The following is a 144,179-nucleotide window of genomic DNA, read 5'->3' on the forward strand; positions in this document are numbered from 1 at the left end:
TTTTCACCTATTGCAGGTATTAGCAGGGCTCCTGGGACAGAGCCAATCAACTCTGCAGCAGCAACAGATGCATCTCAAACCTGTGTTGGAAGACTAGTGGTCACACTTGGATCCTGCAGTGAACCACACAGCTGCTGCTGTACACTCAGGTGCCCCTTCAGAGCTCAGACCCCGTAGGCTGGTGTCTCCATTGTCTCTGGGAGTTATGCCCCTCTGCCTCTGGGACTTATCTTATTCCCTGCCACTATCTCTCGTGTCCCACGCAGCTTGAATCGTGGCCCCTTGCTTGTCTGAGGAACTTGTGGGTCTAAATGTCTCATTCTATTAAAACTTATATATATTTTTTTTTACCGCTGTAGATATATCACTTTTTTGCCATTAGTGTCATTAATTTTAAAATACCGGAACGCCTAAAAAAATTGTATGCATGTTTGCCCCTCTGACCAAACCAAACACATTCCATAGGCAAACTGTGGTAAATACATATAATTGTAGGATTGCTTTGGGATATAAAAGTATATATTTGCTGCACTGTTCCATTACTCCCATAGGTGACTGAGTACAGTCTCTGTAGATCACTGTGCTGTACTGTCCCCAGGCTGTAAGACGCCAGTGATGTTACATGCCTCACCTGAACGTATAAATGAGGAGATGTACGAGGCATAACCACTGGAAGCCTCTAACAGAACTCATCTATTTCAGTTGCCAAACAGCTATCTTCTTTCCTGGAAGAGATGTTATCTGTGGTAACAGCGACTTTCATTCTGTCTTGGTGGGATGGCAAAACTAAGGCAGAGCCTGACGGCTGCATTCCAAGATGGAGTATGTTTTGAGCAATGGAAGCAACAGGTGAGACAGCGTCTATGGTAACTTGCACACATGATACAACTTCGCTTAGAGGACCTAATTCGGCATTCTGAGAATTCGCAAATTGAGCGATCATCGAATGAATGTGCATGCATACCGTATGCATTGCGCAGTTGTGAGGGAAAATAGCAACAGAAAATGCGCATGGATCGTAAACACAATGTGGCCGGATCTTGACTGACAGGAATCAGCGTTTCGGGCTGGTAACCTGCTGTTTTCTGGGTGTGCAGGCCGCCCAAGCGTTTCACGGGAGGGTCTGTAATGTCAGCGCCGGAATCGTTAATCTTGTTTAAGTAACTGCAGCCTCAGAGCTACTCACATTTACCATACCCTCCAACATGACCCATTCCATTCGGTACACAATGCTCTGTTCCTGGACGTCCCTGGTAATGTATGATTGCCATCACCTGTGTTGAAACACCCTTCTCTTCAATTACCTAGTTCCACACAGGTGCTGGCAATCATACATTACCAGGGACGTCCAGGAACAGAGCATTGTTTACCGAATGGAATGTATCATGTTGGAGGGTATGATTTACAAAGATGGCAAAAACTGTTTCGGGATTTGCGTATGGATCTGCAAGTGGATAGTGATATTCGATAGTCTCACAATTCATTAGCAGATTTGCATGGGGTGTTTTCTTATTCTGGGCCAGATGTATTAAGCTTCAAAAAGTGATAAAATGGAGACTTATAAACAACTAGCCAATCAGCTCCTAAACTGTCATGTTACACGCCAGTTTTGAGAAATGACAATTAAGAGCCGATTGGCTGGTTTTTTATCACTCTCCAATGTATCACTTTTTGAAGCTTGATACATCTGGCTCAGAGTCTGTCTGGGCAGAGGCTATCTATTTGCAGTCATCTAGAACTTCTCAAATTAGCGATCCATTCTGATTTAGGACCAGAGCCACATAACAGAACCATACAAAGAAGGGCAGAAGTCACTGTGTAAAAGCGTAGACTAGAGACTGATGTTCTGTGAGTTGATCACATGCCACTGTCACTGGTTTGTTCTTATATAGAGCAGGGATGCCTACCTGACCCTCTCCTTCAGGGAGAAAATGCTCTGTACCTGGACTTCCCTGGTAATGTATGATTGCCATTACCTGTGGGGAAACACCTTTCTTATCAATTACATAGCTCCCCACAGGTGGTGGCAATCATACATTACCAGGGAAGTCCAGGAACAGAGCATTTTCTCCCTGAAGGAGAGGGTCAGGTAGGCAACCCTGATATAGAGACAGAAGATTGTAGCGATTGTAGATTACAGAACACATTTATTGGCGAGCTGCTCAATCAGATTGTGATGTCAATCAGGTGCTAAAAGGAAGGGGTAATTCTGGTTAGGAAAAACATTTTGTATCCCAATTGCACACTGAGGGGCAGATTTATTAAGCTTAGTGAAGTGATAAACTGTCTGGTTTTTATCACCGGCCAATCAGCTCTTACCTGTCATTTTTCAAACCAAGCATGTAGCTTACCAGGATATACTTTATTTAGGAAGGACAGAATGGGAGGAATCGGAGGAGGGGTTGCAATATACGTAAAAAAAAGCATAAAGACTACCTTAATACAAAGTATTGAAGTAAAAACTGAGGCCCTTTGGGTGACCATAGAAACAGGGGAGAAGGCGATTCTTCGTATAGGGGTGATCTACAGACCGCCAGGTCAGGAAGAGGAACTAGACAAGAGCCTATTGCTGGACATCAATAAAATGTCATTAAAAGGAGAGGTGATAATCATGTGAGACTTTAATCTACCTCATGTAAACTGGGAGCTGCCTGTTGCAAGTTCCACCAGACGTAGGGACATTCTGAATTCCTTGCAAGGAGCATCCCTCCAGCAATTGGTGAGGGAGCCCACTCGCAAGGACGCAATATTAGACTTAATACTTACAAATGGTGACAGAATATCTGATGTAAATGTGGGTGAAAACCTGTGATCCAGTGACCATCAAGTAGTATGGTTCAAAATAAAGACTCATCGTACACAAAAACAAAGGTGTTTGATTTTAGAAAGGCTGATTTTGTAGAGATGGGAAACTCTGTAAGGGATTCGGTACTTGTGTAGTTTCACGGCGCCAGCATGGCGTCGTGCGTCTGAGTCCCCTTGCGGGGCTCGCTTCGCTCGCCCCGCTCGCCCACGCTGCAGGCTCGGTGGCTCGCTACGCTCACCACGCTATCTAAAATCAACTCCATGCCAACATGGATAGTGGGGTTATGAACTATCCATATTGGCATGGAGTTAAGTTAGTTTATTTTAGATAGTTTGCCGAGCTTAGAAACCGGAAGTAGCACGGCGCCATGCTGGCGCCATGAAACTACACAAGGACCAGGGATTCTTTGGCAGAGTGGAGGAACTTGGAAGGAGTGCAGGAGAAGTGGGTAAAATAAAAAAGAGCAATACTGAAAGCAACAGAACATAGTTCATTCTTTCTGACAAATTCCTTCTTAGATGGACAAAACCATGTGCACTGCAGGGGGGCAGATGTAAAATGTGCAGAGATAATTAGATTTGGGTGAGTTAGATTATTTCTGTGCAGGGTAAATACTGGCTGCTTTATTTTTACACTGCAATATAGATCTCACTTTGAAGTAAAACCCCACCCAAACCTAATTCTCTCTGCACAAGTAACATCTGCCCCACCTAGAGTGCACATGCATTTGTCAATCTAAGAAGGATTTTGTCAGAAAGAGTGAACTAGAATACGGCCCTTTGTGTCAAAAGAGTTAGGAAAAACACAAGGAAAAGGAAGCCATTGTGGTTTGCTGAAAGATGTAGCAAGTATTGTGAAAGCAAAAAAGTTGGCCTTTAAGAAATTTAAGCAGACGCAGAATAATGAGGATAAAGAGGTGTATCTTGTTAGACAGAAGGAGGCTAAGAAGGTAATCAGATGTGCAAAAGCACAGGCTGAAGAGAAAATGGCCCAGTCAGTGGGTAAAGGGGGGAAAACTTTTTTAGGTATATAACTTAAATGAAAGGAGAAAAACAAAAAGTGGAATAATAAGACTAAAGACAGAGGGCCTTATTCTAGTTCACTCTTTCTGACAAAATCCTTCTTAGATGGACAAAACCATGTGCACTGCAGGTGGGGCAGATGTAAAATGTGCAGAGAGAATTAGATTTGGGTGAGTTATTTTGTTTCTGTGCAGGGTAAATACTGGCTGCTTTATATTTACACTGCAATATAGATCTCACTTTGAAGTAAAACCCCACCCAAATCTAATTCGTTCTGCACAAGTAACATCTGCCCCACCTGCAGTGCACATGGTTTTGTCCATCTAAGAAGGATTTTGTCAGAAAGAGTGAACTAGAATAAGGCCCAGAGAGTGGAAGTCTTCTTGAGGGGGACAATGTAATAGCAGAACATATTAATATTTATTTCTGCTCAGTATTCACTGCTTAAAGAGAGGGGAAGGGATCACAGTTAAGTTGAAAGTATAGCCAGAAAACTGAGGGAGAAACAAGTACATTTACAGAGGAGAAAGTCCTCACAGAACTCTCAAAACTGAAAGTGTATAAATCAATGTGGCCAGGTGAGATACATCCAAGGATACTAAAAGAGCTTAAAGGGGAGCTGGTAAATCCAATAACAGAATTATTCAACCAGTCACAAGCTACTGGAGTAATTCCAGAGGACTGGAAAACAGTGAATGTAGTCCCACTGCACAAAAGTGGAAGCAAGGAAGAGGTAAGCACCTATCGACCAGTGAGCCTTACATCAGTAGTAGGGAAATTGATGGAAAAACTCTTAAAACAAAGAGTTGTAGAATATCTCAAAACCAGCAATTTACAGGATCCGAAACAGCATGGGTTTACTGGGGGAAGATCATGTCAAACAAATCTTATTGACTTTTTTGACTGGGTGACTAAAGTAATAGATCAAGTTGGGGCTGTAGAAGTAGCTTATCTTAACTTTACTAAGGCTTTTGACAATGTCCCACATCTCAGACTGTTAAATAAACTTGTAAGCTTGGGATTGGATTTTAAAATATTCAGATTCAGATTCAGATTCATTTATTGTCATTGCCCCATGACAGGACAACAAAATTCAGTTTTAACATCCAAACCGTAATCCAGTCAACATTACGTACAATTACACAAACTACAATACATTACACAATACAATACATACTAATATAATACATAAAAGAAGGTATATTCTGCCTAAAAACTATTAATAACACTAGCCAGTATTCAATGCTAAAACAGCTGAGGGATAGAAACTATTCCTCAATCTGCTAGTCCTATTTCTAAGACATCTAAAACGCTTGCCCGATGGCAACAATGTAAATAGGCCATGTGCTGGGTGCGTCGGATCCCTTACAATGTTGTTCGCACGGCGCAAACATCGCTTCCGCTGAATGACTTCCAATGATGGTAATGTAGTCCCCACAATCCATTCGGACATTCTAACCACCCGCTGCAGCTTCTTACGCTCCTGCATTGTACAATTACCATACCAAGCTGTAACACAGTTGGTAATGATACTTTCTATCGCACAGCCAATAGTTTGAATGGATAAGAGCGTGGCTGAAGGACAGAAAACAGAGAGTTGTAGTAAATGGAGTACAGTCAAAGGAGGGAAGGGTTACAAGTGGGGTACCCCAGGGATCTGTACTTGGACCAGTGCTTTTTAATATCTTTATTGGTGATATTGCAAATGGAATTGAGGGTAAAATGTGCCTTTTTGCAGATGACACAAAGGTATGCAACAGGGTAGACACACCAGGAGGGGCAAAGCAAAGGATTGATGATCTAGGTAGATTAGACGAATGGTCAAGAGCATGGCAACTACAGTTTAATGCCAAAAAAATGCAAAATCATGCACTTGGGTCTCAAAAATACCAAGACTAAATATAGTATAAATGGTATTATAATGGAAACTACTGAGGAAGAGAGAGATCTAGGTGTCACTATTTCAGGGGACTTAAAGGCAGGTAGGAAATGTAACAAAGCAATGAAGAAGGCAAGTCAGATGCTTGGTTGCATAGGGAGAGGTATCAGCAGTAGAAAGAAAGAAGTAATAATGTAATTTGTACGACCTCATCTAGAGTACTGTGTTCAGTTCTGGAGGTCATATCTCCAGAAGGATATGAATACATTAGAGACTCTACAAAGAAGGGCAAATAAAATGGTGCATGGCCTACATCACAAAAGGTACCAGGAAAGACTAAAATATCTTAATATGTATACTTTGGAACAGAGAAGGGGAAGGAGGGACATGATAGAAACTTTCAAATATATCAAGGGCTTTAACAAGGTACAGGTGGGAGACATTCTTCACAGGAAGAGGAGCAGCAGAACAAGAGGACATGCACTAAAACTAGAGGGAGGAAGATTCAGGGAAATTTGAGGAAGAATTACTTCACAGAAAGAGTAGTAGATAAGTGGAATAGCCTCCCATCAGAGGTGGTAGAGGCAAATACAGTAGTACAATTTAAACATGCTTGGGATAGGCATATTGATATCCTTACAAAAAATTAAGGATCAAATATGGTTTGAGGTAACATGTTTAAAAAAGGGGCAGACTAGATGGGCCAAGTGGTTCTTATCTGCCGTCAAATTCTATGTTTCTATTTTGTGTCTGTGCAGGGTAAATACTGGCTGCATTATTTTTACACCTCAATGTAGATTTCAGTTTCAGCACACCCCACCAAAATTTAACTCTCTCTGCACAGGTCACATCTGCTCCACCTGCAGTGCACATGGTTTTGGCCATTTTCCCAAAAAAAGTGTGCAATTGGGATACAAAATATTTTTTTTTACTATACTGTAGATTGTAAGCTTGCACCAGGGCCCTCCAACCTCTATGTCTGTCTATTTTACCCAGTTTGTTCTTTTAGTGTTGTCATCAGTTATAAGAAACTGTAAATAAAAAATAAATAAATATATTGTGAATTTCTATTCTGTATAACTAGTCACATACACTGAGGAGTGTAATTATAGAACTGAGCTCCGAATTCTGTCTAAATTCTGTCTAAAATTCTCTTAAACACTGTCAACCACTAGATGTGATAATATAATCGTTCTGTACCTCACAAATACAAGTGTATCTTCAGTGACAGAGAGACAGAAATAGAATTATTTAAAATAAATATATATATATATATATATATATATATATATATATACATATATATATATAATAACTTTCTGGTGTGCGGCACTCGGAAATGAAATAATGAAAGCAGGGTCTCAGCAACGTTTCAGTTTAATTAAAAACTGTTTTCAAGCCAACATGTGAACAGAGAAGTGACTTACCTAAATACCATAGCTTGCCACCTTACCCGACGAAGGAGCCCACCTCTGCAGCGTTGCTTTCATTATTTCACAACACGCTCCAGAGGTGGGCTCCTTCGTCGGGTAAGGTGGCAAGCTATGGTATTTAGGTAAGTCACTTCTCTGTTCACATGTTGGCTTGAAAACAGTTTTTAATTAAACTGAAACGTTGCTGAGACCCTGCTTTCATTATTTCATTTCCGAGTGCCGCACACCAGAAAGTTATTGTATTGTTTTGCAAGTGAAGGCACCGGGACCCGTCACAAAGGGATTTTTATGGTTATTGGGAGTGCCGGACCCTGGATTGTTTATATATATATATATATATATATAGACTGTTTGGTAGAAAAAACGTCACTCCAGGCTCTTGATGCAAATAAAAGACTTTATGCGTCTGTGTGCCTACGGCGTTTCGAGCCTTATGGCTCGTCTTCAGGACATTAACAGTATGTTAATACTGTTAATGTCCTGAAGACGAGCCATAAGGCTCGAAACGCCGTAGGCACACAGACGCATAAAGTCTTTTATTTGCATCAAGAGCCTGGAGTGACGTTTTTTCTACCAAACAGTCTGCATGTACCAGAGTCTGACTCTGGAGTAACGGGCACCCAGGCCAAGCATTCAAAGTTAGCTGAGAGGAGGCTTTCAGTGCCGGACCCCTGCACAGTATATATATATATATATATATATACACAAACACTCACATACAGGGCCATCTCTAATTCCATTGCTCCATATATCTCTAACCTCATCTACATTCATACACCCTCCCGCCCTCTACGGTAGGCTGACGACTGTCGTCTCTCCTCCACCCTGATCACTTCTTCCCATGGTAGAGTACAGGACTTTGCCCGTGCTGCACCCCTTCAGTGGAATGCACTCCCTCGCTCCATTAGACTCTCCCCGACCTTGCAAAGCTTCAAACGGGCACTGAACACACCTATTCATCAAAGCGCACCCTTCCACTGCATAAACTAGCTGGTTCTCCAAACCCCTTGCCTGTTTACATCCTGCTATCTAGCCACCACCCACTTGCTTGCACCTCTTGTAATCTGTCTGTCTCCCCTTCCTACTAGATTGTAAGCTCCTCCGAGCAGGGCCCTCTTCCCTCCTGTTGTCAAAGCCCACTTCTCTTCACATTTCACTCACAGCTCTCCTATACTCAAACACTCAGTGACCATCTTCATCTGCATACCCATCTCCATCATTGGCCTCAAGCCTCTAGTTGTATGTTGATTGAGTCCTTACTACTTATATTTAAGCTGTAATGTGTGTTGAACTGTGGCGCTCTTTATTTGTACTCTACTTTTGTTATTTATTCAATGGTATGCCAAGTTTTGTCTCCCTGTATTGTTCCTTTGTACGGCGCTGCAAAACACTTGTGGCGCCTTATAAATAAAATTATAATAATAATAATAATATACAGTGGTCGAAGTGGAAATTTTGAAGTGGGGGTATGGAAAAGGTAATAAATTGTTTAGTGTGTGTCGAAGGTGCGCACGAGTCAGACAAGGGGCGTGACCACGTAAAATGGGGCGTGGTCACACAAAGCTAGAGGTGTGGCTTCATCACAATAGGGTGTTGCCATGAATTCCACATACCATAATACCCGATGCACATGATGCCACACTCTGTAATGCCCATTACACATGATGGCACACACCATAATGCCCATTACATATGATGCAACACACCGTTATGCCCATTACTCATTATACTACACAACGAAATGCTCACTACACATGACGCAACATACCGTAATGCCCATTACATATTATACCACACACTGTAGTGCCCATTAAACATGACACAACACACCGTAATTCCCATTACACATTATACCACACAACAGAATGCCCATTACATATGATGCAACACACTGTAATACCATTTACTCATGATGCTACACACCTTAATGCCCATTATACATTATGGCACACACCGTGATGCCCATGACATAATATGCCACGTAAGTGCCACTTACCCGCATGCTCATTGCTAGGAGTTTATTTCACAATGCCAGAGACTTCATGCTTGATGTCAGGGGTTTCATGCCCGATGCTAAGAGGGTTCCATTCTTGTTACCACGGGGATTACATGCTAGTTGCCAACAGGGTTTCATGCTTGTTACTATGCGGTATTACATGCGCTTTGCCAAGGGGGTTTATTCTCACGGTGACAGGTGCCACAATGGAAGCGCCATGGCCGCCTGTCCACCCGGCAGACTGTAGCTGCTGGCACCCGGCTATAGGGATAGATGGGGAGATGACTGGCTAGCCCAGGGTGCATAATATGCCTTGAGTAGCGTGGCTGGGATCTCCTGATGATTTTTTTTCTCCCCTCCCTGCAGCAGAGATGGAGGAGATTCCGCAGCCATTCACTGCAGCACACAGGAGACTGGCACCCGGCGACAGGGAAAGGTGGGGAGATGACAGGCTGGGCCAGGGTTCAGGGTGCATTGTGCCCCCTACTGTCATTTATTTATTTAAGCTCCGTCGCGGCCGCCCACCCACCCACCGAGAGAATGGCAGAGAGGTGACAGCCAGCAGAGAGCGGCGAACTGTCTGTGCTGCCCAGCTGTCTTCTGAGAAGAGAGTGCCCGGCAGTCTTCAGAGAGGATTGCGGCTATTTGAAATCTAATGCAGGAAAAATGTCAGCCAATCAGTGGTCTTGCAACCCAGCGCAAGATTTTAAGTGTGGAGGAGGGGTCAGTAGCACCTGGGTAGGCCAGTGAGTATTAGATTCAGATTCAGATTCGTTTATTGTCATTGCCCCATGACAGGACACATTTTCATTAACAGCCCTGGGGGGGTTACCAATGCAAACCATCACCAGCAACTCCTGTGCACTACAAGGTCTTGGGCTCCACCAGGGTCCCCAGTTGGGGCAGGCCTCTTATTCCTGGCACCCAACCCCAAGGTGCGCACTACAGGTCCCAGAAATGCTTGACACCCCCACACAAGGGAGCTAACAGGTCATCACACAGGGTGATGTGACTCACCCCGGGGATGTCAGGTTCAGGTTAGGCATCAGGCAGACCCACAGCGCAGGCGCACCACTGCTCCCAGCAGAGCCAGGCCTCCACGTGGACGCGGCGCCGGGTTGCCTCTGGAGGTTAGGAGAGGTCCCCCGGGTGGGACAGAGCCTCCACTCGGCAGGGTAGGGGGGTGTCTCTGGACTGAAGATCACCGGACCGAAGGCCTCCGGCGGCACGGAGATAGGTGGCGGCAGAGCGCTGATAACTTTAGGCCCCAGCTTGAGGATGGGCCTAGGCCACAGTCCGTGGAAGCCATTAGAACGGCTTCCTGACTCTGCGGGCGCAGACAGCAGGATCCAGGGGACAGCTGGGGAGTCCCAGGAGTAGTAAGTCCCACTGTGGGGGTGCAGGATGGGCTCCCAGAGGACAAAAGCCATGGGGAAACCATGCGGCCATCCAAGATGGCTGCTAGGCCATGCCCCCATGAGATTTTAAATAGCCGCAACTCACTGAAGACTGCTGGGCAGCAGTGGAAGTTCGCCGCTCTCTGTCGGCTGTCACCTGGCTGTCACCTCTCTGCACAATGCACCCTGACCCACGGCCCAGCCTGTCATCTCCCCACCTTTCCCTATCGCCGGTGACAGAAGCTACACAGTGTCCTGTGTGCTGCATTGAATGGGAGGAGAGAAAAAAAAGTTCAGCGCTCGAAGCGCCAGTACAGTATGTCATACCATTGTATACCGACCCACTTAGAGCACTGTATATATATATATATATATATATATATATATATATATAGAGTCCAGGCAATTCGCACACTATAGTGAAGCAGCGTGGGAGTGCGAGGGCCACATAATAATAAGTTAGAGAAAAGAGGAAGCCAGCACATCCATTCCAAAAGGAAAAAATATTTTTATGTGAAGTAAAGTGCAAAAAAACGGGAACACATCTTGGCGGGTCTGGGTCAATACAAAGATACAGTCCAGTTTACATTGTTACCGCAATCCAACAGGATAACATGATGGTCCACTTTCAAGCCACTGATGCCCAGGGCATCAGTGGCTTGAAAGTGGACCATCATGTTATCCTGTTGGATTGCGGTAACAATGTAAACTGGACTGTATCTTTGTATTGACCCAGACCCGCCATGATGTGTTCCCGTTTTTTTGCACTTTACTTCATATAAAAATATTTTTTCCTTTTGGAATGGATGTGCTGGCTTCCTCTTTTCTCTCTCTATATATATATATATATATATATATATATATATATATATATAGCATAGAAGGTAGGCGGCACTCCGGCGACTTGAAATAATTTCAGACAGAGACCTGTTACTGTAATCAACGTTTCGAGAAGTTTATTCTCTTCATCAGGAGAATAAACTTCTCGAAACGTTGATTACAGTAACAGGTCTCTGTCTGAAATTATTCCAAGTCGCCGGAGTGCCGCCTACCTTCTATGCTACATTGTGGGATCCCCAGGGATTGCCAGAGGAAGGCACCCAGTGCCAGTACCAGGAGCTGAGCTGAGGACTGCCGGCCTAACACTGTTTATATTGATTCATAGGTTAGGTTTTTTTTCCATCATGACATTACACCAGCTCCCTCATCCGGAATTTTATCGGCCAAATTGCATTAATTGCACTATGAATTGTTGCTGCATCCACCGTACTGGCTCCCTGCGACTTGTTTCAGTTCCCTAACTTGAAAACGTGGCTCATGGGAAAAAAATCAGCTCAACGAGGATGTCATGGTCGAGACAGAAGCCTACATGAGTTTGACAAATCATATTTTTTACAGGGTTTAAAGAAATGGCAGGGACGTTGGGAAAAGTATTGCCGTTAAAGGAGATTATGTTGAAAAAGAAATAAAAAATGTTAAAAATTTTGGGAAAAATGTTCATTTTCATTCTTAACACAGGTACTTATTATCATTAGATCCACTCTTGTATATATTGTTTGTTACAGCTTGTATTGTAATATGAAAAAACAGCAAAATGATTCTGTACTGGGTGTAAGCTTTTTTATAGATTTGTGGATATAACTTGGATTCTTAGGGTAAAGGGCCTAATTCAGAATGTAGCGCTAATCTAAGAAGTTGCAGGGGACTGCTAGCATTAAGCCGCAGTCAAGACAGAGGGCCAGATGTATCAAGCTTCAAAAAGAGATAAAATGGTGAGTGATAAACCACCAGCCAATCAGCACCTAACTGTCACACTGCAGGCTGGGTTTGAAAAATTATGGTTAGGGGCTGATTGCCTGGTTGTTTATCACTTTTCCACTTTATTGCTTTTTAAAGCTTGATACATCTGACCCATAAAAAGAAAACGCCCCATGCAAATTTGCAAATTAATTGCATATGGATCGCTAATCGCTATCCACCCACAGACCCATACTGAATTCCCTGAACATCTAAATGTCTTTGATCTTTGCTATATAGTACGTCTGAGGCTGTGACTAATCGGGTCAGCACTGACGTCGGAGACCCACACTTTAAATGCCTGGGCACGGCTGCATTTTTTTCAAACACACACAGAAAACGGCAGGCTTCAGCCTCCCAAATTCCAGATTCCTGTCAATCAAACTGTGACTATTCCAATCAAACTGTGACTACATAGCAATCAGGAATTGTATTGCTAATTGCAGCCACGCATGCACAATGTGGCCGATGCGCACGCACAGTCATTCCACAATTGCCCGAAATGTGAAATAGGTGATGTTGCCCATAGCAACAAATCAGATTATGTCCCTCTTTTCTCTATTGCATCCTAGAAAATGATAGACATAATCTGACCTCTTTTCATTTTAAGAATCTTTAGTAAATGTATCTCTTAGGTTACAGTGCACACGACACATTGACAGTGGTTATTTCAAATCTTGTATCTTCTTTGTCCGATAAATTATTATAATTACTTATAATTACTTATTATTAGATATATACACTATAATCATAGTTGCCTACCCTACTGTATTCTGCAGGAGACTCCCTGAAATAACAGCAATCTCCCTCTCTCCCTCATTAGTCTAGCAATCTCCCTCATTTCACTTAGCCCACATTACACTGTTACATTTTTGTGATAAAAAAGGAGAAAAAAAAGGAATGAGAGATAGATACATTTACATTACAGTATAGGGTACTTATATGTTAGTTGGGCGCCCACTAAGCTATTTGCTTAGTTTTACGCTTAGGGCTCGGTGTCTCGCTGTGCTCGCCACACTACATATATTCAACTCCATGCCGACATGGATAGTGGGGGTATGAGCGTACTTACTATAGTGGGTGCCCAACTAACATATAAGTACCCAGTATAGTAGCTCTTACTAACTGCTTTGGGATCATCTTCATTTGGATCTCAGTCATTTTAAAAAGATTCCTTTCAGATGTAGGAGTACACAGCCACACTTCTAGGTGTCACGTTCACAATCTCTTTTCACAATCTCTCCATATATGGACCTAGACACACCCTTTCGGTGGAGCATGACATGCCCCCTCAATGGGGCGCTGTGCAAAATTCTACTACCAACTATAATCTCCCTGAAACTAGTTTTCAAAAGTAGGCAAGTATGACTATAATACACTATTATACAGTATTTATATACTGTATTTCCAGAATTCTACTTTTAAGAACCAACATAGCAATTTAGTGCGTACTAGAAAGGAACATCATCTACTAAAGTCAATTTAGTAAAACCACTGCTTTTTTTGTGCTTTATTAAGCCCTGGACGGGTGAAGCATGGGGGGGACCCCTTTATTGAGGGGGTCCCCACACCCCCAGGTAGCCCGTCCAAGGCTGAGCAGCCACGGTGAGCATGATAATGCCAGGGGACCTTATGTAAAAAGTGTCCACTGGCTGTGGCATGACACCGCAGGCTGTTGGAGCCCGGTGCTGGTTCCAAAATATGGGGGACTCCCAGTTTTTTTGTCCCCCGTATATTTGGAACCAGGTCTGGCTCAATGAGCCCGGGGCTGGTAATGCTCAGGAGGGGGGACCCCACGCTCTTTTTCATATTTTGTTTACAAAAACTGCACATTACCATGTCTCCAATATTACACGTCTCCAAATTTGCACATTTTAATGACTAAAAATCGCACCATATCGCATTTTTTTCCTGCGAATATCTTATTAAATAGTTGAATTCTTCCAAAAAGATACGATTTTGAAAAATGCGATAAGGCGTAATTTTGGAACCTTACTAAAAATCGCTATTAAATCTTGCCCATATATTCAACTCAGCATCACGTCTACTGAGTGCAGACTTTCAGTATCATAGAGGCTGTGAGGAGGTCTTTTGTGGGGGAATCTTTATGAAATCACCTTGTAACAATAATCTTACTTTTATGGGCGTATGTGCATCAAGGTATTGAGATTTAGATTTACTTTATTGTCATCGCCCATGCACAAGTACAGGGCAACAAAATGTAGTTTTGCTTCCAATCAAATCACATCATTTGACAATATAGTGTTATTATTCAAGAAAAGTATAATAAAAAAAGTTGAAATTAGCAAAATGCCGACTTCAACATCAAGACAGCTCTAGGAAAATAAAACTATTCCTCATTCTACTAGTTTTAGTCCTGAGACATCTAAAGCCTCTTCCTGAAGACAACATCAACATTCCGGATGGAGAATGCTGCACGTGTCTTTCTGAAGTTGCATTCGGAAGTGTCTCTAGTGTTGATTGTTAACTTTTGGGCAGGACCAAGTCTACAATTTAAAATTTACATCCGTTCTAGACTTTCTCTTTTAATGAGATTTAACTGCAAGCTAATTTCTTTCTTATTACCGTACATCCTTGTTTGTAGAAAACATTTATCGTTTTTCAGTTTAACAATTTCACCTTATTAATTTTTCTCCACAGGTTAAAGTTGAGTGAATGGCGACTAACGACACTTATTTTAATGATTTTATCCTATTAGGATTTTCTGAAGGACACAGTATACTTTCATTGTCAATAGCAATCATATACACAATGATTATTACTGGGAATCTCACCGTATTTAGCATTATTCGGGTTAACCGCCATCTTCAGACACCAATGTACTTTTTCCTGAGTTGCCTATCCCTACTAGATGTGTGCTATGCTACAGTCACTCTGCCGGCTATGCTGGTCAATGCTATAACGGGCAACAGGAAGATTTCCTTCAGCAGGTGTTTTGCACAATTCTATTTCTTTGTGTCTTTTGGAGGAGCAGAATGTCTTCTCCTAGCTGCCATGGCCTATGACCGATACGTGGCGATATGTAAACCACTGCATTATATGATCATTATGAATAAGATGTTCTGCTGGTATTTTGTAGCAGGATGCTGGATCTGTGGATTCTTGAATTCGGTGTTCCACACATTGATGACCATCAAACTGACCTTCTGTGGAGATCGTCAGATCCACCATTTCTTCTGTGATGTTCTCCCCATGCTAGAAGCAGCTTGTAGTGATATAGACAGCAGCCAGGTGGTGCTACATATTGTCACTGTTTTTCTAGGGGTGACACCTTTTTTAGTTGTGATAAATTCATACATACATATCATCTCCGCTATACTGAAGATCCGCTCTTCTGCAGGGAGACAGAAAGTCTTCTCCACGTGTTCCTCCCACCTCATTGTTGTGAGTCTGTTTTATATGACATCTATGTTGAACTACAATGGGCCTATTTCTAGAGATTCCTTTCTCATTGTCCAAGTGTCATCTATTTTATATAGTGTTCTGCCTCCATTGTTTAATCCAGCTATTTACTGCTTGAGAAATGAAGAGGTCAAGAGAGCATTGAAAAAAGTACTTAAGTTAGAAATACACCCTGTTATTGTGATGGCTGATTAGGTTATGATGGATGTATAGTACTTGGGTAAAATTACTACTGACGTAAGACAAAAAGATCCCCCATCCCCATTACTTATAGCACCCACATATGCTTTTAGGGAGTCCTTATTTTTCATGTGTGTGGCCAATTTGAACATGCGTTAGGCAACCATGCCTGGGATGATATGGGGATCATCACCAAAATACATTTCAAAACAATGTAACTTGACTAGACCTTAGCTTTGTTTCTACCACTCCAATATTTTTGAGCACTTCTAGGATTGCAGAATACTTAGAGACAACTAGAATAGGAAATTTGGGGCTAATAAAAGCCTTCACCATCACACGAATGCTGGCGAATGCTCTCTTCCTATGTCACCATTCATGCTCACATACTATGGGGGGAATTTACTAAAGGAAATTTGTAAAAAATAGGTGTATTTGTATCTAGAAATACACTTATTTTTGACATTTACAATCCCGAAAATACTGCAATTCGTATCCGTATTGATAGCACATCAATACAACTACGAATTGCCATATTTTCGGGATAGTAAATGTATAAAAATAAGTGTATTTCTAGATACAAATACACCTATTTTTTACAAATTTCCTTTAGTAAATTCCCCCCTATATGTTTAATATAGCAGAATTTGTGATTTTCTGGTCATTTGTCAGAGAATATGAATGATAACTCACAAAATTTGGTACTTGTTTCCTATCAGGGCGCCCAGGTTTTCTTCGCACGGCACCGTAATGAAATCGGATCGCATCGGAATCGGTACTCGATGATGTACGATGGCATACGATGCTATCCGATCCGATCCGATTTCATTTTAAATCGAATCGCATCGTATGACGATGCTATCCGATCCGATCCGATTTCATTTTAAATCGATTCGCATCGTATGCGGTGACGCGATCAACCAGATTTTTACATTGGAATCAATGTTAAATGGTCCCTGAGACCCGATTTTACATTGATTTCAATGTAATAACCCCGCAAACCCACGATTTGTATAGGAAACCCCCCCTGATGGTTTAAAATGCGCCTCCATTGTTAACGCCACCCCAGTATTGATGTCAACCCGAAGCGTGGCGAGCGCAGCGAGCCCCGCGAGGGGCGTCGGTACGCGTCCTCCGACTTTTTCATACCCCCACTATCCACGTCGGCGTGGAGTTGAGAATAGAAAGTGTGGCGAGCGCAGCGAGCCACCGAGCCCGAAGCGTGGCGAGCGCAGCGAGCCCCGCGAGGGGACGCGGATACCTGTGAAGCCCGCGAGGGGACACGGATACCTGTGAAGTATCCGCGTCCCCTCGTGGGGCTCGCTGCGCTCGCCACACTTCGGGCTCGGTGGCTCGCTGCGCTCGCCACACTTTCTATTCTCAACTCCACGCCGATGTGGATAGTGGGGGTATGAAAAAGTCGGAGGACGCGTACCGCTGCGCTCGCCACGCTTCGGGTTGACGTCAATACTGTGTTTCTGTGCAGATGTCACAAGGGGAGGGCTTTAAAGGGTAAATAAATACAGTAGTGTTACAGATGGGCCATCCTATGGGCCAACCATAAAAGCGGGAACGAAATCGGATCGCATCGCATCGCATCGTTCAATATCGTGTATGTGCATTTGTGATATCCGATGCGATGCGATCCGATTTTTATACGGAGAATAGCATGGTGCGCAATTAACGTAGCGGGCGCCCAGATAGGAAACAAGTACCCAAAAATTTATTTCACTCATGGTTAGTTGTTGGGTTAAGCATTTATTGTCAAACAACTGTGTTTACTCTTTTTAAATCATAATGTCAACAAAAACTACCCAAATGACCCTTATCAAAAGTTTACATACCCTGGAGATTTTGGCCTGATAACACAAGTTGACACAAACGGGTTTGAATGGCTACTAAAGGTAACCATCTTCACCTGTGATCTGTTTGCTTGTAATCAGTGTGTGTGTGTATAAAAAGGTCAGTGAGTTTCTGGTCTCCTGAAAGACCCTTGCATCTCTCATCCAGTGCTGCACTGACGTGTCTGGATTATGAGTCATGGGGAAAGCAAAAGAATTGTCAAAGGATCTGTGGGAAAAGGTAATTGAAAAAATTCTGCTAGAGTATGTAAACTTATGAGCACAACTGTATACACACACTTAGGTTGTTTGGCACTCTGGATGAGAGCTGCAACTGCTGGGGTGCATTCCTTTAATTCAATACAGTAACAGTACCTTGATTAAAGAAGGAGGAGGCGGCACTATACATAGAGGTGTTATATGCCATATGTGGAGGTCGATGTTTCAACCTTGTGGAGGTCGACATTATTTAACAGAAATACCAATGCGTTTTGTCTAACAACTTCATCAGGGGCGTAGCATTCAAAGAAAGTATAGTATTTAGTCAGGACATTAGTTAATATTCTTTATAGACAATAAAATCCATAATATCACATTACATAGGAGGGAGCGGGACCAATAGATCTTTTTATCAGTCAAAGGTGTTTTTTCCACCATAAGGCAGCAATACTGGCATGTTTGCCCTCAGCAAAGATCTCCTATCTTTCTCATCTACTGTACAAGTTGAGAAACTTGTGGATGACTGATAAAAATAACTATTGGTTCCTTTCTTACCTATGTAATGCAATTTTATTGATTGTTATTGTCTATAAAGAACATTAGCCGATGTCCTGAATAAATACTATATTTTCTTTGATTGCTATGCTCCTGATGAAGTCGTTAGACAAAACATGTTGGGTATTCTGTTAAATGACAGCTACATTCTATAAGGAACCTGTTTCTGATCTAAGAATGTGAATGTTTGAATATTGGACATACAGCAAAAGTGATCTCCATATCTTGAATTGTTTTTAAATATGCAATTTTGTTATTAAAAATCTTTTTTTTTGTATCTTATTGTTACCATATCGATTGTGAAGTGTACATTTATACACTATTGAAATACTTGGGTGGTACCCCATTCCCCATTTTGCCCTCCAACGATTGCATATTGTATATGCAGGGTCCGGCCAAGCCACTTAAAATACTTGCATGTGAGAGGGGTGTCCTCACTGTTGGCACTATTGGATAGGTATGTCACAGTGGTTGTGTGGCATACCCTAATGATTAGGTGTTATTGTGGTATTTTCATCAGGATTAAGAAATAAAAAGTGTGGGGGAAATTTACTAAGAATACAAAAATTCGTATTCTTAATAGAATTGGCTATGGATTTTTCAATAACACGTTTTCGCCAATCCTCTGACTTTCCGACACTCAGCAGCCGGAATATTGGATTCCAACTGCCTAGTTACAGTCAAGTGAAACAAAAATGGCCCAGGATTCTGTCAGGAATCCCAGATTGAATAACCCCCAAAGTCTGTACCCTTATTCCAATCAAATGTAAAGAAAATGAAATTCCAAGTCCAGAAACCCATCACCTGTAAAATAGTAGGAGCTGTGCTTCTGATGGAGGGCCTTTGGGACCTAATAGTAACATCAAAATGAAACTGGAGATGCACAGTATATCAAATCATTTCACTAAAGTAAGTAATGGGGTTCCTTCTCTTTTGAGGCATGTATGGATCAAGAAGATCTTCAAACATCGGCGGGGAGAATATATATAGCAAGAAATTCTATAGAAGAAACCAAATGGATCCCCATTTTTAAAAACACTTAGGGGGTTATTCAACCCCCTTCGCTATTTCCGACAGGGGAAATAGTGACGGCGCCTATTCAAAGCTGTCTTGCCCTACAGCATTGAAGAGTCAGATCGACAGAATGGGCCGGAATTTGAAAGCTGTCGGGACGGATTTGTTGATTACGATTACGGGTATGAAAAACGTGGTTGTACGTTTTGGTTTCCATGTTAATACAACATGTGCCGATAGGCTGTATTTCATGCCCTACCATCCACTAGGGCGTGGTGGGAGAATAGAATATTGCCTGCCTGAAGCATGGTGATAGCAGCGAGCCATGCGAAGGGACGCTGCCGTATGTTTTAGTGCTTATGTTGACTGTGTCGACATAAGGGAAAAAAATAAAAAAATCACTGTCAAACTTACCCATGTCGACCTAATGACCCTGTTGACAGAGGTGTAGGGAGGGCAGAGCCAGTGCAGGGAGCCACCCCCCCCTCTGCAAATTAACTGGAGTTCTGGTCCTGAACTGCACTCAATAATTCACATAAAACATACTACTAGTAAGCGCAGCGGGCAGCGTGCGCCAGCAGCTGCCCTGTCCGGCGCCTGCCTGCCCTGCTCACCTGGTCCCTGCCGCTGTGAAACTGATGACATCACGAACGTCACAGTGACACTCTTCTCCCTGGCCAAGTTGCTGCTGCTGCTGCTCGGGCCGGCTCCCGGGCAGCGCAGTGCAGCAGAAATAAGGAAGACTCCTCCCAGACCAATTCCATGCCCCTGCTACACAGACTCACTCCCTCCTCCCTGGCTGCAGCAGTGTCATCATCCTTCCCAAGTGCTGGCTGTAGCCTGGAGGAGGACAAGGTTTTCTACTGCCGTGCCGCCCTGCTGTGCTGAGTATACAGTATATCTATCCCAAGGTGGATTTTTTTTTTAATATAAAGATAATTAATTATGGTAATAAACATGGGATTTGGGGGATTAGTGGGGCCCAGGGGAGGGGTGGTGGTGGTGAGGGGGGGGGGGGGGTGAATCACTTTTATATGCATCTTATATAGCGCAGCAGATTCCGCTGCAGTGTCTTATATAGCGCAGCAGATTTTATTACAGCATCTTATATAGCGCAGCAGATTCCGTTACAGTGTCTTATATAGCGCAGCAGATTCTGTTACAGTGTCTTATATAGCGCAGCAGATTCCATTACAGTGTCTTATATAGCGAAGCAGATTCCGTTACAGCTCCTTATATAGCGCAGCAGATTCTGTTACAGTGTCTTATATAGAGCAGCAGATTCCATTACAGCGTCTTATATAGCACAGCAGATTCCGTTACAGTGTCTTATATAGCGCAGCAGATTCCATTACAGTATCTTATATAGCGCAGCAGATTCCGTTACAGTGTCTTATATACAGGGCAGCCGAGAGGAATGCTGGGCCCCGGTAAAATATTGGGGGTGTGGCCTAAGTGTGGGGTGTGGGCACATCCTGCACTTAGGCCACGCCCCCAAGAATGTTTAGAGGAGAGTGAAAGAAAACTCTAAAAACTGTAATCTCAGCAGCAGCAGCAGCAGCAGCGCACACCTACAGCATATGCTGTGCCGACAGCAGGCTCAGCATGACCTCTCACGCTGTCAGTGAGACACTCATGCTGAGCCTGCTGTCAGCACAGCACATGCTGTAGAAGTGTGTGCTGCTGTTGCTACCCGGGAGGGATGGCGGGGGAAGGGAGGGGTCTGACCAGGGGCCCTGCGGGGCCCCTCCAGCAAGCCTGGGCCCGGGTAATTAGTACCTGCTCCCCCCCCCTCTCGGCTGCCCTGCTTATATAGCGCAGCAGATTCTGTTACAGTGTCTTATATAGCGCAGCAGATTCCATTACAGCGTCTTATATAGCGCAGCTGATTCTGTTACAGCTCCTTATATAGCGCAACACATTCTGTTACAGTGTCTTATATAGCGCAGCAGATTCCGTTACAGTGTCTTATATAGCGCAACAGATTCCATTACAGTGTCTTATATAGCGCAGCAGATTCTGTTACAGTGTCTTATATAGAGCAGCAGATTCCGTTACAGTGTCTTATATAGCGCGGCAGATTCTGTTACAGTGTCTTATATAGAGCAGCAGATTCCGTTACAGTGTCTTATATAGAGCAGCAGGTTCCGTTACAGTGTCTTATATAGCGCAGCAGATTCCGTTACAGTGTCTTATATATTTCAAATGTAACATGCCAACATATGTTAGCCACGCCCCCAATTCATTACCGGGTGGGCGCGAAATGGGCACCATGGCACCTAGCTACACCGCTGCCTGTTGACCTTACCCCTGTTGACCTAATGACCTTGTCGACCTTATAACCCTGTTGACCTAACCCATGTTGACCTAGACTCATGTGGACCTACCTGCATGTCGACCTAGACACATGTCAACCTAAATGCATGTCGAACTAATGGTGTTGACCTAATGACTGTCTAACAACTTGCTGGTGACCAACTGATCCCCACCCGTACACAGAAGGGAGTATACAATAAGTGCATGGTGGTGTTTATGCAAGCATACTCATACTTTGTGAGTGGTGTGAAGGACAAATGTTCGCAAAACCAAGTGGTTGTTGTGTGGCTACAGCAAAATGTTCACAGCAGCAATCACCACTGAGACAATTGCTAAATTACACACACCTGCAGACTCTACTGAGCCATGCACCATATAAGTTACTCTCATTAACTATTTACTTACGCTCACAAAAAATACGCAATAAAGAGATTCATATAAACAAATGTTTGGTTGGTTTAAAATTTCTAATGGCCACTAATAAATGAAATCTCTTTTATTAACCCCTTCCCAACATATGACGTACATTTACGTCATATGTCGGTTGCGGGGGAATCAAGCCAGCTCACGGAGTGAGCTGGCTTGAAAGAGAGCAGGTAATGGCTGTATATTACAGCCAGGCACCTGCTCTCACGGCCACGAGCGGCGAGTTCGCCGATCGTGGCCGTTTAACCCTTTAAGCACCGCGGGCAAAGCGCCCGCAGTGCTTAAATAGCTGATCGGAGGGGGGGCGCCCCCCTCCGGCGCCGATCGCGGCCCCCCGCGGCGAGATCGGAGGGTGCCGATCGGTTGCCATGGTAGCCAGGGGTCTAATGTAGACCCCTGTGCTGGCCGTGTCAGCATTCCTATTACATCCTGCCTGAGGCAGGATGTAATAGGAAGTGCTGAAAATCACTATGTTCAGCCATAGAGCTCTATGGCTGAACCTAGTACAGGCGATCGCGCCCCCTAGTGGTCAAGTACACTAGGGGGCCTTGTAGTAAAAGTAAAAAAAAAAAAAAAATAAAGTTTAAAAATAAAAAAAAATAAAAAAATATTAAAAGTTCAAATCACCCCCCTTTCCCCATTTCACAAATAAAAATAAATAAAAAATAAAAAAATAAACATATTTGGTATCGCCACGTTCCTAAAAGTCCGATCTATTAAAATATAACATTAGTTATCCCGCACGGTTAAAGGCGTAAACGGAAAATAATTCCCAACGCCAAAACTACGTTTTTTGGTCGCATCGCCTACCCAAAAAAAAATAACTAAAAGAGATCAGAAAGTCGCCCATATCCCATAATGGTATTAATTAAAAAGTACACTTCAGCCCGCAAAAAATGAGCCCTCACCCAGGTCCGTAGGTGGAAAAATAAAAAAGTTATAAGCCGCAGAACATGGCGACGCGACGCAAATTAGAAAAACCGTAAAAGTTGCTTTTTTTTTTTTTAGTGGTAAAACATAACGAAAACTATATAAGTTTGGTATCACCAGAATCGTAACGACCCATAGAATAAAGATAACCCATCATTTTAAACGAACTATGAACTCCAAAAAAAGCGTAACCAGCGCAAAATTGTGGAATGGCGTTTTTTTTTTTTTTTTTACCCCACATTGAATTATTTCCTGATTCCCCAGAATATTATACGGTATAGTAAATGGTACCATTACAAAGTACAACTTGTCCCGCAAAAAAAAAGCCCTCATGTGTCTATATAGCCGGAAAATTAAAAAAGTTACGCTTATTTGAACGCAAGGAGGAAAAAAAAAAAAAATATTAACAAAAAAGGCAATGTCGGGAAGGGGTTAAAGAAAAATAAGTGACCCAATTGAACTTAATAACTATAGTGGGTTCACTGCTTGTGTGTGTGTGTGTGTGGTTATACTTCCGAGCAATAATACCTGAATGAGCGTGTGTGTACGTACACACATATCAGTAACCTTCGCACACGTGAATGTGCATATGAATACGCAAATGTGCGGTGGCGTTTTACCCATTTACACATATCTGCCATACGCACACAGTCACACACATTACCGCCCACTCCATTACAGGGGAGCCTCTGTGTAAAGTTGCAAAGGCTTTTGTTCTGTAATAAAGTGGGTGGTAATGTGTGTGACTGTGTGCGTACAGGAGATATGTGTATGTGTTTTGCGAATATGTGCACGAACGAGTCAACAAAAATAAGGCCCCTAGTCCATTCGAATGGGGGTCAATTAAACCCACATATAGATGTTTCCATGTAATGAAGCATTAGTGTTGTGCTAGGCTGGCAAGGTGGTCCAGTGGATGATTCTCCTGCCTAGTATGAGTATAGGCCCCAGTTTGATCCCATGTTTAGTATTTAAATTTGTGATGTAAAGTTTCTGACTGCAGGACTCTAACGCTTTCTTATGGTTGCTAGGTCGATAGTATACATACATTAGGTTGACCACTAAAGGTCGACAGGGCTTACTCATGTCAACCTTTTTGGACTGTCAACCTTCCTTTTGTCCACCTTATGGATGTGTCTACCTTCTGACCTTGTTGACCTTAGACCTCTTGACCTACTTCATGGGTCGACATAAGCCCTGTCGACTTTTAGTACCTACTGTACAGTATGTCAACCTTCATATAGAAGACCCTTTGACCCATACTCTTCTTAAAACATCATCAGATTCTTGTCATCAGATTCTTGTCATCAGATTCTTTATATTACATTAATAAATATATTAAAATTCCATTAGGAGATCACATTAGGATGCCCTGTAGAGTTTTGCTCCCATGGGTAACTGGGAACGGTCTCTGTAGAGAACAGTCGTGTGTGTTCATGTCTAAGCTAAAAGCATAAATGCTAAGAACTTAACAAGCATTAGCCATAACCAATGGTAAGCCTGTAATAGAAGCGGCATGTTCCCTGTGCTCTGTGGGATAATTGAATCACATTATTTACTAGTTATTTACTATTCTGGAAAAAAGTGTCATTGGCAAATAGGAAATATTGTGTCACCTGCATCATTTTGATATATTTATAATGATAGATTCGGTTTAGCTCTGAAAGTGCCTGTAATAAGGGTCTTATTATGAAATGCAAAATGTCACTTAAACAGATTGAAAATGGAACATAGATATAGGAAAAATATTTGCCTCATTGGGCGGTACATGGTCACATTTTGTCTAATGTCCGACCATGCCACACAGCGGAAACCACTGATCTTCTTCATTTAATTCATTTTCTAGAGCAGTGGTTCCCAAACTGTGTGCCATGGCACCCTGGTGTGCATTGGGACACTTGCAGGGGTGCCATTGATTTGTGGTTCAGAACCAATTCAATTTATTTATGGTCAATGTAATAGATAAAACCAGTGATGGTGGCTGCACACAAGGATGAAAGGGGCAGATGAGACAGTGTCTGTATATACCCTGCACACATGGATGAGAGACAGTGGCGTAACTATAGCTCCGCAGCCCCCGCGGTTAGTTAGTTACGCCCCTGGCAGGAGAGACACTGTCTGTGTATACCCTGCACACATGGATGAGAGCGGCAGGTGAGACAGTGTCTGTGTTTACCCTGCACACATGGATGAGAGCAGCAGGAGAGACAGTGTCTGTGTATGCCCTGCACACATGGATGAGAGCAGCAGTAGAAACAGTGTCTGTCTGTGCCCCGCACACATGGATGAGAGTGTCAGGTGAGACAGTGTCTGTGTTTACCCTGCACACATGGATGAGAGCAGCAGGAGAGACAGTGTCTGTGTATGCCCTACACACATGGATGAGAGCAGCAGGAGATACAGTGTCTGTCTGTGCCCCGCACACATGGATGAGAGTGTCAGGTGAGACAGTGTCTGTGTTATACAAATTGATAAACCCATAATCCCTGCAGGTGTGGCTGATGTAACATGTGCAGAAAGAGTTAGATGGGTGTTATATTTTTTCTGTGCAGGATAAATACTGGCTGCTTTATTTTAAACCAAACAGGAAAAAAGAAACACAGGTGATAATGAGCCCTGATTAAAATATTCTGCACTGCAGCTGTACCAAAAGGGGAGATTACCTAAACCCCTTAAATACGGACCAAGCACAAGAAAAAAGAAATATGGAACAGCGCTGTGCTGAATAATATGAATAAATGTATTAAAAATTATACAATACTATGGCCAACAATAGACAGACAAGACTCACAACATATATAGAACTTATTAGTCCATTCCCCTCACAACAAAACTGGTTAGTGATTCATTATATGCATGCAGACAGGGCCGTTTCTAGAGGCGGACAAGCCGTGCAGCAGCCCGGGGCGCCGCACGGCTTGTCCACCTCTAATAAACAGCCGGGGCGCCCGGCAGCAGCTCCCCCCAGCGCTGCCTCCCTTCCTCCCCCCTCTACGGCTCGCCTCTCAGCGCTCACCGTCCACCGCCGGCGCCGCTGATTGATTTCCATGGGGAGGGAGCGCATCGTGCGTCTCTCCTTCCCCTCTCTCACTGTGTCACTGGGCTGTCAGCCAATCAGGAGACAGCCCGCGATGTATGGATGGCTGACAGCTCAGTGAAGGGGAAGGAGAGACATGCGGTGCGCTCCCCTCCCCAAGGAAGATGAACAAGAGGCAGCACTGCAGCAGAGGCGATGGCAGCAGGGGGAGGCACGCACAGTGAGTTACTGTATATGCTGCTTCCGGCACTGTGGGGCATATTGGCACTGTGGGGCATATTGGCACTGTGGGGGCATATATCTGTGGCACTGTGGGGGCATATATCTGTGGCACTGTGGGGGGCATATTTAGCACTGTGGGGGCATATATCTGTGGCACTGTGGGGGCATATATCTGTGGCACTGTGGGGCATATTTGGCACTGTGGGGGCATATATCTGTGGCAAAGTAGGGGCATATATCTGTGGCACTGTGGGGGCATATTTGGCACTGTGGGGGCATATATCTGTGGCACTGTGGGGCATATTTGGCACTGTTGGGGCATAGCTGTCACTGGGGGCATATATGTGTGGCGCTGTGGGGGCATATGTGTGGCACTGTGTGGGAATAGCTGTCACTGTGGGGGCATATATGTGTGGCGCTGTGGGGGGCATATCCAGCACTGTGGGGGCATATATCTGTGGCACTGTGGGGGCATATATCTGTGGCACTGTGGGGCATATTTGGCACTGTTGGGGCATATCTGTCTCTGTGGGGGCATATATGTGTGGCGCTGTGGGGGCATATGTGTGGCCTTTGAGGGAATAGCTGTCACTGTGGGGGCATATATGTGTGGCGCTGTGGGGGGCATATGTGTGGCACTGTGGGGGCATATGTGTGGCACTGTGGGGGCATATCTGTGGGGACATATCTGTGGGGGCATATTTGGCACTGTGGGGGCATATGTGTGGTCACTGTGGGGGCATATATGTGTGGCACTGTGGGGGCATATCTGTGGGGACATATCTGTGGGGGCATATTTGGCACTGTGGGGGCATATATGTGTGGCACTGTGGGGGCATATCTGGCACTGTGGGGGCATATTAGTAAATGGCATCAGTTGTGCGGCAGCGGCTCGTGGGGCATAATGTGTAATGGGCATTACGGTGTGGGGAGTATTGCGTAATTGCCATCCCAGTGTGGGGTGTAATGGGCATCACGGTGTGCAACAAAAATGTGTCATTTTTATCACGGTGTGCGGCGTAATATGTAATTGTCATCACAGTGTGTGACGTAATGTGTAATTGGCATCACGGTGTGCGGCGTCATGTGTAATTGGCATCATGGATAAATAGTGTATAATGATTTAAGTAGCCTGTCATTGTTTGGCCTTGATCTGTGAGGTGTACTAGGTAACTGTGTGGGCCTTTATGTTTTTTATGTCACTGTGTGGCCTTCAGCCCGCCAACTTAAGTGCAGGAGGACAATGACAACTCCTGCGGTAACCAATGTCTGGTCACGCAGGTCGCAAAAGTGTGATGTAAGGTAATTGTTTTCTGGCTAGGCCACGCCCTTATATTAAGCCACACCCCTTTTAAATTAAGCCACACCCCTATTTCGGCGCGCGCCTCCGGCGCGCTCAATTTCTTCTATACCATGTTATGTATTTGGGGGGGGGGGGGCGCATTTTTTTTTTTTCGCCCTGGGAGCTAAATTGTCTAGAAACGGCCCTGCATGCAGACACTTTGTTACTTTGTAACCAGAACTTGGGCTAGTTATAAATCAAGAGTCAACACTTGATGTGCACATGCAAGCTTAATAGAATAGACTTAGATTGATTTTCAGTCTTGAGGCAGTGATGGGGTATTCCTTAGGGCTTTGTAGATACCATAATGTTGTCTCCGTCCGTTGGTGCAGTCCCTATTACACGGTCATATCCAAGATTAATTTGTAAGGTGTCTGTTTGCAGCCAAAAGATGTCCCCTCTGACCTCTCTACGCGTTTCTCCGCCTCAAAAACGTATCAGCGGCTTCCTCAGGAGTGGTGTATCCTGTGGATACCCTGCACACACGGATGAGAGCGTCAGGCGAAACAGTGTCTGTGGATTCCCGGTACTTATGTAATATCTGGACTCCTGTTTTTCTTATGAGACCGCGTCCCCTCGCGGGGCTCGCTGCGCTCACCACGCTTCGGGCACGGTGGCTCGCTGCGCTTGCCACACTATATAAAATCAACTCCATGCGTAGTTGGATAGTAGGGGTATGAAAAAATGGGGTGCATTTAACATGGGAGTCCAGATAATACATAAGTACCGGATTCCCTCTACACATGGATGGGAGCAACACATGAGACAGTGTCAAATTCTGTCTATGAAAAAAAATGGGTGCAGTGTGTGCGGTGTGGAAACCCCTGGACCTTGGGGGCATGTGCACTCAATATAAATACGCCAGTGTTATGATAGAAACATAGAAACATAGAATTTGATGGCAGATAAGAACCATTTCGCCCATCTAGTCTGCCCCTTTTTTTACCCTTCAGGTAAACTCAACCCTTTTTAATCCTTATTTCTTTGTAAGGATATTCATATGCCTATCCCAAGAATGTTTAAATTGTTTTACTGTCTTAGCCTCTACCACCTCTGATGGGAGGCTATTCCACTTATCCACTACCCTTTCTGTGAAGTAATTCTTTCTAACATTTCCCCTGAACCTACTTCCCTCCAGTTTCAGTGCATGTCCTCGTGTTTTATTACTTGTTTTCCTTTAAAGAAAATTTCCCACCTGTACTATGTTAAAACCCTTGATATATTTGAAGATTTCTATCATGTCCCCCCTTTCCCTTCTCTGCTCCAAACTATACATGTTAAGATCTTTTAGTCTATCCAGGTAAGTTTTGTGATGTAGGCCATGAACCATTTTAGTTGCCCTTCTTTGTACACTCACCAATGTATTTATATCCTTCTGAAGATATGGTCTCCAGAACTGGACACAGTATTCCAGATGAGGTCGTACCAATGACCTATAAAGTGGCATTATTACATCTTTTTTTTCTGCTACTGATTCCTCTCCCTATGCAACCAAGTATCTGACTAGCCTTCCTCATTGCTTTGTTACATTGCCTCCCTGCATTTAAGTCACTTGAAATAGTGACTCCTAGATCTCTTTCCTCCTCAGTAGTTTCCATTATAGTACCCTTGATACTATATTGAGCCTTTGGGTTTTTGAGTCCCAAGTGCATAATTTTGCATTTTTTAGCATTAAACTGTAGTTGCCATTCTCTTGACCAATTCTCAAGTTTACTTAGATCTTCAGTCATTTGATTTACCCCTCCTGGTGTGTCTACTCTGTTGCATATCTTTGTGCCATCTGCAAAAAGGCATACTTTCCCTTCAATACCATTTGCAATGTCACTAACAAATATATTAAAGAGCACTGGTCCAAGTACAGATCCCTGGGGTACTCCACTGGTAACATGTCCCTCCATAGAATGCACTCCATTTACTACAACTGTCTGTTTCCTATCCTGCAACCAGGTTCTTATCCATTTAATTGTTTTATAATCCAATCCCACACTTTCAAGTTTATTTAGCAGCCTGCGATGTGGGACAGTGTCAAATGCCTTGCTAAAGTCTAGATATGCCACATCTACAGCCCCCCCTTCATCTAGTATTTTGGTCACGGAGTCAAAAAAGTCAATGAGACTTGTTTGGCATGATCTCCCTGCAGTAAAACCATGCTGTTTTGGATCCTGTAAGTTGTTTAATTTAAGATATTCCACTATTCTTTCTTTTAATAGTGTTTCCATTATTTTCCCTACTACTGATGTAAGGCTCACTGGTCTGTAGTTACTTGTTTCTTCTTTGCTTCCTCTTTTGTGCAGTGGAACTACATTTGCTCTTCTCCAGTCCTCTGGAACTGCACCTGTATCTAGTGACTGGTTGAATAAATCTGTTAATGGCGCTACCAACACATCTTTTAGTTCTTTTAGTATCCTTGGATGCACTCCGTCTGGCCCCATTGATTTATCCACTTTTCAGTCTTGAAAGTTCTGTTAGGACTTTCTCCCTAGTAAATGTACCTCCATCTACCTTATTTTTATGAATGTCCTTGCAACTTAACTGTGGTCTCTTCCCTTCTCCTTCTATAGTGAATACAGAGCAAAAGTAATTATTTAGGTGATCTGCAATTGCCTTGTCTCCCTCCACCAAATTTTCAGTGTCTGTCCGCAGTCTTATTATTCCTCCATTTGATTTTCTCCTTTCACTTATATACTTAAAAAAAAAAGTTTTGTTTCCTTTATCTACTGACTGAGCCATTTTCTCCTCAGCTTGTGCCTTGGCACGCCTGATCACTTTCTTAGCCTCTTTGCGTGTGGCAAGATACACTTCTTTGTCATTAGCCTGTATAGTCTGCACTATGATCATGGGGAAGCATTGTCGGAGGGCCTATGGGAGAAAGTAAACATATACTTTATACATATAGTTATAGCTACATATATATCAGAGAGATCCACCCAATTGGATGGACAATTATAACATTTACTAAAATGGAGAAATACACGTGAATATAATCATACACATATTAGCAGGGGGAGTGCTGAGAGCCCCAAACCCTTGATGCGCTTCTCTGCAGTTGTCCGACATAGCGGTTTCATCAACTGAGAAATGCGTCAAGATTTTGGGGCTCTCAGCACTCCCCCTGCTAATATAGCCCACCGGACTTAATACTGGAATCCACCATTCTTTTAAGTTTCGATTGTGCCTTTTTGGTTTGCTACATCTGCGGATATTCCGAACGAGTCCACACCAGCTGCCTCTGTGCTCTTATGGTGTGTACACACTTGTACTATGTGCATGAGATTTTGACTATATAGTCAAAATCTCATCTGGATCGCATGCAGATTGCACAGGTTTTAACCCTTCAGATCCCGATGCGCGCTTCCGTATCTCAGCCAGAAAGTCTTGGCTGCATAGACTATATAGTGCAGATCTGCACTATATAGTCTACATTGTATGCAGATAGTCTAAATTATATGCAGATAGTCTAAATTGTATTAATTGTAATATAGTCTAAATTGTACAAGTGTGTACACACCATTAAGCTGTCCGTCAGTTCTGGCCCCTACTTCTGCTAGATAACTCCCTTTCACAGAGTCTAAAGGTGCCCATACACTAGTAAGATTTATCTTCAGATCTGGCTGGTTGGAATAAAAACATGGTTATGGATGAGTGACAATTTGTCAGTTTTCCAAGCAAATGGTTAACTGTCATTTGCTCTCATCCATAACCATGTTTTTGTTCCAACCAGACAGATCTGCAGATAAATCTGCGTGTGTATGGCCACCTTAAGGCATGAACACAGACTCCCCTATTCTAACGGCTAAATTCTAACTGATACAAACTATCAAAAATTTACAGCTTGAGCCAACAGTATATGGATGTGTGTCAGCAGGTACCTTATTCAAGCCTGCCATTAAAATCTATTTTAAGGAATAGCGGGACACTATACAGCTTGAGCAGCACTTGGAATTATATTTCCACAGTTTGGAATTTCCATACACCCTTAAAGCACAACAGAGGGTGTGAATTTCAATTATACTTCAATTAAGCATTTCACACTTTAATTAATGATGGAGCTCTAACACTATTCCAGGACTTGGTTATAAACAATTCTTGGTAATTACTGTATATGTTAGTTGGGTGCCCACTACGCTATTTGCTTAGTTTTCTGCGTCCCCTCGGGGAGCTCGCTGCGCTCGCAACGCTTCAGGCACGGTGGCTCGCTGCGCTCGCCACACTATATAAAATCAAGTCCATGCCGACATGGATAGTTGTGTATATGAGCGTACTAACTATAGTGGGCACCCAACTAACATATAAGTACCCAATTCTTTATTAATTCATTAGGAGTGCAATATATATATTTTTTTATTTTTTTTGTTTGTGTATGATTCTATTCATGTGTATTTCTCTATTTTAGTATAGTGTTTATGTAACATTAAATTTTATAAATGTCCATCCAATTGTGTGGCGCTCTCTGATAAATATGTAGCAATACCTATATGTATATACAGTATGTATATTTTGCCCAGCTAAGCACATTTCCAGATTGCTATTGGGAGCAGCCACCTTCAATATATTCATGTATCCAGTTAGAGTACTAATTACATCAATTAACTATATTCATATGAATATTACAAGTGTATTTAAGTTCAGTATACTGTAGATATTGGTACTTATGTAGTATCTGGGCGGGCGATTTTAAGATCGGGTCGGAAAATCGCATCGAATCGCATCGAAATTGCATGCGAGATCGCATGCAATCCGATGCGATTCGATGCGATTTTTCATAGGATTTAATGATAACAAGGTCCTGTTCATTTCCCCACTATCCAAGTGTGCATAGAGTTGATTTTATATAGCGTGTCGAGCGCAGCGAGCCACCGTGCCCGAAGGGTGGCGAGCGGCCGCGGATTACTTAAATTGTCTTCCGCTTCCCCTCGCGGGGCTCGCTGCGCTCGCCATGCTTCAGGCGCGATCTCGCATGCAATTTCAATGCGATTCGATGCGATTTTGCCGAAAAAATCGCGTCAAATCGCATCTGATTGTATGCCTTAAGGTAAGGCATACAATCACAAAATCGGGCGCCCAGATACTACATAAGTACCAAGATATTTTATCAGTTGATTTTGCGCCTGATTGTTTTTCTGTTTGGCCTATGGGAGAGATGAGGGTCATGTCCTACTACCGTAGACCATATCGGACTCTGGAGCAACAAAAGTGGTCACAATTGCAGAGATGTTGAAAGGAGTGGCTGGCAGGAGCCCCAGTCCTCTTTTCCAACTTTGCAACTTCCTACTTCTAAATTAAGGCCCACAGCTGGCCATGACCTTCTTTAATGAGTCATTATTGGACTGGTGATGAATTAGCTGGAACTGGCCCCCCAATAAAGGAGGGCCCCAATCCAGTGCACTGGCTGCACCTCCGGTACATCTTCCAAAGCCCTTTTATTATGTACTGTGATATAGTTTAAGAATATTATCAATGTCTCCATTTTCTTTCAACAGATTTTGGCTGACTGACAATGGCAACTAACGGAACATATTTAGATGATTTTATCCTATAAGGATTTTCAGAAGGTCCACAAATATACTGTGGTAATATTATTGTGATAATCTATGCAATTATAATTACTGGGAATCTCACCGTATTTAGCATTATTCGGGTTGACCGCCATCTACAGACACCAATGTACTTTTTCCTGAGTTGCCTATCCATACTAGATGTGTGCTACGCTACAGTCGCTCTCCCGGCTATGCTGGTCAATGCTATAACGGGTAACAGAAAGATTTCCTTCAATGGGTGTTTTACACAGCTCTATTTCTTTGTGTCATTTGCAGGAGCGGAAAGTCTTCTCCTAGCTTCCATGGCCTATGACCGATACGTGGCAATATGTAAACCGCTGCACTATCTGCAAATTATGAATAAGACAATCTGCTCATGTTTTGTAGCAGGATGCTGGGTCTGTGGATTCTTCAACTCGGTGTTCCACACGTTGATGACTCTGAAACTGATCTTCTGCAGAGATCGGCAGATCCACCATTTATTCTGCGATGTTGTCCCCATGCTAGAAGCAGCTTGTAGTGATATAGGGAGCAGACAGGTGGTGCTACATATTGTCACTGTCTTTCTGGGGGTGACCCCTTTCCTACTTGTGATTTACTCATACATAAATATCATCTCTGCTAAACTGAAGATCCGCTCTTCTGCTGGAAGACAGAAAGTCTTCTCCACATGTTCCTCCCACCTCATTGTTGTCAATTTGTTTTACATAACTGTTATGTTTAACTACAATGGTCCTATTTCTGAAGATTACTTTGTCATTGTCCAAGTGTCATCTATTTTATGCAGTGTTGTGCCTCCAATGTTTAATCCTGTTATTTACTGTCTGAGAAACAAAGAGGTGAAAAGAGCATTGAGAAAAGCATTTATATTACAAAAACTCCCATTATGAATATTCTTGGCTGAAAAATACCTATTTGGGCTCTTCCTGAGTTGTACATAAACTTGTAATATTCAAATTGCACATACCCTGAGGTGATTAAAAGGAAACAGTTTATACCTCAAAATAAGAATAGTTCGGACGGAGCAGGTGATCCATATTTTTGAATCTTACTATATAGATTCCTCGTCAATACTGGTATGGGATGACTCAAAAACAGGTACCTAACTCTCAATACCCAAAGGTCACATCGAATTCTTGCAGGTTCATGGAATGTCGCTGGTCTAAAATTAGCTATCAAATGTCGTAGAGTTCTTACACAATTAAAACATGCACAATCATATGTCTTTTTTTCCAAGAAACTCACTGGTTAAAAAAAACCTAAATTTCCACTTTGAAAAGTCCCTGCCTGGGAAACAGTTTTTCAACTACTTATTGAAAAAAACGCAAGGATCGGCAACCTTGTTTGCCAGGATCCTTGACTATTAAATTGTTAAATCTATAGCCCATCCTGAAGGTAGATACCTCATGCTTAATGTGCTGATACACAGTAAACAATTTGTTATTCAATCTGTATTCCCCTAACTCACCCAATTTCACATTCTTTCATATACCCGGTCGGGAGGGATGTGTGTTATGCGTCGCTAACCCTTGATAAAGATGCACGGGCATCGAAACAGCTGTTGGGCACACACCTAAATATGAAATTTGCAATGCTTGCCTTTACCTCATGACAGTAAGCTTCTTTTGTTGCAATGTACTCACTGTTATTGAAAACAACTAAACTGGCTACTTTTTTACACTTTTTCTATTAAATGTTCTAGCATTAATGTGGTGGTGTGCTGGTCTTTTGTGCTTTATCTTGAAATAGCACATATTGCTAATATATATATATATATATATATATATATATATATATATATATATATATATATATATATATATATATATATAGAGGACCAGGGGGGGAAAGCAGCACTCCAGGCGTCTTGGTAATAAAACACACTTTTAGGCCATCCTTACGGACAACGTTTCATTGCTTTTTAATAAGCAATTTCTTCAGGTCATGGCATGCCATGACCTGAAGAAATTGCTTATTAAAAAGCAATGAAACGTTGTCCGTAAGGATGGCCTAAAAGTGTGTTTTATTACCAAGACGCCTGGAGTGCTGCTTTCCCCCCCTGGTCCTCTATTTCTACTATTGGAGCTGGCACCCGGCGCTGCAACGCTGACACAGGGAGAGCCGGATCCCCCCTACAAAACTATATATATATATATATATATATATATATATATATATATATATATATATAAAAAGAAAGTGTAGAGGTGCGCTGGTGGAAGTTTCATCCAAACTGTAAAGCAATATATTAAAAGTTTTATTTCATACAGTAATAAAAACAATTAATGCAGATGTTCACATCACAAATTGCTATAAGATACCACTTCCAACAGATTTATCTGAAATACTCTACAAGTTTCTTCCGAGAGACCCTACGCGTTTTGGCCCAAAGGGACCTCCTCAGGGGTAACGGGGTATCAATCGAAAATGTGTTCTATCACGAATGGTAGGTGGACCAAGAATGGACCAAACACCCTAGAAATGGGTGTAGGCTGACAGGATATCAACAATTCAGGATAGATGTACAAACTAACCGACTGATGTCTTCACCAGATTAACATTCATGGAGGGTACAATGTGTCTCATCAGTCTCATCACTCTCTGACTGATTAGACACATTGTACCCTCCATGAATGTTAATCTGGTGAAGATATCAGTTGGTTAGTTTGTACATCTATCAAGAATTGTTGATATCCTGTCAGCCTACACCCATTTCTTGGGTGTTTGATCCATTTTTGGTCCACCTGCCATTCGTGATAGAACACATTTTCGATTGATACCTTGTGTGTGGTACCAGATTTGTACCACACACAGCCATACATGGTAATCCTCATCATCAATGGCTGCCAGGCTGTGTGTGGTATAGCCATTGATAATGTGACTTCCAGGCAACTATTAGTGTCAGTATTTGAAGATGATATAGTGACAGTCTGTGCTAAGTTTTTACTCAGACTAGAGATTGGTATACCTTGGCTGGAGCCTATTATCAGGCAAAGAAAGTCTGTGCCGCAGCGCCAGTACAGCCAAGATGGCACAGCAACTAGTCAACTCTACTGAAGATGTAGGTGGACTTGGAGGTGGGGCCAAGGCATCACGCAGGGAAGCGTGTTATACACAAGGGTCTGATGTACTGCGCTGCTTCATGTCCTTGTACACTATAGCACTGTAACACACAGCCAGGGATGTATATAGAATCTATATATAGAATCTATATGCAATGAAATTAAATTCCTGGGAGTAATGGACGGTCGCACTGCCAAGACACAGCTCGGCATGCATATAGATTCATATGCATGCCCAGCTGTGTTTTGGCAGTGCAACCGTCCATTACCCCCAGAAATTTAATTTTTACCCCATATGGGGTAATTTACCCCTGTTCCCTGACCACTGGTCTAACCAAACTGATGATATAACAGAGAGAATCCCTAAATAGTTCAATAATGGAACTTGAAATTCTCACAACAATAGTTTCCCTCAAATTGAATAAAGCACCAGATCTAGACGGCTTTAGTGTCAACTATTATAAAATCCTAAAAACTGAGATTGTCCCGACACTTGTCACTCTGGGCCTTATTCTGGTTGGTTCGGATGGATGCGTATTTGCGGACTGGAACCAAGTGTTCTTATCCCCGCCTTCCGTATGGATCGCTCACACCGTCCGAATGTGGTAAGTCGCCGACCGAACGGACTGCGAGTGGATTTTCAATGTGAACACCTACTCCATCTGTGAGAACCTCCCCCATCATTCGATGGTCGCCGACCATCCAATGCTGGACCGAGTTGTCAGGCAGCACCGAGTACTTGGGCATTTCTCTGTGCAAAAGCAGGGATATGGGCGGGCAGCCGTCATCTGGCTATGTCATATGTCCGCCTCCCACACGTGCGTCACGGCCGCATTACCATACATACGCCCAGCGTTTTCATGGTAACGCCCATGAAACGCGGGATGTATGCATATGGTAATGAGCCCAAACAGCCATTCACGCACCTCTTCACCCCCTGTTCGGATTGTACAGCATTCACACCATATTCGGATGTGCGTGGTGTTCACACATGCGCACATATGCCTCTGCACATGCGCAAACACTAACGATCGGCCGTCCGTACACATTCGGAGCCATCCGAACCAATCAGAATAAGGCCCTCTATACCGCAAATATCTGACAGCAACATTGTTTCTCCTACCTTTAATGAGGCCTTTTTACCTAAACCAATCAAAGATTTTTTCATAATGGAGTCTTATAGATATAGCGCTAGGGACCCCCAATATACAGAGAAGCCTTGACGTGGCTTGGGGGCATGTCATACACCTGCACAGGTATATGTAACCAATATCTCTGAATTCTATTATCATGTAGTGTTCAAGATTGGTTGCTAAAACTATTCAGTGTGCTGGGGGAACCAATGTCTTGTTACTTACTAAGTATTAACCCCTCCCTTGCATGCACCTGAAAAGTTTTACTGAACTAATTTGAGCATCTACCACTATCTGTATGTGAGTCTTATAGACCAATTGTATTACTGAATCAGGAGTACACAATTTTAGCTAAAATATTCTCTTCCAGATTACAAAATGTAATTCCAACTCTTTTAACGTCACATCAACTGGGATTTACTAAAGGACGTCATTCTGTTTGGGAAACTGCTCAGACATTACTGTTCTAGCCTCCTCACCAGCAAACATCCCTTCATCCACTGTCATTTGACGTTTGGACACTGAGAAGGCCCTTGACAAAATTTTATGGGAATGACATGACATTCCTACGAGTTTATTGTAAAATCCATTACTCATGTCGACTTTGGTCTACATGGCAAACAATACATAATAAGGTCAAACTTCACACTCTATACTCATTACATCTTCCTTTTTTATGAAATGTTAATTTTCAACATGGATTGGCTACGCAGCCATTTAGATTATGGCATGATCAGGGACTACACTGAGTCAGACACCTTGCAAACCAAAACACAATAAAAACTCTCACTTATGTACAAGAAAATCTCAGTATGACTTTTTACCTCCGTGCAATTTCGCATTTCTTCAGGCTCAGCATTACAATAACTATACTCTATCAAAACAGTATCAACCACTTCATACAGAGACATGTTATTTAATATTTTCTAGAGTTTATTTATCTCTACATCGCTGTAATTTATTAGGACTGTCCAATATGTCAAAAGTGTCAAAGTGTAACCGGTCCGAAGCGACCACCACTTTACTTATGGCAATGCTCCGAGATCCAACACTTTTGGTTTATACTAAGACAACTTACAGTGGATAATTTTGGTAAATTTCCTAACATCAACCCCAGAATGGGCTATCCTTGGTTTTCTGCCTAACACCCCGAAAGTTTCAATAGGATGTAAAAACTACTATTGTTCATTTCATCGGTAGCCAAAAAATACATACTACAGAAATGGATTTCTCCCATACCCCCATCACTTTCTATGTTCAAAGAAAAATTATTCCAAATGTTTAAATTGAAATGGACTGAAACTACACTTCACAAGAAATCCCAAACTGAGAACTTTTTCTCAATTTGGGAAAGTTACATAGATACATGTGGGAATTAAGCAACAAATTCATAAATGTTTCCAATTGACCCTTTGATATGAATCTAGAAGTTATGTGCAAGACCCACCTATATCTCTGAATTAATTAATGGAAGGTAACCTGGACATGCATGGCTTCATCCCCCTTTTCTCAACCCTTTCCTTTCCTGCTTTTCTCCTCCATATCCTCCCTATTCCCTCCCTACAACTTCTCCTGGTCATAGTTTTCTTTTGTCTTTTTTTCATTATCTCCTATCGCCTCTACTCTTTTTGTTCCTTTCTAAATGTGTTCTACAATTTGCCCCTTATTTTAAAGCAAAATCTTATGATTTTTGGCATCATTGATCTTAGTGTTTTCAAATTCATATTGTAGTTAAATTTATTTATAAAAGATTCTCCATTGCTCAATTCTCAGGTATGCAGAACTTTTGTACACACAAATTCTCTATTATACAACTTTTTAATCTTTTCCTGTTTGTCACACCATGTGATTGTATTCAATACCATCATTTTATTGATTATTTTGCTTTGGACTGTTATTCCATTTTGATTTTTCCCTTTTTATATGATTTGCAACATAATCCTCTGTCGCTTATCTATACAACAGAATCAGTCCAGGTTCATGCTCAATGAACAATACACATTTTTAGTTTGTGAATTTCTTATTTGATATTATTCATTCACTTTAGATACTCACTGTATAATATATTTCTGGTTTATTTATTGACATTTTACTCTTCACAATATGGAGCTTATACCAACATTTTTCTTACAGTAATAAAAGTCCAATCAGGTAATTAGTTTTATTGAAGAATATTCAGTTTCCCATAATGCGACTGCCAATTGATTTATATCTCCAATGATGGAAGACCGAAAAAAAGGGAAGCACAGATAGCACTACTGGTTGCATTACCTTTTAGCCAAGAATACATTTATTTTACAAATTCACTCACAATTTAGTTAAAAAACATAGCATATCTACCATTTAGGAGGTATTGAAGAATGTCCAGGAAACTAGGCTGTATATCAGCTGTCCACCATGTAGGGAAATCTTTTCCAGAGTCCACAAGTAGGTCCCGGTGCAGCAACTCGGCAAACAGGTCCAGATGGACAATAACAGTGTCTTAACTCATTTCCAACCATAACAGGTTCTTCATCAGAAGTATTATAACAGTGCATAAAGGTCTTTTATTTATACCCCAAATGGGATTGTTACTCCAGCCCCAGTGGATGCCGTGAATGGTGCCAAAAACAGTGCTGACCGGTAGTCTCCGAAATTGCTGGCCACTTGCGCCAGAAATCATCATCCCAAAAGTTGTCTTTACCAGAAGTAGATGCGACCGGAAGTTGGAACCCACGGTTATGCCCTTCTTGTGTTTAACATGCGTTCCAGCTCATTCACATGCATTGTTATGCTGGAAAACAAGGGGCGTAATTTATAGTGGAGGATTCCACATTATTTACCCACAATTTAGCGTCATACACTCAGGTGTAGTCATCCATCATAAAACAGAAAAACAGAAAATATAATCATTAATACAATATATTTGTAGGTCGCATTTACATTGCGTACACAACATTTTTAGAATCACATGTAATAAAATTATTTATTTTAAAAGTTTTTCCGTTCACATTAAAATCTTGTTCTTATCTTGTAGTGCAGGCATGTCCAACGTTGGCCCTCCAGATGTTTGCGAAACTACACATCCCAGCATGCTTTTCAATAGTTTTAGCATTCTCGAATAGCAAAACTGTGGCAAAGCATGCTGGGATGTGTAGTTTCGCAAACATCTGGAGGGCCAACGTTGGACATGCCTGTTGTAGTGCTTTTACTATTTCTGCACATGATACACATAAAACAATGATGGAAACTGGAACTTCTACTTGATTTTGGTTTATCTTTTTAAACTGCTCCTCACTAATTTGTATTTTAGGGATGGGGCCTTTCTATAAATAAATGAAGGTTTCTTGGGTATTAAGCTTCCAATTACAGGGTCCTTACAGGGTCCTTTTTCAGGATGAGCCAATGGCACTTGAAAATAGATCCAACCCTTTAAAATGTACACCATATTGGCTAATGAAAGCCTACTCTGCTTTATTGCATTCAGGGACATTTTCTTTAGTTTTTAATAGTTCTTTCCTTTCTATCCTCACTGTTTATTGTAACCTTTTTAGTAAATCTAGTTGTAATTTCATCCAACTGTTCATTACAGATGGCTGGTTCTGAGAAATTCCATTTGATCCTTGTATATTGGCCAAAAGGTATGCCCTCCAGCCAATTCTTATAGTGTTGGCTATTAGGATGTATATATATGAGTTGGAATCGATGCTTTTCCTATAGATCTTAGTACATAACTGATTATCTTTTATGTAAATGAGTAGGTCTAAAAACAGAATTCACATTTGGCTTACTATAAAAGTCATTTTGATGTTAAAATTATTATTATTTAAAATTTTACAGAATTCGGTTAGTGACTCCTCCATTCCTTTCCATAAAAAGAGGACATCATCAATGAACTAAACCCAAGACACCAGATTTGCCCACAACTAGTCCCCCTGCCATATGACCTGATCCTCCCAAAACGTCATCAACAGGTTGACGTAGCTGGGGAAAATCTGGTGTCCATTGCAGTCCCTCTAATCTGCATATAATACAAATATTAAAATTTAAAAATAATAATTATTGGCAAGGATAAAATAAACTTTTTAGGTACACCGAGCCACCGAGCCCGAAGTGTGGCGAGCACAGAGCGCCCAGCGAGGGGACGGTAAATACGAGCCCGAAGCATGGCAAGCGGCCACTTATTACTTCACATGTAATCCGTGTCCCCACGTGGGGCTTGCTGCGCTTGCCACGCTTCGGGCTCGGTGGCTCGCTGCACTCTCCTTACTATCTGAAATCAACTCCACGCCGATGTGGATAGTGGGGGTATGAAAAGGTCGGAGGACGCGTACCGCCGCCCCGGTCTTGATCAAGACCCCATTTATATTGATTTAACCTAATAATAGGATTGTCGATGGACTGGAATGTCAACAGCCAGGACACTGATGGGAAAAGTCTCTGGTGAAGTACAGCAGCTGGTGTTTGTCCCAGGATGTCAACAGTCAGGACACTGGTGGTAAGTGTCTCTGGTGAAGTACAGCAGCTGGTGGTCAACCAAGGATGTCGATAGTTAGGACACTGGTGGTAAGAGTCTCTGATGAAACACAGCAGTTGAAGGTCGACCCAGAATGTTGACAGTCAGGACACTGACAGAAGAAATAACAGGAGATTGGCCTGGGAGACAATGTAGGTGACTAGCCTGGGAGCTAGCATGGATAGCTAGCCAGGACCAGCAGTGACCTCTGCTGGGATGGCTGGGCACTCTACCACAGGGATGGAATAAGCAGGAGTGACTGGTAAATGAAAGGTTAATCAATCAGCAGCAGCAGCATGGATACAGGCAAGCCTGGAAATGTACAAATCAAATGTGAAACAAGTCAGGTTCGGGACACGGTCTACCATACTAGTAGGGGTGTATTTAAGACCTTTTAGTAACATTGTTTTCTCTGCTTCATTTATCGATCTATTACTCAAATTAAACAGTTTACTGTCCTCAATACAGAAAAAGACAAAAAAAGATACTTGTTGGCGCTGGATTTATTGTCACAGGTAATAAACAGAGGTTCCTCCATTGGTGTTCGATGTACATGCAAAAGAATATACTTTTAATGCAAGGTATCAGAATGGAATGTCAATATCAGGTTTATATTAAAAAACCCACTGATTTTATAGAGAATCCATACCCAACTCACACTAAAGTGGGAGGAGATGTATATATAAAGGTATCTTTTGTAACGAATCCTCCAGAGTCACCATGTGATATATAGTTCCCAAATTACCAAGGAAGATATGCCTTCATTTGAGAGATGCTTACCATACTCACTAGTGCAGGACTTTTAATAAAGCATATAAAGGTTTCTTTGATTAAAGTTGGGTTGTTAAATGAAGATGTCTATAGGGTCACCACTTAGAGTGTAAGGAAATCACTCTATACCGGAAATGAAAATTGCTTCCTCAAGTGTGTACCGTACTCACTCGATATAGAATATTGAAGCTTCTAAAGATATCTCTTTTTGGAGACTTTTAATCCTTTCCTGACCTCGTGAGGGGCGGTCACATTGGTCAATGACCACTTACACAGGGAGACAGCTTACACCAAATGTATTTTCTTGCCAACATGTTTCAGTAGCTGCTGCCATGTTTCTCGAGCCTTCTTCTCTGACTGCTACCTCACAATCTAATTGTCAGAGATCACTCTCTCCACGCTCTCTCTGCATTTGCAGTCTGAGCTGTTTACCAGCCACACGCACTGCTGCTCTGCCCTGTCTGCATGTTTTCTGGGTCACCCTTATGCCACCACAAACACAAGGTACTGTTTCTATGAGTTTCTGTGGTATAAACAGACTAATATATCAATAAATCAATGATTATATAGGCAAATGCGGGATGGGGGTTCCAAGTGCCCAAAGAGACCCTACGGCCTAGCCAGCGGCCACTACATGTAGCATAAAGGGTGGAATGACAGTAGAGTTCCAACCAAGTCTGCTGCTTGTGTCTGTGGATGTTCATCACACCAGAGACAGATTATGGTACAGTAAGTGGCTTGCTGTGATCAATAGGCCTGCATATGTTTGATGTGCTGTATTACATACAAAGGGGGTAATTCAGACCTGCTGGCTATGCTGCGTATATTTGATTCCTAGCAAGCAGGTAAATGGCACCCTTCCGAATGCATGCCCACCCCCGCCAACCGAATCCTCGTGACATAATGAAAGAGGATGTGTACACTTACCCACCATTTTTGTGGCCATGCCTATGAAACACTGGGTGGACCCAAGCGACCGCCCCCTGCCTGTCAATCATTTTGCAAATGCCCTGTTAAGTATAGAACTTAGGGCAGGCGTTGGATCCAGGGGTTTGTGAATGGCATGAGAAAGGCACTGAGTATGGCGTGCACTAATTGGGGTCCATGGCAACAGTTGTCAACATAGACACCAAAAATGTGAAAAACACATGTTGACCTCTTCATATGCCTACTTTATCAAAGCCATTTAAAACGCAGCACCCTTTGGTGAGTGAATCAGAGCTTGTGTACTGGCAGCCACTCTGATTGGCTGCCGGGCCGCGGGTCCCGATTGGCTTACAAGTTGGCTCTATATTTTAAATGCTTCAGCTGGGGCAGCACAGCAGAAGGGCGAGCCTGTGCTTCGCTTCACTCTGCTCACCCTCAAGTGACAAGCAGAGTCGATAATTTAGGGGGGGGGGGGGGGGGGCGGAATAAAAATCCCACAATTTCTAGTGGCAGCCCTGAACCCAGTGCAGACATGATTTCTACAAACTTACCATTGGGGCAGCTACACAATAAACATTTCTGAATTTCATTTCAAGTAACAATTTTTTTCCACCGCTGTTTTCAGCCAAATTTTTATAAGTATTCAAAGTACCTGAGCAATGGAAATAATTAGATACATTTTACAGCTTTGTATTTGCGTGATAGGTCTCTACACTAAAATTGGAAATGTTAAAAACATTGATAAATATATTTAGCTTTCCATTACGGGTTCAGATTAGGATGCAATGTAGAGTTTTGCTCCCCTAGGTAACTGGGAACGGTCTCTGTAGACCACGTCTATGTACTATCCCTGTGGTATAAGGTCTCAGCATGTGTTATATATTTGAGCTAACAGTATAAAATCTTAGAGGTATTAGCCATAACCACCGGGAAGCCTCTTACAGAACCGCCATGTTCCCTGTGCTCTGAGGAATCATTTTATCAAATGATTTATTTACTATGCTGGAAAAATGTCAGTGGCAAAATAAGGATTCTTGTGTCACCTGCTTAGATTTAATTTTATTTTATTTTTAATAACTATAGTAGTTTACGTTTAGTTCTTGAGTCCAAAGGGTCTGTAATAAGTCTTATTGTTAAATGCAAAAGAGTCAATTAAGTAGACTGTATTTTTTTTAAAAATTTAATTCTACATGTCATAACTAAACTTGATCATAGAGATAGGAAATACATTTGCCTCATTTTACTGCAAATTGTCACATCTTGCCCAGGTAATTATAAATGTACTCAGTCCTACACCAACCATGCCAAGCAGTGGAAACCACTGACCTTCGCCATTCATACCATGTCTTTTCGTAGACTATGAATTCCACAATAGGCACATTTACAAGCACAGTGAGGAATTCCAGTCTGTGTGATTGGAAAGCTATGGAAGATTGCATCATCAGAGCTACTAGGTAGAGTACAATGTAAGTAATGAAAGTGGCAGGTGAGACTGTGTCTGTGGTATCCTGCACACTTGGATGACAGCTTCAAGTGAGACAGTGTCTGTATACTCAGCAAAAATGGATGAGAACGGCAGGTGAAACAGTGTCTGTGTATACCCTTCACACATGGATGACAACTTCAAGTGAGACAGTGTCTGTGTATACTTAGCACAAATGGATGAGAGCAGAAGGTGAGACAGTGTCTGTGTAAACCCTTCACACATGGATGAGAGCGGCAGGTGAGACAGTGTCTGTGTATATCACAGTGGCGCAAGTATAAATTATTAGTGGTACTATATTATTAGTGGTACTATAAGTGCGTGCCAAAAGTGGGCATGGCCACGTGTCATGAGGGGGCATGGTCATATGAAACTAGATGATGGTTACATGACAATATGGACATAGCCACATTATGCAGCACACCGTAAGGAATCTTACACATTATACCACACGCTGCAATGCCCATTACACATGACACCACACACACTTACCCACATGCTCATTGCTAGGAGTTTCTTTCTCATTGCCAGGGGCTTCATGCTCGATGCCAAGGGGGTTTCATGCTCATTGCAATGGGGGATTACATACTTGTTGCTATGGGGGATTGCATGCTCATTGCCAAAGGGGGATTCATGCTCATTGCCACAGGGGATTACATGCTCCGCCAAGGTAGGATCATGCTCATTGCCATGAGGGATTGAGGCTCATGGTGACAGCCATGAGCCCGGCAGAATGGAAGAGATGTGACAGCCGGGCAGGGAGCAGTGGGCCGCTCACTGTCTTCTGAGCTGTTCCGCAGCTGTTTGAAACCACTTCCTCCTGACCCACAGCCACTGCTTTTGCATGCCGGCCCATGCTCACTTTAACAAACCATTCATTTCAGAGATAGGGTCTGCCACACAACTGTGACTGAAATTTTTGGTTTGTTTGGGCCCCCACAAAAAAAGAAGCAAGTCACCTCTCCCTGCACAAACTGGCTTTATAGAGGCATCCTCCTTCTCTAATTCCTCACCCCCTTCAGCATGTAGTTCCTCATCCTCACAGATTATCAATTCATCGTAGCTGGACTCCACAATCACAGGTCCCTCTGTTGTCTCTGGAGGCAATTCCTGGTCTTCATTAAAGAATTGATAATCATTTTGATAAACATCATCTTCTCCACATTTTGCAGAAGCAACCTCCACTGACCAGGATCCCCGCTGCACTAAAAACTCTTTCGGAGTACACACTGGAGGGGGACAACTCAGGTAAAATAGAGCAAGTTTGTACAGGGGCCTCCAAACTGCCTTTTTATCCTGCCAGTACAGGTATGGACTGTCTGACATGTCTACTTGGATGCTGTCACTAAAGTAATCCTCCACCATTTTTTCAATGGTGACAGCATCCAGTGCAGCAACAGTAGACACACCAGCAATTGTTGCCAAGTCCAATAATCCGGACTAGATGACCAACTCCAAACTCCATCCTGCCTGCCCTGCCAGCGGGATGTGTGGGAAATTGCAGCTGTTCCTTTGCAGCCACAGGTGTGGGAGAAACTGAGGGAGGAGCTGTTGCCATGTCACGGTCTGCTTCAGGTGACAATCTCCTGACCAGCAGGTCTTTGTACCTTTGTAGACTTGTGTCCGCTGGAAATAGGTACAACATAAGCTTTAAACTGAGGATTGAGCATGGTGGCCAGAATGTATTCCTCTGTCTGCATATGGAGGGCTTCATCCACAAGAGCTACATGCTTTGCGGAATCGCAAAACTTTAGCTTCTCCTTCACTTTCTCCAGCTGCTTCTGCAACAGCCTGATCAGGGGAATCACCTGACTCAAGCTGGCAGTATCAGAGCTGACTTCACGTGTGGCAAGTTGAAATGGCTGGAGAATCTTGCACAACACGGAAATCAGCCTCCATTGTGCTTGAGTCAGGTGCATTCCCACTCCTCTGCCTATGTCGCAGGTGACCGAGTAGGATTGGATGGCCTTTTGCTGCTCCTCCATCCTCTGCAGCAGGGCCGGATTAACAATGGGCCTGATGGAGCTACAGCTCACTCCAAATAGGCCCATTTTGAAGCTGAGGGCCAGGGCTTTCCAACGAGCCCAGCCCCACGTCACTAGCCCACCGGAAACCGGAGATACCGCCAGGCAAACTTGGAACGTTTTCCCCATAGGATAACATGGGACCCGCTAATTCTCCACCCTGTTCCAACGGCTGCCAGTTCCCCCTCCGGCATCACAGAAGCTCGAGGTTGATCTCAGTCGAACCCAAATCGCTGGGCCTTCAATCTGATACCTGGTCCATATGGGTTCATTGGTTCTAGAGATATTGCGGATAAACCAAATTTTGTTTGAGGACAGATTTCTCTGGAACCAAATGGCCCAGTTTCACAGGACCAAAATCATTTGAATCCTACAAGTAAATGGGTCAGTTGGTTCCGAAGATATAGCTGGTTGTTTAAAGTTGGGCGGGGGTGGTTTTCTCTCCGCCTCACACCAGAAAATGCAGGGACTAGGCTGGTGTAAAAGGGGCCAGTCTGGGAATGCCTGCATTATCCTGGGACAATATTCCCCGGTAAATCCCTGCATTTTCTGGTGTGAAAGGGGTATTATTTCAAATAGCCAGGACATGCAGTGCTCTGAATACAGCCAGGCAGCCCCCTGCTCTCTGTCTGGCTGTCAATGCCTGTCATTTCTGCTCGGCACGGTAACTGTCCCCCAGTTACCATGAGCATGTATTCCCCCTTGGCAATGAGCATGTAATCCCACATGGCAATGAGCATGGACAACCTGGCAATGAACATGGAACCCCTGGCAATGAACATGTAGGTAAGCAACATTTATGTAGCATAATTTTTAATAGGCATTATGGTGTTTGGCATAATACGTAATGGAGATTATGGTGTGTGGCTTAACATGTAATTGCCATTATGGTGTAAATTTTTAATGCGCGCCTTTGGCGCACAATGCCCCTGTTTATGAGGCATATTGTGCATTATTGCTCAATCTGTTTGGTATACAGTGTGTATTTTGTCTCAATCCATGTGGCAAAATGTGAATTTTGCCTTAATCTGTGTGCCATAGTGTGAATTTTGGCTCAATCAATGTGAATTTTGGCTCAATCCTTGTGGCATAATGTGTAAGAGGCAAGCACAGTATAAGGGGGTTACTATTGTGTTGCATTATTTGAATAAGGGGAATATGGTGAGGTAAACTTAGGTGATCACATAAAAGGTGCTGAAATGTTGTCTACCAAGTTTCGGCTTTCAGTATTTTTTTATGACTGGAGTGCCGCCTCACCCCACAAGTATCTTGAAGTGGACTCTAGATGGGATTTGGTACCGGGAACACAATACCTCCATCAACCGTCTAAATCCCACTCCACTGATGGTGGCACATCTAACACCAACATAGCTGTCAAGGCCACAGTTATTCACTTTGCCATCGGATGACTGCTGTTGTACTTCGTCCTCAAGGCAAATAACCGTTGGACAGTCAATTGCTTAGTGAAAGACATAGTGGTGTTACGACTTCCCCTCTGAGACGATGACCAACTCCCAGCAGCAAGAGCAGCCGCAGCAGTAGAACGCGTACCACAGCAGGTTCCTCTGGAGGAATCCCGGATGGAAGAGGAGTCAGTCATGATGGTAACATGGCCTGCAGGACTACCTCCCATCCAGATGAGGAGGAAATTGATGAGGAGTGACTTGCTGGTTAGGTTTTCTAGCACTTGGATACAACTGGATCAAGGGATTTAGGTGTCCCTGGACTGCTTATGTTCCTAGCCAAAGTTTCTGAACTAAACAGTGACTTATGAACTAACTTCAGGTGATGCACAAGTGAGGATGACCAACATCCCTACCCCTGCTTATTCCAGCTTTACATAAGCTACATATGGTGAGACAGTTGTGGTCCAGATCTGGATAAAAATAATTCCAGACCAAAGAGGTGTATTTTTTAGGTCATCTGCCCAGGCATGGTGATGGCCTTTTGCATCCCATGGACAACAACTGTCTTACCCGGTGCCTCATTTAAGAAAACTACATCACCATCAGCAGCGTCCTCCTTATCAACTTCCTCCTCAGCGCCAGCTACATCAATTTCCACCCCCTGGTGTCTAACATTGACAACTTCAAAATCAGGAACTGGACTGTGGGTGATCCTTCCAGCATATGCAGAGGGCATGCTGCAAAGGGTGGAAGGAGCCACTTCTTCCTGTACAGTGATGGGAAGGTCAGGCTTCGCAACCACCAACACCCTTGGACTCTCCTTGGGGAATTGTGATACCATGTCTTTAGAAACCTGAGTTGTTTGCTGTCTTTTTGGTGACATCTTAACTCTCTTTACATTTCTAGTGGGGAGGAGGATGAGGAGGAGGGCTGTGATCGTCGTGTGAAGCTGGAACACTAGTCAAGAACATAGGCCAGGCCCTTAGCTGTTCCTTGCCACTTCGTGTGCTAAATGGCATATTGGCAAGCTTATGTTTCTCCTCCAAGGATTTATATATATTTTTTTCTTAAACGTATTCCACGTTGCCTTTTTGGATTTCACTAGCCCTCGACGATGACATTGGGCATCAGTATTGGCAGAAGATGTTGATGGCATTTCATCATAATGTTCTATACCTTGACTAGTGGCAGCAGATTCAGAACTTGTAGGAAGAGGTTCTTGTATTATTGTAGCCTCCATATTTTGGTTCTCCATTGTCTTTCTGGAGTACAGCCACACAGCAGCAGAGACACAATTTTTTTTTAAAAGGATTATTATTTACGTCAGTAACCCTTATTTTAAAAAATGATTATAAATTATTATTGTGCAGCACTAATGTGTGGTGTGCACACAGATGAGTTGCTTAGTTACACAGCAGCAGACACAGAAAAATAACAGTAAAGGATTATTATTAAGGAATTTAAGTCAGTAACCCTAATTGTCCCAAAAAAAAATAGGACTGGACTGCAAAAGAAGTGTACTGTACAGTACACTGAGTGACTCTGTATTTGCCACCTAGTAGTTCAAAGATACTAGTGGTAGGGACTGGAGGATAGGTAAATCAATCTATTTGAGGCACAGGCACCGACTACAGGGATAAATATATAATATACAGCATAGACTCTGTCAATGTACCACCACACTACACTACACTAACACTAAAGCTGGGTACACATCTATACAATCGTCGGGCCGTTCTTCCATTCTGGGAAGGACGGCTGTCCAGATTGCATAGGTGTGTACGCTGTCCCGACTCCCTCTGTATGAGCGATAAACATCCAGTGTTCGCTTCTCTGACTCTTCTTCCTCTTCACTACCTCTGTCAGTCGGAGTTCCGCAAGGCTCAGTCTTAGGTCCTCTGCTTTTCTCAATCTATACTTCCTCTCTTGGCAAACTAATCAGCTCTTTCGGATTTCAGTATCACTTGTATGCGGATGATACTCAAATCTATCAACCCCAGAGTTGTCACCAGTGGTTTTGGGCCGAGTCTCTGAATGTCTCTCTGCCATCTCATCTTGGATGTCTTCTCGCCAACTCAATCTAAATATTTCCAAAACGGAATTACTTATATTCCTGCCAACTAAGAACAGTTACCATCCTGATATCTCCATCGCTGTTGACAACTCAACAATCTACCCTACCCCACAAGCTCGTTGCTTAGGGGTCATCCTCGACTCTGAACTGTCCTTTCTTCCGCACATTCAATCTGTCTCCAAATCATGTTACATGCATCTAAAAACATATCCAAAATATGACCATATCTCACACAAGACACCACTAAATCTCTTATCCATGCACTCATTATATCCCGCATTGATTATTGCAATAGTCTCCTAACTGGTCTTCCAAAGAACAGACTCTCACCACTGCAATCCATTTTAAATGCTGCTGCTAGGCTGATCTTCCTTGCAAGACGCTCATCGTCTGCTGATCCGCTCTGGTTGCCTGTATCTTACCGTATTCAATATAAAACACTTCTACTAGCATATAAAGCTATTAACCATACTGCATCAGCATATATCTCCTTACTTATCACAAAATATCTCCCATCCTGACCACTCCGCTCTGCACAAGATCTGCGTCTCTCTTCTGCATGGATCACCAGCTCCCATTCTCTATTACAGGAATTTCATCGGGCTGCTCCCATCCTATAGAATGCCCTTCCACGCACAATAAGACTGTCCACTAGCCTCCAAACTTTCAAGTGTTCCCTGAAAACTCACCTCTTCAGGCAAGCCTATCATATTTAAGTTCTACACGCATAACCCTCTGAGGCACTTATGTATTATTTAGCTTCCCTTCTGGACTTGTAACTTGGTGGGACTGCTATGCTATTACTGGTGCCTGTGTGGCACCCGGCAGCGGGTCCCACTAAACTGTGCCCATGATACTGACCCCACTGCAGTGAGGGGGTTAAATAAACCCCCCATCACTGCGGGCACTGGAGGAGAAGAGGCGGGACTCACCTGGGGAGGAGAGAGGAAGCCGGGCTGGGATTGGCTGGGAGGTCTGGCACGAGGAGAGCCAGGAAGTGTTGGAGGAAGGAGCCGGAGGACAGGAGAGGAGCTGCAGCGTGGAGCCTCGGGAGGAGCACGCAGCGTTGCACAAGGAGACCTAGAGCAGCAGGAGAGGGCTGCGCCGGAAGACAGAGGTGACCGACAGCAGGGGCAGTGTGGAGCGGTAGCTAAACAGCGCAGGGAGAAGCGCCGACAGCTCCGGTCCCAGCTGAGTGACAGCTCTGGTACCAGCCTCCCGCAGACTGAACACGGGTACACACGGCGCCGCACTCCCATACAGGGTGTGCTCCGGCATCCCACACAACAAGGGCAGATGACCCCGAAGATTCCCAGGATCACCCCCCACAGGGCAGCAGATGGACGGAGAGAGTAGCGGCTCGTGACAGGGGCACAGAGGGGCCTTAACCCCTTCCTCCCCAGTGATCATCCACAGAACTGTGAGTCAGGCCCTGGTGGCCATAAACTCCTCAGGGTCAGTCCCGGCAGGGAGATAGAGTAAAGTCCTGTAGGGTCAGTGCCGGCGTAAGTGACAAAAGCACAGTCAGGCACCTGAGGGTGAGGTGGGGTACCTATTCTCCCTTAGTACCTGCCAGTACAGCCTTAACGTAGAGCCACAGGATTTCCCAACCCCCAGGCTATTGATCCGTAGGAAGGCCTAATCAAATCGGGACGCAGGCTATTGATCCGTAGGAAAGCCTGATCAAGGTGAGACCCGGGTTATTGATCCGTAGGAAGGCCAGGGTTCTCACTCTGGGCCTTATTCAAGTTCACTCTTTCTGACAAAATCCTTCTTAGATGGACGAAACCATGTGCACTGCAGGGGGGCAGATGTAACGTGCAGATAGAAATAGATTGGTGATTTTTTTGGTGATTCTTTGCAGGGTAAATACTGGCTGCTTTATTTTAACACTGCAATATAGATCTCACTTTGAAGTAAAACCCCACCCAAATCTAATTAGATCTGCACAAGTTACATCTGCCCCCCTGCAGTGCACATGGTTTTGTCCATCTAAGAAGGATTTTGTCTGAAAGAGTGAACTCGAATAAGGCCCTCAGAGACACCTTCCCCGGGGAGTGATACAAATTGTCCCTGTTACACAGGCTGAGTCCTAGACTCAGGGTTCAGGACAGTAATTGGGTATCAATATCTTTAGTTACATGTTGGTAGACCCTGCATATGTTGGTGCCGTTAAGATAATGATGTGTCCACCCTATATTAGCTGCACACTAGGTATTGTCAGATGTATGTCAATGTTCAGTTTTTGAAGTGAGAGACGCTGTTTAAGTAATGTCTGTTAAACGGAATTGGGTATAGTGGGTTTCAGGAAATTGTACCACTAGCTTTGTGATTGTGGCCGAGACCGTAGGCCTGAAGCCGTCATATTTCCTTTTTGTCAAACTACAAATAATAAAAGCAGTTACTTTCAACCGCATCCGCCTCTTCACAGCTTTCTCCAATCTTTGCCTTCCCAATCCCCCGGAGGAAACGAACACCTGTCCTTGTGTTTCCCTCCTATATCCCTATAGATTGTAAGCTTGCAGAAGGGCCCTACTACCTCCAAGTCTGTCTGTTGTTACCCAGTTTGTTTTATCACTGTCTACTACTGTAAAGCACAACGGAATCTGCTGCGCTATATAAGAAACTGTAAATAAATAAATAAATAAATAATAGTTAACACCCCTGCTGCACAGGTACTTGTAGTGCCACATAAAAAGTTAAGACCGGCAAACCGCTCTGAAAAACGGTGTATCTGGCCATCTAGATGTAGTCAGCCGGCAGGGTGACTAGAGACAGACATACGGCAAATAGTTGGAGTGCGAGTCTAGATGTAGTCAGCCGGCAAGGTGACTAGGGACAGACATACGGCAAATAGCTGGGGTGCGCGTCTAGATGTAGTCAGCCAGCAGGCTGACTAGAGACAGACATACGGCAAATAGCTGGGGTGCGCGTCTAGATTTATTGTCTTATTGTCCAAAAAATTTGATTGATTATTATGCAGCACCGGTATGCACACAGGTGAGGTGAGACTTGTAGTACCCATTTCCAGCAAACAGTCACACAACAGCAGACACAGAAAAATTTAAAAAGATTATTATTAAGGAATTTAAGTCAGTAACCCTTCTTGTCCCAAAAAATTAGATTGATTATTTTGCACACAGGTGAGGTGAGACTTGTTCGGGGGTGTCCAAACGTGCTCATCTCTAATTTCCTTTAGGTAAGGGACAGTTTGTCTAATGGTCATGTGATACTTGGTGTATATTTTTTGGACCAATGGAGGGCATCTGAAAGGTGGGTGAACCAATCAGTGTTTGTTTTTTATTAAAGTCTTGTCTTTGCTAATAGAAAAATCGGTACTTTTTTCCTAGCACGGCGCCCATCGTATGCCATCGCATACCACTAATTAAGGTATGCGATGGGATCCGATTTTCAGATCCTAAGAGCTGCACTGTACAATTTTAATATTGCGTCCCATCGCATGTCATTACAATGTCATGCGATGCGATTTTTTATTCTACAGGCACCCTGATGGGTGATTACTATGTTAAATGCACCCCCATTGTTAACGCCACCCCCACTATCAACGCCAACCCGAAGTGTGGCAAGCGCAGCGGTACGCGTCCTCCGACCTTTTCATACCCCCACTATCCACGTCGGCGTGGAGTTGATTTTATATAGTGTGGTGAGCGCAGCAAGCCACCGAGCCCGAAGCGTGGCGAGCGGACGTGGAATACATGTGAAGTAATCTGCGGCCCCTCGCCGTGCTTCGGTCTCGGTGGCTCGCTGCGCTCGCCACGCTATATAGAATCAACTCCACACTGACGTGGATAGTGGGGGTATGAAAAGGTCAGAGGACGCATACCGCCGCCCTTCGATGACTCGCTACGCTCGCCACGCTTTGGGTTTGTGTTCATAGTGGGGGTGGCGTTAACAATGGGGGTGCATTTAACATATTAATCACCCATCAGGGTGCCTGTACAATAAAAAAATCATGCGCATGCGATCGAAACGATGGCATAAGATGAAAATCGTGGGCGCCGTGCTAGGAAACAAGTATCGAAAAATCTAAATAATTGTCCTATCAAAACACTGGGGACTAACATCTTACTTTTAGAATTTCAAAACATTGTTCCCCGTTTACAGTTAGATTGTAAAATTAGCATTTGGGGTATGAGCAACAATAAACCATTGCCTGTTTTTGATAAACGTAATTATTTTATTGGATTGAAAATCAGTGACCCTCTACCACAGTTTCTATAAAAGCAGGATAAAATACTAGATAACATAGTATTTGCAAAATGAAACAAACCTGTGCAGATACCAAAACCTTTACATGGTTCCAATCAGGGGCGTAGCCAGAGCTTTGCAGGTTCCATAGCAACATTTTGAGGGGGCCCTTTTCTGCAGCAGGTACTAATTTTATGACACATACTATTGCCCTACTTCATTTTCCAAATTCTAGTAGTGCCAAGCTGAATTTATGCCCTATAGTAGTGTCCTACTTCACATTATGTCATGTTGTAGGGCTGCCAGTACACATTATGCCACACAGTACCTATACTTCAAATGATATACAGTGTACCCATTTCAAATGAAGCCATGTTACAGTGCCTCCTGTTCATTATAGTGCCCAAGTTATTTTGCCACACTATATTGTTTAATTGCCTCCGCTTTATATTGTGCCATATTACAGTGCCCCCAATACATATTATGTAACATTGTAATGCCCTCCAATTTATGTTATACCACATAAAACCCTACCACTGGCCCTGGTTCTACCTGATGGGGGAGGAACGAGATGACAGAGGAAAATGAGTTTGTCCATCTCTCCAGGACCACTTTAAGCCCTGGATTACAACATAGCACCAATACTGAAATTTGTGAATTCAAACTTTATTAAAACATTCCACTGTTGTTGTCAACTGTTAAGTTACTTAACTTAGTATAAGAGTAACCAAATAGGGGTCTATTAAGTAGATTTTTTGGTACTTATGTAATATCTGGGCTCCCGTTTTTCTTATGAGACCGCGTCCCCTCGCGGGGCTCGCTGCGCTCGCCACACTTCGGGCACGGTGGCTCGCTGCGCTCGCCACACTATATAAAATCAACTCCATGTGTAGTTGGATAGTAGGGGTATGAAAAAATGGGGTGCATTTAACATGGGAGCCCAGATAATACATAAGTACCGATTTTTTTCAAAAACATCAAAGGGAAACCATATTAAAAGTTACACTTTAATGATTTGCCTATTTCTATTGGCCATCTACAATCCAGCATAGTCCTGTTTTGTAAATTCACACAGTGCACTGGTGTAATAGACGTTTATTTGGAGAGTGTATCAAATCCAGAGACCTAATTATGTCATACAAATGATATTATACAGGAACCTGTACTGCTCAATGTCAATGTCTTCTTCATTTTCTTCCCACAGATATGGGCTGATTGACTAAATGGCAAATAACGAGACATATTTAGATGAATTTATCCTATTAGGATTTTCTAATGCACCAGGAATATGTTCTCTTCTGTTTGCGATAATCTATGCAATGATTATTACTGGGAACCTCACCGTATTTAGCATTATTCGGGTTGACCGCCATCTACAGACACCAATGTACTTTTTCCTGAGTTGCCTATCCCTACTAGATGTGTGTTACGCTACAGTCACTCTGCCGGCTATGCTGGTCAATGCTATAACGGGCAACAGGAAGATTTCCTTCAACAGGTGCTTTACACAGCTCTATTTCTTTGTGTCTTTTTCAGGAACAGAAAGTCTTCTCCTAGCTGCCATGGCCTATGACCGATACGTGGCCATATGTAACCCGCTGCACTATCTGCGAATTATGAATAAGACGATTTGCTCATGTTTTGTAGCAGGATGCTGGGTCTGTGGATTCTTCAACTCAGTGTTCCACACTTTGAATACTGTAAAACTGACCTTCTGTGGAGATCGGCAAATCCACCACTTCTTCTGTGACGTTCTCCCCATGCTAGAAGCAGCTTGTAGCGATACAGACAGTAGCCAGGTGTTAATAAATATTCTTACAATTTTTGTGGGGGTGACCCCTTTCCTACTTGTGCTTTACTCATACATAAATATCATCTCCACTATACTGAAGATCCGCTCTTCTGCTGGAAGACAGAAAGTCTTCTCCACATGTTCCTCTCACCTCATTGTTGTCAATGTGTTTTACATAACTGGAATGTTTAACTACAATGGTCCTATTTCTGGAGATTACTTTGTCATTGTCCAAGTGTCATCTATTTTATGCAGTGTTCTACCTTCATTGTTCAATCCTGCTATTTACTGTCTGAGAAACCAAGAGGTGAAAAGAGCATTTAAAAAAGCATTTCTATAAAAAATACACTCATAATGAATATTCTTGGATTAGAAGACCTATTTGGGCTGTTCCAGAGTTGAACCTAAACTCATTTGTGCAATGTAAAATATTTAAATTGGACATACTGCAAAATAACTCAAAGCAAAAACTGTGTATACCCAAGGCTGGTGTAATGGCCTGCATACATTAGTCTGACTTGTCCTAGGGACAAGTTGGACCTGATTTCCCTGGCAGCTCCCTGGAAGGGGTCACACGTCATGTGCCAAGTTTTGAATGAGCAACTCCCGGTGAGCTGCAAGTGGAGGGATCAGTAGGCGGCATATGGCAGCGGGCGGAGGATGCCAGTGACCAGAGAGCCGGGTGGACTGAGCAGGAGGGGGGGTGGCGGAGGGAACTAGGGAGCAGGGCAGGGGAAGCCAGGCAGCGGCACACTTAAAAAAAAGCCAAACAAATGAATGGGCAGCCACTTTTGTGCTCCTACTGGCCGACTTCCCCTACCCGGCTCCCTGCTCCCCTCGCCGGCGTCCGCCACCCCCCCCCAGCTCCCTCCACCCAGCTCTCTGTTTGCCAGCATCCCCCGCCCGCCGCCACCCCCTGCCCAGCAACGGCTGCATATAAGGTTCAGCAAATCTTATGGGACTGCGCATTGGTTGGACAGGTTGTCTACATGTGCAATTTGGGCCGATCGCATAGTGTATGGGGGCCTTAAGGCTTCTCAGCACCCTAGGCAAAACTTCAACCAACTGCCCCCCCCCCACCCACAAGCACACACTGCCACCAATGCCCGCTTTCCAACACATTAAGGCATACTTGCCTAACATTCCGGAATGGCAGGGAGGCTCCCAGAAATCGGGTGGTCCTCCCACCCCCAAGGAAGGTGTGCAAATCTCCTGCTTTCCCTAGAGGTCTCCCTTTGCCACCCACTACAGAGTACAAGGAGGAGGGGGCAGAAAAGTAGGGAAGTATGCCACAAGGGGAAGTATGGAAGTGAGATCTTAGAAATTCCACAGCAGCCACCTGCATTAAGTACAACAAGGATCGTCATAGAAATTCTTGATTTTTGGATAGGCATACTTGGCGGCACCCCCATATCCTGGCACCCTAGGCAGCTGCCTAAAGCCTGTGTAGAAATTAATATAGAAGGTCATTCAGGCTCTCAGGTGAGCGATGTTTCACGACTGTGCATGCGCATAAACATTTATATGCATGTGCAGCCACTTGACGTGAGCGTCCATGGCAAATTAATTATTCGCCGGCCGATCGCACACAGCACTTCGGGTGGGGAGTGTGGGGTGGCGGGGCCGTCTTCGTGCCAATGGAAACGCCTAGTGTTTCAAAGGCATTCCCATGAAAACGCTGGGTGTTCCCATGGTGACTTCCAATGACACAGGTGTAGGGGGTGGGCAGCTGACATCAGAGGATGTCAGCTGCCCGTCCACTTGCGGAGTGGCGATCATGCAGGTGACGTTTGGGTGACTCGCAAAGCAGCTTTTCGAATCAACCTGAATGTCCTCCTTAATTCACAAAACTGTGAATACACATAAATTGATATTTATAAATATATGAGGAACTTTGTTGAACGTGTTGGTTCATTTACTACTGTGACCTTCCACTGGATATCATGTTGGAGAAACATTATTAATAAATTATCTTATGTCCAAAGAAAACTCTTTGGTGGTCTCTAAATGATCTTAGATAAGCTTTTTAAAAAAACAGATTCAATGTCCAACTTACTTGCATTTCTATTTATTCTGCAATATACAGTAACTTTAAGATATATTGGGTGAAATGTAATAGGGTCAGAGAGAATAAGAAAGTGAGAGATTGTGGCAATCATTTACACTGCAAAATCTAACTGGTTTTGCAGTGTAAATGATTGCCACTTTAAAAAACCTGAGAGATTTCTTACCAAAACCCTCACTTTCTGATTCTCTCACCCTATTACTTTACACCTATGGAATTGCTAAAATTATTGAAAGAGTCTTCTGTCATAAACATTTGTAGCTCACCCATGACATACGTGCTATCTGCTAATAAGCATATATATATAATATAAACCGAAGAGAGAGAAAAATAAAGATCTTGTTTGTCCTTTCATCACAACATATAATACCAAGAGTGATGAAATAAGACGGGTACTGACCAAACATTGGTCTATAACAGTGGTCTCCAACCTTTTTTGGGTCGGGAGCTACTCGCGACAAAATAAACCGCCCGAAGAGCTACTAAAGTAAAAAATGTTAAAAAATCTGCATAATATAAAAAAAAACACACTGCAATGCCCCAGACATAATATGGCACACACTGCAATGTCCAATATGTCACAAACATACCTCCCAACACTGTAGATAGAGGAGAAGAGACATCTGCGCGTGCCGAAGGCACGCGCCAAAAATTAGAGGGTTCAGCTACTACCGTGGAACTCCTGCGAGGCTACATCCCCCATTTTTTCCGCTATGGGGGCATGGTCAGCTCTCTAAGAGCTGTAGCCACATGGGGTGCGGCCATGGAAAATGGGGGTGTGATACACATATGCCCTCAACAGTGCAGTCCGTGATACCCATTATAAATATGCCCCGCACCGTGATGCTCCATTATACATATGCCACACACACAATGCCCATTATACATATGCCCAACAACGTGATACTCCGTTATACAAATGCCCCACACCGTGATGCTCCATTATACATATGCCACACACCGTGATGCTCCATTATACATATGCCCCACCGTGATGCTCCATTATACATATGCCACACAGTGATGCTCCATTATACATATGCCACACACCGTGATGCTCCATTATACATATGCCACACCGTGATGCTCCATTAATCATATGCCCCACACCGTGATGCTCCATTATACATATGCCACACCGTGATGCTCCATTATACATATGCCACACCGTGATGCTCATTACACATATGCCCCACACCGTGATGCTCCATTATACATATGCCCCACCGTGATGCTCCATTATACATATGCCACACACCGTGATGCTCCATTATACATATGCCACACCGTGATGCTCCATTATACATATGCCACACCGTGATGCTCCATTATACATATGCCACACCGTGATGCTCCATTAATCATATGCCCCACACCGTGATGCTCCATTATACATATGCCACACCGTGATGCTCCATTAATCATATGCCACACCGTGATGCCCATTATACATATGCCCCACCGTGATGCTCCATTATACATATGCCCCACCGTGATGCTCCATTATACATATGCCCCACCGTGATGCTCCATTATACATATGCCACACCGTGATGCTCCATTATACATATGCCCCACTGTGATGCTCCATTAATCATATGCCCCACCGTGATGCTCCATTAATCATATGCCCCACCGTGATGCTCCATTAATCATATGCCCCACCATGATGCTCCATTATACATATGCCACACCGTGATGCTCATTACACATATGCCACACAAATGATGCCCATTACACATATGCCCCACACCTTGATGCTCATTAATTAATAATCATCAAGGTATCTGGGGCATATGCCACACACATGATGCCCATTATACAAATGACCCACAGCGTGAAGCTCATTATTAATGAGCATCAAGTGTGTGGCATCATGTGTGTGGCATATGCCCCACACACCTTGATGATTATTAATTAATGAGTATCAAGGTGTGGGGCATATGTTAAATGGGCATTATTTGTGTGGCATATGTTTAATGACTCATTAAACATATGTCATACACATGATGCCCATTAAGCAGTAAACAGTTGCGCACACACAGTTTAAAAAAAAAAAAATTACCTAACAGAGTTAAGCAGAGGCTGTGGGGGCGTCGATAAGTGCGGCATGTTGGGGACGTCAGGAGAGGAAGCGCTACGCGGCAGGAGGTCACTGCCGCCGCCAGGTCCAGAAATGCGGCATTAACTTACTTCCTGACCTCCTGCCGCCAAGCAAGGACCCGCTGCGCGGCAGGAGGTCACTGCCGCCGCCGCCAGGTACAGAGACGCGGCATTAACTCACTTCCTGACCTCCTGCCGCCAAGCAAGGACTCGCTGCGCGGCAGGAGGTCATTGAGCTACTCTAAAACACCCGGCGAGCTACCCGTCGCTCGCGAGCGACGGGTTGGCGAACGCTGGTCTATAATAAAAATGGATCCCTATTTATGAGAGATAGTGGGAGATAGACCTGAAATTATTTTTAGACGAGCAAGTACTTGAACCTAGATTGAATACAACACTGCTACTATCATCACCACAGGGTTTAAACATTGTAATGGCAGATGTGCGACCCTTCGTCATGTATACCTTAATTAACCATCAAACTTACACACTCTAATAGAAATAAAGACTTGGAGACGTAGGTTGGCAGAAACTGTTAGCTGAATTTATTTATAATTCTTTAAGCTAATTTTTGTTGTTTGTTAATTTTTTTATTTTAATTAATTTAATGGTGGCCCAGAAAAGAACGGCCATTTAACTAAACTCCACCCCAAACTAGCATACGTAGGTTGGCCTAACTCAAAACGGTATCCGCTCCTCCTACTTCAAAGACTACCCCACCCAGCCGGAAGGGGACGCTGTCCCCGAGCGGGTGATACAGCAAAAGGCCTAAGCCAATGAGAGGCGAGCGCACCGAAACCAACCAAATATGCAGCAAACATAACTTAGTGAAAGTCTTACAACTTATCAACTAGCCGTTCTTTCCCGCCTACAGCTAACGCGATTAAGACAAAATTTTAACCCCCCCAAGCAAACCGTGAACAAAGAGGGAGGGAGGGCGGGAGATTCTTCAGGAAAGAGAGGCAGACTCCTCCCTTTCCTTAGGTAATATTCCCAGCTAACCAGTCAAACCGGGATCTAATAGGGTCACCGAGTCACATGACACTCGGGCTGCACACCCAGCCTATCATGTTTAAACTACTCCCTGTCTATGCAGCCACTACGTAGTTCTAAACATTGTAATGGCAGATGTGTGACCCTTCGTCATGTATACCTTAATTAACCATCAAACTTACACACTCTAATAGAAATAAAGACTCGGAGACGTAGGTTGGCAGAAACTGTTAGCTGAATTTATTTATAATTCTTTAAGCTAATTTTTGTTGTTTGTTTGTTAATTATTTAATTTTAATTAATTTAATGGTGGCCCAGAAAAGAACAGCCATTTAACTAAACTCCACTCCAAACTAGCATACGTAGGTTGGCCTAACTCAAAACGGTATCCACTCCTCCTACTTCAAAGACTACCCCACCCAGCCGGATGGGGACGCTGTCCCCGAGCGGTGATACAGCGAAAGGCCTAAGCCAATGAGAGGCGAGCGCACCGAAACCAATCAAATATGCAGCAATCATAACTTAGTGAAAGTCTTACAACCTATCAACTAGCCGTTCTTTCCCGCCAAAGCGGGGATCTCGATCCCGAGGCCCCGCCCGCCACCAACCTAAAGCACCGACACAATTGCCAACAACAGATCCTCCACAAATATCCAAAGACCTTCCTTGGCTAGGTGAACCCCATCAGGCCTATACAGTTGCTGATAACCAAACCTAATTCTCTCGTGCCGGTCCACAGCACCACCTGACTCCAGCACCCACCGAGCAACTGCTGAATTCAGCTTCTTTCTGGCCTCGTCAATGGCTCGACAATCCAATGCCCCTTTCCAACACAGACGGGGCACCACAAATGACCAAATCAGGGTGCATCTAGGCCAAGCATTCCTGATTGCGTCCAGATCATCCAAGATCATGGACCGCAGCCTCAACTGGGACATTTTCCCGAGGTCATTACCACCGAGATGGATCACCAACACCTCGGGTAAACCAAATAGCTTCACATTCACTAGGAGGAAAGCCCTTAGCTCGCGCCAGGACATCCCCCTCACTCCCAACCAACGCACCAGATGACAACATTCCATAACAGGTCATTCACCAGAAGCCATCAGCCTAGACTCCCAATGCACGAACGAGTGGCCTACAACCCAAACCCTGCGGTTATCGTAGCCCACACCTATATGGAGAGAAATGCGTAGATAGGAGTTAGAATTGTTTATTCAAGGACAGGTAATTGTATTTATCAGGAGGATCTGCCAAAAGAAAAATTTGGTTGTGCACAAATTTGGTGCGTTAGAACCGCTTCAATACTAATTGAAGCCACTCCAGACACAGAAGGAAAAAGACCAAACAAGGGAAGGTAGAGGTTGGATAGGTTTAGGAAAAGGGGGGGGGATAACTCGGCCGGAGAAAAAACGTCTGGACCTGCTGAGGAACTCTTAATTGGTGCCGAATTAGCCAAATTACTAAAGCCGAATTCAGTCCGTCAGTCAGGTAAAAAAGCGTGAAAACTCCGGACGCTGGCCCAACAGCAGAGCGTAGCTAGTCCCCGAGTAGGAAGGCCTAAGGGGAAGGGTAACACAGGAGATCATCCACTCAAAACGGAAACCAAACACGCACAGACCATCAGGGCAGGAGGTGTGGCCGTATGTACTTCCTATAGGTCGCAGAGTGCCATCTGGAAAAAGTGTGAATCACCACCAGGTGATAAAGGCACTGGAGAGATGGGGTGGTTTGTTGTTAGGTCGCTCACACATAGGGGGGTTCAATCCCCTGGGTAGAGATAGAAAAAAACAAACAGAACGTTGTGTAGAGCGCCAAGGTGTAGTTAAACACTAAATAATTTTTAAAAAATAAATTTGATCAATTGGGTATCACAAAGTAAAAAAGACATTTAATTATCACAACAAATTAAAAACACATTCAATACAATGCACGTTATTTTTACACCTAAAAGACTGATAATTTTTGCTTTGGTAAAATAAGGCATACAGTACACCACTTGTCAATATATATGAAAAATATATAGGTAGGATACATAAGTGAGTCCCGCTTGTTCCAAGATGTTGCTACTTGTTGGTTTGGGTTTTTTTGAAGTCCCAAGGTGGAAAGAAGCAAGGTGGGGTAAGGGAGGGGGAAGTCCGGATTGGCTTGAACTTATGGGGGTCCAATTGGTCCTGCTGGAGGCCTTGGTCTCTGATTCCACTGGTGGGCTAGATGTAAATACCTCACTGCAGGGATGAAAGAGGCTCCAGAAGTTAGCAGGTAAGAGTTCCCAATTTATACATCCAGGTTAGGGGTGCCAGCGTGGAATTGCTGGGTCCGTAAATAAGGCTTGTAGCTGGTTCAAGGGGTGATGGTGGGTATCCAAATGGTGGTCAGAATACAGACAAGGGTTAACCTGACGCGTTTCATTGCGCTCTGGCAACTTTCTCAAAGGTATGCCACTGTTAGCATGCTGTGGGTTTATATACCAGATAGCAGGAAGTGCATCATCATCATACAGGAAGCAGTTACCCAATTGATCATAAAGGATTAAATAAACAGTAATAATAGGTTTCTATACATCTTTTGAAAAATATCACTGTATTCAGGTCACATAGGAGGCAGTCGGATGTAGTACATATACTTATTATGCATAAAAAACATTAAACAAGGCTCAAGGAATACCATTTCCGGTCGTTGGAACGCACGCCGCGTCCAACTTCCGGTTTTTGCAACGCACCATGTTAATCAATGGGGGGACCATTTGGTTGTAGTACAACACTAAATATATCGTTATTGGATGCGCATTTGCGCGCTTTATTAGTGATGTCTTAAATAAGATTGGTGGAGGGAGTCTCTAGAAACCTATTATTACTGTTTATTTAATCCTTTATGATCAATTGGGTAACTGCTTCCTGTATGATGATGATGCACTTCCTGCTATCTGGTATATAAACCCACAGCATGCTAACAGTGGCATACCTTTGAGAAAGTTGCCAGAGCGCAACGAAACGCGTCAGTCTAACCCTTGTCTGTATTCTGACCACCATTTGGATACCCACCATCACCCCTTGAACCAGCTACTAGCCTTATTTACGGACCCAGCAATTCCACGCTGGCACCCCTAACCCTAACCCCTAGCCCTGTTAGGGCAGCTCAATTTTGCGTGTCAGGCTGTTTTGCCGCAAGTTAGAGCGGGCCACAGCTGGGGTTGCCAGACAACACCATCTGGTATGCCTTTCAACAGAAATTAGGCGCGACCTCGCTGTTTGGTCCACCTTCTTGGAGGATTTTAATGGCGTTCGCATTTGGATGTCACCGGTAGTGGACAATGCTAGGATTCAGCTCTACACAGATGTGTCTGGCTCTTCAGGCTTCAGTTGCTTCCTCAGTGGAAGCTGGTGTGTGCAGTCCTGGCCTGCCTCATGGTCGGAGAGTGGCTTGATCAGGGACATGCTGCTCCTGGAGCTCTTTCCTATCATGGACGGGATGGAATTGTGGGGCTCTCGGCTGGCAAACCGCAGTGTCCTCTTCTGAGTAAAAAAGACATTTAATTATCACAACAAATTAAAAACACATTCAATACAATGCACTTTATTTTTACACCTAAAAGACTGATAATTTTTGCTTTGGTAAAATAAGGCATACAGTACACCACTTGTCAATATATATGAAAAATATATAGGTAGGATACTTAAGTGAGTCCCGCTTGTTCCAAGATGTTGCTACTTGTTGGTTTGGGTTTTTTTGAAGTCCCAAGGTGGAAAGAAGCAAGGTGGGGTAAGGGAGGGTGGAAGTCCGGATTGGCTTATACTTATGGGGGTCCAATTGGTCCTGCTGGAGGCCTTGGTCTCTGATTCCACTGGTGGGCTAGATGTAAATACCTCACTGCAGGGATGAAAGAGGCTCCAGAAGTTAGCAGGTAAGAGTTCCCAATTTTAAAACCAAGACCATACTTAGGGCCTTATTTTGGTTCATTCTTTCTGACAAAATCCTTCTTAGATGGGCAAAACCATGTGCACTGCAGGTGGGGCAGATGTAACATGTGCAGAGAGAATTAGATTTGGGTGGGGTTTTACTTCAAAGTGAGATCTATATTGCAGTGTAAAAATAAAGCAGTCAGTATTTTCCCTGCACAGAAACAAAATTACTCACCCAAATCTAATTCTCTCTGCACATGTTACATTTGCCCCCCCTGCAGTGCACATGGTTTTGTCCATCTAAGAAGGATTTTGTCAGAAAGAATGAACCAAAATAAGGCCCTTAGTCTTAATAAACGTGATGTGATCCTAAAAAAAAACCCTCGCTAGGGATCATATATAAAGAACTTTCTTACTGTAAATGTCTACAACTAGTAATGTCCTAAATATTATGCAATCTGCGTCTTATACGCTGAAACTCAGCATATAATTTAAACTGACACCATGATCTTCACAAAACTTATACCAGGGGACATATTCACATGCAGGCTATAAACATAATCACTAGGACATGTGTCATATAAAAAAGCTCAGCCATAGGCTGTCATTGAGCCCCCTAGTTGTGACTGTATCCAGCCTAAAGATCCACTTATTTTCTAACTGGACCAATTTTTTCCCTCTATCCCCCCCTTATGGGGATGGGGGCACCTGATCAATTATTTTATGGTGTAATGTTGCAACAGAATGTTTGTGCTGGGCAAAGTGGCGAGCCACTGGCTGGTCACTGGTGCCACTACCCAGTGCTGCCCTGATGGCCGCCCTATGTTGTGCCATGCGCTCTTTGAATTGTCGCTCTGTTTTGCCCATGTAGTAGAGCCCACATGGGCAAAACAGAATGTACACAACAAACTTTGATGTACATGTGAGGGGCATCCTGATGGCAAATTTTTTGCTTGAGTGGGGATGATCTATGAACTTTCCTACCGACATGTGGCTACATGTCATGCAGCCAGTGCATTTAAAGCACCCGCTGCCACGCTTCAGGAACCCACTGGTACCTCCTTTGATTTCTGGTTTACCCAGAGGTGTGACATCAGTTTTTACAACCCAATCTCTCAAATTGCGGCTCCTAGTATAACTGGGCATTAATTTGTGATCTTTAAACATCTTCAGATCGGGGTCAGATGTAATGATGGGCCATAATGACTTGGCTTGTTTATTGAGGGCCCTACTTTGCGTATGAAATTGTTGGACCCAAGGCACTGCCAGTGTCTTGCCCTTTTTGTCGCGCTCTTCCAATAATTTACTGCGTGACACCTTACTGGCCCTATGTCTGGCTTGCATAAGGACCTGTTTGGGGTATCCCCTCTCGCGGAATTTGTTGGTCATTTCATCTAGTTGTTGTTCTGCAATTACGGGGTTGCTGTTGCATCGCAGCACCCTTACATACTGGGAATAAGGCAATGAATTTACAGTTGACCGGGGATGAAAACTTCGGTAATGCAACAACGTATTTCTATCAGTCTGCTTTGTATGCATAGATGTAACAATATTTTTATTTTCAATGGCTATGTTAATATCCAAAAAGCTGATGTGCTGTTTACTATGTGCTACTGTTAATTAGATGGGATGATCTGAATTGTTTTTTCTTTCAATTACTGTTTTTTTAGGAGCACATCACGTTTATTAAGACTAAGTATGGTCTTGGTTTTAAAGAAGCAAGTGACATGTGCACTTGTCGGTCACAAATCACATCACAGTGTGGGGGGCAAGTATTAATGCCAGCCACCATGTAACTCCGCGTCATGGACGTGGTCTTAAACATAGAAAGGGGTGCGAGCCCCGAAACGTCGCTTAAATAAACCACAGTTTTTTCACGCTCATTACAAGTCTCCGAGTACCGCTCCCCACCACTGTATGTGTATGCTGCTGGGCTTGGACCGAGTATTGCTTTGAGAAGGCACCTGAGCAAGGTAACAGACAAAGATTATTGGTTTACCCTGTGAGTGCCGGTTTACTGGGACTGTATATATATATATATATTTATATATATATATATATATATATATATATATATATATATATATATTGATAGCAGATATCGCACCAGCTTCACAGAGTGATAAGTGACCGTGCTTAGGCCAGTAATACAAATAGCAAAAGATCCCACAAATGAATGGGAAGACCAGCACCAGTCCAATGAAAAAATCAAAATAGTTTATTGTCACGGAGGACACATCTCACTGTAGGCATGTAATCATGTCAGCACAACAGAACACCCAGCAGGCTATACTTAGCAATCATCAGGCTGTAATGAGCATAATGGCAACGTCTCCTCGACGGCCGTTTCGGTGCCTCTGCACCTTTCTCGGCCACTCTCATAATGCCATGCGCGACGACATCGCGCAGTGTGACACCGATGCCTGGAGTCAGAGAAGGAGGTACAGCGCCACTATTAGCAGGCATGCGGCATGGCGCTGGTGGGGTGATTGTGGCTGCAGACCACAGATGATCACCCTGCTCTCCTTGCCTGCAGTTGCTGCCTGCAATAATACAGAGCCAGCCCTAGGCTTCCAAGCGAAACAGCACTGGCGGGGTGATTGTGGCTACTGACCATGGATGATCACCCTGCTTGCTTGCCGCTGCCTGCTGTAATACAGAGCCGGCCCTAGTGCTGCATATATGTACCGGCCTGGGGGGCACATGGCACCCTGCTCCCCGGCCCAGCCCGCCACTGAGTGATAATGAGACGGCGTGTCTCATAAGATTTAAAACTCTCTATGGGGTGAGGGTGGCAGCTGATTTGCCATACCCCTGATGAAGTGCCTTGTGACAAAATGCGCTGCGTTTTATGAATAAAGGACCGTTTGTCTAACTTGGAGTCATCTTCTTGTTTGAAAAAGTGGACGGAAGAGCCGTGTGTTTTAAAATTACTGATAAGCACATCAGTGTAATGGACTAATTGTGAAATCTGGCTAGATAGTACCCCAATTAGCACACTCCGATAACCCCCGTTTTTGCTTTTTGTACACCCCTGGCTCTCACTAACAGGAGAACCATATCGGAGGAGCAGCTGTTAAACTAGAAAAAGCTCATGTCAGAGGTTAACCTTTGGGTACTTGTTTCCTAGCACGGCCAGCATCGCGGGTCATTTTTAATGGTCTGCGATGCGACCGACGCGATGCCCACGATTTCCCATTGAAATGCATTGAAAAAGTCAAAATCGCGTCGGTCGTATCGCATGCGGCCAAAAAAAGCATGCGATGGTACTGACGCGATGCCCGCGATTTCCCATAGGGAACAATGTAAAATGCCTCAATTTACCCAAATCAACAATGTTAAATGGGCCAGAGACCCCAAAAAAACCCCTGAACAGTGAAATGGCCCCCCAAAAATAGTTTACGCCACCCCACGATCAACGTGAACCCGAAGCGTGGCGAGCGCAGCGAGCCCGCGAGAGGCGGTGGTAAGCATCCTCCGACCTTTTCATACCCCCACTATCCACGTCGGCGTGGAGTTGAGAATAGATAGTGTGGCGAGCGCAGCGAGCCACCGAGCCCGAAGCGTGGCGAGCGCAGCGAGCCCCGCGAGGGGACGCGGATACCTGTGAAGCCCGCAAAGGGACGCGTTTACCTGTGAAGGTATCCGCGTCCCCTCGCCACGCTTCGGGCTCGGTGGCTCGCTGCGCTCGCCACACTATCTATTCTCAACTCCACGCCGATGTGGATAGTGGGGGTATGAAAAGGTCGGAGGACGCGTACCGCTCCCCACACTTCGGGTTCACGTTGATCGTAGGGTGGCGTTAACTATTTTTGGGGGGCCATTTCACTCTTCAGGGGTTTTTTTTGGGGTCTCTGGCCCATTTAACATTGTTCCCTATGTTGATTTGGGTAAATTGAGGCATTTTACATTGTTCCCTATGGGAAATCGCGGTCATCGCGTCGGTCGCATCGCATGCAATTTTTTAGCCCGCATGTGATGCGACTGACGCAATTTTTTTACCTGCGATGCCCGAGATCCAAATCGTTGTGGCCGTGCTAGGAAACAAGTACCAACCTTTGTATTGTCTATATATACAGCCATGGTCAACATTTTTGAGAAATGAGGCAAATATATATTTTCACAGAGTCTGCTTTCGTTTTTATTATGGCAATTTGCATATACTCCAGAATGTCATAAGGAGCGATCATATTGACTGCAATAAATTGCAAATGCCCTCTTTGCAATGACAATGAACTTACTCCCCAAAACAACATTTCCTCTGCATTTCAGCCCTGCTACAAAAGGATCAGCTGACATCATGTCAGTGATGCTCTCGTTAAAACAGGTTTGAGTGCTGATGGGGACAAGGCTGGAGCTCACTTGGTCGTGGTGATGGAGTAAGAATCTCCTTAACTTGATTAAGCTGCAGGATCGGGCACCACCAGTGCAGAGTATGCTCAGGAATAGTAGTAGGCGGGTGTGAGTGCATCTGCACACAGTGAGGGAAAGACTTTTAGAGGATGGCCTATAAAGAAAGGCAGCAAAGAAGCTACTTCTTGCCAAACTCACTCCCAATTTTGCCTAAGAACACCGTCATGAAGATAGAATAGTACCAAAAAATTCTCCAAGAGCAACTTCTCCCAACCATCCAAGAACAGCTTGGTGAGGAACAATGCCTTTTGCAGCATGATGGGGCACCTTGCCATAAGGCAAAAGTGATAACTAAGTAGCTCGAGGAACAAAACATCAAAATTTTGGGTCTATGGCCAGGAAACTCCCTAGACCTTAATCCCATTGATAATTTCTGGTCAATTCTCAAAAGGAGGGTGGGAAACAAAAGCCCACGAATTCTGACTCCAAGCATTGATTAGGAAATGGGAAGCCATCAGACAGTATGTGCCCCAGTTGTTGATTGACAGCATGCCAGGATGACTTGCAGAAGTCTTGAAAAAGAAGAATCCACACTGCAAATATTGACTCTTACCATAGTAACATATGACAAAAAGGTCTAAAAACAATGAGGCAGCAAACTCTGTGAAAACTAATACTTGTACCATAGATTACGAGTGGCAAGTGGGGGGTTTCTCTCCCACCTCACACCAGAAAATGCAAGGACTAGGCTGGTGTGAAATAGGCCCACTCGGGATAACCATTCATGGACCATATTCCTAGGTAAGTCCCTGCATATTTTTGGTGTGAAAAGGGTATTAAATGGATGGGCAGACAGTGGCGGTGCCTCCAGGAGCGAGTGGGTGGTGACAGCAGCAGAGCAATCTAATCCCAAAAGTCCAGGGATCCCGCCAATCCAAATCCCAGGATTGTCTGCCCTTATGAAAAGGTCTGTAAAACACCTTGAATCATATTGAAGAAAAACAACATATAATCAAAATGATTATTAGAATCAGTAACAATTTACCATTTGAAATCCATCTATGTGTATTATTACAATCAGGGCCGGATTAAGGGGGGGCACAGGGGGTCAGTACCCCTGGGCCCCACTCTATCCAAGGTCCCCCTGTGGTTGGCATGTATTTTTAGCTAAAGGTTTTGTGCATGGGAGATGGGTAGTGCTGCAGCTTCACCTATCTGCCAATGTGACAATGATTAACGGTGCTGAGCATCGGGAGCCACGGCGTTATGTTTATATTAATCCCCCCTGCGGTTAACCATTGACCAAGTTTATCCTGCCTTTATTCTGTGTTTTGACAGTGTTATATTCTCCCATGCAGTTTGCGGCCAGTATTGACAAGTAGGAGGGGCCCCCCCTGTCTAAAGTGCCCCGGGCCCCCCCGAAGGCTTAATCCGGCCCTGATTACAATACATCACATATTTGATAAATGCATTAGTGCAGTGGTGTCAAACTCATGGCCCTCCAGCTGTTGTGGAACTATACATCCCAGCATCTTCTGCCACAGTTTTAGCAATCCATTATATAAAATCTGTGGCAGTACATGCTGGGACATGTAGTTCCACAATAGCTGTGGGACCATGAGTTTGACACCACTGCATTAGTGTAAATTGTATCAATCCTGGCAATTTTGGGGCCAAATCCCGGGATCCCACCAATCCCGATCCCTTAATGAATGGTCTGTAAAGCACCTTGAATCCTAGTAAAGAAAAACAACATATAAACAAAATTATTATTTTTATTTTTATTATTATAATAATTATTTTATTTATTTTTTAAAGCATCGGTAACAATTTACCTTTAGAAATCATCTATGTGTAATATTACAATGCATCACATATATGTTAATGAATTAGTGTAAATTGCATTCATGACCCATTATCTTCATTAAAGCGTGTTTGAATTCCTTGTTCCTCAGGGTATATATAATGGGGTTCAGTGTCGGTGTGATTACAGCATAAATCACAGGAACCAATTTCTCCTCTTCCAATAAGTTCTTAGAAGTAGGTTTTAAATAAGCTGAGAAAGAGGTTAAAAAGAATAACGTTACCACAGTGAGGTGAGATGTACACGTGGAGAAGGCCTTTCGTTGTCCTTCTTTTGACTTGATTTGCAATATGGTGGAAATAATATGAATGTAAGATATTACTGTTAATAGGAAAGACCCGAGTCCATAAACCCCTCCAACAATGAAGAGAACAATCTCATTAAGCCATGTACTGCCACAAGCCAACTTTAATAAAGGGGGGATGTCACAGAAGAACTGGTTTATAATATTGGAGGAGCAGAAGTTGAGGTGGATGGTGCATAGAGTGTGGACCATGGAGTTGGTGAACCCGCTCATCCAGGAGATGCAGACTAACATTACACATGTAGAAGTGCCCATCACTGTGACATAACGCAGTGGATTGCAGATGGCGATGTATCGGTCAAAAGCCATGACTGCAAGCAATGTGCACTCTATGCTGCCCAGCGCAATGAAAAAGTACATCTGGACCAAACATGCAGAGAAAGAAATGGAATTATTCTTTAGTAAGAAATTAAGAAGCATATTCGGGATGGTGATGGATGTGTAAAAGATCTCAAGGAAAGACAGATTGCTGAGGAAGAAGTACATGGGGGTCTGGAGCTCAGTGCTGGCTGAGGTTACAAGGATAATGAGAACATTTCCTGTAAGGGTTGATAGATAAAACACAAAGAACGTGTAAAATAACACAATCTGGACAGAGTGAAGAGATGGAAATCCAAGGAGGATGAATTCCGTCACAGAGCTTTTGTTCCCCATCTCCAGCTGTACTGAAATAAAAATTACAATTTAACAATAAATCCTAAAATATAATGTACTAAATGAAATGATAAAGTTTTATAATCATGCACATTCTATGTCTTTGTTCAACAAATTGATATCGCAATATTTTTTCTCTTCTTATCACTATTCATGCCTCTTGCGTCTTTCTTGACACTCCCATGAAATGGCCGGTTACCACCCCTATCCTGGTACTATATCACATCCTTCATTTCATGGTTACGAATAGTTTAAAGGAAGGATGTGATCATAGTACCATTCCTTTAAATCCATTAGAATTGATTTGCCATGAATAATTGGGCGTCTTGGGTTGGTGTTCTACTAGACATTGTAGTTGTTGGACAGAGATATCCCTACACACGTCCTTGCATTGCCCCACACACTCAGACCCATCAAGCCATGGTGCAATATGATTGTCATTTCTCTCCCACCTTTGGGATTGCTCTGTGAAATGTCCTTGCGATTTTTAAAAAATCTGTTGTAGATTGTAATTTTAAACTGTGTATTACTCTGATGTGATGTATTATGTTGTATATATTTAAAAAAATATATTTTATATATAATCTTATATATATTGTCATTAATTAGGTTTGGGTGCAGAAGGGTGCCTATTATGAAAATGGATCAGTGAGATTATTGATAATTAAATGAATTGTATAACAGGTACTCCAAAAATGTCCATTTTCAGAATGTGCGCCGTTTGATAAGTCATCTCACGCTGTTTTATAAAATGTAATAAAAGTTTTTTCTTGTAATAATAACAATATAGTTTGTGTATTGATGAGCCTCAGATGCACTCGTCTATATTTAAATTTTAACTAGAAATTGTGTTATACTGGTATTTTAAAATGGCCACTCTGATGCAAATTAAAATATTTTAACATCTAATAATAATAAATATTATTATTATTATTATTATTATTATTAAATGATGGTAAAGTATATTCCTCAACATATATTATATCTATCTATCTATCTATCTATCTATCTATCTATATATATATATGTTTATTAGTCATTGGGCCAAATATTCTGATTGTCCCTGCAGTTCAGACTTCTAGGCCAATAAGTAAAAGTAAACATTGTTCTTTTCCCAGAACACATGTAAATGTAAATTAAGCAGTTCTGTAAAATTGGTCTTTAAATACTGTGTGATATTATTTTCTTGGGCAAGTGTAGTTTCTTTTTTGTGTACCAAAAATTTGCCTTATCTTACTTCATTTGTGTGCCTCCCCTTCCCGTTCCCATCCCTTTCTGATTTTTGTACCATGTATTTTGTTATATAAATCCAATAAAATGTATTATTGAAAAAAAAAACTATTACTATTATTTTTTAAGTTAATATATATATATATATATATATATGTATATATATATATATGTGTATATATATATATATATATATATATATATATAGATAGATAGATAGATAGATAGATAGATAGATAGATATAGAAGTCCACTTCAGTGGCACTCAAGAAGTATAACGCTTCACTCAGCTGGTTGTAATCAACGTTTCAAAATCACTTTAGTGTATTTCGTCATCAGGATATATCCTGATGACGAAATAAAGTGATTTCGAAACGTTGATTACAACCAGCTGAGTGAAGCGTTATACTTTTCCTTGAGTGCCGCTGAAGTGGACTTCTATGTGGTGACCCCGGAATGGTGGTTGCATTGAGGGCACCGGAGACATTTTTTACCTTTTATATGTGAGTGCCGATTGGACTTGTACATATATATATATATATATATATATATATATATATATATATATATATATATATATATATATATATATATAACAAAATAACAAAATGGTGTTGAATCTTTCATTGTAGATCTTTACTTCTTTACTTTTATGTGTTATCTGATACACAGAAAGGACTGCAAAGTTGAATTATAAGAGTCTGTGGTTAAACTAAATTTCTTGTTTTCTTTCCACTGCAATCACAGCTGCTTAACATTGTTTTTGAAACTGCTGACAACCAATGCAAAATGGGTTGTAGTGTATCTGGTGAGCATGGACCTCAGCAAGATTACTGCCGCTTCAACATGATCCCCGTGGTCATCCCCAGCCACGATCAGAGGATTTTGACGTAGATAAGGCTGCCTATGCACCGTGCAATGAGCACCATGCGTTTTGGACTAGATCACATCTATTCCAAAAAGTGCATGCCGCACATAATTTTTGTACATTGTAATTTGATGTACACTGGATCGTGCATCGCAAGGTAAAAATAGCACTGTGTGTGGTCACCTTTAGATGGGGCTTTGCCACCACCGTCCCGGATATTGTTACAGCCTGCAATACGGCATACCCAGGACTAACATACAAAATAATACCTTACTACAAAAGGGAAAGTCATGGTGAGTTATTCCTGTATTTTATCATCAGGAACAGATCTAACAAGCTGAACTTTTTGACCACACACACAACTAAAATCCAACAGGAGCTTTAAATATTTTGTTAGTATTATTTATTAGTAATTATACTGAATTGCTAGCGCTTTCATAATTGTTAAGGATATACAATAATATACATTTTAGAGTACTAGTTGTCTGTAAAATAACTGCTGATAGGACAAACCAGAGAATGCCCTTTCCTCTGTTCAACAATCAGTCCTTATGTTGCCTAGTACATGACTGCCTCATGCTAAAGACCCATACACACTGGGCGACTTTGAGCTGAAAGTAGCTCAAAACAGCAGGTTTGAGGAGCTCAGGCACCCAAGTCCTCCCAAGCCGCCGTGAACATCCCCCAGCCTGCCGCCAACGTCACTGCTGAATGTGACTGGCAGGTGGCTAAGGCAGCACGGACAGCGCAGGGAAGCTCTGGCTTACTAACGCCGGAGCAGAGGTGAGGGGGGGGGGGGGAGGCTTCCAAATTCCTGTGGTGGGTTTTGCTGGGGCAGGACAAACCTGCCCTGGTAGGTTTGTCCTGCCCCAGCAAAACCCACCACTCAAGGGGTTAAATTCAAAACATAAAAAAAGACATCAAATCAAAATGTGTTTAAATTCTAAAAATATTTAAAAGAATTTACCTCCGTGGTGTGGACATGCAATTTAAGATGTTAAGGTGCCCATACACGCACCAATCCCGGCGTGCATTCTGGGCTAAACTAGCATCCATCGCATGCCTAGTGCATCGCATAGATGCGATAAAAAGACAGTACAAAAAGTATGTGCAGCACATACTTTTTGTACTGTGCGATGAGATGCCGCAGGAGCGCGCATCTTATCGCATAGCATCGCACCGCCGGGATCGGTGCATGTATGGGCACCTTAAATCATACAAATGTAAAGAAAGCAGACTGATTTCACAGTATAACTTGGATGATTAATTAACGTGCAAGCGGCTGATGGTTACACCAAGGTCAACATGAGGTTACCATCATGGTTCGTGTATGAATCCAGTACAGATAAAGCATACCATCTAGCACATAGATTTGTATATCATCTTTCAGTGATATTTATAGTGTAATGAGATTTCTAAAGTGGCCACAGGGACAAAAATAATGACATTCAGCGATCCCTCCGAGTTGAGATAAATTAATGGCATGAAAAAAAAACCCATAGGAATGAAAGCAATTTGTGTACAAATTTACAATGTTGGTTGATGTGTATGTTCCGCTAAAGTTGAATTAAAAAACTGTTTTGGTCCTTTAATAAATAAACTATTTCAAACTTAATGAAAAGTTTCTGGTCTTGAAATCTTTATACATGAGGAACAAAGTAACATGTTTAAAATAAAGGCCCACACACACACTAGACGATGTGTACAGCAAACAATATTTCTCAACAATTTCCATTGAACTTTCCAGTGTCCTGGATCAACAATATTGTGCATACAGATTGTATGCACCTTAAGATTCTCTAACGCAGAAGATGTGTACCAAACATCAAGTAACAAAAGATGCATGTGATTTTTTTTTTTTGCCATTTTTTTTGAAGTCCCATTATTTTAGCAAATGACACATTTTATAGGATGCGATTTGCGGGGGGAGGGAATAAATTTTGCCGCAAATTCGCACATTCAGAACTGGCGATTTTTAGTAACACTTCAAATTGCATCCATATGTTTTCCCATTATAAAGTATACAATTCGCAAATTTAATGGAATGTGATTTTTGATAAACGTTACTAAAAATCATCAAATAAATAGACCAGGTTATGACAGACGAATTTGACAGAACCATGCACAGATCATTGAGATCTGTGCATGGGTTCGGTCTTAATAAATGTTAAAAAAATAAAATAAATGGCGTGGGGTCCCCCCGACCCCCGGACCTGGTTCCAAAAATATGGGGAACAAAAAAAACTGGGGGTCCCCCATATTTTGGAACCTGATTGGCTGAAAGCTTCTCCATGGAGATGCATAGAGCCAACCACGCTAACAGCTTCTATAGCGCTTTGACAGCGTTATAGAAGCTGTTAGCGGGGACGGAGGAAGCCGGCTCAACCCGCTGTCAGTGTGGAGTGAGCCTGCATTGGAGTAGGGAGTCAGTGCTGGAGCCTGGTGGTGTAAGTATATTGGTGTAAAATGAATATGTGTGTAATAAAATTGTACTGTTCTCAGTGTAGGTGTTTTTTATTTAACATTCTTTTTACAGGTGGACTACAAGTCTGGGACTTGTAGTTCACCTGTAAAAAGCAATATTTTTTTGTGGGATTTTAACATATCAGGCCGTCATCCACCGCACAGCCCCGGGCTTCAGCCTGGGACAGGGGGGACCCCAGGTACCCTGTCCAGGGATGACCAGCCACGGTGAGCATGATACGACCAGGGGACATTATGTAAAAAGTGTCCCCCTGCTGTGGCATAACACTGTTGGAGCCCGGAGCTGGTTCCAAAATACGGGGGGACCCCCAGTTTTGTCTGCTGTATTTTGGGAACCAGGACAGGTCCAAGAGTCCAGTGTTGGTTTTAGAAATACGAGGGACCCCTACGCTTTTTGTCCCCTGTATTTTAGGCTCAATGAGCCCGGGCTGGTTATGCTCGGGAGGGGGGACCCCACGCCATATTTTTTTTACTTTTAACTTTTACAAAATTTTAAAGTCAGAACCATGCACAGATTTCAATGATCTGTGCATGGTTCTGTCTAATTTGGTCTATATTTTTGGCGAATATTATATTTGCGAGTTGGGTACTTATAGGTTAGTTGCGCGCCCAATTTACCTACGTACTCTTGCGGAAGGAAATTGCATGTCCCGTTTTAGTGCCGTGTGATGCGATCCCAGTACTTTATATGCATATAGTACTGATGTATGCATTTCAACGGTGCAGTATAATGCACGAATGAGGGAGGCTTGCACGTATGATCTCCTTTCACAGCCTCGAACACAGATAGGACCGGGACTTGTGGTGGAGGTTGACGAGACCCTCTTCACAAAATGCAAGTATTCCGTGGGGAGGATGTTGCCACAGCAGTGGGTGTTCGGTGGCAGGGAGTCGGGGGCCTGCTTCATGAAAGCCGTCGACCGGAGAGACGCCCCAACACTGATGGCTGCCATTACATCGCATATTGCCCAAGGATCGATCTATATTTTATAGTGACTGCTGGCAAGCCTATAAAATGGATGAATTGGTAGCGGCCGGCTACGAACACGCCAGGGTGAATCATAAGTATAACTTTGTAGACCCTGAATCTGGGGTACATACCCAGAACATTGAACGGATGTGGGGGGCCACCAAGTGGATGAACAAAAAGCACCGTGGCACTGCAAGGCAGTATTTGACCTCCTACCTTGAGGAGTTCATGTGGAGGAAAAGTGTTGCTAAAGTAAAGCCTTTCGAGTGCATTTTGTATGCATTGAGCCTCCAGCCAAAGGATACTGCAGTGCCCATTTAGCGCTTCGCTTTTTTTTCTGCTTCTTTTTAATTATATTGTTCATATTATTTGTTTTTGTGATTGTTCTTATAATTAATCATTCTTTTTGCTGTTGATATTTATTCCGTATTATTTATCTTAATCAGTTCTTACTAAATTTACAGTTGAACGTTAACGTGTCCACATTACTGTCTCAGATGTGTTGTATGGATGCTGTGAATGTGTTCCTAAAACCACACCAGTATCCACACCATCCCAAAGCGTGGCGAGCGGCGGCGGAACGTGTCCTGCCGACCTTTTCATACCCCCCACTATCCACGTTGGCATGGAGTTGATTTTATATAGTGTGGCGAGCGCAGCGAGACACCGAGCCCGAAGAGCGCAGCGTGCCCCGCGAGGGGACGTGGATTACTTTACATGTTTTCTGCGGTGGCTCGCCACACTGTATAATATCAACTCCATGCCGACGTGGATAGTGGGGGTATGAAAAGGACGGGAGGACGCGTTCCGCCGCCGCTCGCCATGCTTCGGGTTGGCATGGATAGTGGGCCAACGCTGCGCTTGCAATGCTATGGGGTGGTGTGGATACTGGGGGGGTTAGTATGGGGTGGTATGGATAATAGGGGGTACCTACAATAGGAGGGAATACATTATTTAGTAATATTGCATCGCATTACACGTTTTAGTGTCATAAAATGTGTGCTGAACAATGCAATGCGATAATAGCCGGCAAAAAACCCCATTGATTAGTAATATCGCATCGCACGCATAGTGTGACACTAAAAGTGCACATGCGATGCGATAATAGCGGGGAAAATAAGACCGGCAAAAAAAGGGATTTTTGTAAGAACTTACCGTTCGAATCCCTTTCTCTGATATGGTCCTGGTGACACAGCTCAACACTGGGATGTAGGAGGGTCCGTAGGAGCCAGGCACCTATCCTAAAGCTTTAGAGGGTAGGCTCCTCCCCTACTGCATCCCAGACTCTTCAGTTCAATCTTTCAAAGCCACTGGAATACATTAACTCAGTACAAACGCCTGCACACATTATATGCACATTTTTCAAAAACAACTTTTAACCATATAACATGAAACATCATGAACCTGGCATACTTACTGAGCTTAAGGGAGGGATCGCTGTGTCACCAGGACCATATCAGAGAAAGGGATTCGAACTGTAAGTTCTTACAAAAATCCCTTTTTCTCTTTCAATGGTCCTGGTGACACAGCTCAACACTGGGACGTTCCAGAGCCGGTCCTTTGGGTGGGTACGCTCAGGTCTGCAGCTCTCATCGCTGCTCGCCCGAATGATGCGTCCTCCGACGCAAACTCATGGAACCTATAGAATTTGGCAAAGGTATGAACAGATGACCAAGTGGCAGCCCTGTAAACCTGCTCAGCTGTTGCCCCATGTCGAACTGCCCAAGAGGTGGCAACCGACCTGGTGGTATGCGCATTAATCCTGGCCGGCCCAGGCCTACCAACTTTAGTATATGCAAACGCTATAAAAGAGCGCAACCACCTAGCAATGGTCTGCTTAGAAGCAGGCCAACCAATTTTGTGTATGTCATACAAAACTAGCAAAGTATCAGTCTTTCTGACACTCTTAACTCTGTCCACATAAATGCGCAATGCGCACACAACATCCAAATTCCTCAATTTGTCCCTTTTCTTTGAACCCTTTGGGGGTTGAAACACAGGCAGAACTATCTCCTGATTTAAATGAAAAGCAGATACTACTTTTGGTAAAAAATTGGGGTACTGTCCGAAGGACAGCCCTATCATCATGAAATATAAGGAAGGGAGACTTGCATGACAATGCTCCCAACTCCGATACTCTTTTTTGCTGACGCCACTGCCAACAAAAATACCAGTTTCCATGTAAGGAATTTAAGGTCAGCCGACCTTAATGGTTCAAAAGGTGCCTTTTGAAGACACTCCAAACCCAGAGATAAATCCCATGGTGCTACTGGTTGTTTGTAGGGAGGTTTCAATCGGGACACCCCTTGCAGGAAGGTCTGTACTTCCGGTAATAATGCAATCCTTCTTTGGAAATAAATTGACAAGGCCGAGATCTGCACTTTGAGTGACTGAAGGCTTAACCCGGAGGAAAAGCCCTCCTGCAAAAACTCCAACAATTTAGCCAATTTAAAGCGCGATGTGTGTGACTTCTGTCTTTCACACCATCGAATATAGGTCTTCCAGGCCCTATAAAAATTTGCAGAAGACACTGACTGTCTGGCTTTAATCATAGTGTTAACCACCACCTCTGAGAACCCTTTATTCCTCAAAATAGCGGTTTCAACAGCCAGGCCGTCAAAATTAATAGAGCTGAATCCAGATGGTTGAACGGTCCTTGTTTTAGAAGCTCTGACCTCAGAGGTAGACGCCACGAGTCCACAGACAATCTCTGAAGCCTCGAGTACCAGGTCCTCCTTGGCCAATCTGTGGCCACTAAAATCACTGGAATTGCCTGGGCCTGTATCTTTTTCAACACTCTTGCCAGCATTGGAACTGGCGGAAAAACATAAAGCAGCTTCCCCTCCCAGGGGATAGTCATGGCATCCACTGCTTCTGCCAGTGGATCCCTCGTCCTGGCATAAAACCTGGGTACCTGATGGTTGAACCTGGATGCCATCAGGTCCACATCCGGAGTACCCCACCTCAGTGTAATCTGGTGAAATACTTGTGGGTTCAGGCTCCATTCCCCTTCCATCAGCTCCTCCCTGCTCAGGAAGTCGGCCTCTATATTCTCCACTACTGGTATGAATATTGCTGATAATGCTTTCTGTTCCGCCCACAAGAAGATTCGGGACACCTCCCACATAGCCAGCTTGCTGCGTGTGCCTCCCTGGTGATTCAGATATGCCACAGCTGTGGCGTTGTCGGTCTGAATCCTTAAAGGGAGCCTCTGTAATCTTTCCTCCCGCCAGAGAAATCAACTTCCACACAGCTCTCAGTTCCAAGATGTTGATCGGCAAGGCAGACTCCTCTGAGGTCCACAAGCCTTGCAGACGCAGGTCCAAGACTACTGCCCCCCAGCCCCTGAGACTGGCGTCGGTAGTGACTACCAGCCAGCTCCAGGACTGCAGGTACCGACCCCACTGAAGGGAATCCACCTCCGTCCACCATTTCAGGGAGGATCGAGTTTCTGAAGACAACACTATTTGTTCTGACTTCATGGTCTGAGTATTTCCTGACCAAGTTGTCAGAATGTTTCACTGGAACACTCGAGAGTGGAACCTGGCGAACTGCAACATCTCGAAAGACGCCACCATCTTCCCCAGCAGCTTAAGGCACCTCCATACTGATGTGCTCTGAGACCCGAGGATCTCCTGGACCAAGGCAGCCAGATCCCTGGCCTTTGCCTCTGGTAGAAATACCCGATGTAGGTGGGTATCCAGAACAACTACCAGGAATTGGAGTCTCTGTGACGGCACCAACTGAGACTTTTGTGAATTTAAAAGCCAACTGTGAGCCTGCAAAAAACATGATGGCTTCTGCCAAGTGACTCTTCAACATGTCTGCTGACTCCGCTTTGAACAGCAAGTCATCCAAATATGGAATCACTGTGATTCCCCTCAGTCGAAGCACAGCCGCCATTACAGACATTATTTTGGTGAATACCCTTGGCGCTGTGGCCAGGCCGAAGGGCAACGCCTGGAATTGCAAGTGCAGGTCTCCTATCGCAAACCTCAATAGAGCCTGATGTTCTGGGTGGATAGGCACATGAAGGTACGCATCCTGGACATCCATGGAAGCCAAAAATTCTCCCTGGTCCAGGCTTAGCAGCACTGACCATAGAGACTCCATTTTGAAATGGTCTACCCACCAATGGATATTTAATGACTTTAAATTGAGAATCGGTCTGAAAGACCCGTCTGGTTTGGGCACCAGAAAACAGAGTGGAATAAAAGCCTTTTTTCCACTCCGCTCTGGGGACCAGGATCACCACACCCTTCTCTAAAAGAGAGTGAGCCGCTCCCAAGAGAGCTGTACGGAGCCGAGCCTCCTTTGGTATTGGTGTGGGAATGAATCTTCTTGGAAGAAGACCTTTGAAGGGAATTCTGTAACCCTGGATTATAATTTCTAATACCCAAGAATCCCGGTCTAACATTGCCCATGCGTCTTTGAACAGTGTCAGACGTCCCCCCACCTTGACCCCCGCCGGGCAAAACCCTTGGCAGTCATGCGGAGGGTTTGTCCTCTCCTTTTGTGTTTGGTTTCTTATGAAAGGAACCAAATTTAGACTTTGGGGCCTTGCCCCTGGAGGACTGAAACTTTCTCCTAAAGGACTGCCCCCGAAAGGACGCACCTCCTCTAGGGGAGGGCCGAAAGGACGGCCTGAAAGCAGAAAACCTTGATGTCTGCTTGGCTGCGGGGGCAGGCAGGAAAGTACTTTTGCCACCTGTGGCCTGCTTAATAATCTCTTCTAGTTCAGAACCAAATAACAGCTTTCCTTTAAAAGCTAATATCTCTAAGGCTTTCTTAGACTCATTATCGGCCTCCCAAGCCTTAAGTCAGAACACTCTCCTGGCATTTACAGACACTGTGGAAACTCTGGCAGCCATTTTGAGAGCTTCCTCCTCAGCCTCCAGTACATACTCTGCAGCTGCTTTTAAGCTTCTCCGCAAGCAATAACACACAAGGGTCAGCGTGTAAAATAGTGCACAAATCACTGGCCCACACAATCATGGCCTTAGAGACCCAGGCTGAAGCAATCAGAGGGCGTAGGGTGTATCCCACCCCTTCAAATATTGCCTTGAGGTTACCCTCCAGCTCTTTGTCTACGGGGTCCTTAAACGCTGCTCCCCCTTGCACTGGTAGCACAGTGGCTTTTGACAAACGTGCCACAGAAGCATCTACCACTGAGGCTTTTTTCCAGAGGTCAGCATGCGCCTCAGGTATGGGGTACAGGCTTAAAAATCTTGTAACCCCTCGTCTGCAGGGAAAGTAACAGTTTCTTTACGCTGTCTCTTAAAAAACACCCTTTGCAGGAGTTTTATCCTCCACAGACAAATTCAATGCCTGTTTAACAGCAGTAATCAAATCCTCCACCCCTGAGGTTGAGGACTCTTCAGAATCAACACCCTGCTCCCAGGGAATGTCTGAATACTCTCCTTCCTCATCAGCAGCTAACATGGCACTGAATAAGACCTTTTAGGGGTCCCCACAGAATCACCATCAAACTTGTCCAACAAGTAATTAAACCTGCTGATTCCCTTAGCAGTATCCTGTATGACCTGTAATAAGCAAGGAGCCAGAGGACTGCTGAGATAATGGCAATGGTCTAGGGGAAGTTACCAGCACATCACTCTGCCTGTCCAGCAATGCACCAAAGCATTAACAGACCTGACCAGGGACTTGGCCCACGCAGGTTCCGATAGCACTACCCTCTGGGATTCACTCCCCATGGGTTTCACAGCAGCGCAAGAAATACATAAGCCCCCCTTGGCCATCTGCTCAGGGACAAATTTCAGTGTACAACCACTGCAAGCGCTCAATGCATTTAAGGCTCCCTCCCCCAAAACCACAGACTGTTGCTCAGACATGATGTTCTCAAATAACACAGTCACAGCGCATTAAATACACAGGCATTATATACAGTGTACACAGTCACATAGCAGTCTGTAGTCTTCAGAATGGGGAAAGCGATGCCCAGGAAATCCAATCACTCTGTCAGGATCTGTAAGCCAGCTCAGCTCCGCTGCAAGCGTTCCGAATGGCGAAAAAACAGAGTGAGGGAAGAGACCAAGTCCCTGCTGCTGCGGGGTCTGTAGCTTTTGGCGCCAACCACCCCCAGACATCCGCTCCCATTGTAGGATTTCCTAGTTCCAGTATCTCCCCCTCAGCTGGGGACCACTCGGAACATGCCTGTAACACACTGCTGTCCTCTCATATAGGAGCTCAGTGTGTAAGCTCCGCAGAAAATGGCCGCCGCCATCACGGAGCGCCTGTCCGCCATGATCCCCACCTAGCGTGAAGCCGGTTTCAGAATGCTCCGGAGCCCAGGCAGCTTCTTAAAAGAAGCTGTAAGCGCTGCACAGGGAGGCCAGACAGCGTCTCCCCTGTGCACAGCGAGCTGACAGGACGCGCTTCTGTCAGCTCCTGCTGCGCTAGCAGTGTGAGGATTCACTAAGGAGAATCCTCACACTGTGCCTACCTAGCTAGTGTAAAAGTTAATAAAACAATAAAAACCCTAACTAACTCTAATCCTTCGGCTGCTCCGGCAGCCCTTTAGAATAGCACCCACTCCAGTGGGCACCTAACACGAACTGAAGAGTCTGGGATGCAGTAGGGGAGGAGCCTACCCTCTAAAGCTTTAGGATAGGTGCCTGGCTCCTACGGACCCTCCTACATCCCAGTGTTGAGCTGTGTCACCAGGACCATTGAAAGAGAAAAATACATTAATTAGTAATATCGCATCGCATAGTGTGACACTTAAAGTGTCATGCACATGCGATGAAATGCGATTTCCTTACGATGAATAGCCCACTAAGCAAATAGCTTAGTGGGCGCCCAACATATAAGTACCACGAGTTGTATAATTTCTAATGGGAAAACATCTAGATGTGAATTGAAGTGTGACTTAAAATTGGCATTTCAAAATGTGCGAATTCGCGGCAAAAATTGCGATTTATTTTTACCGCAAATCGCGATTTTCGGAAAACATGCAATTTCGGCGGTTTTTGACAAAAATCGCACACGTCTACAAAATCGACCCCCTATTACATTTCACCCCATGAGTTATTTGACTCACAGTTTATGAACCACTGTAATAGACACATTTTCATGAACAAAGAGAAATAACAGAAATGTTTAATAGGTAACAAAACTGAGTTTATTGGAAGATATTACAGTATTTATGACAACCATAAAGAATCACATATACAGACAACTCCTAAGAAGCACTCATTCTAAACAAGAAGATTATAGATACAGCTAACAATCGTCATCTAGAAATACCTTAGGTTCTATTCATTTCAGACACACCAAAAACATGTAACATGCGTAATAGCATGTTAAAGAGCAATGCATGTTACACACAACACTGACAGACAAATACAGAAACAGTTGTAAGACCGATAGTTCTTGCTTCCAACGAGACGAACGAGAAAGAAAGAAAACAGCAAAGACTTTGCATATATAATATTTTGGTTTCATATTTTCATTAGAACTGGGTTAACAGAATTAAATGTATGCTTTAAGGATCATTAAACAATATATATCACAGGAAAAGAAATAATTAATGTTGGCTCTATTTGCTAAAAACTTTACATTCAACGGAAACATTTTGTCGCAAATTGAAGAATTAAGTGATCAAATTGACATTTGGTAAAATCGTTTATTAATACCAATATCTTCACATTAAAGCGACATTACTGTGACATGCCTAAATTTACACCTTCAACTTGATGTCAAAAGTTTACCATTTGTTTTTGGCTCTTCATAAAAACACACAAAACTGAAGCTGCTAGTTAAAAACAAAAAACTAGTAAATGCATTAAATACAACAAAGTTTAACATTCTAATTAAATCATGTATATAGTCAGGTATTTAAGACAAAATGCAACACATATACCCTGAATGTAAGACCAATCACTGATCAGAATTAAATTAACAAAAGCAGCAGTGAACTCTATTCGTATTACTCGTATGTAAGTCTTGAACCACCCGTCCAGTTCCGAAACGGGCAATGCAAAAAGTGTTATATTGAGACAAACAGCCGTTAACTAATGTGACACTTGAAGCTTTTATTTCATGAACAAATCTGCAGACATGAGATAAGATGGCAAATTTAACCAAGCCTGAACATATCTTCCCATAAAGTATTTGTAGACTTTTTCTACAGTTGACTGCAAGGGTTAATCAATGAAATGCAGTATGAGCTACTGGTCGGACACCTTCCAAATTTAGGCCTGGAATTTGGAGTTAAGGGCAAATACAGAAAGAGCAACTTACACCTGGGTAAAACAATGGGGAAAGTGGTGCAGATGTGAAATGCGCAGAGAGATTTAGAGTTAGGAAGGTCATGTCCTCCTAATCTGACTGTTCACTACATGCAAAAGGAGTCCGTATTTTTCCTGCATGCAAAAACAATAAATTCACTAGCAATCTTTCCATTGCAACATCATTCCAGGAGCAAATTGCTCCCCTTTTGTTTATTTGCTCTTGACTTTGAACTAGTCCCATAATTTACATTTATACTGTGTCCATTTTTCAGCAACAGATTTTACAGAAAGGAAACCAACTTCAAATGGGACCGGACTGGTTTAAACAATAAACAAAAATGTAATAAATACATTTCATAAATCACAAGTGCCAATTGCAATCATGCTGTCACTCATTAGTTTTTATATGTTGAGTAAAATAGACCATTCAGACTATTAATTGTTAAATTTGTAACTTACTGTTAACCATCTATAGTTTTTGCTTAGATTCCTGCATGCAGATAACTGTCAAGTAAAGTTTTGCAAGAGGACACAACAGAAGAGTAGTTGGCTTGACCTAGGTCTTAAATGGGGACTTACTTCGACACTTTGGGCCTTATTCTGTTTTTGCGCATGTGCAGAGGCGTATCTGCGCATGTGTGAACGCCGCGCATGTCCGAATACGGCGTGAATTCTGTACAATCCGAACAGGGGGTGGAGAGGGGCATAAATGGCTGTTTGAGCTAATTACCATATGCGTACGCCCCGCGTTTCATGGGCGTTCCCATGAAAACGCTGGGCGTACGTATGGTAATGCGGCCATGACAGGTGGTTACAGCTGTCTGTCAGGCGCTTAATCTGTGTGGAACACATCTTAAATAGAAAACCTTAATGCCAGTCTACACAGAGGCTCACCCTTGTAGCTGTGTGGAATTTTTTTTTTTTTAAATAAAGATGAGGTGACTTTTAAACCGGTCAGTTTCCTAAGAATCTAACTTAAAAGTTCACTTTCCTGCTAGAACCAGATAAATACTAATATGGTAACCAAAAAAGGATATTAAAAAACACATATATGATATAATAATGAACTCAACATAGAACACAATTACAAAAAAACAGAAAGTCAGTGTATGGATTTTTGTTGCTTTTTTTTTCTAAAGTTTTTGAAAAAGAAAGTGATTCTAATATTACATGGAGGCCATAACTATTCATCAGTCAAACAAACGCACAATAGATAAACTCGAAATGTAATGTTGAACATCTTTGTTTTGCTCTTTTACCATCTGTTTAAGGCACGCAGCCAATACTATCTATGCAATGTCTACACAGCCTTACTGTCCTTTGCACACTTTTGATGAGTCGTTGACCAAAAATGTTCTTTACAATTCCACAGATGTTAGGAATTTATTTAAAAAATGTGAGACTGTGATGAATGATGTACTCCGTATAATAAGGACCAGAAAAACACAGTTCTGTTGGCAGGGGGTGTCCAACAATTACAGAAAAAGAGCAGCTTCAAATAAGATCTACTCAACCATATGTAGAGTAAGAGTGGAAGGAAACCTGAACAGTGAGTGCATAGTGCAACAGAAACCACATTAATGCTGTCATGTGGAGCGACATGCATTATACAGTATTTCTTATCGGGGTATACAATGTGCAGCTAATTTATGTGCAAAAAGCAGTAACCGGGGATAGACAGAAATTTAGGCAGCACAATGTTATTTAAAGGAGATATCGACTTATGTCAAAGATCTGATTGATAACAGTCTCCTCTAACCACAAGTAACAGAACAGCAGATGGGACAACCTCTGAACACAGTCGATCAAACTGTAGACACAGTAGTCTTCATTCTAGCACTCTACAACTTTCAAAACCTGTGCAGTTCCTCTTTCCTGCCTGGGGTATCGTTGTCTGCTTTGGTGCTTCTTGTACAGTCTGGTTTGTATTGAGACACAGGACACAATGTGATAGACTCGCCACAACAGAAAGCGACATCACAGGCAGGAAAGAAGAACTGCACTGTGTTTGAAAGGTGCAGGGTGTTAGAATGAACACTAGAGGCCAATTCAGATCACCACAATGTCCTGCTCTGTACTATTCTGCATATTGCTGTAATAAAGAGTGTTTTTAGAACTGCTCCAAAATAAAGATAAACTTTGGTGGGTTAATCATCAATGGGTTTTAACCATAGGTGGGAACCGACATTGTGTTGCGTCTCCTTATTACCCAGCACAGTGGCAGCAATGAAAAACTTTGACAACACGTTTCCCCCATCAAGAGTAAAACTATTGTGTATCATTATGAAACCATCAATGGCCACTGCCAAATCAGGTCACCAAGAATCGTATCGCCTACATTCTGAGGCTGCAGGAGACTGAACTACATTAGATAGGATAGCTAGTGACCAACCACTATACTGGACATGCTCAGTAATAGTCAAGGGTGATTAAAAGTTTAATAGGAGTGAAGATTGCACAACCGGGGGGAAAGGTTTGGTTAGTGTTGTCACAGCCCAGGTTGTGTAACTTTCTTTCCTCATTCTGAAACACAACAGCCTAATTTTCTTCCGGGATATACCACACAGGAGAACTTGGAATAAAATGAAAACCCTTTGCTGACATCAGCATAACACAACCAGGTAGAGTTCCTACAAAAAAATTAACAAAACAGCATCTTAGAACATGTTCTGGTCTTTAATCCAGGAATTGTTGAGAGTTCAGTTGGCAACAAACGCACCATTAAAACATGGAGGTTTATGTAACTTTATCAGCATTGCCTACAAAGAAGCACAGATCCGGAGAACTACTGCACTATAAATTACAGCTGGAGGTTATTATATACCCTTAGCAGGAGGTTTAGTGTACATAGTAAAGTCTTTACCAAAAAAACCTGATGGAAAGTTGTGCACCAAAAAGATATACAATGCAATAAATAACACAACAAAAATCACACATCCACTCCCCCTCCCAAGTCTACAAGATGCGGACATTGTTTTAAAAATAGAGACTTTTTCTTTCTAGGGTTGAACACCAACAAATACCATACTGGAAAAGTTTCACTGAGTTTTCATAGTTGGGGGAGTAGATACTATTGTATATACAGACAGCTTTTTTTAAACCCCTGAAAATTATTATTGGTGAACAAACGAGAACGAGTTTTCCAGCCCTGACGCCGAGTTCTAAACTGCAACTGTTATATACAAATTAGTTACAACATCTATTTATATATACTTTATTATAAGGCTAGAAAAACTGGAACGAATGATTCGTATTTTAGAAAAATCTCTAAAATACTTCTCATGTCTGAGGTACTTTCTTTTTGTCTGTATCTTCATGGAGTAGCACCTGTCGTAATACTAGTCCACATAAACTAGACGAAACAGTAAAATCAGCCTGTGAGTCAACGTATGTATACTGTGCATTGAAAAATAAGTAGACTCGGTGAAGAGGGACAACTGTTTCCCAGGCACTTTATGGTAATTCCGGCTAATGAGCCTTCAACCGGAACCTGAATATTGGTTTAAGTCATTAAAACATGCTTGCCGTCAATTTTCTTTTTCTTTTTTGTGTGAGTTTGCTCGTGTGTTAGTAGATTTATCTTTTGTGCAAAGCCTTTGCCGCAGTTGATGCAGACAAAGGGCCTTTCCCCGGTGTGAAGCCTCTGGTGAGTGGTCAGATTTGCCTTCTGGCTAAAGCTTTTGCCACATTCTGGGCATTCAAAAGGCTTTTCACCCGTGTGTATTCTCTCATGACCTATAAGGTTGCTGTTATTCTGAAACCGTTTGCCGCAAAACCTGCATACAAATCGCCTCTCTCGCGCAAATGTTTTTGGGGTTTGGACAACGTTGGAGCTTGCGTTGACGTTTTTTCCATAAACGACACAAGTTAAAGACTTCGTCCCAGATACATTTTTGATGGAAACTGCCTGGGGGAACTTTTGGTCGATGGGAAGTTTTTGAAGGGTTTCCACCTTCTGCTGGACCAATGACCCATTGTATTGTTTTACTTTCATTTTATGGGTTCCTTGATGAAGCCTGAGGTCAGTTATCTTTAAAAATCTCTTGCCACATTCAGTGCAGTTATAGGTTCTCTCAGGTTCCTTTGCCGACCCCAATCCATACCGTTTCTGTGCAAATTCCTCCCTGTGACCAACTGGCCACCTAACTAATCTTTGGCAATATCCACTTGTTTTCATATTGTATTGAATTCGCACTTTATTTTTTGCAGGAATGTTTCTTAGATTGAACTTCTCAGGACCCCGTCTCTCAATAATCATTTCATCTTCTGTAAGAAGGAAGAAAAATAATTATTTTAATATCTATATCATAGACAAAACAATCTGAGCAAAATGAGAACAGTTCTCTGGTCAGTCGTTATAGCTTGTATAAAGACAAGTGAAATACAAATATCTGTAGGAATGCGATAACCGTCCCAGCGGTCAGGATGCTTGTGTTCACTATACTGACACCGGCATCCCAACTGCCATCAGAACTTCGGAAAACATTGGGATGCTGATGCCGGAATACCGTAAGCTGGCATCCCAAACTTAAGTCTGCCAGAGCGAGTTAGGGTGAGGCTGGGTGGTTTAGGTTGCATGAGCAGTTCAGCTTTGAACAGCGAAATATGGGGTTTGGCACTAACAAGGAGGGTTAAGGGGTAGGGGGAGGTTAGGTTACTTACAGAGCCCCTGTAGGAATACTCCATAGTGGGATGCCGGGGTCGGTCTTTTGACTGCCGGCATCCCCACTGCCTAGATATTGTATGTATCCCGATCTGTGCTCCCCTCTAAGACTCTACTGCGAAAGATGTACCCAGTAAACTAAACTGGTAGTCCAACTGATTCTAACTGTAAAGGACACCCCTCTGACACAATAAAAAAAAAACTACCTAAACTACTATTGGGGTAAAAATGTGAACATGTATAAAAACCACAAACTTCTTGTTCAATAACAATGTTTTCTTCTAAATATAAATGTACTGATTGTTAAGACTTTATTAAATAACCTTTAAACAGGACAGAATACAGTTTGTTAGGGTGTGGTACACCAAAAGGAAGAAAATTAATAAAATGTAACTTTTCATATTTATATTAAGACTGTGAAATATATAAAAAAACACATAACAAGTAAAAGGACAAACAAAGTGAAATATGTGAGAGTGTTAAAAAAGCATGTGCCTAATGTAATCCTCCTTATTAGGTATTGTGGTTCGTACAGTAGCTATAGTTGCCTCCTGTCCAATTAAGTAATAAATCGATCTAATTTTCTAATTAGTGTGGCTCATGTGCAGAAAAAAAAAAAAAAATTGAAAAAAAACCCACAACTATTTCCGCCAACTACAGACAATTATAATGCGAAAGTGGTAATAAATGCTGTTAACTAACTATTGCGGAAAAATGTAGAATACGCCGTTTTTATTTTAAGGATCATGCATGAACAAATAAAATGGCCTAATAAATGTTACCCTTTACTAAAAATGGTACTTATATGTTAGTTGGGTGCCCACTAAGCTATTTGCTTAGTTTTCCGCGTCCCCTCGCGGGGCATGCTGTGCTCGCCACACTATATAAAATCAACTCCATGCCGACATGGATAGTGAGGTATGAGCGTACTAACTATAGTGGGCACCCAACTAACATATAAGTTCCCTAAAAACATTATAGCTTAATTCACAGGGGGTAAATGCAGAATTCCATGTTGTGTGTGTAGAAAACTTACCAATTGTGTAATTCATTCTGCCACCTAAGCACACATTTTCACTATTTGATGGCAGCTCTTTTGATTTAATTCGCAGTATAACAGGTTCAATGTTGGGTAACTCTGCTAAGACAAAAATTGTGGTAAAAACTGAAACCTATGCCATTTCAATAACTTTAAAGAAACACATTTCTTAAACTTTCCTGCTACATTCTGGCGTTAGCTATTCAATTATATCAACATTCATTATTCAATTATTCTCAATACAAATAAACAAAATTTGAGGGTTATTTTGTCTGTGAGACGTATTCTAGAAAACTGATGTAGGTGCTAGAAGGTTAACATGAAAGATGTATTTCATGTAAATGATAAAAAATATATATATATATATATATATATATATATATATATATATATATATATATATATATATATATACATACATACATACAAAAAAAAATATGCACATTGTATAGAATGGGAAGTAAAAATTCAATTATTTAAAAAAAGCTACAAAACTGTAAAATGGATCTATTGTTAGGTATACACGGTCAGATTTTCTTGGTCACCCCAACTATCAGGGCAACTTTTCAACAAATTTATGGAAATGCTATCTGAGCTACACACTATGCAATTTCATTTCTCCAAGTAACTGATTTTTTGTTATACCACACTGAGGGGCAGATTTATTAAGCTTGGAGAAGAGATAAACTGGAGATAAAGCGGAGAAAAGGTAAAACGAGATAAAGCACCAGCCAATCAGCTGTGTTTGAAAAAGACAGTTGGGAGTTGATTGGCTGGTGCTTTATCTCCTTTTACCTTTTCTCCGCTTTATCTCCAATTTATCTTTTCTCCAAGATTAATAAATCTGCCCCTGAATTTGTAAGTGTCTGCCCATAAGGAGGAGTGGAAATCATGGAACACGGGAAATACGGTCAGATTATTTAGAATTATTGAGAATGCTCACATACTGCAGGATATCCAGATGTTCTAGCAGAAACTGTGGCTCTTGACAGATCAATATAACTATAGTGTATGTGGGCAAGATGTTCCTGATTTAGGGGGGTATTCAATCCTGGGTCACGACTGTCGATCCGTCCCGACAGCCGTGACCCTGGCCCATTTTCGTTTAGCTCAACAGCGGTGAGAGCATTAATCCTGGAGGGAACTGGTCTGCCAACTTTAGTATAGGCAAAGGCAATGACTGACCTTAACCACCTAGCAATGGTCTGCTTAGAAGCGGGCCACCCTCTCTTATGTACATCATACAGTACCCAACAACAAATCTGTGTTACGAAATTCCTTCACTCTGTCCATGTAAATGTGCAATGCGCGTACCACATCCAATTTCTTTAGTTTGTCCCTATTTCTTGGACAAAACACCGAGAGCACAATCTCCTGGTTCACATGATACTTGGCACGACTTTTGGGAGATATTTAGGCACCTTTTTGCAGAACAGCCCTATCCTCAATACCAGGAAAGGAGACTTACAAGACAAAGCCCCCAATTCAGACTTTTGCCTCGCCAATAGAATAGTAAGTTTCCAGGAAAGGAATTTAAGGTTAGCCGACCTTAAAGGCTCAAATGGTGGTTTCTGCAGAACCGACAATACCAGTGACAGATCCCAAGGTGCCACTGGCTGTCTATATGGAGGCTTGATACGGATTACTCCTTGGAGAAAGGTCTGAACCTCCAGCAACAGAACCACTCTCCTTTGAAAGAAGATAAGCAAAGCAGTGTAAACCTTCTGTCGTTCACACCACCTGATTTAAATCTTCCAGACTCTATGATAATTGGCCGCCAACACAGGTTCCCGAGCACTGAGCATAGCTCAGATAACTGCATCCAAGAAGCCTTTCTTTTTTAACAAGGCGGTCTCAAAAGCCAGGCCATCAAATTGAGATGAGCTAGGTCCTGGTGTAGAAACGGACCTTGCCTGAGCAGGTCTGGTCGAAGAGGAAGACGCCGTCGACAACTTCAGTATGTCGGAATACCAGGACTGGGCCAATCCAGAGCTATCAGAATAACCCTCGACTCCTGCATCCTCACTCTCGAGGACCCGAGGGATCATGGGAAATGGTGGGAAGACATAAACGAGGCCGAAACACCATGGAACCGCCATGGCATCCACTGCCCACGCTGTCGAATGCCTGGTTCTTGAGCAGAACTTGGTCACCTGACAATTGTGTCTGGATGCCATCATATCCACCTCTAGGAGCCCCCAGAGGGATACAATGTCCTGGAACACCCCCGGATGCAACGCCCATTCCCCTTCCAGCAATTGTGATCTGCTGAGGAAGTCCGCTTCCACATTCTGAATCCCTGGAATGATCACAGCCGAAAGAGCAGGAATATTTGATTCTGCCCACTGAAATATCTGAGAGACTTCTTGCATCGCAATCCTGCTGCAAGTGCCCCCCTGATGACTGAGATACGCCACAGCCGTGTCAGGATCCAGGATGTGTGGATAAACTGTTCCAAAAGAGCATAAATTGTGTGGACACTCTGGGCCTTATTCTAGTTTACTCTTTCTGACAAAATCCTTCTTAGATGGACAAAACCATGTGCACTGCAGGGGGGGGGGGGGGGGGGGGGGCAGATGTGAAACGTGCAGAGTGAATTAGATTTGGTTGAGTTATTTTGTTTCTGTGCAGGGTAAATCCTGGCTGCTTTATTTTTACACTGCAATTTAGATCTCACTTTGAAGTAAAACCCCACCCAAATCTAATTCTCTCTGCACAAGTTACATCTGCCCCACCTGCAGTGCACATGGTTTTGTCCATCTGAGAAGGATTTTGTCAGAAAGAATGAACTAGAATAAGGGCCTCTGTACAGTGTCCTGCATAGCCTGTAATAAGGCAGGGTACCCTTGTGAGGGAGCAATGGAGCCCACAGAAAGCTGTGAGGGAGAGAAAGGCCTAGGAGATTTAGTCGGCTCATCCCTCTGTCTATTCAAAGCTTGCACCAAGGCAGTCATAGACCTTCCCAGGGCAACCGCCCAGGCAGGTTCATGCTGCTCAGACCTCTGGGCTTGAGCCCCACTGGGCACAGATTCACATGTAGGGCACAAATCCCCATGGGTCCATCTGTTCAGCAGTTAATTTGACTCCGCAAAATCTGCAGTCTATTAACATGGAAGATGCTCCCTCCCCCACAACATCCTCCTTTCAGCTTAGAACAGTGTTGGGAAAACAGCGCCAGAACAGAGTGTAGGAAGAGACCAAGTCCCAACTCGCTTCAGCAGGGAGGGAAGCTGTTTTTGCCCCCCCTTGCAGCTGTTCCTACCAAGTGTTTCTTCTCTCCTCCAGTGTCTCCCCTCTGAATGGGACCACTTGTAAGGGCTCCTGTAACAGGCATCTACTCCAAAATTTCAGCCTGTAAGCCCCATCCCTCTAAGCAGGGAGCTGGATCAGGATGCTCTCCAGCAGTGTTCCCTCTAAGCTGTGCGCACGTGCGCGCGCACACAACTCTACGAGCGTGCGCACAGACATTACAACAGAGCGCACAAAGCAGCAGTGGTCCCTTTTTGCAGTTGTGGACTCAATTAATGTGTGTTTTACTCATTAACTACATTGTGTGCTGTGTTTTGAATGTTTAAATGTTTAATATCATTTTGAAGTAAAGTTAACACAAATGCTGAACGTCATTTTCCAGTTATATAAGTGACGCACAAAAATTAAAATTTCCTTCCAAAGTTGCACAGCCAAAATCTTTTGCCGCACACAGCCTTTGTAAAATTAGAGGGAACATTGCTCTCCAGGGCCCAGGAGACCTCCTGAAATGGAGATCAAAGCACTGTGCAGAGAGACCAGACAGCGTCTCTCAGCACACAGAGAGCTGACAGGAAGCGCTTCTGTTAGCCTCTGCTGCGCAGCCAGTGTAAAGAAACTTCCTCTGGAAATTTCACACTGTGACCTGCACTTAACTAGTGTAAATATTAATAAAAAAACAAACTCTAGCTATTCTAAAAACAGCTGCAGTCTGCAGCCCTGTCAGCATAGCCACCCACTCCGGTGGGCACCTAAAACAAACTGAGGAATGCTGGGATGCAGAAGGGAGGAGCCTGCCTCTCAAAGATGTAAGCATAGCGGACCCTCCTCCATCCCATGGTGAGCTGTGTCACCAGGATGGACGAAAGAGAAACAAGAAATCAGAAATCAGACTGACAAATATGGATGATTTTGCCAAATTTGCAAAATTGAATCTTTTGAGCAACATCTACTTAAAGGTAGCTTTGAAACTGATAACTTACTATCAAGGCTGTTTGAACAGTCATTCTGTTTGGTTTAGACACTTAGGGGGCGGGCAAACAACCCCCCCCCCCAAAAAAAAAAAAAAACTGCTGCATCCTTCTGGCCAATCAGAAGCTGAGGAATCATTATATACTTATAATAAGGGCAATTACTACTGATTGAATAAGGAGGCAGATCATTTTTTATGTGGGCAATATTGTGACAGTTATACAGGGGTGGGGTCCAACAGTTGTCTACATTAAGGTTACATTTTTTTTTAAAGCAACTTTTATTAATTATATTAAAAGGGACATTATTAATTGTAAATAGCTGCAAAGATATTTTTTAACCAAGAGGAATTTCTTTTATACAAGTGGAACCCCATCACAAAATAATAAATATTTAAAATATATATTTTTACACATTTTATGAATATTACTCATGTACAATAATTATTATTATTAAACTATTAATAAATCGCAGTTTTGCCTCCCCTAATGTATATAAACAATACTTTTCACAGAAAAAATTCTATATTTATGTTTGTGGTTTTTCAGAGATTTTGCCTTAATAAAATCGGTGATTTTCTAAAACCCTGGATAAATCCATTCAAAAAAATAGTTAGCAAAACTGTCATTAGTACATTTTCCCCTGTAAGTGTAAATGAGTCCCATGATTCCCCCAATGTATAACAACAAGCTATGGCAACGTATGTGCTCACCTTTCATGGACACATTTTTATCACATATATTGTAAGGTTTCTTTATGATAAGCTTCTGAGGAACTGCAACCATATTTGTTCTATTTACACCAGAGGTAGATGCTCTGTGTCCTTGTACTGGGGGATAAAGAAAATTATGAGAGACAAAAAAAAAGTAAAAACAATGCATCTGTATAATCACCTCAAGTGTATTATAATGCAAAATAACAAACCTCACATAGCTGGACTGACTGTTTACTCATGCAGCAGTATTCAATGAGGATAATTTGCCCTGTTTCACGACGAATTTGGGCTATTTTTGAGTTGGAAGGTGATTTTTTGGGTCAGAAAGCGAATCACCCTATTCAACGTGCACTTATCGCCGTCTTCTAAGTGATTTTCGCCGTGTGTCGATGTGTAGCAAATTGCCATCTTTTCATGGTGAAGTGGAAAGTAAAATAAAGTTGTTGTTGTTTTACATTTGGTGTAAAAAAATCAGGAATTTTATTCTGAGGAGGGGCATGCTATTTTTATTCATGTGCTTATAGCACATGAATATATATTTAATTTTAAAAATATATATATATATTTTTTTTACACAGAGCAGGGGCCGGGAGCAGCTCATTAGTTATTCATATATTCACTGCACCCGATCATTACATATGCACGATCGGGTGCAGTGAATACCTGGTCCCCTGCTGGCTCTCCCGGGAGGGCAGCCTGTGCTGCCTGACTCCCAGGGAGCCCCCCCCATATACGTACTGGGCAGCCTGTGCTTCTTCCATCGCCCTGCCTGTCACCGTCCTCAGGCTCCGTTCACACTCGCCGTCAGGGGCAGCGAGCCCCTGCGACGTTGAATAGGGGGTACAGCGAGGCTCCAGAACACGGCGGGCAGTGGCGACTGTGCAGCGAATCCTAAACAGGATTCTCTGCACGCAGTGAATATTCTCCTTGAATACGGCCCATGGAATAAGCATTGCTTTAATGCAATGTTCAGTTATGCACCAATCATTTGCAGCCTAACTGACTTTCTTGCAGTCTCTTAGGTAACATACATGTCCCATATAGCACCTGCCTCTTGCAGGGGGATAAGGTCATTAGGTCGACAAGCATTGGGTCTAGACCCATGTAGACCTTTCTGCATGTCAGCCTAATGGTGTCGACCCAATGCATGTCGATCTAACTGGTGGAGACCTAATGATCCATACCCTTGCAGTTTATGTTGGAGGCAAACAAAATACATTATACTACATTGAAATTCAGATTTTTGCTTGCCAGGTACTGAAGAAAAAATGTCACAAAGTAGATGGAGAAGAACTGGTGTTTTTTCTGAGTTACTATATATCAAAGGATCTTAAACGGGACCCCTAAAGCTGGGGCCACACATAGTGGCCAAGTGAGCCCCGTTCAGACCAATGCACTTGGTTGCTAGAACGGGATCCGGCCACTGCCGACTGTATTTCTAGCATTACACAATGCGGCACAGCAATGTAACATATACATTGCACAGTAATTGTATGTGTTCTTTCCAAAATCAGGGCGTTCCGCCATCTGGTCCTACCACAGCACGCTGTAGGACCTGGCAGGTGCGGCTCCACCACTAATGTGTGGGCGGCCGCATAGGAGCCTGTGTGCAGCAGGCCGCGCATGAACAGGAACCGCTGCAATGCTATGAGTGGCCGCAGCCTAACAAGTAACGTTTTCCAAGTCACCCAACTGTCACATTTTAAAACCCCACTAGATTGTAAGTGCTACAATACATCCTCTTTTTTTCCATGTGTGTGTTGCTTATGTTGCATCATTTGTGTATGACATGTGATTTGTATTCCGCTTACCTGTGCCTATGTTTTTATCATTGTCTTAGTTAGATCTTATACAAAACACTTGGTGGGAAAATGGGTATACCTGGACAGGAGGACCAGGCACCAAGGAGCACTATGTCTTTAAGATCTGTACCACCCCCCTGTAGCACACCCCCCCCCCTTACACCCCCTTCCTGTCCTCAGAGACCAGTTTTTCTCCTTGGTGCTCTGAGGAACAGGGCGCCATTACTAAGGAGAGGGCAGCTTCCGCACTTCATTTTTATTTTAATTTTTTTCTTTCTTATGTTTTACTTTACTGTGTCAGTGCAGCGGCAGCACTGGCTCTGACACATGCGTCCTTCCCCCGGTGACTGATACCAAGACATCTTGTCCGGCGCATCCCAGTCACCTCCCTGCACTAGGAGGGAGCCAGGGAGAGGCAGCAGGTAAGCGACTCCCCGCATCGGCGGTCCTGGCAGCGGTCCCAGCTCATGCCATGGATACCGCTAGACCACCAGGGTGAGTGGGTTTAATATGGGGCCATGTTTATCCTGGGGTTCCCGGTGGAAAGGGCGCTTGTCTTATAGCTCTGCCCCATCCCCTCGGCTATGACGTGTCACTGAGTTTCCCGCCGAGGGTGCTCCTCTCCTAACCCCTCAGAGCTTGCGGGTGCCATTTTCTCACTACGTATCCGGCTGGCCACAGGATTCGTCCCCCTTTGCCTCCACTGTTTATCAGTGCCCAGGTTTAACCCCCTCACCCCACTTTTTAGTGTTGGTGCTGGGATATAGTACATATCTAGATTTCTGTGTGGATGGCTGTACAAATACTGTTTGCATTATTGCTTTTATTATTTTCTTCAGTTTACTGTTTTTCTTGATGTAAGTTACATAACTTAACATCCCCCTGTATCTGGCTAACAGGGTTTACAGTATTAGTCGCTAATTTGTTTATAAGTGCCTGTGTACAGTTCTTTCTTTTCTTCTCACACTATTGTGTGAATAGGGTTTACATTGTAAGTGTTAGCCAACCATTTTACAATGTCAGCTAGGGGAAAGGGTAACGCTCCAGTGCTGCACGCATTTACATGCAATTCATGTAAAGAAAATTTTGCATGTGCAGAGCATGACCATACTGGCATTTGTGAGCGCTGCACTCTGCTGGGACCCGGTCCGCAGGTTACTGCGGAGGTTCCCTGCGAGTCTGACTGGGTTACTGCCTTGTCCTCTGCAATGAGGGAACTGGCGGCCTCACGTACTGTAATTGCTCCCCCTATTCCCCAGGTTCCACCTCAACCAGAGGAGCCAGTGTGGTTATAGAGCCTGTCGCAGTCTGTTCAAGGCTTAATACAGGTATGAGCTTCACTGCAACAGGCTTTAGGAGCCACTAGTGCTCTTGTTCCTGCACGTCGCATCCGTTACTTGCACAAGATACAACAGTCACTGACAAGGACCCTGATACAGCTGATCCTGTAGAGGAGGGTGAAGAGGATCCTAAGCCTGATAAAGATCATATGGCTCAGGCCAGGGTGTATAGTCTGATTAAATCTATCCGACTAACCTTAAATATTAAGGAATCTGAATTGCAGCCTCCTTCTGAGGGTCCTATTTTCAAAAGAAAAAAGAAGGACCCGGCAGGGTTCCCACAGTCCACTCAGCTGGACAAAATATTCCAGGAAGCCTGAAAAATTCCTGCTTTCTAAGCGGATTTCAGCCTTCTATCCTCTACCAGAGGATTATAATAAATGGGAGATCCCTCCTAGGTTAGACGCCCACGTGACCAGACTAGTGAAGTCTACCCACACTACCTATACCGGACGTCACTTCTCTAAAGGACTCGCTAGAAAAGAATTTGGATCAATTTAAAAAATCTATATATACCAATGCAGGTGTGGCCATTCGCCCAGCCTTTGCAGCCGCCTGGACTACCATGTCCATCGGTCACTAGGCAGATGAATTGCTAGAAGGCCTACAATCTGGTACACGCAGATCGGAACTCCTGTCCCTTGTAAACAATATCAGAGAGGCAATCTCCTATGTCAGTAAGAGTGTTTTAGATGGGGGCTCAGATCATGGAAGGCAGATAACGACTCCAAAAAAAAAAGTTGGAGGCCCTGCCTTTTACAGGGATAGTAATTTTTGGACCTGAATTGGACAAAATAGTCGCTTCCCTAGCAGCTTCTAAATCTGCTTTTCTTCCTTCTGGAGTTTCAAAACTAAAGCAGCAGTCCTTTCGTTTTTTCAGACCGCAGAGTAAGGCAACAGCTCAAAACCTCTGCAAGATTTCCCTATCCTCCCTAAGACACTGAAGTCCAAGCAGCGCCAGGGCTGGGCCGGTCATCAACAGGCCCATAAGGAGACCGACAAACCTGCTGCCTGACGCCAAAAGTCAACATTCAACTGCGTCAAGGGTAGGAGGCTTCCGTCTTCAAATTACAGGAATTTGGCCAAGCTCAACATTGGACTCTTGGGTATTGGATGTGCTGTCACAAGGCTACTCCCACACCTTTTGGTCCAGGTCTCCAACCCAGTTTTTTACAACATGTCTTCCTGCAGACCCATTGAAGGCCGCCGCCCTCGAAACAGCAATTTCCACCCTATTGCAATCGCAAGTCATTATTCCGGTACCTCCAGTGCAAAGAGGAACAGGCTTCTACTCGAACATCTTCTGAATCAAGAAACCGGACAGTTCATTCCATCCAATTCTCAATCTAAAGAAGTTGAACCTCTTCCTTCGAGTACCAAAATTCAGAATGGAATCTCTCACGTCAATTCTACACTCCATCGAACCTAATGGCATCCCTGGACATCCACGATGCCTATCTCCACATACCTATAAGGTTGGAACACCAGCGGTTTCTCCGGTTTGCAGTGTTAGAGCGCCATTTCCAGTTTCAGGCCCCTACTGTTTGGCCTTTCAACAGCGCCTCGAGTCTTCGTGAAGATCATGGCGGTAATGGCAGCTCAGAGACATCTACAGGGAGTGCGAATCCTCCTTCTGTTGGCCCACGCGGCAGAAATTCTCCTTTCACACTTGCAGTTGACAATGGACCTCCTCCAGTCCAGCGAAAATCCAGCCTAATACCCTCGACCTCCATGATTCATCTAGGAGCCCTCATAGACAAGTCTCTCAGGGGGTCTTCTTGCCTCAGGACAAGTACCTGGAATTACAGGCGCTGATTTGGTCTTTCTTAAAACATTGCAAGGTGTCAATACACCTGTGCATGAAAGTGGTCTGCAAGATGGTGTCAATCTTCCCAATGGTGGAGTGTGCACATTTCCATCCTCGCACACCTCCAAATCACGCTATTGAGTCGCTGGACAAAGAGAGCCTGTCTCTCGAAACGCGTTGGAAGCCTGGGGAAGAAGCGAGTCCGTACACCGCCGCCGATACCGGAAGTCAACAAACCCGAACTTCCGGCCGAGCGCGGCACACTCGTGGAGGTCCGGAGCGCGGCGTGAAGGAAGACAGAAGGCCAGAAGACCTAGGTAAGCTAAGGGACAGATAGGGCTACCAGGTCTACGCAAAATAGTGCCACTCTTTCACTGCCTCAGCACGGACCAGCAACCCCACCCACCAGGAAAGGGCTGTAAACATTGTTTTTACTCTCTCCTTATCTTTTTAGCGGCTAAGCACTTGTACTTACTTATTTATTTTTATATACCCACACCCCCAAGCACTTTTTACTCTTATTTAAAAAATTGCAGTTAGCTATGTTGGCAGTTATTCATTTGCCCCTTAGTTGTATGTTCAGTTGAATGGTTCTTCTTCTCCTATCCCTATTCCTCAGCTTGTTAAGTTAAAACTGGTCTCTGAGGACAGAAAGGGGGTATAAGCGGAAGGAGCTACGGGCTGCACTATCTTGAAGACATAGTGCTCCTTGGTGCCTGGTCCTCCTGTCCAGGTATACTCATTTTTCCAGCATCCACCTCGGCCTACGAAAAAAGGATTTTACAGGTAAGAACCAAAAATCCCCTTTTATGTATGCCATGTGATTCATTAATTGCATCCATGCATCTATTACCCTGCTGAATTGCTCCCTCGTGCTGCTATTATATACATGTATATAATACCTGTATGCCTGTCTGGTCATATCGATTCTATGGTGCCATAGTAATAAACGGGGATGTTGAGGAAGATAACTTACCAGCTGTGTACTTGATACCATGTTTTCCGTCTAACTGCAAGTTGTTGCTATTAGATGGGTGTTCTTGAAAATTAACCCTCCGCACAACTGGGATGTTGGAAGAATAACCTGTAACAGACAAAAGTGTGAGCACTGTACACAGCAACACTTTCCCTAATACACCCAGCGGCACTTCCCCCCAATGCACCCAGTGGCACTCCCCCCCCCCCCCCCCAATACACCCAGCGGCACTCCCCCCCCCCCCCAATACACCCAGCGGCACTTCCCCCCCAATACACCCAGTGGCACTTCCCCCCCCCCAATACACCCAGTGCCCCCCCCCAATACACCCAGCGGCACTTCCCCCCCAATACACCCAGCGGCCCTTCCCCCCCAATACACCCAGCGGCACTTCCCCCCCAATACACCCAGCGGCACTTTCCCCCCCAATACACCCAGCGGCACTTCCCCCCCCAATACACCCAGCGGCACTTCCCCCCCCAATGCACCCAGCGGCACTTCCCGCCAATACACCCAGCGGAACTCCCCCCCCCCCAATAAACCCAGCGGAACTCCTCCCCAATAAACATAGCGGCACCTCCCCCCAATACACCCAGCGGCACTTTCCCCTAATACACCCAGCGGCACTCCCCCCTAATACATCCAGCAGCATTTCCCCCAATACTGTCCAATCTAGAAGTCTAATCACGCAGGGATTCGTCAATGGACGCTCGGTCTACAAGAGCGCCTGTGCTGTAACACACAGACTCCAGACATTTGCTTTATTACAGTAGCTTATCACCAGGAAGTGGTCCTTGCTAAGAGAAACAAGGGAAAGACTGAGCACGTCTCTTCTGTGGCACTCTTTATTGTATTAATTAATTATAGGCACTATATAAAAGGTGCCGGTATACACGTTACAATTATTGTATACAATATCACATCTTTTTGTACTAAATCTCATCTTATTACAAAACCGAGATGCAATGAGATGCGATATTGTATACAAATTGTAACGTGTATGGGCACCTTAAGACCTATTAGCAGGTATAGGTTATAGGACATAAATGAATCTTCTATATAAAAGGCCATGTGTCTACTAATAAGTAGTACTAGCATAAAAAAACATTACTACATGACCCATAGTGTGGCACATGATCTCTAATGTTTTTAGGAACTGAAAGCTTTATATTAACTGGATACAGTATTTAATCTTTAAATAAGGCGGTGATAGAGACTAATCTTTCCCCTCTTCCTTATTCATTGTTCTCCTCCTTGTTTTAAGGAATAAAACAAAAAGTTAATGAAAAATGAATGAATACAATAAAGAGTGTCCCAGAAGAGACGTACTCAGTCTTTCTCTTGTTTCTCTTAGCAAGGCCCGCTTCTTCACAAAATTATAATTAATGTTAGTTATTCAATCAAGTTACCAATAATTATCCCTTTATTTCTGGGCAGATTCAAAAAAACCAAGTGCAGCAACTCATCACCAACTGGTTACAGAATATTACTCACCATTATTAAATAATGCCATGGGTATCGCTAGCAAGTTTAAACTTGGTGTAATGAAGATCAGGATGAGGTATTCTGGGTAGTGAAGCTACGCTGTTACTTACATGCCACTGTATTGTCCAAGCTTTCAATATCAGGGCTAACAGAAAAATCTTCGGGAGGTGCCACGTGCTTAGCAGCTGAGTATTCACCAAACCGGTCTATAAATTTGCCTGTCAAGAAAAAAATATAGAATACAATAAAGAAATGACATCAAGTCTTCCCATAACAAAACAAGGGAATTTCATTGAGTTGTTTGCAGATGAACTGAAAATAACAATCGATTCTGCATAATAAAGAATGTACAAAGATAAACTAATTAGTTGTAAATTCAGAAACCGCATTATCATGAGAGCCAACTAGGCATTACAAGGGACCGGGGAAGAATGTGGAACCGATATTATCCAACATACTATGCCACAGAAAATGGGAGAACAGTTTTTTTTTAACAAGGAAGCTGCAAGCACATTGGTCCCCCACCACCAGGGGGCGATAATAAAACACATAGACCAAGGTTTCATGGAGGCTCTTACTTGTACTAGGAAATGACAAATTTTCCCCACCATCCTGTTCATATGACTCTGCCATGCGCTGCTTCTCGCCCAGCTGGACAGTTAATAAAATATCAGGATTGGCCAAACCACAGTCTGGATGGAAATAAACAACAGAAAAAAACAATTAAAGAAGAGGGCACAATGAGATAGGCGGCATTCTGCCAGTGGTACAGATGTGTCCTCATACATCCAGTCTCAATACGCCGTGCAGCAGGAGATGCCTGGCGTAGGTGAGCAGCCAAGTCCAGCACAACTTTGTTCATTTTGGGCATCTTCTATTTTTGCCGTAAATGGAATACAACCAGGACGCACAATGAGAATATGATATATGACACTTTTTGTGTGTGAGACTGGAGTCTGTATATGGAAAAGGACAGCCCCATCAGGTATATTAAGACACGTTTTCACCCAGTAAAGAAGCAGAAAGATGCTAAAAGAGGCTCACGCAACCTGGCGAGCAAAGAGGGGCTGTTTGGCGTGGTTGCAGTAAAGATGTATGAGAACACATCTGTATATCATTGGTACAGGTATCAGTGATAAATCCTATTTACCCATATAATGTGCTGCTAATCTCTCAGTTTTCTTCAAAGACATAACAATTCTATTTGAACTATTGGCATATAGGGACGATAACGTGAAAAAAGTATATATATATATATATATATATATATATATATATATATATATATATATATATATATATAATTATTTTTTTTAAATGGTGGAGCAACCAGAAAATTCCTTTCCTGACCTTCATTGTAAGCTGTACCAAACAGAACATCCCTTACTATGGGGCTTATTCTGGTTCACTTCTTCTGGCAAATTCCTTCTTAGATGGACAAAACCATGTGCACTGCAGGGGGGCAGATGTAAAATGTGCAGAGAGAATTAGATTTGGGGGAGTTATTTTGTTTCTGTGCAGGGAAAATACTGACTGCTTTATTTTTACACTGCAATATAGATCTCACTTTGAAGTAAAACCCCACCCAAATGTAATTCACTCTGCACAAGTAACATCTGCCCCACCTGCAGTGCGCATGGTTTTGTCCATCTAAGAAGGAATTTGCCAGAAGGAGTGAACCAGAAATACCCCTATGAGAGTTACTAATGAAGACTAAACTCATTTATTTTCCAGCACTGTCCATTATACTGTATATTCCAACACACTTCTTGATATAAAACATTTTACATATGTAGCTATTGCATGTGTGCAGCTACAATAATAGGTGAGGAAAGCTGTAATATTTAACAGGCTTTATTATAAAGCTTCAGTCACATCTCCCATATCTCAATGCAAGTAATGCTAACACCTTGATCTTCAGACCATCCCATGAAACACATAGACTAAAGGACTGTGCAGCTACTGTATGTAATAATACAGGCACTCAAAGATTTTTATTTAGACTTACACTTACTACCCTTACCTAAAAAGGGATCCCAAACCATCGCCCACTACACCCCAAAAATATTAAAAAATAAAGAGCACAAACTCCTTCCCAAGTCTATGCCAACATTGCTGGAAAGAATGACTTCAGCCACTCACACAGCAGGTAAGGGTTCTCCCCATGTGCTGTATACGCCTTGTCTATATACAGCCCTCTCAATGGGTGGTTGGAATGAAGCATAAATCCTCCGTTTATAACTATGAACATACATGTGATGCCCGCATCCAAAGGCATGACCAGAAAATGTATTCAAAACCGGGATAAGTAAAGATGCGCAGACACTGGCCTATATATCGGCCATTTAATTGAACAGGCAAACTATCGCTATACCATCGGCCAGTGTGTACGAGCGGTATATCTGTGAACAGCATCATTAATAGATATGTCTTGTCGGCTCTGTAACACAGCCGATACATCAGCGTATAGTGTGGTGTGTACGAGCGATTTAGCGACCATCCGTACAGCCCCGCCTGGAGCCACTGGTGATTGACAGCTCAGTGGGCGGGCACATGAAAATGCACCTGCCCACTTGTGATGTCAGTCCCGATGGATAGGGCAATGTGAATGGAGAACACGCTGTCCGATCCGTCTGTAGATATATCTGCCCTGTTAATTGGTTCTGTAGCTTCCTTCAGAAGCCTCGGCCTCAGCCAATGACGGGAGACTCTTGGTGACTCATTACAGTTGTCTGTCACTTTTCACTCAGGAAATTTACATCACAAAGAATAAATGACACCCGTCTTCCTTCCCTAAATTAGTTATTTAGGATGAAGACTGATTAGCTTACAGTCTATTGGCGGCAAACGCATCTGGTTTTCTGCATACAGTTTGTGCCCGCGGGAGTGTGTACGCACCCACTTCCATAGGAATGCATGGTGCATATCCACGTAGCGGCTAGTCATGGCTGTGTGCGAGTAATCTCTGCCACCATGCAAATCTATGTGAGATGAACTTGGACACATCTGTACATTTCTGAACTTCTGTGTATTTATCAATCACTAGCACTAGATCTAGAAGTAATCCCAGAATCCCACTGCTCACCAGAACCACCAGTATTCAAGTTTTCATTCCTTCCGACCCCTGGGCGGCTCTTCCGGCAAGGCTCATCTTCTGGCTGTATCCTCAGGAAGTTGTTAGGGTTAAGGATTACAAAGCCTATCAGACAGAGAAGAAAAAGGAAACAGTGATGAGTAGTTATTGTTAAACTAGGTTTCGGATTGTTATTTCGCCTATTACAGAGTTACGCGATTATACACTTTGGGGTCAAGGTCAATTCAATTACAGGTGAATTAAAAACAAAACAAAAAAAACCCTGCATTATAAAACTTGCATACATTGTGGCTATGTGCACTCCAACAAAATGCAAGATAGTTAGAAATGGCGGTACTCTTTACCTAGAACAGCGCCCATCGCGGGCATCGCATGTCATTATAATGGCATGCGATGCGACCGATGCCCGCGATTTTACCTAGAAATGCATGTTAAAATGTAAATCGCGACGGTCGCATCGCATGCGACCAAAAAATCGCATGCGATGCGACCAACGCGATTACCGCGATTTTACATAGGGAACAATGTTAAATGGCCCAATTGACCCGATTTTACATAGGGAACAATGTTAAATGGCCCACAGACCACAAATAGCCACCCTGAAGTGTGAAATGGCCCCCCCGATTGTTAACGCCACCCCACGATCAACGTCAACCCGAAGCGTGGCGAGCGCAGCGAGCCCGCGAGGGGCGGCGGCACGCGTCCTCCGACCTTTTCATACCCCCACTATCCACGTCGGCGTGGAGTTGAGAATAGACAGTGTGGCGAGCGCAGCGAGCCCCGCGAGGGGACGCGGATAGCTGTGAAGCCCGCGAGGGGACGCGGATACCTGTGAAGGTATCCGCGTCCCCTCGCAAGGCTCACCACGCTTCGGGCTCGCTGCGCTCGCCACACTTTCTATTCTCAACTCCACGCCGACATGGATAGTGGGGGTAAGAAAAAGTCGGAGGACGCGTACCGCTGCGCTCGCCACGCTTCGGGTTGACGTTGATCGTGGGGTGCTGTTAACAATCGGGGGGGGGGCATTTCACACTTCAGGGTGGCTATTTGGGGTCTGTGGGCCATTTAACATTGTTCCCTATGTAAAATCGCGGTAATCGCGTCGGTCACATCGCATGCGATTTTTTGGTCGCATGCGATGCGACCGACGCAATTTTTTACCTTGCGATGCCTAAGATCAAAATCGTGGGCGCCGTTCTAGGTAAAGAGTACCGAAATGGCTATTTGCAGGACTCACAGAGGTTGGGCAAGTTTTCTACAAAAGCGACCCTGCCGAATGCATGAAAATGTCAGGAAATCATCCTGGTCCCCAAGTAGGGTAGCAGGACCATACAGAAGGCTGTTACTAACCATAACGAAGAACTGGAGGTTTTCAAATATTGTAACAAGACTGGTAGTTGCATTGTTGTTCATAACGATGGAAAAATGATAGCCAACAAACATTTTTCAGTAAATGTAATGCTTTACACTTTTGGTGTAGAGAAAAAAAGTGTTTTAAAAAACTGGGAACAAATATTTTTTGCTCCCATCTGCAAGTTCTAGCCTCCATGTACCTGTCCCACATCATTTACACCTCCGGGTACCTGTCCCACATCATTTACACCTCTGGGACCTGCCCCACATCATTTACACCTCCACGTACCTGTCCCACATCATTTACACCTCCACGTACCTGTCCCACATAATATACACCTCCGGGTACCTGTCCCTCATCATTTACAACTCCACGTACCTGTACCACATAATATACACCTCCTGGTACCTGTCTCCTCATCATTTACACCTCCACGCACCTGTCCGACATAATATACACCTCCTGGTACCTGTCCCTCATCATTTACACCTCCACGTACCTGTCCCACATAATATACACCTCCGGGTACCTGTCCCACATCATTTACACCTCTGGGTACCTGTCCCACATCATTTACACCTCTACATATCTGTCCCACATCATCTACACCTCCACGTACCTGTCCCACATCATTTACACCTCCAGGTACCTGTCCCACATCATATACACCTCCACGTACCTGTCCCACATCATATACACCTCCGGGTACCTGTCCCACATAATATACACCTCCAGGTACCTGTCCTACATAATATACACCTCCAGGTATCTGTCCCACGTCATTTACACCTCCACGTACCTGTCACACATAATATACACCTCCAGGTACCTGTCCCACATCATATACACCTCCGGGTACCTGTCCCACATAATATACACCTCCGGGTACCTGTCCCACATAATATACACCTCCGGGTACCTGTCCAACATAATATACACCTCCGAGTACCTGTCCACATCATTTACACCTCCACATACCTGTCCACGTACCTGTCCCACATGATAAAAGGTTTTCTATGGTGATGTAAGGAAAGTTAGCAATGCCAGTGGGTGCCATGTGCCTTTCGGGAACGGACAATTGCATTAATATTAGCAACTGAATCCCCCCCCTTAGTTACAAGCAAAAGTAATTGGCAAAAGCAAATACTGACTGAATATGACAGCATAATGTAGCATTTCTATTATTTGACAGATAAATAAAAATATCACATTACCTAGTGAAATTAAGATCCCGTGAATTTCTTTAATAACACCAGTGTACAAGTCTTTCTGCCACCCTTCAAGGACGTTCCACTCTTTTTCCGAAAAATAAACTGCAACATCTCGGAATATCACCTGAAACAGAACAAACAGACAACGTTTACAGGCAGTGCCGGCTACTAAATGTGTGTCATGGTTTCATTTACCTACATACTAAAAATGTCCTTATAAGTACTTACAAAGTTATATACTGTATGTTTTCGTTCATTTACATCCACGTCTTTCCCCACAATTATAATCAAACAGCTTTCACTATTGTCTGGTGTGTGGCAGGTGCAACATCTCTGGGAGCTTTTTATCAAAACTCTTTTGCTTATATATTTTGTTGCTAAATGGATTTTACACTGTTCTTGGTGCCTCATGTACTCTGACCGCTGAAGCAGAAGACAAGCAATAGGGCAACATTTGCAATGACTGGAGTTCTCATAAACAGCAAAACTGCTCTCTTTATAGGACACTTTAAGTAGCACCTGATTTCACTGCAAGCATATAAAAGGCCACTCCCAGTAGCTGCAAAGACACAGGACAGGAAACACTAGTAACTATAATGCAGCCTTTTCAGATTTATGGTTTGTTCACACTTTGTGCAAAGCATTCAGAAGACGTGGACATTTCTTCTGCACAGAGAGACGGATTTGGGAGGAAAAGCTGGGAAGGTTCAGTGATCCTATCTGGGGACACTAAGTATTTCACACCTTAAATCAGGAGATAAAATTCGCCGTCAGGGGCAGTGTGCCCCTGCGGAGTTGAATAGGGAGACCAGGAGGGCTGGCAGCGAATGCTCCAGCCCTCCGGAACGCGGCGAATGTGCAGCGAATCCTAAACAGGATTCGCTGCACATGCCGAAAAAGGGCATTGAATACTGCCCTCTGTCTGTATTTATAGTAACTAGTACAGTGGTTTCCAAATGTTTTTGAATCACGGCACCCTAGAACATTTTCACAGCACCCCTAGGACAAAAGAAATGTAGAAAAAAAGTATAAAACTAAGTAGATTGTGTTTTATATGTCATCCTCAGGCTAAGTTATGTTGTGAGGAACAGGGTTTGCTTCTGTTCACACACATTTTATAATTGACAGCTTCCAGCACTGGTTCTTTCTACTACATTGAATTGGTCCTGGTCCCAGAGCTACCGGGATACGCTCATTTGATCTACAGCGTGTTGGTCGACAAGCATTGGGTTGACATCATTAGGCCGACGTGGGTCAAGGTCGACAGGTCATTAGGTCAACACAAGCATTAGGTCACAGTGTCTAGGTCGACAGTCAAAAGGTAGACATCGGGTTTTCCACTGTTTTTTGAGCCGACGTGCCGACAGGCGGTACTTCATGCCCTAACATCCACTAGGGCGTGGTGGGAGAATAAAATAGTGTGCTGAGCACAGCGAGGCACCGTGCCCGAAGCATTGTAAGTGGTGCAAGGGGATGCGGTGCACTTTACACTGTGTCTATGTCAACTGTGTCAAAAAACAGTGAAATACCCGATGTCGACCTTTCCCCATGTTGACCTAGTGGCGCCGACCTAATGCTTGTCGACCAACCTGCTGTAGACCAAATGATCCCAACCCGAGTTTACCCTACCCAGGATGCCTAGGCAAACAGGTTAAGAACCACTGATCTAGTAGGGAGTCATTTACTAGGGTGATCTGATATTGTGGTAGAACAGCCTATCCACACATTGGCCCTTATTCTGATTCGGTCGGTACGGCCCGCGTGCGGCCGTACCGCCGATGTTTGGACTCTGCACATGCGCAGAGGTCAATCTGCGCATGTGCAGCCCCCTTCGCCGCAGACGGATTTCGTCCGCCGCAAAGGGGGCGTATAGGGGCGTGAGAGGCTTCATGCCCTCATTTCCCTATGTGTACGCCCCGCGTTTCATGGGCGTTCCCATGCAAACGCGGGGCGTATGCATGGTAATGAGGGCATGACGCCCTCATTACCATGACATGGGGGCGGAAAGCTGACGTCGCCGGATGTCAGCTTTCAGCCCCCATACAAGCTACCACACGGACGATTGTCCGTGTGGTCTTAGCTTGCGGGAGCTGCCGCGGCGTGCGGGCCTGCCTTCGATGGTCGACGACCATCGAATGCAGGGGGCAGCTCCCACCATGGTGGAGGCGTAGCCTCCACCATTTTAATGCGGATCGCCAGCCGTCCGTGTACGGACGGCCGTGGCGATCCGTCTGGTGGGCGGCCCTTGGTTTGTGCGGTCGGAGCCCCGTGTGCGGCTCTGACCGCACCAACCAGAATAAGGGCCATTGTCTGTGACGCATGATAGACTCGCAGCATGTGGCTGCTTCTGCTGTATTTCTATGTGCACTACAGGTACATTAGCCTGAAGCTTGCATTGAAATAATATTGCTAACTAAAATAAAACCAATCTGAGTCCGGGAGATCATTTATTAGAAATTGTGTAAAACTCATGTGACTAAATTTACCTAAGGAAATCTATGTTTTGTACCACTTTTCCACCCAAATCTTAAGAGGTTTGACCTGGCATTTTGTTGGGTCTCCACACTGGGGTCCCTGTTTCCACTGCACCGTGTTCCTGGGTTATCCCCAGGTAGACACAGTTTCTACTAAGGGTGAAAGCAGGGCAATGAATGAGGACCAGCAGGCGGGCAGCGGGAGGTGTCTGTGCATTGGCCAGCTAATCCTGCCCGGGTCAAAAATCCACAGCTCGTGACCCGGGTTTTACCTGGGATTTTTACCTTGTGTCCATTTCCACTGACAAAAATCCCGGGTAGGTGCACATTCATGTGCCAAAACCCTAGATTTTCATGACTGTGGAAAGTTGTGTAAATACTTTGAGACCTCACTCTTAAGGGGTGTACACACAGAGCAAATTTGTGCTATTTTCTAAGCAATCTAACTAGATTGCTTAGAAAGTAAGCACAGATCTCTCTGTGTGTATGCTCCGAGAGATTAAATATCTCTTGCTAACTAAGTCAGTGCATGCAGTCCCAATCTAGTTAGATTGCTTAGCACATGACTGCAAATCTCTCTGTGTGTACAGAATGAGAGATACTGATGGCAATCTCTCATTTTGAACAACTACCCGGCCTTTTTTTGCTTAAGCAAAATTGCTAAGAAAAATTGCTTAGCAAAATTGTTTAGCACAAATCACTGCGTGTGTATGTGCTCTGCATGGGATATCTTGACACCAGCAATATTGCTTAGCAAAATTGCTTAGCACAGATCTCTACGTGTGTATGCCCCTTTATATAGATGACAGCTATCTACAAAATATTGGGGCAGATGTATTAATCCTTAACAAGAGATAAATCCAAGGGTGATAAAGAGAGATAAATGTCCAGCCAATCGGCTCCTTACTGACTTTTTTCAAGCACAGCCCGAAACATGGCAGTTAAGAGGTGATTGGCTGGACATGTATCTATCTTTATCACCCTTGCATTTATCTCTTGTTAAGGCTTAATACATCTGCCCCTTACATTTTATTACTAAAAGGAAATAATATAAACTTTTCAATAAACGCAATAGATAGATGTCAATTTATCAGTGTGTTTAAGCTAGAAATATAGAACATCAATGATTGTAAAAGGAAAACAGCATCTGCTGCTTTTAATATCATAGCTGTTTTAGGCTTAAATTCACCTATTTATGTGATTGGTTCAATACATTAAAACCCCACTGACATCTTACCGTAGGAGACACATGGCCGGCCATGTCTGTACTCTTCCCTTCTAGTAATCAACCAAACGGTGAGCGGAACACTCCAAGCACGTGCGAAGATTCGAGCAAGGTCCAGCGACGGACAGCTCTTAGAGAAGCCTATAGGAGCACAAAAAGAAAGAACATGACCTTTCCTGTCGCTGCTAAAAAATAAAATTATATATATATATATATATATATATATATATATATATAAAAAACATCAAAATAATGGAACAACATAAGAGTAACATCAGTAAAAACAGAACACCACATGATTTTAAAATAACGAACCCCCCCTTGGTAACATCATAGAACTATATCGTTAACTGGTATCATTCAGTGTGTATGCAGCATATTGTTTGCCCAACGGCACCACTGATACAGCCACTAATGGACTAGTGTGGATGGGGCTTTAGTCTTTTATCATACGGGAAAATATATTATAATATATTTATTGATTTCACTGGGGAAACTAAAACCAAAATATTAAAATGTCCTATTTTAGCTCTGAAAGCTTACTTGGTATTATTCTGTTGTGTAACATTTGCATACACAACACCCGCCCCCCCTTCGATATTACCCGATCCAAGCTTGAAAACAGCAGTTCCAATAGGTTCACGGAATCAGCACTTACACGAGCAGCGACCTTAACCTTACATGCATCTCCATTCCAGTGATGTGGACAAGTGCAGATCTAGTACAGACTAGATTAGACAGACACCTTATTGGATGCTATGGACTATTTGTAGACCCTTTCCCTGCTTGCACTCAGCTGCTGACCTGCTAGAAAACTGCGGACGCGATTGACGTTGCTAGCTACAGCGTCATGGGCAATGAGGGTAGGAGTGATATGACGACCTTCATTACATCGCTCAATGTGTAACCAGGTCTCGATAGGTCACCCATCTTCCGATCACTATCCTGCAGCCCCTGTCCAGCGTGGGCTCCTGAAAGTGACACTGTGTACATGTAGTGTTCTCGCTAGAATGTGGGCAGGGTGCTGAAATATGGACACAGTATCTTGCATTCCAATGAGGGGGTGTGGCCAGCTGGGGGTATGGCCCTGTCAGTGTCACTCTTGGGGGGGGGGTCCAGCACTTGCAGTGGTGCTGGGCTTCCCCCAAGCCTTCCAATCACTGTTTATATAATATATGAGCATGCGCACAGCATCTATTCCCCGGTGGTGATCGCTGCACTCCAACTTTTCCTACCCATGGGACCGAAGAGGGCATGGTGCTTTTTGCTATTTTAAAATCAGGTTGTACCTCTGACCCTGATAAGCAGTCTGCACAGTGTACAGTGGCACATTTCTGGGAATTCTGGGGTATTAACTTCCGGAGTTAGCGCTAGCACTATCCCTGGAGGTTTACCTACATATATAGCTGGAATATCTGCCGTAAAACACAGTGTTAACATTCGTGGCAGTTCTGTGATTAGAAATACATATGCCCCATAGGGATGGCAATCGTCCATTGATGGTTTATGGCCGATGGAGAATACTTTTGCCATTGATAGGTGAGAATCAGATGGTTTCCCCTCATCGATGATACAGCAGAGCCAATCATTTTTTATTGCCCAAGGTGCCGTGACACGGAGCATAGCTGACAACCCGGAAACCCCATCCCCATATTCTGATTGGCCCAAGGAAAATGGATGACCATCGATAGCTAAAATTATCAATGGTTATCCATCACATAGTTTGTGACTATCGATTGCCATCTAATGACTTCAATAAAATTAGAACAGAAGGGGAGACTTTTTTTTTTTTTTTTTAAGATAAACCATGATATTGGGTGCGTATGTGAGGTACAAACTTGAAAGATGATGGAGATCTTGCCTTTTCCCTTCCAGTAAATTACAGAGACATAGCTCCAATTTCCCAGCCATGGCCCCCTCCCCCAAACTACCAATCACCTGTTTGCACATGTGCGAAGTACTGAACCTTGGTACTTTGCGCTTCAGTATGTCTATATTTCGGGATCTGAATTATCCCCAATGTGTCACATTCTGTGTACCAAAGCATTACAGTATCTCACCAAGAGGTTGTGTCTCTTGTGATCTGCGAGATGATTGTATAGGTGTGTACCCAGCTTTAAACCACACCAAAACATCAAAGTGTGCAGCAGCCTGATGACATGCTCATAGATATAAGTCACGTCATTATTGGATTCATAGGTATTAGCGGGATGAGTCACAATAATGGGACATTATAAGGACTGCTAGAACATGTCACCAGGTTTCCATGCATCATGTAGGAGTGACACACGTTATGTTATTCTGTATTAGAAATAATCTCCTACATACAGGTCTGTTCACCTCTATGTAGTAGGAAGTCACTGAACATGCTGGAATGAATACAAATCATTCTCCCGCTATGCTACATCCTGGAGGAGATAAAGTCGCTATGTCGACACTATAAAAGGTCAACCACTAAAGGCCAACAGGGTTTAGGTCGACAGTCAAAACGTTGACATGAGGTTTTCATACCCTACCATCCACCTGGCCATGGAGGGAGAACATAATAGCGTGCTGAGCACAGCAGGCCATGCGAGGGGACGCGGTGCACTAATACGGTGTCCATGTAGACTCATGTAGACAGCCGGGACAAAGAAAAAACTCATGTAAACCTTTTCATTGTCGACCTTAACCATGTCGGTCTATTTCATGTGTTGACCCTATGACCCATGCCCATCCTTGAGTGTGGGAAACTGGACCTCCTTCATCTTCCACCTGCCGGAACCTAAAGGGTAATATGTTTAGTAAGAAGCCGATAAGCCTGCAACACGCGGCCACCACTTGGCATATAAACCCCAATGCTGCACTGTTGATATAAGGACTCATCTTTATCTATTTACTTTGATCATCTCAATCAATCACTTCAATAGAATACAGCTAAACATGCAGAGGATGGTTTAGTTACATGCAATGTGAGGATGATAGAGGAGAGCATTCACTATAGGAGGTGTTAAGGAAAAAGCGATCATATGTGTACACTGCATGTGGCCGTATCCTCAAGTGGGTCCTGATATTGTACAATGCATGTAATGGCTGCCAGTGTATTATCTTGATTTATTGCTGCAGCAATCATAGCGGCTATTGAATTGTTATGGCCACTCAACCACTTGTTCAGTGATGTTACCCCCCATGCAGTTGTTGATTATATGGGGGGGGGGGGGGGGGGGTATTCAGACCTGATCGCTGCTGTGCAATCTTGCAAAGCCCTGCAATCACATGATCGTCACCCAGATAAAGTGAAAGTCCGCCCTGTGCCATTCTTCAAATGGCTTGCGAAAACTTTGCCGATAACCTTCCCAATGCAAATCCCCCACCATTGAATGAATTCCAGTGTGTGCAGTCTGTGCGTAACTATGACCCTTCCACAAGTGGGCGATAGAAACAGGTTGATCGAGGTCACACGTAATCCCTGAAACCACAAGAGCATGCTTGCAAGTTTTCTTACACACCCAGAAAACAGCAGATTTCCGCCAACAATTGGCAGATTCCTGTCAGTCAACTTGCAAGGGGATGGCGATAAGATGCTTTGTAGTTTATTGTTGCCGTTTGGCTTTGCGCATGAATGCAACAATCCAGCCGTTCGCATGAGCAGTCATTCGATAATCTTTCGCCATGTGAATTTGTACAACAGCGATCAGCTCTGAATAACCCCCATAGGCAAGATTGACCTGCATGTACAGATGAGGGGGTAGGGGGTTGTTAATGGCTTGTGTAAGCACTAAGAAATATTATAAACTACATCTCCAAAATTGGCACTGTCATTTGAAATATCACTTAAGGTGCATACACACTGGGAGATTTTACCCAGCATGGATGGGGATGGGGGGGCGCTGGGATAAATATTGCTCAGTGCATACATGATTTTCAGCTGTCTAATCGATTTATACGGGGGTGCACAGCTTTCCATTATGCTATGGAAATCCATCCACCCCGTAATACCAGCAGATGATTGGCGGCGATCATGTGGGAACATGCACTAGCGCTCACCACCGGGCCGCACACACTGGGCGGCTTTTGAGCTGAAAACAGCTCAACTGACAAAACGGAGTTGCTTTCAGCTCAAAATTGCCCAGTGTGTATGGCCCTTAAGGAGGGTATTCAATCCCTGCCGCTATTTCTGACAAAGGAAATAGAAGAGAGCGCCTATTCAATGGCGTTGTTCCTGGCAGCACTGAAGAGGCAGCTCCACGGAACAGACCAGACTTTAAAAGCAGTTGGGTCCGTTATGCCGAAAACTGCTGTGAATTGTTGATATCACGGCCGGATCTCGACAATCCACAGCCGTTTTAGCAGACACACACCCTTTTCGCCGATCGGCAGGCGGAACATTGAATCCCACCTGCCAAGAAACTGGCAAGGACGAATCAACAGTTGGGACCCGGGATTGTATAGCCCCCTAAGTGTGTATGGGGTTTAAAATGATTCAGTTTCTGTCCCAGCGAAGCTCACAGGCTAAATTCCCCACCAAACACACACACACACACACACACACACACACACACACACACACACAGGTTTAACCTCAATTCCTCAGACAAAACTTTAATGACATGTTTACACATAAATACACAAGAAAGGAGTGGTTTCATGCACTCTAAAAGTGAGAAATATGAAAAAGAGAAGCAAAGAAATACAATTCCATTGGATGAAAGTACATAATGCATTATATGGAATTGTGCAGTAAAATAATAATAAAAAAGTGATATTAGTAATTATATTCAAGTGGGTTATATGAAGCAGAGGCAGAGATACGAGGCTGGCATTATGTAATGGATACACTTCATATTTATGTTGCGTATGTATATGATATAAATATGCAGTCATTGATACATGAAAGTTACAACGCTGATAAATAATAATAAACAGATATAAGATATAAAATAAATTAAGATACAACTCATTTCAGGTACAGGATGAGATACAGTCAATGAGAGATCATAGATTACATAGATCATTAATAGATAACATAGATTAAACATTGGAATAAATGAAATTATATATATATATATATATATATATATATATATATATATATATATATATATATATATATATATATACATACATACAGACACACACAGTTAGAAGGGGTTCTGGGACAATGAATGCATGGCACAGATATTGGTGGAGGGACAGGCATGACACACTGGTAGAGGGGACTGGGATGGGCACACACAGCTGCTCCCAGTCCCAATGGCACAGGCCTGGTCCCTGCAGCTCAGAGGACTGGGAAGGGGCGGGGCCCGGGAACTGGGAGCCTCCGGCCAGTGAGGCAGAGTGTGGCCCCGTGGACAATGACAGGCTGCGGCCGGCGGGCACGGTAAGAGGAGGTGGCGGACACACGGCCCCGCTTACTCACCGCACTGACATCACCGATCCCGGGACCGGCAGCCGCCACACAGCAATCCCATCTGCATCCTTCTTCTCCTCCGGATCCACATCCCAGGGAAGAGATCCTTCCGCCCGTTGGGATTGAACGGGGGTTCGGTGATGCGCCCAGCGTTGGCCGTTGGGTGTGTTGCGATCACGTCACTAGCGTCCACGGTAACCGTGCGCGGTGCTGACATGTAGTCCGCCCTGTGTGTGATGACTGGATGGAGTAGTATTATTGGAACGGAAGTCAGTGTCACTATTGTAGTAGATACGGATAGTGATAAATACCTCTCCTCCTCACTGGTACAGTCAGGACATCTCATGCCACAGCACCTGTGTGTCCCAGCTGTGCCCAAATACCCCTGCCCCCTCTCCCCTTTCAGCTTCTACCCAATGGGGGTATATGTGTGAGAACCTGCTGCTATCAGGGGTCCCACAGGTGTCTGGCTCCAAATGTATATTAGTCTGCACCTGGTGACATTACATCTCCAGCTACCTTGTGGTTATTATGTACTTTACTTTCCAACAGGTTATTGTATCACAACAATGTCAATACGATTATAATAGTGCTGCATTATTACCCCTTTAATGCTGAGCTGAGAACCCTGGCCTTACCTGCACTACAACTCTGTGTAAAAGGGTCAACCCAGGTCTTGCCCTCTGAGTCCGCAACCTGGGTCATGCCTCAAAGGCTGCTGATTGGGAAGCTCAGGAGCACTTAGAAATTATGCAGTCAACTAGCGTCAGGGCCGGCTCTACCTTTAGGCAGCTGCCTAGGGGCTCCGGAATCTGTGGGGAGCACCTGAGTCTAACTATCACAAAATTAAGGATGACTCTGAGAGACACATTCTTGTTGAATGTAATGCAAAGATACGTTTTCAGTTTCTAATATCACTTTTACATTGCTAAACATGGTCTGACACAGCTCCACCTGGGTCCAGGTGGGAACCGGGGGTCACACTTAGCCTGGGTCACCCATTATACACAGAATGACCCGAGTTCCACCCTACTTATATCCCAGATTGGTCACCCCAGGGTATTCAGTTTAGCGCTTTCACACTGCACCTTGCTCCGGCAACTACAAAGAAATAACCAGGGTTATAGGTGTGGTGTGAAAGGGGTATTGGACGCCACCTCTCCATGTTCATCTGAGGTTCTGGAAATTCAGCATTGGTGTGTAGGAGGTGGTGGGAGCAGAAAGCTGAAGTTTCGTCTAGGGTTCCGAAAAACCTTGCACTGGCCCTGTCAAGCATGCTGTGTGGACAGCGACGACCCGAGAAACCAGTGTCTCGCTGGCAATCTGAAAAGGTAAGTACATCTGTGCAGCCATCCAGGGCCGGATTAAGGGGGGGGGAGGGGGGGGGTCGACAGTGTGGTTGGCATGTATTTTTTTTTTTTTTTAATTGCTAAAGGTTTTGTGCATAGGAGTGGGGTAGTGCTTTGCCTATCTGCCATTGTGACAATGATTAATGGTGCTGAGCTCTGGGAGCCAAGACACACTGACTGCACAAGTGTGCAGTGCATTACTGGGAGTTGACTAAGTCCAATATGACTTTGCACAAAAGGTCAGAGGCTGAGAGCCCTGTGCTGAGCTCTGCTTGGTGGAGCTCATCATATGCTTCTCAAGCCCATGGAGGACAGCAGCAGCGGCCTTGTCATAGGAGGGTTTTTAATCAAAGGCAGTGCTGAGCATGTCAGGGCTCCTACATAGTAAGGTACAGAGGGACAAGCACAGGCTTTTCATGTGGTATTGATAACTATCTATCTATATATATATATATACAACAATTTTCCTCAAACGTGCCAACAGATATTTATACACTGTATATTGAATTGAAAAGGGCTACCTATCTCACACAGTTTCCTGTTGGATTGGAAACAACAAAAAATACAACAACAATGCTTAGTTGGCACCCTGGGAGCAGGTCTTATTAATATATATTGGCACTCAACAATAATAATACAATGACGACCCCCCCCCGTGCAGTTACCCAAAGGCCAAGTTTATACTGCCTTTACTCTGTGTTTTGACAGTGTAATATTCTCCTGTCCAGTAATGACAAGTGGGATGTGGCCCCCCTATCTAAACTCACCCGGGCCCAAAAAGGCTTAATCCGGCCCTGCGGTTGGCTCCGACCCAGGTTTTCTGATGTATCAACTGAAAACAACTGTCAAACCAAAAATGGTCCATATTTTGACATTGACAGAAGGTCGATACAAGCTTAAGGTTGACATGGGCATGGTCGATACTCAAAAGGTCGACACAAATGTTTCATGTTTTTGTTGTCTATGTTGACATGGTCATCATATAAGTGTGGCTTGCTCACTCTATGCCCACTGGGATAGTAAAGTATGAACGAAGTCAATAAAAGCTAGGACTGTCCCAAAGGGGCAGAACTGCGGGTGCTTGTCAGAAGTTGACTTTCTTGCAGCTGTTTGATTTACGGGATAGTAAGTCCCATATATAGACAAATAAAAGAAGGAAAAGTGAGCAGCGCACAAATAATGAAAATCAATGAAAAATAGATACTGGATTGTATGATCCTTAACAAAAAGTTTTAATTAAACTTCATAAATGTTAAAAACAATGTACATAAAATGTAAGTGCATAAAAGAAAACATGGTACTTGTTTCCTAGCAGGGCGCCCAGTACGCTATTTGCGTACAGGGCTATTCTACGTACTAAAATCGCATCGCATTGCATCGCATGGGCCATTTTAGTGCCATGCGATGCGATACACTTGTATGACATACAATAAGGTTTTAGTCGTCCCCACCCCCCCTATCCACGCCACCCCGAAGCGTCACGAGCCCCGTGAGGGGCGTCGGAACGCATCCTCCCAACCTATTCATACCCCCACTATCCACGTCAGCGTGGAGTTGATTTTATAGAGTGTGGCAAGCGCAGCGAGGGGACGCGAATTACTTTACATGTATTCCGCGTCCCCTCGCCACCCTTCGGGCTTGGTGGCTCGCTGGGCTCACCACGCCATATAAAATCAACTCCACGTTGGAGTGGATAGTGGGGGTATGAAAAGTTCAGGAGGACGCATTCTGTTGCGCTCGACACGCTTCGGGGTGGCGTGGATAGTGGGGGGGGGGCAGTAAAACCTTATTGTATGTCATACATAGCTAATGGCAAGGCATCGCACCCTATAAAATCGCATGCGATCGTATGCGATTTTTCGGGAGGTGCTATGCGATGCGATCCCCTTGATTCATCCTAGGGTACTAATGGAATTAAGGGAGGAATTAGCTTCCCCTCTACATTATATCTTTGATAATTCACTATCATCAGGAAAGGTACCAAAAGACTGGAGAATAGCAGAGGTAGTGCCATTATTCAAAAAAGGAGGATCCCGCTAATTACAGACCTGTTAGTTTAACATCAATAGTGGGTAAACTATTTGAAGGATTTTTAAGAGATGATATCCAGGAATATTTAGACCTTCATAGTTTACTCAGTATGGGTTCGTGAAAAATCGTTCATGCCAAACTAATCTACTTGGTTTCTATGAAGAGGTTAGCAAAAACCTTGATAATGGAAACGCTGTAGATGTGATTTTCCTAGATTTTTCTAAAGCCTTCGACACAGTACCACACAAGAGGTTGATAAATAAAATGGAGGACCTGGGATTAGGGGCAAATATCTGTAGATGGGTAGGGAACTGGCTGTGTAATAGAGAACAAAGAGTGGTCGTGAACAGTGCCGTATCTAATATGATACCAGTACTAAGTGGAGTGCCACAGGGTTCGGTTCTTGGGCCCATTTTGTTTAACATTTTTATTAACGATACTGGGGTTACTCAGCAATGTATCCATCTTTGCGGACGATACAAAACTGAGCGGAGTTATTAAATCATCAGAAGATGTCACCACGCTTCAAAATTATCTTGACAATCTAGATGAGTGGGCAAAAAAGTGGAAGATGAGATTCAATGTGGACAAATGCAAGGTCATTTACCTTAGGAGACATAACCAGTGTGCTAGTTATAACCTAAGCAAGGATGAATTGGGTAAATCAATACCTGAAAAGAATCTAGGAGTCCAAATAGACAACAAACTGGGGTGTAGTGCTCAATGTAATATATAGAGACAGGATTATATGCAACAAAAAAAGCTTGAAATATGCATGCAAATATGCATGAAAAATACTTAAAATATGCATGAAAAGTGTTAAAATATGCTACATTAATTAATAAAAAAAAGTAATTTTTAACTTATTTATTTAAAAATCAGCATACAATTAGTTGCAAATAAACCTCAAAAATAGGCCCACAGATGTCTGCAGATGTCTAGTGCTATACACAGGATTTTTTGGTACTTATGTATTATCTGGGCTCCCAGGTTAAATGCACCCCATTTTTTCATACCCCTACTATCCAACTACGCATGGAGTTGATTTTAAATAGTGAGGCGAGCGGTCTCATAAGAAAAACGGGAGCCCAGATATTACATAAGTACAGATTTTTTTTCTTCCTGGCTGCTACAGCAGACTGCAGCGTCCAAAGCTCTTCTTGCATAAACTGCACGGACCCTCATGTCCAGCGCCGATGATTCAAATGTCAGCATAGCGTGTGAGGGCGGTGCAGTAGAAGGCTTCCTCCCTGTGCCGCATACTCACTGTGACGCAGCATTTTCTCTGCGCTGCGTGATGTCACAACCCTTCTGCCCACCTCCTCTGCTGCAGAAGTCTGTCTCTTGGTGTAAAGTCCCAGGCCAGGGGCAGGCAAAGGTTCAAGAGCTTCGTAATGGTATCCGCCCTGACTGACTTTTATCAACATGGATTGGCAGCCTAGAGCAGTGTCAGACATAGCGTACATCCAAGGTTCTCCACTCTGCGCACATATTGCCCCAGCCTGCACACTCTACCACTACCTGGCCAGCAGCAGCAGGGCAAAGCAGTGCTGTGACTCGCGGGTGGGAAGAGGGCTGGGCCTAAAATATGCACCATCACTTGATTTTAGGTAAAATATGCAATAACCAGTGAGAATGGGCAAAATATGCAAATGCATATGCAAATATGCAAATGCATATAATCCTGTCTCTAGTAATATAGCAACAAAAAAGGGCAACAAAATTCTGGCATGTATTAAAAGGGGCATGGAAACTAGGGACTCAAATGTAATTATGCCTCTGTACAAATCATTGGTTAGACCGCACGTTGAATACGCAGTGCAGTTCTGGGCCCCACACTATAAAAAGGACATCGTAGAATTAGAAAAAATCCAAAGAAGAGCAACAAAGCTTATTAGGGGAATGGAGAATTTAAGCTACGAGGAAAGATTAAACAATCTGGGACTATTTACACTAGAAAAAAGATGTTTAAGGGGAGATATGCTCAACATTATTATTTATTTATTTATTAACAGTTTCTTATATAGCGCAGCATATTCCGTCAACATGTATAAATATATTCAATATTTAAGGTGCCCATACACTAGTAAGATTTATCTTCAGATGTGGCTGGTTGGAAGAAAAACATGGTTATGGATGAGTGACAGTTTTTCAGTTTTCCAGCATTTCCAAGCAAATGGTCAACTGTCATTTGCGCTCATCCATAACCATGTTTTTGTTCCAACCAGCCAGATCTGAAGATAAATCTGCGTGTGTATGGCCACCTTTACAGTAAGAGCAGTCAAACTTTGGAACTCTCTTCCTGGAGAAGTGGTGTCGACAGACACTATAAATACGTTTAAAATAAGTTTGTATAAACATTTATTGGTTAAAAACATCGGTACTCTTTACCTAGAAGGGCGCCCATCACGGCCATCGCGGGCATTGAATGCACTAAAAATATCGGGTGCGATGCGACCGACGCGATGCCCGCGATTTCCCATAGGGAACAATGTTAAATGTCTCAATTGAACAATTGTGGGGGCCATTTCACACTTCAGGGTGCCTATTTGGCCTCTGTGGGCCATTTAACATTGTTTCCTATGGAAAAATCGGGTCAATTGAGGCATTGAACAGGAAAATCGGGTCAATTGAGACATTTAACATTGTTCCCTATGGGAAATCGTGGGCATCGCGTCGGTCGCATCGCACCCGATTTTTTAGTGCATGCGATGCCCACGATCAAAATCATGGGCGCCGTTCTAAGTAAAGAGTACCAAAACATCCATGGGTACGAATAAGTAACATAATCTGTCTTTACAATAACAGAACATACTTACTAGATTGTAAGCTCCTCCGAGTAGGGCCCTCTTCCCTCCTGTTGTCAAAGCCCACTTCTCTTCACATTTCACTCACAGCTCTCCTTTACTCCAACACTCAGTGACCATCTTCATACTCATCTCCATCATTGGCCTCAAGCCTCTAGTTGTATGTTGATTGGGTCCTCACTACTTACATTTAAGCTGTAATGTGTATTGAACTGTGGTGCTCTTTATTTGTACTGTATTTTTGTTATTTAATCAATGTTATGCCAAGTTTTGTCTCCCTGTATTGTTCCTTTGTACGGCGCTGCGAAACACTTGTGGCGCCTTATAAATAAAATTATAATAATAATAATACTATACAACAAGCTACTATAAACATAGAATACAAAACATTAGGAAAACACTGGCGCTGTGTTTGACACTTAAATATGTAGGAGTTCTCTGACTTTCTACTTGGGTGTCGGTCAGCAATCAATCAAATGAAGGTGATTCTCAAAACTCGCAGGCGGACAGACACTTACTTATAAGTTCTGACCCGCGTGCACATAAAGGTATCTTTTACCGGCTTCTACTGCATACAAGTATGAGGGGAACGCTGACACTTACTTAATGGTTCAGTCTCGCGTTCATGTAGCAGGTCCTTTAAATCCACCGACACGATGACTCTCAGTCAGGGGGATCAGGTTTATTCATACACGGTAAAAGCACCACACGGGGATATGTACAGACGGTAAATAGAAAAAGGCACTTGCAGACGAGGAACTCCAGGATTTGTCAGATGACCCGGCAGACAGACGCTGCAGACGTGATGCTGCGCACCAGCAGCGAGGATACCTGCTTATCTCCAAGGATTTCTCCGTTCGCAGCATCACGTCTGCAGCGTCTTTCTGCCGGGTCATCTGACAAATCCTGGAGTTCCTCGTCTGCAAGTGCCTTTTTCTATTTACCGTCTGTACATATCCCCGTGTGGTGCTTTTACCGTGTATGAATAAACCTGATCCCCCTGACTGAGAGTCATCGTGTCGGTGGATTTAAAGGACCTGCTACATGAACGCGAGACTGAACCATTAAGTAAGTGTCAGCGTTCCCCTCATACTTGTATGCAGTAGAAGCCGGTAAAAGATACCTTTATGTGCACGCGGGTCAGAACTTATAAGTAAGTGTCTGTCCGCCTGCGAGTTTTGAGAATCACCTTCATTTGATTGATTGCTGACCGACACCCAAGTAGAAAGTCAGAGAACTCCTACATATTTAAGTGTCAAACACAGCGCCAGTGTTTTCCTAATGTTTTGTATTCTGTGCCTTATCGTTTGAGGAGGTTGATGGTCTCCTAGGAATTCACAGGCTGCCCACCCCTTTTTGCGCCAGTTCATAATACTGTGTTTTTTGTACTATAAACATAGGTTGAACTAGATGGACGCAAGTCTTTATTTAGCCTCACCTACTATGTAACTATGGTCCTTATTCTAGTTCACTCTTACGGGGGCGATTTTGGGTAATATCGCGGGAAATATGGTCGCTAAGCGACCATATTGCCCAAGATAGGAGTGTGCACCGGCGATATATCGCCAGGTGCGCGCTCCCGTTTTTACCCCTGTAGTGATCGCTGGTCGCAGGAACATGCTCCTGCGACCAGCTGTTTTCCACTGCCGGGCTCTTCCGGCAGTTTCTTTTTCATCAGCGACCATCTCTGGTCGCTGATGAAAAGGAGAAACTGAGCAATATATTGCTCAGCCATATATTGCTCAGCGCAGTGGCAAACGCAGGATTTTCAGAAGGGGGTTTCCAGAGGGGCGGAGCAAAGCACAGAGATGGACACTTTGTAGCCCCAGTATATGCAGGGTCAGTTAAAGTATTATAGATAGACCAAATGTATATTATTATTAATAATAATAATAAAAAAAAATATATATATATATACACACACACACATATATATATATATATACACATACATATATATATATATATATATATATATACACATACACACACACATACATACATACATACATACATACATACATATATATATATACATACAGGGGCGTCAACAGCAGTGTAGACCCCTGGGCATAGCAATGTATTGGATCCTCCAGCGGTAGGGGTGGGGGAAGCTTTGATGTCCCCCGGGTGGTAGGGGGTATTATATCAACCGCTCAGCATGTAGGGCCTGGATCAGTAATTTCCACTAATTACCCCTTTACTGCACAGATGGTGGGAGATGGGGTGGGAGAAGGGGGCATTGGGCTGAATGAAGGGGCCCTGATACATAACTTCCAGGGTGGTGGAGGATGTTTAATATGCAGAGGAGGGGTGTATAGTCGAGTGGGCTTATTATTCATAATTTTCTGGTGGGAGGACAGCTTGCTTGACTGCAGATATCTCCAGTTTCCAGAAATAGATTTCTTTGGTTTTAATGGAATTAAAAACTAGAGTATCCCACCAGCGGCGTAGCTTTGTTTGGGGCGCCCTGCTCGTCCGTCCGGCCCCCCGTGCCCCCTCGCCCCATTGTCGCATGCTTACCTGTCCGCGCGTCCCGGCTCCCCTCCTGGCTTCAATCAATTCTATGCAGACGGACCACTATAAAATGGCCGCCCCCATACCGCAGACAGTTTCAGAGAACAGTCTGGTTTATGGGGCGGCCATTTTATCGTGGTCCGTCTCCATAGCATTGATTGAAGCCAGGATGGGAGCCGGGACGCGCGGACAGGTAAGCATGCGGGGGATGGGGGGCGGGGGGATTACTATAGCACCGCAACCCCCCGGCACCCTCATATGCACAGCGCCCCCCCCCCCGCGACCGCGGGGGCTGCGGTGCTATAGTTACGCCACTGTAGCCCACCTACCAAATGGTACTGGGGACTAGGGGATCAGACTTCAGTAGGTAGAGCAAATCTGCCAACGAGTATATAAAACTACATACCAGGTGTGTGGAGCTGGAGCAGTAACCAGCTGCTGGAAGGCTGAAATCTCTGGTTCTGGGAACAGTAGAGACAAGCTACTCATGTCCATCAAAGGGGGAGAGTCCCAGCTTTGGGAATATACCCTCAGAAAAACTGTAAGTTAGACAGAACCTGAAATATCTGACTGGGAAAAGCAATTAACAGGCTTGGATGGGGACCACTGCTTTGAAGTCAGATATCTCCGATTCCCAAGGGCCTGTTTTTAAAATTCTTGTACCCATGGAAAGAGGGGACCCTCAGCTTTCAGCCTTGGGCCCTTAGACCCCTGGGGGTTTCCTGGGTACTCAGAAACCCCCCCTGCGTGCGCTACTGCAGCCATATATGGCTGAGCAATATATCTCCCCCATGTGTACGGGGCTTAAGAGGCAAATTCCTTCTCAAATGGACAAAACCATGTGCACTGCAGGTGGGGCAGATGTAACTTGTGCAGAGAGAATTAGATTTGGGTGGGGTTTTTCTTCAAAGTGAGATCTATATTGCAGGTTAGAAATAAAGCAGTCAGTATTTACCCTGCACAGAAACAAAGGGTGAGATTTAATAGGATGAGAGATTCAGAAAGTGAGAGATTTGGTAAGAAATCTCCAGTTTTTTTAAAGCGGCAATCATTTACACTGAAAAACTACACTGGTTTAGCAGTGTAAATGATTGCTGCTTTAAAAAAACTGGAGATTTCTTACCAAATCTCTCACTTTCTGAATCTCTCATCCTATTAAATCTCACGCAATATAACTCACCCCAATCTAATTCTATCTGCACCTGTTACATCTGCCCCACCTGCAGTGCACATGGTTTTGTCCATCTGAGAAGGAATTTGCCTCTGAAGCCCCGTACACACGGGGGAGATATATTGCTCAGCAATATATTGCTAGCAATACATTGCTGAGCAATATATTGCTCAGTGTCTCCTTTTCATCAGCGACCAGAGATGGTCGCTGATGAAAACGAACCTCTGCTGGGGGAGCCGCAGAGGTAATCAGCTGGTCGCAGGAGCAAGGTCCTGCGACCAGCGATTATAATGGGGCTGAAAACGGGAGCGCACACCCGGCGATTTATCGCCAGGGCACACTCCCATCACTGGCAATATGGTCGCCTGCGACCATATTTCCAGCGATTTCAGCCCCTATTGCCCCGTGTGTACACAGCTTAAGAGTGAACTAGAATAAGGTCCTATGTAACTATGTAACAGAGCAGTGAATAAATTACATAAAAAAATTGCATCGCACGGCACTAAAATGCGATTTCACTACGGTAGCTTTTATAGGAAAACTGGGCGCCCTGCTAGGAAACAAGTACAGAAAACATCAATTAAAGGGAACCCATATATACTGTAGGCATGCCGGAGAGTCCGTTCCAGTGAATCCGGAAAATATTCACAGCGCTTCACTTTTTCCACATTTTGTTATGTTACAGCCTTATTCCAAAATGGAATACATTAATTTTATCCCTTCAAAATTCTACACAGAAAGGCCCTCATTCGGATTGACCCGCAAAGCTGTAAAATTTGCAGCTTTGTGGGTCATCTAAACACAGTCCGCCACTCGCTCGAGGGCATAAACATCCATTTGCAGATTGCGTGCGGGGCAGAAATCATTCGATGGCCGCCCGCCCCCTCCTGCCAGCACCCCGCCTCCCCCTACCCTGTCCACATTACGATTACCGGCTCCTTCAGCCTCCACGGTCAGGTCCGGAGCGCACACTGCACAGTGCAGCCTGCAAAGCGCCGAGCACCTCTGTGTCCTGGGCTTGGCACTCTGCAGGCTGCACTATGTACTGTACGTGCCTGGCCGCCGACCCCGGGTGGGGGAGGCTATGTACGGGGGGGGGGCAGGTTGGGCAGCTGCCCGGGCCCCTTCCGGGACTGCTGTACCTAGGGCACCCCCCTGTCGGCGGCCCTGTACCCGTGACCACCACACCATGCCTGCACTGCTGATTTCGGCCAATATTACATAATGACAACGTGAAACAGGTTTTTGGGAGGTTTTTGCTAATTTATTAAAAAGAAAAGAAAAAAGAAGAAAAGTAGACCTTGGCGCAATCAATTAGCAGCTGTTCAAATAAAAGTGTGTAGCTCCCAATTTATATACACTATGTAGTACAAAGGAAAAAGGAGTAGAACAGCGCTGATGTTATACTGATGTATAAAACAATACCACGGCTAGGTATAACAAGAGTTTTATTAATACACAATTAAAATGTTAAATTATATTCTGTTAGCATGCATGTTGAATAAAATGAGCCTTAAATTTGTAAACAATTAAATGCTAATATACTGCACCTCCACACGAATATTTCCAGGTGGAGAAAGCATACCCTCCAACATGACCCATTGCATTCAGTACACAGTGCTCTGTTCCTGGACGTCCCTGGTAATGTATGATTGTCATCACCTGTGTTGAAACACCCTTTTCGTCAATTACCTAGTTCCACACAGGTGCTGGCAATCCTACATTACCAGGGAAGTCCAGGAGCAGAGCATTGTGTACCGAATGCAATGGGTCAAGTTGGAGGGTATGAGAAAGGTCCATATAAGAATCCGGTCTAATACCCAGCTTAGGGGTGATGGAGTCCAGGCAGATTTTTTGTCCGTATTCAAATATACTCAATAGTCCTGTTTTGCAAGGGGTCCACAGGTTGGAAATAGTGGAGACCGTCTCTTGCTGAGTGGGAGTAAATGGTACCTGGAAGTCCTCCTTATAGGCTGGTCCGGAATTGAATAGATTGTATCCTTAGTGTGCAGATTCGTTTGTCCAAAATAAAAGTGTGGCTCAAATTAAAAACAGGCTCAAACAGGCTCACAAGCTCCAGAGCTTGTGAGCCTGTTTGCTCTCCACTATTTCCAATCTAAGGACCCCTTGCAAAACAGCACTATTGAGTATATTTGAATACGGACAAAAAATCTGCCTGGACTCTGCAGATAGGTGTGTGTCAGCGATGCGGCACCACTGGCCCACACCTACGAAGTGCATCAAATGCGATACATTGTGGATGCTAAAAAGCACCCGTGATGTGCCACTGGTGGGCTGCACATATGACTTATCTTACGTGCAGCCCGTCCAACGTCCGACTCTGATCTGATGCGCACAGGACCTATTTCGGGACATGCGATTAGGGGGATTTCACCCGATTTCTCGGCCCGATCTGCCAGAATTGGGTGAAATCAGGCCCAAATCGCATAGTGTATGAGGCCCTAAGGCTAATCAGAATGATCGTTTCATCCCAGCATTTTCTAGAACATTGCCCTTCACTGCTTCACCCATGCCACCAAATCACTACAGTATGCCAATCATGCTGCAGGTTAGGGGGCACTGCTAGCGATTTTACAGCACAAGATCTGCACATGTGCACTTCCCTCCCCATCGGAGATGTAAGTAAACCACTTGTGCATCTGGAACATAGCCGACAAAAAGTCAAATGTATAGATTTATTTTATTTTATGGCATTTATATTAGATGTTTTCCAGTCAATACTTTCTTCAATGCCTTCTGCACCTCCTGATTTCTCAGGCAGTAAATTACGGGATTAAAGAGAGGGGTTAAGACACTGTACAGCACAGATGACAGTCGTATAACATCGAACGAATCTCCAGGTGCAGGGCCGATATAGTTGAAGTTAGCAGTCACGTAGAACACTGTAACGACAATGAGGTGGGCAGAGCAGGTGGAGAAGGCCTTCCGTCTTCCGTCCGCCGACCGTATTTTCAGTATGGTGGAAATAATTTTCGTATAGGAGACAATTACAAAAATAAAAGGAGTCATTCCTAGGTAAACACTGACGATGTACAGTAGCAGCTGACTCATGTGTGTGTCCGTACACGAGGCGTGTAACATCGGAGGGACATCGCAGAAGTAATGGTTGATGCGTCGAGCCCCACAAAAAGTCAACTTAGATGTCATAAGCGTGTGGAGAACCGAGTTCAAGAATCCACAGAGTCCGGATCCCCCGACCAGGTAGGAACAGAACCTCTTGTTCATCACTAAGGGATAGTGCAGCGGGTTGCATATGGCCATGTACCGGTCGTATGCCATGGCCGCTAGGAGAAGGCACTCCGCTCCTCCAAGAGAGACGAAGAAATACAGCTGCGTAAAACACCTGCTGAAGGAAATCCTACTATTACCCGTGAGAGCATTGGCCAGCATAGACGGAAGGGTAACTGTAGAGTAACAGATGTCTAATATGGATAAGTAGCTGAGAAAGAAGTACATTGGCGTTTGGAGGCGGCTGTCAGTCTTTATAATGCTGAAGATGGTGAGGTTCCCGCCAATAATCATCACATAGATGACGACTATAATAAGCGACAGGAAAATCTGTCTACCGGAAAATCCTAATAGGATAAAGTCACTGAAACAAGTCTGATTCCTCACCGACGTCCAATTGTTAAATACCTGCTGAAATAAAAGCAAGTTTTAAAATAAATAGGTAATTGTACTGGGTGGAACAAGGAAATTGGCAATTCTAAAATTCATAGGGGTATGTTGGGGGGGGGGGGGTTAAGTGACCTCTTGTCCACATCATGGCCTCTGGCGGTGGTGTCACTACAGGGGTGCAGGCCGAACCCAGGTGGATGTGACCCGGTCAGAGCACCTGCTCAGTGACAGGATCCGGATGCTGAATTGTCACAGTGTATGAGCCAGTGCTGCAGGAAATTGGGGGTCAGGCTGTGAGGCCACGCCCCCTTCCAGCCACTTGGTATACGGTATAGATCGGGCATAGTGAGCCACCGCGGCACACTTTGACAGTGTCCATGTCGACTATGTCAACATTCAGGACAAAAAAAAGTGAAAACCCATGTCAACCTTTTCACTGTCGACCTACCCATCATTGACCTTTCATCCATGTTGACCTTAGTCATTTCGACCTATTTCATGAGTTGACTTAAGCCATGTCGACCTTCAGTGGTCCAATGCATGTCGATCTAATGTTCATCGACCCAATGACCCATTCCCTTTCACTTGGCCTCCAAGGTCCCCAAACCTCTCTGCATATGATTTTTTTATAATTATGGCTCACGTTAAAAGGCGAAGCATACCCTCACCGCTCGCACAATACTGAAGCGCTGAAAGAAAGAATTCATCAAATAAATTGATTGATTTCTGCGGAGATGCTTTGCCACATTGTGTGTAACATGCTTGGAAGATTAGAGTACAGGTTCTCAAACTCGGTCCTCAGGACCCCACACAGTGCATGTTTTGCAGGTCTCCTCACAGAATCGCAAGTGAAATAATTAGCTCCACCTGTGGCTCTTATAAAATGTGTCCAGGGGCGGATTGGCCCACCAGAACACGGGGCAATATCCCGGTCGGCTGGTCCAAACCCCCTCTGTCGGGCCGCACCATGCATGTTTTCCAGGCCGGACCAGTGGCCTGAAGAGCAGAGGCCACGCTGATGCCCGCGAATTTCGAGGGGGGGTGGGCATCAGCAGGGGCTGTACAGAATTCCTTACTGTTGATGTCTGGGGGACAGGGAATGTATTAAAGGGGGACCGCAGCAGGAATCTCCGATCCCTGCTGTGATTCCCCCTGCAGCTCCTCCGGCTACGTCCCCCATCCAACATCGGGCAGCCTGGCTTCGCACCCCTGGGCTATCACCATTCTGATATGGCGATAGCCCATTGTAGCCTATGGAGGGCCAAAGCAGGGCAGTGCGGTCAGAGGGGTCAGCGCATGACCACGCATGACCTTCCAGGTCAGGGTTTCGCAGGGACGGGCTCCTTGCAGAGCCCTGTCCCTGCGCACTCAAATTTCATACATTCCGCCGGTATGATCGCATTTTACAATGTGATCCTGGGCGGTAATATTCTGCCCAGATCGCATTGTAAATGCGATTAATATTAAATGTGCCCCTATCTCTCTCTGCGATCTCTCTCTCTCTCTCTCTCTCTGCAAAGGCAAAAGGGGGTTACTACTTTTGAGAAGGGCTCCTCTACCTTCCTTCCCCCCTACACAGCCCTTTAAAAGACTCCACCCCTTTATTGACTCCACCCCTTTTGTAGAGCTGCTTTCCCAGATTTCCCTGGCTGGTTTTCCATCCCAATCCGCCCCTGAATGTGTCAGTGAGTAATGAGTGCACCTGTGCACCTGCCGGGCGACCTGGAAATAGTGAACTGTGTGAGGTCCTGAGGATCGAGTCTGAGATCCACTGGATTAGAGGAATGTCTGTGCAGAGACAGAAGTCACCACGAGGGTGTGATCTCCAAAAATAAATTGCCAAGTTATGTACTCTTAAATGGCAGATTTGACATTTGGCAAAATAAAAATTGTTTAATTACTTCGTTTTTCAAAAATGCCTATTTCCATGCCGCTGCCTGCATAAGTACATTATACATTATACACTGCTTTGATATGACCTTGTTCCGGAGAGTACACTATATAAGAGGAACACTGGGAAAAAGTAAATAAAATGTGGAACTATTATACAATTTGGGCTTTTATATTTTTGTATGCAACAGCTTCATATCTCACTGTGGGGCAGATTCGACTAATTTTAGAAGTTGGGGGATCTGCGTATGCACGAATAAGCGCACATGCAAATCTCCTGTGCAAACGCTTTGGTGAGGATCACACTTGTTAAGGCGTTAGCACAGTAATGGGAGGGCCGGGAGCAGCCTGGCAGCGGCGGCAGCAGGGGAACGCTCAGTGTTTTTGGGGCGTCCCCATAAAAAAACATGCGGCTGGCATCCCATGACGCCAGCACCTGCCCCGAATTCAGACTGCAATAGCCATCTGAAAAGTAAGTATTGACCAAAGGCTGCAGAAATCATTCGATGGTCAGCGATCATTGAATCATTTTTCTCCTGAGCGGCTGCATGCGAGGTGATGTGCAAGCGTACACATCCCCTCGCAAGCTAGCGACGGGATTCAGGGGGGGGGGGGGGCTGGGGCGTTCAGCAGGGCAGTGCTTACCTGTTTGCTAGGCTACGAGTATATGCAGCCTAGCCAAATGGTTTAAATCAGGCCCTGTATTTATTATGCTGTGTACTTGTAGGAACCTTTTACCACCTGTCATTTCAGGTGTTGATCAAATATAATGTAAGCGTCAATGAAATCAATTACTCCAGATCTGTGCTTTTAAAAGATAAGTAATGAAAATACAGCTGGGTACTGATGGGTTATGCTGGGAGATTACACATATGTAATTTTTTGGGAATTTTTGGTCATTCCCTTGTTTCCCTAATTACTAACACTATTATTTTATGGGGTTGTGAAATTTACAGATATGATTCCAGCATGTTCTTCTTTTGGTCTGACATGTGGCATATGGGCCTGATTCGGCTTTGTTAGCAAAGAAAAAAGCAGAAATAGCGGTAAAACCATGCTGCACTGCAGGTGGGGCAGATGTAAACGGTGCAGAGAGAGTTGGATTTGGATGGGGTGTGTTCAAACTGAAAATCTAAGTTGCAGTGTAAAGATAAAGTAGTCAGTATTTACCATGCAGAGAAACAAAATAACCCACACAAATCAAACTCTCTGCACAGGTTACATCTGCCCCACCTGCAGTGCAACATGGTTTTGCCTGTTTCTGTCCTTTTTTGATTTGCTGACAAAGCTGAAACGTGTGTAATGTAATGCAAAAAAATATATTAAATGAAAACGGCGGACGGCGGCGACGGCGATAGAAGCCCATAGGCTTCTATAGCGTATCGCCACCCAGAGGGTGGCGATACCCTGCCATGCGGAAATGGGGCGGACGGGTATTGGTATATAGGAAAATGCGGTAAAACCCCTGTTTTACCGCATTTTCCCTTTAGTACATCCCGCCCAAAGTGAGGTCACAAAATCAAAAGGTTTGTAGTTGAAATGACCTTAGTTCAACAGATCAACTTTTAAGCACAAGAAATAATGCACATTATTACTAGACCACTAAACTCCAGCTGTTGCTGAACTACACATCCCAGCATGCCCTGCATCAGTTTTAGCATGGCCAAATAGTAAAACTGTAGCAGGGTATGCTGGGAAGTGTAGTTCAAGAACAGCTGGAGTGTCAAGGTTAGCCATCACTGGTTTAGCTCATAACAGGAATGAAGGAATACCCCTGTATTACATATGTATGTATACTCTAAAGGCCTATACACACTAAGCGATAGTGGCCGCGACCAATATGATTAACAATATCATCTGCTGATGAACGATATCAGCAGACGATATTGTTCAGTGACATCACTGGGGTCTCGGAACATGCGGGTCGATTAGCTATATAGCCAAATTGACCTGTCTGTTCAGCAGACATCAATCATTGTTAACAACGCATGGGAGCGCACATCGTTAACGATATTGAGCATACACTACACACTAGATGATATTGTAAAAGATATTGCCCAGAAGCCCCCTTCTAAGCTATATATTTCACAATATCCTCTGGTGTGTATGGGGTATAATAATAAAAGACCTTAGAATAATATAATCTAATAATATAATAAGCTTTTTTAGTTTATTTAAAAGTTGTTCTCATTTGGATCTAAAAAAATTATTGTTTATAAAAGTGTTTTATTACATTTAGACCCTAGAGCACTTGGACTGGAAAATAAGTGAGAAAAGCAGCAGCAAAATAATATTAATCTGAAGCATGAGACTTAAGGTCCATACACACTGGGTGACTATGCCCAGCGTGTATGGACAGCGATGCTGGGGGGAAAGCCTCTCAGTGCATACACACTGAGCGGCTTTCCCCCTGTCCGGCGCCGTCAGCGGAGGGGGGAAGGGGCGGGCAGCTTTGCATAGCATGGCGCTATGCAAAGCTGTCCTCAAAGCCGCTCATCTGCTGGTAATACCGTTCCCAGAGATGTTGCGGGAGAGCAGAGCGTATCCCCGGGCCGTACACACTGGACGGCTTTGAGCTGAAAGCCACTCAAACTTGCTGTTTTGAGCAGCTTTCAGCTCAAAGTCACCCAGTGTGTATGGGCCTTTAGATATACAGTATAAAACCTGTATAAGGCTGTAGATCATGGACACGTAATACTAACCTTCAGCGAACAAATTTCTAATGACTTCATTTTCTTTACATCAGAACGGATATCTATGGTTTAAAAGAAAAAGTTCTTCTTTGTGTAATATAATAGACCATGAAATGTGAGTGTAAGTTACACCGCTAAATCGCAGGGGTCACATCAGCTAGAAAATGATTTCCCCATACTTCTGCATATCTTTTTATATAGTCGTAAAATACCTTAGGGGAAGACGATCTCTACACATGAGACTGATCGCTAGTTTAGCTGAAGACACGTGCAAACAGTTTATGACATTATTTAAAACAAATACATGTTGAGCCTCATTCAGGTCAGTTCGGTCTTAAGAGAATTCGGTCCAGGGACTGATGTTGCAGGGCTGCGCATGCGTATGGACAGTGGGCTGAAGCATGGGAACACCCAGCGTTTCCTGGGAGTGCCTACAAAAACGGTGCATGCGCCCAGGTAAAAATGCTGGACGTCCCCATGCGAACGCACGCATGTCAAAGCCTGCTCAGGTTGGCAGCTGACATCACATGACAACACCGCCCGGATTCGGACATATCCGTGGCAGATAAAAGACAGTCCAGGTTTACTTTTATTTGTGAATGGGTAAAAAAAGTAATTTGATGGTCGGCAACCATCGAATGATTTTTTTACACCCGTTTGGCTAAATACATGTGAATGGTTGTGTAAGTGTAGACATCCATTTGCATGAACACTTGGACATTCACTTGGCAGAGGTAGACTTAGACACCTTTGCCGTAACAATAGCACCCACAGACCCTGCAGGGTTTGGGCGAGCTGAATAACATGTGGGTGCTGGAGGTCTGCGAGGGCAATTTCTAGACTGGGACCGCCAGATAACTTTTCTGTGAGCCATGCTTGTGGCCCATCCCATTGAAAATATACCTCCCGCAATGGCCGCCACCTCACAGAAGACAATTATCAAATACTGTATGCTAGATGAAGCGGCATCCATTTTGGGAGGGATATTTTCAATGGGACAGAATGCAAACAAGTTATCTGCAGGTCCCAGTCTAGAGAACCTCATAGACCCCCAGCGCCTGATTGGAGCAGGATGCCCATAGAGAGGGTGGCGTCGGTGTCCGGAGGGGAGACTGAGCAAAATCTGGTGGGAGTGTTTTAACCCTAGTTATGCCTTTGACACAGTGGAAGTGTCTATTGGAAGTTGCCCACCTGTGACTTTATGCAACTGCCACTACAAAGCCCATCCCTGGTGTACCTCCGTGCATCTGAATGTGCAAGGACTGAGACACCCGCTATCAGCATCAGTATGAACAGAAATAATAATTGGTGCTTCTCTAGATGCGTCATTGGTCGCACCATCCATACTTGCACCAACTCTGTGGCAGGCAGGGGGGATCCAGGAAAAAATGACAGGGGCTGCACCATGATTAACAAAGGTGGGTGCCGTTATGTGAGCAGGTTTCTGAAAAAGGGTGTATTGCCTAATAAAACATGGTTGTGGCCTCAAAAGAGAATGCTGTACCCGGTGCTGCAAGCAGAAATAATGCCTTATTGGAAGTAATAGCGTGAACCATAGGTGCGCCCGCCAAAAGTGAGTGTGTCCATGTGCCCTGAGGGGGCATGATCATATGAAAATAGAGGAGTGGCCTAATAACAGTAGGGGATTGGCCACATTATGCCACATGCCGTAATGCCCCCCTACACATTATGGCACACTCCGTATTGTCCCCTCCACATTATGGCACACGCCGTAGTGCCTCCTACACATTATGGCACACACCGTAGTGCCCTCTACACATTATGGCACACGCCATAGTGCCCACTACACATTATGGCACACACCGTAGTGCCCTCTACACATCATGGCACACGCCATAGTGCCCACTACACATTATGGCACATGCCGTAGTGCCAACTACACATTATGGCACACACCGTAGTGCCCACTACACATTATGGGACACGCCGTATGCCCACTACACATTATGTGACACTCCGTAGAGCCCACTACACATTATGGGACACTCCGTAATGCCCACTACACAGTATATGACATAAGTGTCGCACAGCCAGCGTGGCGTCTCTCTCCCATTTGTGGCCCGTGACCGCATATGTGTGTACTGGACACCTAGTGATCAGTCATAATTTGGCAATGCACTGCTGTTGTGTCCTGCTCCCTTGGCTGTGCCCCTGCTCTGGGCTGCAGGTGCGAAGTTTGGAAAAGAAGGTCCTTGCAGGCAGGACCCTCCCTTCAGATGACATCTCCCTCTCCCACCATCATTATCAGCAGATCTCCTTCCTCCCCAAATCCTTCCGCCACTTATATCAGTGGCAGACAAACTCTCTGGCCACACTCCTGGGATTCTGCTGAGCTCTCCACCCGGTAGGTCATAAGGTTGCCACCCTCATCTATACTTACTGTGCACTGCTGGCCAGGGCTGTGGCTCCTGCCTCTCCGCTTTTCAACACTGGGACAGCGGATGCCTGCCCCCTTCTCTGCTCAGTGCCTAGTAGCTCTTCCCTTCTCTTCAAACGCACGGGCAGGCAGCAGCATAACATCACACGAACAGCGTTACTGGAAAGGACTAGGGTGTGAGGAGAAGCCCCGGCGGCAACATATTGGACCTTGGCAGTGGCAGTCTGTGTTAGTCGGCTGCTGCTGCCCCCAGCTGTGGGTTGCGTGACCCCCTGCCCTAGCCCCACACAAGCTATGGCCCTGCTTCATAGTAAAAAAAAATGTAAACAAACAATTTTTTTTTTTTTAGTAAATGACAGGGTGTGTGTGTGGGGGGGGTGTCGTGCCTGGGTGCCCCCCCCCCCCCCCCCCTAAATCCACCCATGGTGGCAGGTGAAGGTTCTCTGCCCATGTATGTCCTCCTCTGTGAATGGCTGAGAATATATACACCCCCACTTTCACACCTGTGACACTCCCATAACACGCCCATAAAATGGACCACCTCCCAGTGTGTGTAGCCACCTCCCAAGTGATCGTCCAGCACTTTCCCAGAACATTTCTGATACTGTAGGGAATTCAGATGTGGTTGGAGCTGCTTACAAAAGAGCAGCAGTGATAGCACTAATATGGTATTGCAGCAAGGGGGCGTCACACCTCGTGCTGTATTAATGATCTATACTGGGTCCAAGGATGCGGTATCGAATCATCTATGACACTATTGAATGGCTGCACGACCCATTGGGAGGCCCAAGCCGGCCACTGCAGCTGCTACCTAGAGGCCAGGAAGCTTCCATCCTCTGATGGAGATCCTTGCCTCTTCTCTACTCGCCAATTGCATTTGGAGAAGTGGGGGGCATCACTGCCCTTTACCCTTCCCCAAACGGCATCAGTGTTACGTCTGCTGTCAGGATTCTGACAGTCTGAGTCCTAGCTATTGTTAGACAACAGTTACAGCTGCTGTAATGAGTCTCTAATCAATTGATACCCCTTTTACACCAGCCAAAATTTTCGGATTGACCACGGGAACAACCTGCGATTAGCTTTGGTGTGTAATGTTCCCGGGCCAAATTCCTGGGATTTCAACCCTGCTAGCTAGCAGGATTACTCCCGCGGCGACTAGCCCAGGTTACTGGCTGGTGTGAAAGGTACTTACCCAGATCCGGACAGCTGGGTGCTTGTAGCGCTATTTGCCAGAGAGCGTGGCGGGAACGCTGCTGGATTTGAAAAATATTGCAAAAAATTGGCCGGACGCTCTCAGCCAATCAGCGACATCTTTTCCCACGTGACCTTCTCTGCCCCCTTTGCAGTCCTTGATGTCCTCACCCAGCTTCATGACTTTCTCCCAGGGGGCCTGTAGATAGGAATGTCCCAGGCCCCCTGTTCACTTTTGTGCTACAAGTACGCTGGGTTGCTCCAGCCTAACTTGTAGCCCGCTGCCTAGAAATTGCGTGGGTAGTGTGCTATTGCTCCTGACCCCTTGCGCTCCTGCCGGAAAGAGCTGAATGCCTAGAAAAACGACATGACCCGGTGCAGATCTTAGGTGAACATTTGTCTATGTCTATGAAGAATACCGTCACACTGAGCCCCGTGAGACTGGTTGTGGTGGCCAATGCCTGACAATGGCTGGCCCAATGTCTACTTTATGCCGATGGAGCAGTGCTCCCATCATCCTGACAACCAAATCAACAGCCTGCTACTGCACTGAGTCTTCCTCCTTGTCTAAAGTGCCTCTAGCTATTACAAGTGTCAATTGCGCCAGGATTTCGCTGGTGCCTTCTTTCTGTCCCTGCCCCATTATTGTTCCTGGCATCGGCGTGGGTAAGGCAGCATTTGCCCCCTGGAGGACTTTGAGTTCCTGGAGCTGCCAGAGGGTATATTCACTGGCTGCATGTATCCTAACAAAATTCCCCTGAACCCAAAATGCAGCTAATTGGTATCCTCACTCTCGTGAAAATATGATACTTCCTGAATCCAGCAGACTGACCGCTTTGCCAGTCCCTGCTGCTGTGGATTTCTTTTCTGGATAATTACCCCTTTGTCTGCTGTGCTCCTTAGCACTGCAGACTGAACATGCATGCTCTTTAAAAAGGCCTGCATTTACCTTCTGCCTTTTTGCATGCCAGGCCCCCCACACCCCATTTCTGCGGCCCTGTGACCTTTTCAGCTAACCCTTTAGCATTGAAGGTGGTGGGTTTTCCCCTCGCCGCATTTGCCCTGGAAACCTTTTACTCATGTCCGCCATGCCACTCCCCCATGTATGTGTAACAAATGAAATTGGTGTGTTTCCCCATGCTGATGGCTACGATTGTTAGCAAGTTCCCTCTGTAAACTCCCTCCCAGCCATGCTACTGGCTGCCCTGCTCCCCAGGTGTGAAGAGGGGGCACAAGATACCAGTACGCACCCCCTCTCATGCTGGTCGGACCACAAACTGGACGGGACAACCCTCCCCCTTATGCCGCATCATCGCATTGGCTCCCTGTGCATTCATATCCTGCCAGTTGCATTTCTCCATGGAACGTATAATTGTCCAGTGCAGATACTGGGTGACCCAGACACAGGGCCAGGACCTGCATGCAGGGTGCAGCAAAGTCCCATGCCCTTGTGTGGTTCCCTGGTGAACACCTCCCAGCAAGTTAGACTCCGCACCTCTGTTCTGGGCCGTATCAACCACCTTGTATCTGCCATCGGTACGCGTGTACCATAACAATCAGACTGACAATCACTGACAATGTGATGGCGATCTGTGTCCATCATTGCTGGACCTATTTCCGCCTGCACACAACGGGTCCTGCATATATGCAAACTACCGATAATTGGTCGTTTATACAGATGCTGCCTCTCCAACCACATATGAATGACCTGCACTATGCGTCGTCATTGCAATATTGCCTTTGTGTCTGCCTCTATAATTAATGCACCACAGGGGATTTTTAAGTATCAAAACAAATCACTGATGAATACCGATATTGCGTCCGGCACCTAATAAAGCCCACAGCACAGATTCCAAGATTACCATGTACAAAGAGGACAATTCAGGATCACTTGTTGCGATCTGAATTTGACCTCAGCCCGATGGTTGGGGTTTGCGCATACACATTTCTGCACATGTGCAAACCACGGCAGCGAATGGCTTTGGTGAGTCACGCACTCGCCGGGCCATTCCCTGTGGGGAGGGCTGGGGGCGTGCAGGGGAACACCCATCATTTTACGGGCACCCCCATAAAAATGCTGGGTGTTCCACTATAGAAGCAGGCGTGGCGATGCCTGCTTGGGGAGGGACGGCTGACTAGCAGTTAGGGGTCAGAGGGTCAACAGCACTGAGGTCGACATGCATTGTGTCGACCACTGAAAAGGTCAACATGGGCTTAAGTCATTAGACATGAGCAAGGTCAACAGTCAAAAGGTCGACATGGTGGGTTTCTCTTTTTTTTAACACAAATTTCAACACAGTCGACATACCGTGTGCACTCACGTGGCTCGCTGAGCTTGCCATGCTTTGGGCACGTACTTCGCTACACTTGCCACACTATTTTATTTTCTCACCGTGCCCTAGTGTATGGTAGGGCATGAAATACCGCCTGTCGGCACATGTCGGCTAAAGAAAAGTGAAAAACCCAAAGTCGTCCTTTTGACTGTCGACCTAAGCCCATGATGACCTCCCCAGGTGCAGGCCTTAGCTCATGTCGGCATTCAGTGGTCGACCTAATGCATGTTGACCTCAGTGCTGTCAACCTAACAACTGTATACCTGCCTAGCAAGCCAACCTGAATCAGGCCCAAAGTTGCTTGTATTAAACACTGTATACAGTTAAAGAGACAGTATTTGAATGGTATCTGAATGACTTGGAGCCACACTACAGCATAACTATAGCTATAATCAACAGGGCTACCACCGGGAATTTTGGGGCCTGGGACTGATTTCCAGTCCGCCCCTTCCCCCGGAGCTGTACCCACAGCACCCCTCTATCAGTGGCCCTGATAAGCAATAATGAATGGCAATATGCAGGCCCACAATGGTTTCTCCATGCGCTCAGGTACAGGTTGCTGTGTCCTTCAGTGTGAC

General features: G+C 44.1%; 5 protein-coding genes and 1 pseudogene across 6 annotated transcripts in view; 3 read left to right on the plus strand and 3 right to left on the minus strand.

Moving 5' to 3' along the window:
* The first annotated feature begins 15,006 nt into the window (after nt 1-15,006).
* LOC146041590 (olfactory receptor 5V1-like) lies at nt 15,007-15,948 on the plus strand. Its single transcript, XM_083161537.1, has one exon. The coding sequence runs from the start codon at nt 15,007-15,009 to the stop codon at nt 15,946-15,948; it is 942 nt and encodes a 313-aa protein (XP_083017663.1).
* Nucleotides 15,949-32,982: 17,034 nt separating this feature from the next.
* On the plus strand, nt 32,983-35,069 carry LOC146041903 (olfactory receptor 5V1-like; annotated as a pseudogene).
* A 21,029-nt stretch (nt 35,070-56,098) lies between these two features.
* Nucleotides 56,099-57,088, plus strand: LOC146041591 (olfactory receptor 5V1-like). Its single transcript, XM_083161538.1, has one exon. The coding sequence runs from the start codon at nt 56,180-56,182 to the stop codon at nt 57,086-57,088; it is 909 nt and encodes a 302-aa protein (XP_083017664.1). The 5' UTR covers nt 56,099-56,179.
* Nucleotides 57,089-72,053: 14,965 nt separating this feature from the next.
* On the minus strand, nt 72,054-76,405 carry LOC146041592 (olfactory receptor 5V1-like). The gene is made up of 2 exons (XM_083161539.1): nt 76,400-76,405; nt 72,054-72,992 (listed from the first exon to the last, which is right to left on the minus strand). Exons 1-2 carry the CDS (start codon nt 76,403-76,405, stop codon nt 72,054-72,056), a joined length of 945 nt encoding a protein of 314 aa, XP_083017665.1.
* A 9,251-nt stretch (nt 76,406-85,656) lies between these two features.
* Nucleotides 85,657-119,723, minus strand: LOC146042727 (uncharacterized). 2 transcript variants are annotated; one of them, XM_083162911.1, is made up of 10 exons: nt 119,592-119,723; nt 114,206-114,334; nt 110,498-110,618; nt 107,921-108,034; nt 105,414-105,527; nt 104,946-105,053; nt 103,351-103,458; nt 97,423-97,539; nt 92,490-92,591; nt 85,657-91,056 (listed from the first exon to the last, which is right to left on the minus strand). In XM_083162911.1, exons 2-10 carry the CDS (start codon nt 114,227-114,229, stop codon nt 90,293-90,295), a joined length of 1,572 nt encoding a protein of 523 aa, XP_083019037.1. In that variant the 5' UTR covers nt 114,230-114,334; nt 119,592-119,723; the 3' UTR covers nt 85,657-90,292. The 2 variants fall into 2 exon arrangements, with proteins under 2 accessions (XP_083019037.1, XP_083019036.1); XM_083162910.1 differs by having other exon boundaries at nt 92,490-92,594.
* Nucleotides 119,724-132,172: 12,449 nt separating this feature from the next.
* LOC146041593 (olfactory receptor 5V1-like) overlaps nt 132,173-144,179 on the minus strand; it is an 18,148-nt gene continuing 6,141 nt past the window's right edge. The window contains exon 2 of the mRNA XM_083161540.1: nt 132,173-133,114. Within this exon, the coding sequence (XP_083017666.1) occupies nt 132,173-133,114 (942 nt within the window). The remainder of the gene's footprint in view (nt 133,115-144,179) is intronic.

Source organism: Crinia signifera, chromosome 19, assembly GCF_055691185.1.
Source record: "Crinia signifera chromosome 19, ASM5569118v1, whole genome shotgun sequence".
In the NCBI taxonomy this organism is placed as follows: domain Eukaryota; kingdom Metazoa; phylum Chordata; class Amphibia; order Anura; family Myobatrachidae; genus Crinia; species Crinia signifera.

Coding starts and splice junctions, on each gene's coding strand:
- LOC146041590 (XM_083161537.1), top strand. CDS start 15,007: ATGGCGACTAACGACACTTATTTTAATGATTTTATCCTATTAGGATTT.
- LOC146041591 (XM_083161538.1), top strand. CDS start 56,180: ATGGCAAATAACGAGACATATTTAGATGAATTTATCCTATTAGGATTT.
- LOC146042727 (XM_083162910.1), bottom strand. CDS start 114,229: ATGGCCGGCCATGTGTCTCCTACG. Junction 108,035..110,497: donor CGGGATCTTAATTTCACTAG/GTAATGTGATAT, acceptor TCTGTCTGATAG/GCTTTGTAATCCTTAACCCT. Junction 92,595..97,422: donor TAAAAATGTGTCCATGAAAG/GTGAGCACATAC, acceptor TTTTTGTCTTAG/CAGAGTTACCCAACATTGAA.